This window comes from Heterodontus francisci, chromosome 13 (assembly GCF_036365525.1).
Source record: "Heterodontus francisci isolate sHetFra1 chromosome 13, sHetFra1.hap1, whole genome shotgun sequence".
Taxonomy (NCBI): domain Eukaryota; kingdom Metazoa; phylum Chordata; class Chondrichthyes; order Heterodontiformes; family Heterodontidae; genus Heterodontus; species Heterodontus francisci.
The window spans coordinates 19,607,548-19,751,726 of NC_090383.1; the positions used below are offsets into that span (position 1 = coordinate 19,607,548).

A 144,179-nucleotide genomic window follows, 5' to 3' on the forward strand; every position below is an offset into this window, starting at 1 on the left:
TAACAAGTAATTAGGAGAGCGAAGAGGGGGCATGTGTAGCACTTTAAAAAGTAATTAGGAGAACAAAGAGGGGGCATGAAAAAACACTGACAGATAAGATAAAGGAAAATCCCAAAGTGTTTTATAATTAAGGGCAAGAGGATAACCAGGGAAAGAGTAGGGCCCATTAGGGACCAAAGTGGCAATTTGTGTGGAGCTGGAGGATGTAGGTGAGGTTTTGAATGATTACTTTTCATCTGTGTTCACTATGGAGAAGGACGGTGTGGAGATCAGGGAGGGTGATTGCGATATACTTGAACAAATTAGCATTGGAAGGGAGAAGATATTAGCCGGTTTAAAAGTGGATAAATCCCCAGGCCCAGATGAGATGTATCCCAGGCTGTTATGTGAGGCAAGGGAGGAGATAGCAGGGGCACTGACACAAATTTTCAAATCCTCTCTGGCCACAGGAGAGGTGTTAAGAGAACTGGAGGACAACGAATGTAGTACCATTATTCAAGAAGGATAGTAGGGATAAACCAGGTAGTTACAGGCCAGTGAGTCTAACATCAGTGGTGGGGTAACTACTGGAAAAAATTCTGAGGGACAGCATTAATCTCCACTTGGAGAAGCAGGGATTAATCAGGGATAGTCAGCATGGCTTTGTCAGCATGAGATCGTGTCTAACAAATTTGACTGAATTTTTCGAGGCGGTGATTAAGTGTGTAGATGAGTTGATGTAGTCTACATGGACTTCAGTAAGGCTTTTGATCAGGTCCCACATAGGAGATTGGTTAAGAAGGTAAGAGCCCATGGGATCCAGGGCAAATTGGATCCAAAATTGGCTTAGTGGCAGGAGGGAGAGGCTGATGGTCGAGGATTGTTTTTGCGATTGGAAGCCTGTGACCAGTGGTGTACCACAGGGATTGGTGCTGGGACCCTTGCTGTTTGTAGTGTACGTTAATGATTTAGACGTGAATATAGGAGGTATGATCAGTAAGTTCGCAGATGACATGAAAATTGATGTCGTAAGTAGTGAGGAGGAAAGCCTTAGATTACAGGACGATATAGATGGGCAGAGCAATGGCAGATGGATTTTAACCCTGAGAAGTGTGAGGTGATGCATTTTGGGAGGACTAACAAGGCAAGGGAATATACAATGGATGGTAGGACCCTAGGAAGTACAGAGGAACCTTGGTGTACTTGTCCATAGATAATTGAAGGCAGCAGCACAGGTAGATAAGGTGGTTGGGAAGGCATATGGGATACTTGCCTTTATTAGCCAAGCCATAGAATATGAGTAGGGAGGTTATGATGGAGCTGTATAAAACGCTAGTTAGGCTGGAGTACTTTTTACAGTTTTGGTCACCACACTATAGGAAGGATGTGTTTGCACTGGAGAGGGTACAGAGGAGATTCACCAGGATGTTGCCTGGGCTGGAGCATTTCAGCTATGAAGAGAGACTGGATAGGCTGGGGTTGTTTTCCTTAGAGCAGAGAAGGCGGACCTGATTGAGGTATACAAAATTATGAGGGACAGAGATGGGAAGAAACTTTTTCCCTTAGCGGAGGTATCAATAACTAGCGGGCTAGATTTAAGGTAAGGGGCAGGAGGTTTAGAGGGGATTTGAGGAAAACTTTTCACCCAGTAGGTGGTTGGAATCAGGAAAACACTGCCTGAAGGGGTGGTAGAGGCAGGGACCCTCACAACATTTAAATATTTAGATGAGCATTTGAAACGCCACAGCATACAAGGCTACGGGCCAAGTACTGGAAAATCGGATTAGGATAGGTGCGTGATGGCTGGCACAAACATGATGGGCCTGTTTCTGTGCTGTATGACTATTACACTTAGATTTGTCTGTACTAATTTTCATCTATTCTGCCTACTTAAATAACTTGGCCAACTCATTCTATAATTTTTGCGCTACCCCTTCTGCTTCCAGTCTCCCTATTAATTTAATATCACTTGCAAATTTTAGTACTTTGTGCTGAGTTTCTGAATCCTGGTCATTTATGTAAGTTAGAAACTAGTGATCCTACTTCTGAGCCCTGTGCCCGCCACTGTAACAACTGCTTGTTTCCCATCCTTCAACCAGTTTAGCAATTCCTAGAATTTCTCCTAATTCTGGCAAAGACTTGAAGGAGCCCATGCCTTGGCAATGTGGCAGAAGAAAGGCAGGTGGATGCACTGGGGGAAAGGCCAGCCCATTCACCAGTCCACACCCTGGTGCAGCCATCCTCCTTGCGACAGATTTTCTATGCTTCCCTCACGCAGGCTATCCTGTTGTATCCATTAATAGCCATCTTTTGTTTATATAATTATGTAATCACTCCTGCCCTCTATTATAACATTTTTTCCCCCTGATCCCACCGCCACTTCCCTGGCTCGGCACTTGATTAAAAGCTGTTAATTTCAAACATCCTGTAGTTCTGTTGAAAGGTCATCCAGCTTAAACAGTGGGCTGGATTTTCCGATGAGCGTCAGGACCAAATAGGAGGCCTGAGCCTGCACTTGCCAGCAGTGAGACCCGCAGCACAATCTGCTGGGAGGTAGCCCCCTAATTGGCTGCCTTCACATTCGCTGTCCTATTAAGGATGGCAGAGAGGTGCCTGATACTGCAGGGCCACAGAGGAGAAGTGAGTGCTGCTGAGGCAGGTCAGAGACCTCAAGGGTGACTGAACATGGAGATGCCCTCACTGGCCAATACAGAAGGGCTGCACTGAAGATCCTGAAGCTGGTGGAGACATTGAGTTAGAGGGGAAGCACCTCCACGGGCTTGTTCACTGTGGCCTTTCATCTCTAAGATCCCAGTGGGCATGCTATGTGCACAGCGAAGCAACAAATCCTTAGAAGTTTGTTGAAACAGAAGGCGGCAAGTAAATGTCCCTTACCCGAACAATTATTCTCTAGGTTAGGCTGGATATATACCTATCTTGCATCTTTATTAAGTCATTACTTATGTCCTGCTTGACAAACCTTCTTGACTGCTTTAAAGCATTAGAAATAATGTGGAAACTGGAACTCTTTATATAAAGGTTTTTGACAGGAAAGCAAGACTTTTAGTAAAACTAAACACACAAGGCCACAAGAAGCAGGAGTAGAACCACCCAGCCCGTCGCGTCTGCCCCATCATTCAATATGATCATAGCTGATCTTGGGCTTTCCACTTTCCTACCCACTCCCCATATTCCTCGATTCCCTAAGAGACCAAAAAAATCTGTCGATCCCAGCCTTAAATATATTCAACAAGAATCTACTACCCTCTGTTGTAGAGAATTCCAGAGATCCGCAACCCTTTCAGTAACGTAATTTCTCTTCATCTCAGTCCTAAATAATCATCCCTTTACCCTGAACCACCGCCCCACCCACTTGTTTTAGATTCTTGAGCCAGTGGAATCAGTGTCTACCCGGTCAAGCCTCTTCAGAATCTTGTAAGTTTCAAAGAGATCACCTCTCATTCTTCTTCTTACTTGGCCTCTCATCATAGGACAACCGTCTCATCGCAGGGCCCAATCTACTGAACCTTCACTGTACTGCCTCCGATGCAAGTATGTTCTTCCCTCAATATGAAGACCAGAACTGCACACACAATTGGGGCGGCACAGTAGTTAGCACCGCAGCCTCACAGCTCCAGCGACCCAGGTTCAATTCTGGGTTTTGCTTGTGTTGAGTTTGCAAGATCTCCCTGTGTCTGCGTGGGTTTCCTCCGGGTGTTCCGGTTTCCTCCCACAGCCAAAAGACTTGCAGGTTGATAGGTAAATTGGCCATTATAAATTGCCCCTAGTATAGGTAGGTGGTAGGGGAATATAGGGACAGGTGAGGATGTGGTAGGGAATATGGGATTAATGTAGGATTAGTATAAATGGGTGGTTAATGGTCGGCACAGACTCGGTGGGCCGAAGGGCCTGTTTCAGTGCTGTATCTCTAAATCGAAATCAAAAAAAATTCCAGGTGTGGTCTCATCAAAGCCCTGTACAATTGTAGCAAGACTTTATTCATGCAATCTAAACCCCTTGGAATAAAGGCCAACTTATCATTTGCCTTCCTAATTGTTTGCTGTATCTGCAAACTAAAATTTCTGTGTTCCTTGTACGAGCACACCCAAGCCTCTCTGAACAACATTTTCAAGTTTCACACCTTTTCAAAATATTCTGCTCTTCTATTACAACCAAAGCGAACAACTTCACTTCCCCACATCTGCCACCTTGTTGCCCACTCACTTAACCTGTATCTCTTTGCAGCCTCAGTCCTCCTCACAACTTGCATTTCCACCTACCTTTGTATCAGCAAACTTAGATATTTTATTAATGATTTAGACGAGGAGACAGAGAGTATAGATTGTAAAGAGCTGAGGCCCCAGCACTGATCCTTGCGGCACTGCACTAGCCACAGCCTGCCAACTTGAAAATGCCCCATTTATGCCTACTCTTTGCTCCGTCAGTTAACCAATCATCTACCTATGCTAAAATATTACCCATTTCCATGAGCCCTTACCTTTTGTGTGGCATCTGATCAAATACCTTTTGGAAATCTAGGTATACTACATCTATTGGTTTCCCCTTTACCCTACTAATTACATCCTCAAAAAAAACTCTACTAAATTTGACAAACATGATTTCCCTTTCGTAAACCATGTTGACTTTTGCACTGAAAATCATAGTATGATCAGGCAGAGTCCATAGTACAAGGAGAAACTGGATTAGAAGTTTTTTTAAAACCAATGAGTACTCATGACAGATGGAATGTAAAATTCAATGCTCAATGACTGCACATATGGCACCGAAAGCAACTGGGCCATCTCCGACCTCTGCTCACAGAGCTCGATGACAACTGCAAACTCAAGAGCTTCTCTTAGACTAGCAGTAGCCGGTCACCTCAGAAACCATGTAGAAAAACCTAATAGATTTGGCAGATGAAATTTAGCAGAGAAATGTGAAGTGATACATTTTTGTAGGAAGTATGAGGGGAGGAAATATAAATTGAAAAGTACAATTTTATAAGGGGGTGTAGGATCATACACAGCTGGGAGTGTATGTACACAATCTAAAGGTGACAGGACAAGTTCAGAAGACTGTTAAAGCTAAAGATCCATACGCTCTTATTAATAGAGGCATAGAATACAAAAGCAAGGAAATTAGTCTGAAGTTTTATAAAACACTGGTTTCACCTCAGGGGAAGTACTGTGTTCAGTTCTGGGCACTATGCTTTAGGCAGGATGTCAAGTCTTTAGAGAGGGTGAAGCCGACGGTTACGAAAACGGTACCAGAGTTGAGGGACTTAGTGATATGGAGAGATTACAGAAGCCTTAGAGCAGAGGTGGTTATGGGAGATTTGATAGAACCAGAGACAACATGGGAAAAAAAATTTCTACACAGCAAGTTGTGGTTGCCTGAAAGGGTGGTGGAAACTCATTAAATAGTAACCTTCAAATTAGAATTGGATATATACATGCAGGCTAAGGAAATAGTGGAGTATGGTGTTATGGAGTCATGTATAAACTGAGCTCTGTACAGCTTGTGCTCATGTTTTGGGTTTGGCCCTGGTTTGAAGCTGGGGGTTTCCATATTGAACCCAGGTTATACAAAGTCTTGTGACTGGGAGAAGAACAAACTTTTTTTTTTAAACCAGATACACGTGGCTGGCAGTTTATAATTTCAGTTTAGGAAGTCTCTACAGGGGATCAAGCCAGCAAACAAGTTGTGTGGAGTTTGCCAAAGAAAAAATACCAGAGTGTTAAGCCAGGAAAACAGCAGTGAGATTTTTTTTTTTTTAAAAAGGCTTTCCAAGTTGAGAGTTTCTGCTTAGAATTGAAGCAGACTGCAAGGCAACAGTTTGGCTACAGGTAAAGGAGCCTGGACTGCAGGCTGCCTTACAACAGCTGTCTTTGGTGACTAAAATTTACACGTGATACAATGCCATCAGGACAGTAGTGGGCAAGGCCGAGGTTGTGCGAAGGGAGACAAGACTGAACTGTTAAAAAATTGCATCACTTGCCATCAACGGGACCTCTTACTTCCATATCTGCAACCTTGATGACTGGACTTTGAAACCTACTGATCTTGTACTGTGGAACTGTTCAATGACATTTTGGTGATAGGACTGTTCAGTGGACCTTAAGCACTAGCTTTGATGCATTGGCTAATTGTCATTTTTGAGATACATATATTGACTGTCATTTAACTGTTAGATCATAGATAAAGTGTTGGTTTTGGTTTGAGTGTTATAAATTTTACTTTGAGTTAAATCTTGTCTATTGTGTTTTTGGTTTCCTAAATTAGGGTCAGTTAATGGATTTGTTTCTCTTGCTTTGTTGGTGGTCCACAGGGATCATAACACAAGGACTGTGGACATCTAAAATATGCTTTATATAATTATTGAATTTTATAGCACAGAAACAGGCCATTTGGCCCAACTAGGCTATGCCAGTGTTTATTCTCCATATAAGCCCCCTTTCACTCCTCTATATCCAACCCCAAATATATCCTATTTTTTTCTCCAATTAGTTATCTTCCCCTTAAAAGGTACTGTAATCAGAGCTGTAATGTTAACTGTTGTAAACATCAGAGATCTGTAACATCAAAGAGAGCTGTCTTTAAGGGGAGCTGCAATCCTCTTGTTTGAACTTATAAAAGTGACAATGAAAATATTTGTTGCAGAAAAATTCCTGATGGTTCCTACTGTAGAAATCTTGGGATCGCACTTGGTAACCCAGGCCAATGTGCAGAGCCTCAACAAGGTAGAACTAACCACCAGTACTTAAAAATAGAAGTAAGGACCTAAAGTGAGTCTTGTGTGATGTTCTCTGTCTTGCACTATTTTGCAACCCTTTGAAAACTTACTGGTGGACAAACCCAGAAAAAGGGAGAACAATCTTAAAATTACAGCTTATCCATTTGAGAGGGGTCAGGAAACACTTTTTCCATACAAGGTAGTGGAAGACTGGAACTCTTTCCTCAAAAGACTGTAGATACTGCATCAATTAAAACTGAGACCAACATCAAATTGTTTAAGTTATGTTTTAAAGGTTATGGAGAAGCAGGTAAATGGAGTTGAGGTAGATCATTTGTAATGGAGTAGAACAGGCTCAAGTGGGTTGAATAACCTACGGTCTTGCTGTAGACTGCTGGTGCACAGTACATATCAGTTACTTACACCTGCAACTCTTAACTGTCGTTTAAAATGACTCATTCCAAAAAAAATAATTTCAGCACAGTGTACATACATCTAATTGCACCCACCCTAATACTCAAGTATTACTTGTTGATCTCTTGGCAAACTCAACTTTTCATTTTTGTATGCAGAACAGAATTCATGACTCTGGTTGGCTGAGTTTGAGGGGGCCACCTTCCAGAACATTAGCTGAGATAGCACAGGAGCAAGAGATGGTGAATTCAGAGACCTAGCCCCAGTTCAAGGTTACTGATTATCAAGCAGAGGCACAGAAGCACAATACCATGTGCCTCATTCTCTATACAAGAAAGGTTATCACAAGAACAGTATTTCATCTCATCTTCCCTCATGCCAGTTGAAGCCAAGTCAGGGCCACGTGACTCAGAGCAGCCTCAGGTCAGTCAAAGTATGATGGGAGAGCTAGGAGACTGAAAGCTTCGTGAAAAAAAAGTGTTGTACAGAGTTTTCTTTTCATTAAAAAAAGAGACATGTCGAGAGGCTTGGTCCAAGGTTTGAGTTGGGGGGTGGGGGGGGTGGTGGTAGTGGTGGTAAGGGGGAAGAGGTGGTGAAGTTAGGCAGCTGCAGAAGGCTGGCCACTAATAGTTTGTTTTTGGGGGGTGCGGTCAGGTGATGTGCAGGAAAAGCCAAACAGAAATCGGAGAAGATAATTTAATCACACTTAAAATGTTCCATTTGTCCAATGCTAGCCTTTTCAGTATGCAACATTAATTGGCAAAATAATTACTTTGAAAAGGTGTTGCGAGGGCAGTTGAGATGAAAAATGTTTTCATGCAGGGGCAATTGGATAGATTCTAGAAAAAAAGGGAAAAACTTGCAGGGTTACAGGGAAACAGGACAGTGGGACTAAATGAAGAGCCAGCAAAGGCATAACCGGCCAAATGGCCTACGTTACCAGATTCTAAAATTGATCAGAGCAGTAGACTAGATTTCTATCTCATCCCAATCATTAGTAGCCAATCTCATACAGCACAGACCCATCCCACGTACAATAGGGAAACCACAAAAAAAAAACAAGTTAATGCTATTACTTTATTAGTAGAAGTTGAGTTTTAATTATTCCAATACGGCTTTAGATACACAGGTAATAGAATTTATACAAATGTCAATTTCACATTCAGTTATAAAAGCATAGGAGTGTTACTGAGAGCAGCATTGAGCTCTGGTCATAGATCCTGCTCTAGTTAAAGTCATGCAGTAAATCAGTGTACGGTACTTACTGTTTGCTAACCTGACCACTTACTGTAAACATTAACACAAGACAGGAACTGTACACAGTGACACTGTTACAGGCTAGGATGTTTGTTAGTTAATGGAGAGGGGGAAGGAAGTGTGCTGGTTAGGTCTAAATAACCCGAACAATCAGCTCCAACATTGCTTTAATTCTATCATTTAGTAAGCAATGTCATGGGGAAGAGATGGCGAGAAGAGTCACAAATAGACCAAAATGGATCATAAACAGGAACATTACAATGACAGATTGAGTTAATTGTATGCAATACCAAGGCACATCTTGGAGGTTATGAAAGTCCAAACAAACCTTAATTAATAACCCAACTTAATGCATCTTCATCTCACACAAACAAGTTTCCCAGTGAGCCTGGCCTCCTCCAATGTAACACTCCCTCAGTCAATGATACTTCAGTTTTAGCAATCTGACTCCAGTCTCCAACAGTCAAAAGCAATGTGTCAATGATGGTTGCATTTCATCCCTAGGAGCACTGGCCACAGTCCTGGCAATAACCAGGACCTCGGCTTAGCCACACTTGCATGGTTCATCAACTCAGAACAATGCACTAAAATTATCCTTACTTCATAAGGAGGTATTTTAATCTCAAGTCATTCCTCAGAATGGAGATCAGCTTTTCTAGGGCCTTTGAGCACATTTCAATATTTTAAGTCACCTTGAGGTCCGTTCCATTCTGTATCCAAGGTAAAGACAGCTTCAGTCAGGCAAATTAAATTCTGAAATACCATCAGGTATAGTCTGTAGCAGCTGCCATGGTGAGAATTTACAAATTTGTATGGACTGCTTTCACTCTAGACTGTTCTAGGTTTAAGTTATCACCTCTGGAATACTTTTGCCAAACATCAAGAACCAGACCCTGGACAGCTAGAGTTGATTCAGTTTTTCCTCAATTCAATTCTCTATCCAGTGATAACCTTAAGGAAAAAAGGACACTATTGCATTTAGGATAATTCTTAGAATTAAATTTCTCTTTTTAAAAAAAAGCAATCTGATGATAGAACTAGAGAAGATTCTCAGTGTGTGAACAAATACCTTAACCCTTCCCAGAACATTCAGACACTGTCTCCCTACACACAGAACCTGAAGGCAGCAGGAAAGGGCATTGGTTCAACAACTGACATTACATTTATCATCAGGCTAAAAGCAAGAAACCATTAGATTAAATAACTATAACAGTGTAGGTAAAGCTCTCGAACTGATTCGGGATTGTCAATCAACAGGACTAACGACAGCGGCACTTGGTCTTGTCACAGTAGAGTTGTGGGATACTCCTATACCCTCTTCGACTTCACATTCTGTTTTTCCACAAATGTTTGTTTGGAACTCTGCAAGTGTACACACACAAAATTAGTATTGCAGAAGTAGTACAGCTGCTGTTACTCAGTTTATGACAACGAATTCCAATTCTTGGTCACACTATCTTTTGCTGAGGCTCCTTTTAAGACCATGTTACAAAACAAAAGGAACTTTGACATTTGGGAACAGTGAGACTTCAAGACAGAGGTAGGAAAGGAGTTGGGCACCCGAGGTCTCCGTCTGATCTCTCATCTGGAAGACCTCAGACAGTGCAATACTCCCTCTGTACTGCACTGGTATATCACCCTGGTTTGTTGAGGGAGGGAGAAATCCCTGTTACCGAGAATGCCAAAAGACATTTTGCCAGTTTGACTCAGCGAGCAGCACTCTTGCTTCCGACATACAGGTCACTGGTTCAACTTCAAGGTTTGATTGTGACTGACACAGATTGCTGAGTAACTGAACCCTAGTGGCCTGGAAGATGGCAGTGATTGCAGCCTGTCGGAATCAGCATTACAGAAGGTAGGGGCGCGATGTTTAACCTACGTCCCTGGATTGAGGAGGAAGTAGGGTTTTTTGGGGCGGGGGGGGGGGGGGGGGGTGGGCAGTGTCATTTATTGCCATATGGTTTACATTATTAAGCATTCCACCAGCCTGTTTCTTCATGCACTTCCCACTGGTAGTACAGGTTGAAAACAAATTATGGGACTCTTGTGCAGTAGAGGGAGATTCCCATTAACACTTCATTTTATAAATGCACCAATTGGAGCTATACTTAGCCATACATGTACTGCAACTGTTGAGACTAAGGCTAAATATTCACATGGTCAAGAGAGTTTTGATACCAGAGAAATGCTTAGAGTACTGTTGTTGAGGTTCAAAGAAAGCTTTGTTCTTTGAAAGTTATATGGTGACAGGAGATGTGAAGAGGTGCAGTCCAGTCAATGGAAAGGCCTCACAGTATTCATTGCTAAATTGGACCACAGGCAGAGGACAATTCCACAGAATCTAAAGTGCCACAGATCTCCGAGCAAAATGGCATTAAAATACCGAAGGACTGCTCAGAAATTCACTGAACAAATCGTGAATCACAAAATTCCACCAAGCTGCAGCATCAAAAAACATTTGCAGCATTTATCAGCAATCAAGATGTCAGCAGTTAAGAGAAAGACCATAAAGGTCCAATTGAAAGGAGATCTTATAAGCAGCATAAACTTGTCCCAAATGATGCACTTTTCCACAGCAACTGACAGCAAGTCCCATCTGAATTTGGAGTTTGAAAGAGAAGCATTAGAGCAGCAAGAATATTGTATAGCAGAGTATTCATTATTTTTAAATAAGTTTCCACATTCTTGTCTATGCATCACTGTCCAAACATCTACATGAAGTCAAACTCAATCACCCTCAGTAGGCACAAGTGTGGCAATATGCAGTTTAAGTAACTTTCACACCACTAAGTAGTCTCTTGTACTCAGAATTCACCATTAAGATAGGGAAGTTTTTAAACAGCAAGCGCCAACTCGTTTCAGTGGTAGCGATCTCCACACTGAGTCAGAGGTCATGGGTGCAAGTCGCACTCCAGAGACTCCAGCACCATAAGCCAGGCTGACACTCCAGTGCAGTTGTAGGGGGAGCGCTGCACTGTGGGAGGTGCCGTCTTTCAGCTGAAACGTTAGAAACCATGTTTGCCTCTTGGGTGGATGTAAATGATCCCTTGGCACTAACCAATGAGCAGGGGAGTTCTCCCTGGTATCCTGACCAATGCTTATCCTTCAACCAGCACTACCAAAACAGATTACATGATCAATCAACTGTTTATGGAATCTTGCTGTGCACAAATTTGCCATTATATTTGCCTAAACAAGAACTACACATCAAAAGTACTAATTGGCTATGAAGTGCCTTGGGATGTCCCAGGAATGAGAGGACAAGATCCTAAAACTGTTTAAATGTTTAAAAAAAAAATCACACTGTTCAAGCAATTTACTGGTTAGTCTTTCAATTTTTTAAATTCATATCTGAACTAAATATTGGACAGAAAACTTGAAACTGGAACTTAAATTGGCTTTATTCTAGTGATTTGAAATTACATTGTACCAGAACACTGCAAGGAAAGTGAAGGAAATTCATCTGGGCAAAAACAGACCTGACAAAGTACAAAAAGTAAATTTTCAAGGACTGTTATCCATAATACATTGCAAAGACTTTACTTGCCTCAGGATGGGGTCTTCTCAGCTGCCCCTTTTGCACATTCTAAAGTAGAGGATCGATCCATTTGGTGCCCAGTCTCCATTTCTTGACTTTCTCGCTTTTCAACTGCCTCAATCGTCTGGTTTTGATCAGTCTCTTTATCATCTTTGGGATTGATGGGTTCCATTGCATCACCTTCCACCTTCTTATACACAAGGCCTTGTGTTAGGTTCTCTTCAGCAGATGAGATCATTCTGGCTTGGACACCTTGTATTGAAGTTTGTTTTTCAGCCAGCGGCTGGGTTTCTGCAAGTTGGTCTTTTCTCTCAGTCAGCTCTAGAGATGGGTATGTTCCTTCGGGCTTCGCTAATGATTGGCAACATTCTGCTTCGGTCACTTTGGATCCATCTGGCAATATTGCAGACTCTTCAGAAATGTGGTCAGACAGCGATTCCCTTTCTCTCTCAGTTTCCACTGATGCAACAGCTTCATTCTCAACTTGTTTCTGATCACCCTCAGCAGTTGCCTCAAACAGTATCTCGGTTGGCTGTGCCACCAGCTCTCGCTCTATTGCTTCAGTGTCCTTGCTCCCTTGGGTTTGCACTCTTTGGCTAATGGCTTCATCACCTCTTCCTTCTGTTGCCAGGAGCTTTTGTGGCCCTGGTACCTTTTCTTCATCTTTATGTATTTGATAATCTTTTTCCTGTTGAGAAGGAATATCTACTTGTCCCTCGGTTAGCATCACAACATCCTGAATCAGACCTGGAGCAACCATTACGCTTTGCTGTTCAGAAGTCCTCGTCAGACCAACTTTTACTTGATTCTCCATTTCCAAAGACTCTAATTTCTGTTCAATACCTTCAATTTTGTGATCAATCAACCCACCTTCAAGCTGCTCAGTACTGGAGCTCTGCTGCTTTAGGACAATAGTTGAGCCTATTTCATGGACCAGACCAGGAACGTCTGACAAGCAGCCAGCAGCTGCTTCTATTGCGACCTCTACAATAGCAGCTGCAGTTTCTACCACTGGTCCCTGTACATCATCGGACTCAGCTGGTTGGAGAACCTGATCCACAGCACTCGACTCTGGAAGCTCCGTCACTGCAGATTCTGCAGTCTCTGCAATAACCTGCTCTTCTACAGCAGCTGCAGTCACAAGGAAAACCACTTCATGGGACTCTGAACACTCAGCTACAGAAAGATCCACAATCGGGGTCACAGTCTCACTTTGTACAACTTGAAATTCGTCAATAGAACCAGAGTGCAATTTTATTTCATGGTCACTTTCCAAAGTTAGACACTCTGATTCAGGAACTACTTCAAGTTTAGATTCTTCTTTGCATTCCTCAACTAAAGTTTTTGTGGAGGCCAACTCTCCAGGAGACTCCAAATTAATTAAGCATTTACCAGTTGCTCCATGAGCTAACTCCACATCATCCCCTTTTTGTGCATCAGCCCTTTCAATGGCTTTACACCGATTATTTACAGTCACATCATCTTGTCCATCTTTATCTGTTCCATCCAACTGGTCATCCTGGACTAGTTCACCAGCTTTGTGAGAAACCTTGATTAATTCAACTTCTTCATCTGGTGCTGGTCTGTCCTTTTCCACAGTAGCCTGCTCAGACCCCACCTTCTCGACAAGCTCAACCACTTCGGTTGCTGGTTCAAGACTTGTACCTTCATGTGTACCTTTGAGCGCTTCAGTTGCTGTGCTCTGTAGCTCATTAGCAACACATGTTATTTCTATTTCAAACTGTTTGGTTGCTGACTCAACCACCTCAGTTTCTGCAGTCTTTGTTTTTTCAACTTGTTCACCTGGTGAAATTTCACATTGATCTTTGGACAACATGGCCACTGTAGGGTCCACCTTCTCTTTAGTTGTATGTTGGTTCACTTCAGTTTCAGTCTTCTGTATCTCAACCACATCAGTTTCTTGCCCGAGTTCAACTCTGGTTTCCTCTTTGGCTCCCTCAAGCTGCGTGACTTCAAGTCTGTCATTAGAAATGGCAACTATTTCTGTTTCCCCGTGACTCTTAACCCCAATTATTACACACTCCATTATGGAGGTTTGAATTGTTTCTTTTGATAGTCCTTCAATACTTGGCTCTTGCTGTATGTTTTCAGTTGCTGAAATCAATGTTTCAACTACTTGTCCCTTTGTTCTCTGCTCATCAATTCTTTCAGGGGTTTCAGCAATCTGGTCACACATTGCCTCGCTCATTTCAGTTCCCATATTCTCAGTATCAGATTTCACATGCTCTTTGGCTTCACCAATCTGTTGCCTTATCTTGACTGCACTGAACTGCTCCTGAACTATTTTATCTTTGTCAGTTGCCATCTTTTGTGCATCCTCGTCAATTCTTTGCATATCTTCCACTCCCGCCTCCATAACCAGACTGGCATCGACGGTCTCCTCGCCACATACAGCCTCCGCAACCAGACTGGCATCGACAGTCTCCTTGCCATGTACAGCCTCCGCCACCTCCACAACCGGACTGGCATCGATGGGCATCTCACCACGTACAGCCTCCGCCACCTCCACAACCGGACTGGTGTCGATGGTCTCTTCAGTACACACAACTGCCGTCACTTCTACAACCGGAGTGATTTTAATAGTCTTTTCACTTGGTAAAGCCTCTGTCACTTCCAATACTGGTGTGATTTGCACAGTCTCTTCACTTTGTACAACCTCAGTCACTTCCACATCTGGACTGATGTTGATGGTCTCTTCACTACACACCTCAGTCACAGCCACTTCTGGAGTGATTCGCACCATCTCTTGATTACATACTGCCTCACTCACATTCACTGGAATGATTTCAGTGCTCTGTTCACGTACCACCTCAACCTTCTTGACACTTGCTAGAGTCTCTCTGCATACAGCCACAGACTTTTCTGTTCCCACCTTCTCACCAATCTCTTGAACATTTTCAATTTTCTCTTCAAAAACAGCCTCAGCATTTCCCACTCCCACCTGATGAGCAACTTCTGGAATTGCTTCACCCGTCCGTTCAAATATTGTTTCAATCTTCTCAACAACTTTTGATGGAGTCTCTTCAGTGGTCTCTCGGCATTCAGCAACGTGCTCCAGTCCCATCTTCTCAGCAACTTCCATAGTCTCCCTGGATTCTCTCTCAACCTCTTTCATGCAGCTTGCTCGAGTAGCTTCAATGGGCTCTTCATAAGTAGCCTCTTGCTTTTCCACATCCTTTGCTTCACTGACTTCCAAGGTTTCTTCACGTACAGTCCCCACCTTTGCCACCATGGCTTCTGACATCCCAATTTCAACCTTGCGTCCAATCTCAGCTTTCACAATCTCTTCCGCTACAATTCCCACATCGGTCTTGCGCATCATTCCCACAGGCCCTTCAATCTCGTCTTCTCGTGGAGTGCCATGTTCGCCCGCATGCGTTGCATCAGCTCCCACCTCCTGCACAGCTTCAGCTGTAGTCGCTAGGCAAGCAGAAGCAGCGCTCTCTGTCTGAGGAATGGTTTCGGTCTTGACCCTTTGAGGGACTGAAACCTCTTGCATTTCAGTTGTTGTTTGCTCAAGCATTTCACCAAGTTCATGCTGCACATCTTCATTTTCTACTGGTGGCTTCTGGATAGTACCTTCAGCTACATCAGAGGCCTTAGGCGCAGTGTCCAATTTTGAAGCTTTTCCTTTCTGAGCAGACTCAGGCATCTCTACTTTACAGGAGACCTTGAGCACTTCATGTTGGATCTTTTTTGTGGAAATTTCTGGCTCCCGCTCGCTGTCTTGTATTTCTGGTGCAGCCGCCATTTCGCAAAAGGACACAATTGGACCCGCTGACAGCTTCACTTTTTCAGCAGCCTCCTGCAGCACCTGCTGGGTTTGCCTAGTTACCAGGGCCTCATCCTCCCGGATAGGGGTGCCCTCTGCGGTGGTGACCGGGGTCTCTGTCAACTGCGAGACAGCCGAAACCATTTCTGTCGTCTCCTCTGTTAAGGACTCCTCTGCTGGGTACTCTGGTGCCGTTACGACCTCAGAGATAATCTCTTGCGCCTCTTCAGCGATCTCACTGGGGTAGGCTTCACTAGTCACTTCTGCCTTTGGGGTTGCGTCACCAAGCACCATCTGTTTCTTTACAAGTTCATCTGTTGCCAGAGCCTCTTCAGCTGTTTCTATTTTCTCATCTTCAACCCCCATCTCAATTACATTGGAGACTGCTGCCGATATCCATGATGGAGATCGTTCATCAACGACGCTTTTGATGGCTTCTAGAACTCCCCGTTTCATTGTACAAGTTTGCTCAGCACTCAGTTCTCCAACTTCAGGTGGAGCTTCAGGCTTGGCGAGAACTCCATCCATGTGGATTGCGTCAGTTCCTACTGTTACCTGCTGCTCCTTACTCACTCTCTCTTCTTCGACAGCATCATATTCAGAGAGTGGAACCACTGCTGGTGTATCAGACTCCTCTTCACTCTTGTTCGCTCCAAACTCTAGCCATTTGGTCTCTTTTCCAACACACTCTGCCTGAAGTTGCTCTGGTTTAGCATCGGACCTCTTCTTTCTTCGGCCTATCAGTTTTTTGAAAGAAACCCACGACTCCTCTTTAGCAGGTTCGGTCTCGGGAAGAACAGCTTCAGTGGAGGTTACAGATTCATCTGCACATTCTTCGAGCTTGCTCTTGGACTTGCGCCTCGAAGTCACCAATCTCTTAAAAGATTCCCACGTGGAGACAGCGCCATCAGACGCTTCCCCTTCCACAGGGCTTGCAACACATTCTGGAGATGCTCCGCCTTGTTCCTGATCAGGATCTTGCGGGCTGTCGGCCTTTAATTCCTCAGCATGTTCTTGTGCTTGACCACTTTCTTCTGGGGCCTCAGAATCAGATAGTTTTCGTGCCCTCTTCTTTGAAGATCCTACACAGATTAATGCTTCCCAGGATACTGGGGCATCAACTTTCTTTTTAGGATCTTCAATGCTTCGTTCCAAATTTTGCTCCTCAGCATTTGATTTAGGTTCTTCTTGCTTCTCGACCGAGGCCGCACTCTCATTGGAAGAGATTGTTGCACTTTTGGCTTTGTCAGTCTGCTCATCTTCTTTGTCACTCTCAGAGAGTCTTTTTGGACGTTTTTTCGGTGTCACTAACTTTTTAAATGAAGCCCATGCAGTAATGTTTTCCTTTCTTCTCTCTCTCTCAGCAACACCATTAACTTCCTCCACCTCTAGAGGAGCCCTATCAAGGGTTTCTACCATCTCAGTTGGCATTGTCTCGCCCATTTCCTCTGGAGAAGTTAAAGGAGTCTCTGGCTTCTGGCTTTCAGGACTCTCTTCAGATTCAGTTGAAGATTGCATTCTCACATCATCATCAGCAGCATCTCCCAATTTGGTTTCCCCTTTCTTGGCTTTTGTTTTTTTACCAGACAGCTTTTTGATACTACTGCTTGTGAACAGTTTCTTCAGTGGGCTGCCTTGCAACTTGGCCTTTTCTTGTGAAGACAAGAGCTCAGCCTCACCTAGAACAAGTTCTGAGGCCTTAACTGAAGATTGCCCCTGGGCTATTACAGTCTGTTCAGCTTGAGTCCCTGCTGGGGCTTCAATGGGGGCAGATTCTGGCCTCACTTGTCCTTCATCTGCAGTGCTTTGCTCAACTCTCATGCTCAGTTGGTTCACCTGATCCATCTGCAATTCAGCAGGAGCCAACTTCAATGCAGGTTCACACAATTTGTCCTCTTCTGCAGGGACACCTATTTCTGTCTTCTTGCCTTCATCCATGGTCAGTACCTCTTTCGCCTCCGTAACGCTGGCCAGCTCTGCAGTAAGATCTTCAAAGTCATCATCTCCTTCCTTCTTTTCTTCCACTGTCTGAACATCGAGGATTTCACTAGCTTCTTGTGAAGTGGAAGCCTCCTTTATAGTTGAAGGTTGTGCTTTAGCTCCATGGTCAAGTTGCTCACCTTCAGCATCTTCACTGGCACGGACCTGCTTCCCATTTTCCTTCTCTCCATTTACTTCAGTCTTTTCATCAATGACAAGTGGCTCATCTTTAGCCTTCTTAAAACTTGGCTTCCTTCGCAATCCTGAGAAAAAGCCTTGTCTAAAAAATCTCTTCAGAGCAGAATCCACAGCAGGGCTTTCTACTGGACTGACCGCAGATTCCGCCTGCACCAGTGGATCCTCAGCAGCAGCTGGTTTCATTTCTGCCTGGTCAGTGCATTCTTCCACTTTACCAGGGGAAAGAATTTCAGGTGGACTTCCCAAGGCCTCGTCAATGACTGGACTCAATTCACCGTTTTTTCTTCCTTCTGTTTCCTGCCTGGATTCACCATCCACCGCAGTAGCCTCGCCACCTTCTTCTTTTGTCACAGTCAGCAACTGCACAGGCTCCGATTTCACCGACTTCTCTTTCTTCACTGTGAATTTAAAGCCAACAAATTTGAAGACCTTCTTAAAGCCGATCTCACCAGCCTGCATCTCCTCTACCTGCTCTCCAATTTCTGCAGGCGGACCTAGGTCTGCCAGGACATCCTTCTGCTCATCTTTGGTCTCAATGAGAGTCTCTCTCTGTTCAAGCTCCATTTCCTCCAGTTCTTCCTTTTGGGATATGCTTGATGGTTCACCTTGCCCAACTGCAACAGAAACAATCAAAAGTAAGCCCCTTGACATAGAACGAGACAGTTTAACAAAACAAATAAATCAAACTAGTCAAGATTTTTCAAGCATGCTGTTCAATTATAGATCTAAAATGTAATCACCACTGTAGCCAGACTTCCTCCGAATCCTTGCTTATGTGACACAAATTTTCACTTGGATTACAAATAAATATTCTGCCCTATGCAGAAAATCAACTAATTTTGAAGATTCATTTTGATGTCAATTTTCGACTGGAGCACTCAACAGGAAGGCAGTTTACCTGGATTTCTTCCCTCCAGATATCTAAGGTTCTATAAATACTAGAGGTTCAAAAGTATTCTTGCTGACTTGTTAGAAATGGGGCTATCCCACACCCAATTGCTGGTCTCGCCAGCTCGTTCATATTCCTACTCATCCAGAATCCCACTACCCAACCCTATCGCGCACACAGTCCTGCTCCTCCGTTACTCCAACCCAGTTTGTGCCCCGGAGCCCAGTGCAGCCATTTCACAATCCGGTCTTCATCTTCAAGTCCTTCCTTCGACTTTTCTCCCACTAGCCCCTCTATACCTCACCAATCTCCGCTCATTTAACTCTGGTCCCACCTCTCTCCAACCAGGGAACTGACCCTGCAGTCATTAAGAGCATTCAGTCAAACCTTAAAACCCATCGTGCCAGTGATGGTTCTTTGGTAGAGCTATCCAATTAGTCCCACTCCACTGCTCTTTCCTACAGCTCTAAATTTTTGCCCCCTCATGTATTCATCCAACTCTTTTTAAAGTTAATGAATTTGCTTCCATCACCCGAACAGACAGTGCACTCCAGATCACAACTCACTATTGAAAAAACAGTTTCCTCGTGCTGCAATCTGTTTCCTCTGGTTACTGACCATTCTGTCACTGTAAATAGTTTCTCCTTAATTTGTTCGATCAATACAGTTCATGTGCTTGAACACCTCAAACCTCCTCTTAGTCCTTCTCTATGGTGAAGGAGAACGACCCAGCTTCTCCACATAACTGGTACTGTCTCTCACTGCTTGTACCATTCTAGCGAATCTCCTCTGCACCCCCTCCAAAGTCTTAAATTCCTTCCCAAAAGTATGGTGCCCAGACTCGAACACAGTACTCCCGATGAAGCTGAACAAACATTTTATAAAGTTTACCATAACTTCCTTGCTTTTGTACACTATTCCTCCATTAATAAAGCCAAGGTCCCATATGCTCAACAGGCTTCTCAACTTGCCCTCTCAGCTTCAAAGATTTGCAAACGTACACCTACATATCTCCCAGTTCCTGCAATCCCTTTAAATTGTACCATTTAGTTCATACTATCTCCAATCTGCCTAACAAAAGGAATCACTTCACACCTCTCTGCATTAAATTTCATCTGCCATGTGTCTTCCCATTTTACCTGTATGTACACCTGAAATCTGTTACCATCTTCCTCATTGAACTTCAATTCTCAGTTTCGTGTCATGTGCGAATCTTGAAATTATGCTCTGTATACCCAAGTTCAGGTCATTAACATACATCAACAAGAGCAGTGGTCCTAATAGCAGCCGCTGGGAAATGCTACACTATACCTCCCTCCAGTCCGAAAAACCATTCACCATGGCCTTCTGTCCCTTTGCCAATTTTGAATCCATGCTGCCACTGTCAGTTTAATCCTATGGGCTTTAACTTTGCTAACAAGTCTATTAAGTGGTATTCTGTCAAATGCCTTTTGAAAGCCCATGTGAATATCAACCACACTATACTCATCAAAGCTCTCCATGACTTCTGTGATGGAGTCAGAGTGTGCAGACTGTTATCTGAACAGCTGACCTGTTGAACACACTGCTATATGCGCTGACTTTGGGATTCAAAGCTTGTATTTTTTCTGAGAGTCATTTACTGGAAAAAGAAACTGAAAGCTTCAGAGTTCTAGGGAAGACGGGACTGGTTAGAAACTTAAAACCGTCAGGTGTGACTAGAGACATGTGACTGGAGCTCACGTTTTCAGTTTACAAGATCACTCTGCAGTGTGCAGAAGGAAATAAAAGAGTAAACTGCTGTAATTGGAATTTGTTTTCTGGGAGCTGGCCAATTACAAGTTACTACAATGGTTTTCGGGGACAAAATTACTAAGGCAACACTGACGGAGCTCTGCCATCAGGACTGTTGAGAAACCATGGAAGTTCCAGAAGGGTGCACAGTTTTGGTGGAGACCGTATCAGCGGAGTTCGGATTGCAGGGGAACTGCAATTTAACGGAAATCGGCATTTGCATCTTCGAAGACAGGATCTGGAGATCTACTTGAAAAGTTCAAAGACCCGAAGAACTTTGTGGCTGTAATTGGTGCTCTGTGCTGAGAGGACTACCCAAAAGACTAGTGAGACTAGTAATTAACATGCAATCTTTAAGCCATAAATCAATCAACTTAACTGTTGGTTTGTTTTTAAATTTTGATGGTTTTGGTTTTGAGTGTTCAAGTAAAATTTATAAATGTGAAATCTTGCCCATTTGTTTTTTTCTAAATTGGGGTCGGTTGGCGGATTGGATTCTTTGTTTGTTTGTGATAACCACAGGGATCAAAACACTTCAAAAGAACTATATAAATACAAGTTATAGTCACTGCTAGCAAACCACAATAGCCCCGAGAGTACCAGTAATACCAGACATTAATGGACTTGTATGATAGAGGTTAATCGATTGTCCACAGTAGCACAACAGTCCCAACAACTTGCATTTACATAACACTTTTATCAAAGAATCATCCAAAGTCAATTCACAACAAGGTGTAATCAGATAATAATCAATGCTAAGTCAAAAGAGATATTAAACAGGGTGAATTGGTGGAGGGCGGCACAGTGGTTAGCACCGCAGCCGGACAGCTCCAGCAACCCGGGTTCAGTTCTGGGTACTGCCTGTGCGGAGTTTGCAAGTTCTCTGTGACCGCATGGGTTTCCGCCGGGTGCTCCGGTTTCCTGCCACAGCCAAAGACTTGCAGGTTGATCGGTAAATTGGCCATTGTAAATTGCCCCTAGTGTAGGTAGGTGGTAGGAGAATGGTGGGGATGTGGTAGGGAATATGGGGTTAATGTAGGATTAGTATAAATGGGTGGTTGTTGGTCGGTGGGCCGGAGGGCCTGTTTCAGTGCTGTATCTCTAAATGAAGCTAAGGACCTAGACAGTTGAAGGCATGGCTACCAATGGTGGTGCAAAGGGAATGGGGTTTTGTTGGGTTGTAGAACTGGAGAAAGTTAGAGATACGGAGGAGAGAGGCCATGAATGGATTTCAACACGTGCAAGCTATGGATGTACCTTAGCCTGCATGTAAATTCTGCTGTTAGCTGTGCCAATTGCTAAGATCACTCAGTAACATTTACCAGACTCATTAATAATGAGGGATGGAGTACAGTACGTTGTCATCGCTTCCATTTTCAATAGAAGGAACAGGCTAGAAAGGAGACACTGCCTCCTATTGTCTGATGCTTACTTCAATGTGATGAGGGAGAGACTGTCTACAGTAAACTGGGCAAATTTGCAAAAAATCGGTCAAACTACAGATGATCAGTGGAAGGCACCCAAAAAGAATTTGTAATACAGAACCAGTTTATACCCCTAAGGGACAAGAGATATACTTGCCAAAGAAAAACTATTTTAATAGAATGCAAAAAAAGAGATTCTGGAAAAATTGGAAGATGCAACAAACAGCAAAGGGTACCAAAACAGAGAGTAAAAGCTACAAAGAAGGAATATGAAAAGAAACTCGTAAGGCATCTCAAAATCAACGCAAAAAATATACAATTAGGAAAAAAAACAAGGGTGGTCAGGAGCAATGTGGGCCCTTTGAAAACAGACAAAGGTGATAGTCAATAAAAATGAGGAAATTGCAGACATGTTGAATAATTACTTTGCATCAGTATTTAGAGTAGAGGAATATGTCAGCTAGCTAGACATCAAGAAGACTAATATTGAATCAGGAACTCAAAATTAAACTAAACAGCAGTAATGAAGAACATAGCACTAAAGTGATAAATCTCCAGGACCAGGTGGTTTCCATCCCAGGATTTTAAAAGTAGGTGAAAACATTGCTGATGCTCCAATGTTAATCTTTCCAAGTTCTCGATTTGGGAACCATTCCATTAAATTGGAAAATTGTGCCAGTCACTCTGCTATTTAAGCAAGATAGAGGAAAACCAGGTAATTATAGACTAGTTAGCCCAACATCTGTTGTCGTGAGATAAATAAAGTCTATAAAGAATATACTGAAGGGTGACTGATCAGCTGAAAATTTTCAAGGTATCCAGAGAGAGCCAGCATAGTTTTGTAAAGGGTAGATCATGCCTGACAAATCTGACTGAATTTTTTTGAAGAGGTGACTAAAGTAGTTGACACTGCAATGTCTATAGATGTTATTTATATGGACTTCCAGAAAGCATTTGATAAAGTCCTGAATAAGAAACCTAAAAGTTGAACCTTCTGGAATTGAAGGCAGGTTTGGAAATTGGTAGATTTTTGGGATTTGGGATTTTCTTCTCCCTACTGCTTTCACATACGTTCAAGTCCTCAGAAGAAGGAATTTTCCTCCACACAAGATCAGGGAGCAGGTTGTTCAACCTTGCCCGTCTAAGAGCTAAGTCCAAAGTACGGAAAGTCCTCATCAGAGAACTCCTCTTTGCTGACGATGCTGTTTTAACATCTCACACGGAAGAGTGGCTGCAGAGTCTCATCGACAGGTTTGCGGCTGCCTGCAATGAATTTGGCCTAACCATCAGCCTCAAGAAAACGAACATCATGGGGCAGGTCGTCAGAAATGCTCCATCCATCAATATTGGCGACCACGCTCTGGAAGTGGTTCAAGAGTTCACCTACCTAGGCTCAACTATCACCAGTAACCGGTCTCTAGATGCAAAAATCTAGAAGCACATGGGAAAAGGCTTCCACTGCTATGTCCAGACTGGCCAAGAGAGTGTGGGAAAATGGCGCACTCACAGAACACAAAAGTCCGAGTGTATCAAGCCTGTGTCCTCAGTACCTTGCTCTATGGCAGCGAGGCCTGGACAACGTATGTCAGCCAAGAGCGACGTCTCAATTCATTCCATCTTCGCTGCCTCCGGAGAATACTTGGCATCAGGTGGCAGGACCGTATCTCCAACACAGAAGCCCTCGAGGCGGCCAACATCCCCAGCTTATACACACTACTGAGAGTCAGCGGCGCTCGAGATGGCTTGGCCATGTGAGCCGCATGGAAGACAGCAGGATCCCCAAAAACACCTTGTACAGCAAGCTCGCCACTGGTATCAGACCCATCGGCCATCCATGTCTCCGCTTTAAAGACGTCTGCAAACGCGACATGAAATCCTATGACATTGATCACAAGTCGTGGGAGTCAGTTGCCAGCGTTCGCCAGAGCTGGCAGGCAGCCATAAAGGCGGGGCTAAAGTGTGGCGAGTCGAAGAGACTTAGCAGTTGGCAGGAAAAAAGACAGCGGCGCAAGTTAAGAGCCAACTGTGTAACAGCCCCGACAATCAAATTTTTCTGCAGCACCTGTGGAAGAGCCTGTCACTCTAGAATTGGCCTTTATAGCCACTCCAGGCGCTGCTCCACACACCACTGACCACTTCCAGGCGCTTACCCATTGTCTCGAGATAAGGAGGCCAAAGATATGGATTTCCAGAAAGCATTTGATAAAGTCCTGAATAAGAAACCTAAAAGTTGAACCTCCTGGAATTGAAGGCAAATTATTGACCTAGTTTGGAAATTGGTGGAGTGACGAGACAGAAAGTAGGGATAATGGGCAGGTACTCTAATTGGCAGGATGTGACTAGGTGGTTTCCCTAGGATCTGTGTTGGGTCCTCAACTATTCATTGCATTTATTAATGAATTAGGTAATGGGATAAAAGGCACATATCCAAATTTGTTGGAGGCCTGTTGACACAAAAAGATAGGTTGCGTTATAAGCAGTGTAGCTAGAAGCATAAAACTGCAAAGAAATATTGATAAAGTGAATTGGCAAAACTGAGACAAACAGATTTCAAAGATAAATGTGAGGCTTTAGACCAAAAAAAAGGATAGACCAGGGTACTTTTTAAAATGGTGAAAAGTGAGAAAGAGAGATGGTCCAAAGAAATAGATTAAAATTGTTTACAGAAAATAATCAAAAAGGCTAATGGAATGTTGGCCTTTATATCTACAGGATGATAGAAGTCATGCTTCAGTTATACAGAACCCTGGTTAGACCACATCTGGAATAATGTGAGCAGTTCTGAGCACCACACCTTAGGAAAAAATAAATTGGCCTTAGGGGGAGTGCAGTGTAACTTTAGCTGGATGATGCCTGGATTAAATTATGGGGAGAAATTAAACAAACAAGGGTTGTATTCCCTGGAATTTAGAAAGTTATGGGGCGACTCGATCAAAGTTTAAGACGTTAAGAGGACAAATTGGGGGGGGGCAGAAAAAGACACACACACACGACAGATAGACAGGGGGGAGAAAGAAAGAGACATGCTCCAAGGCACTAAGGGGTCCTACAGTGCTCCCAGGGGAGAAGAAAAAGTGATATAGAGGATGCAATCAGGTTTTGAAAGTAGTGGGTGAGGTAGAGTGTACCTCAATGTCTGATCCAAGGACAGGGTGAGACAAAGAGAAAAAACTGCCTGCAGTTTGGGAGCAATAGGAGGGGCAAAGCAGATGGTGCAAAACAGAGAAATACAGATATATTGTAGAATAAGGCATACACAGACGATCCAGAAATCAAGGGGGAAGTGAGCACTGGAGTGCGCAAACTTTGAGATAACACGGGTGCTGGGGGCACACACAATGAACGATGTGAGCTTTCCACATTTAATAGATCTACACCTAGTCGGTGTAGGACGACGCTAGATTTTTTGGGGGGTTTCCACCCCTGCAAGCATAACAGACACTCCATTCTGATTGAATACAATCAGAACCTGAATCATACAGTAAAACATCGCCCATTTCTGCAAAGGGCACAATGCATTTTGGACCCAAAAGTCACATGCTAAACTGTCTAGTGTTAGCCAACAACTTCAGAAAAGAACACGTCCCATTTCCTTCATACCTTTATGCCACAGTCTCTTCACACTCTTCAGTAGAGAGATGCAAATTTTAAATCCTGGACCACAATATTCTTACAAACCCCATTTAAATTTTAAAACTGTTACAGTTTAGCAACGGCAAAAGGCTCCAAACTGAGCTGCAAGCTGAAATCCTACTCACCTTCAGGCATCACCCTGGCTACGATTGCGAGCCCGTCTGACTAGCACTGCAACAATGAGTAACACGCTGCAGCAATTCAAGTCATCACAAGGTTCTCTTCAGGGGCACACAAACTCTGCGCACCAGCTCTCAGCTCCCAGTTCAGCTTGCAGGCTCTGCATTGCAGTCTTTCCCAAGCCACTAACTGCCAAGCTCTGCTAAAAACAGTCCTTTTGATGTCGTCACAAATCAAGGTCATGGGTTAGGTTACAGACAGGACCAAAAGGTGGACCATGAATTCATCTATGACTCTAAAAAGAATGCATTCTGAAAGATGACCTTTGTTACAGCCTTTGTTTTGGTGGGGGGTGGGTGAAAGAGGAACAATTTTACAGCATTGAGTACCTTTGCATCCAGTTCAGGTAATTTAAGGAGACATGCAGGCTTAACTTCAATACACTGGAAGGAAAGCCTCTGAAAATAGTGTTACTGTCAGCTTTTCTTATCCAATTTCTCAAAGCTTTTGGCGATTTTCATCCAAGAAACACACGTCACAAGTCTGATACTGGGAAACCCAGTCACAGGTGCAGAGGTTTCAATCTACTCTGAGCAGAGAGAAATCCCTTCAATCTCAGAGCTGGGACAATTCACTCAGGTTTGTTCAGTTGCAGCGAGGGCATGAACTCAACTACTCAGTGTAGTCAGCAAAGGGGGTGGGGGAGAGAAAAGAGAGAGAGAGAGAGAGAGAGAGAGAGAGAGAGAGCGCGAAATGCCTTTTAAATGTCTTCCTCAGACTTAATCTCTCTGAATTGTGTTGAAAAAGATCAATGCAGAAAAGTGGATTCTGTACTGGCAGCAACTCCAACTGATCTAAAAGGCAAGCATTTTTTTTTTAACCTCACTTCTTGAATGGACAATTTAACCCCTTCCCCATTCAAAACAGACAGATAGACTTGTATTTGCATAGCATCTTTCACAACCTCCAGATGTCTCAAAGCGCTTTGAAGCTTTACTTTTGAAGTGCGTCACAGGTTTTGATGTAGGGAAACCTAGCAGCCAATTTGTGCACAGCAAGCTCCCATCATGATAATGAGCAGAAAAATGCTTTTGATTTAAAGTGATGCTGGTTGAGGGATAAATGTTGGCCTTTGATTGTCTTCGAAATTGTGCCATGGGATTTTTTACGCCCAAGGAGGGCAGCTGGGGTCTTGGTTTAACGTCTCATCTGGAAGATGGCACTTCTGAAGGTGCAGCACACCCTCAGTACTGCCCAAAAGTGTCAGCCTGGATTAAGTGCTCAAGTCTCTGTGTAGAGGAGCTTGAGCACATGACCTACTCACTAAGTGAGTACAGTGCTACCACTGAGCCACAGCAGACAGAATAACACATCCTGCTTGCAGGGGAAATTCAATAGAAAAATGATACAATACTTGCACTTCAAAAATGAGACAGACCAAAAATCAAATATTAACAGAAGTCAGCCAACTGTCTGCTTTTTTGTCCAAAATGCTTAGCTACATGACTGTGCAGAGAAATTCAAATGAAACACTTCAAAAACAAAGTGCAGCACCCAACTGCCAAATTAACTAAAACTCTTCCAAATGAGGGCAGATTGTTTGCTCACAGACCATACATGGAGCTTACCTTCTGACACAAGGTCCTATACTAATTAATGTTTGCCTCAACAAATGCAGCACCCTTCACTGGCTGTTCCTCTCAAGTGTATGTTAACAGTAGCTCTCTCCAGCACAGATCTTAGCCAGCAACACTTGAAGAGGAAATTCAGAACTAAGTGCGAGGAGCTCATGGACTTTAACAAGGTTAAGACTGGATCAGCTGCCTCGGTCAGTTCCCTCCCTTTCCCTAGTCCACTGGGCCAAGCTTCCTCCAAAAATTGACCAATGCCCCAATCCCAAACTCTCATCTTTCTCTAGCTTCTCTCCCATCTCCCCAATGCCCTCTCCAAGCTCATAGTGTCCACAAGACCCACCTCTTGCGCCCTCGACCCTATTCCCACTAAACTTCGGACCACCCAACTTCATTCCCTGGCTATGTTAGCTGATATTGTTAACAGTTTTCACTCTCCTCAGGTGCTGTCCCTCTTTAAATCCATCAATCTCCTCCTCAAACAACCCTAGACCCCCTCCGGCCTTGCAAACTAGCATCCCATCTCTAACCTCCCTTTCCTTTCAAGCTTAAATGTGTTGTCACCTCCTAAATCTGTGACCATCTTTCTCAGAACATCATGCTTCAATCCCTCCAATCAGGTTTTTGCCCCTGCCATATTACTGAAACGGCTCTTACCAAACTCACAAATGGCATCCCATGTGACTGCGATAGAGGCAATCGATCCCTCCACGGCCTTCTCAATTGTCTGCAGCCTTTGACTTGGTTGACCACACTATCCTCTTCGAACTGCTTGTCACCACCATCCAGCTGGTGGGACTGCACTTGCCTGGTCCCATTCTCATCTATCCTGTTGTAGTTAGAGAATTTCCTGCAATGACTTCTTTTCCTACTCCTACATGGTTACCTGGTGACCCTCAAGTATCTAATCCATGATCCTCTCCTATTTCTCATCTATAACACAAAACATCAGTCTATATCTGAAAACTGATGACACCCAGTTCTACCTCACAACCTCCTTCAACACCTCCACCATCTATAAATTGTCACACCACTTGTCTGACATTCACTCTGGGTGAGCAGAACTTTTCTCCAACTAAATATTAGCAAGACCAACACAATAGTCTTCAGTTCCTACTATAAACTCTGCCCCTAGCCACCAATTCCATCCCACGTTCTGACAACTGAGGCAGGGTCAGACTGTTCACAACATTGGTGTCATCAACGCAAGCTCGAGGAACAGCATCTCATCTATCGATTAGGCACACTACAGCCTGCCGGACTGAACATAGAGTTCAATAATTTCAGAGCATGACAGCCCCCCATTTTACTTTCATTTTTAGTGGTTTTTTTCTTTACATTTTTTACAACCTTTTTTTGCATTTATTTCATTTCATCTTAGTTTGTTCAATTTGCTTACACCTTTTCTGTGCTAATGCTTTGTCTTTCAACACACCACTAACATATTGTTTGCCTTTGCTCCATGACCTTTTGGTCAGCTATGTGGCCTTGTCCAATCTACACCACCTCCTTTGTTATCTCTTGCCCCACCCCCACCTCACTTGCTTATAACCTGTGACATTTTCATTTGTCAGTTCCGAAGGAGGGTCACTGACCCGAAACGTTAACTCTGCTTCTCTTTCCACAGATGCTGCTAGACCTGCTGAGCGGTTTCCAGCATTTCTTGTTTTTATTTCAGATTTCCAGCATCCGCAGTATTTTGCTTTTATTATATTGGTGTCTTGTCTGACTGAGATGAGTTTCCAACTACATAGCCGTGTAATCACTAAGACCACCTATTCCCACCTCTGCAACGTCGCTGACTCCACCATGCTTACATTCATCTGCTCAAATCCTCATCCGTGCCTTTGTTACCTCATTCTAAAGCATTCCTGGTCGGAATCCCATCTTCCATAAATCTGAGGTCATCCAAAACTTTGCTGCTCATGTCTTAACTTGCAAGGAAGTCCCATTTTCTCAGTCACTTCTGTGCTTGCTGACCAACACTAGCTCCTGGTTAATTAAGCACATTGGTTTTCAAATTCCTCCATGGCCTCACCCTCCCCATCTCTAACCTCCTCCAACCCTCAGATATCTGTGCTCCTCCAATTCCAGTCTCTTACACATCCCAGATTTTAAATTGTTCCACCATTGCTGGCCAAGCCCAGCTGCCTAGACCCTAAGCTCTGGAATCCCTCCCTAAACCTCTCCAACTCTCTTTCCTCCTTTAAGATATTCCTTAAAATCTACCTCTTTGACCAAGTGTTAATTGTACCAATTGAATGTTAATTGCATTCAGGTGGTAGATATTAATTGGGATTCATCTGTGCTCATTATATACACAGGAGCGGACAGAGAGAGGGTGTTTGCTGCAGGTGTACGATATGGTGTGTGTCTTTTAAGAGGAGACAAGTGTAAAAAGACTGGGCTCCAGTCTTCAATCTTTCACTGCCTGGCCATCTGATTTTTAACACCAAGCTTTTGGTCATCTGGCCCAATGTCTCCATATGTGGCTGTGTCAAATTTGGTTCGATAATGCTACTGTGAAGCACCTTGGGCATGTTATTACATTAAAAGTGCCATATAAATACAAGTTGCCGTGGTCAAAGCTCATGCCAGGAGTTCAGCGATACATAATGGTGGGCTTCCCAAATTGGCATGCAACGAGGGCCCACTCCTCACTCTGCTTATTTATAAAGTGGGCATCAGCCCCTACACCCATCAATTGGGTAGCCACCCTCTAAAACCAGGAGGTTTGAACAAAGTCTGATGTGACTCAGGAGGACACCCAGATTTCAAGGTGGGGTGGGGTGGGGTGCTGGGGGAGGCAGTTGCATCTCCATTGAAAACCTATTATTCCCAGTAGCTGAGCTAGGTTCGGCCAACTGGTGGTGGTTGAATGAGATTTGGTAGGAAAGGGACCATGCTGGGAATTAGCAAATCCTCACTTATCCCAATCCAATGGGAGTGGCATTGAGACAGGCAGTCTCCAAATTGAGGTTAGCTGACTTTAAAATGAGTAGGAGGCAAGTCACTTGATAGGAACATAGGAGCAGGAGTAAGCCGTTCAGCCCATCGAGCCTGCCCCATCATTCAATATCATGGCTGATTTTCCACTTCAATGCCTTCCGCCCCCCCCCCCACCCTATCCTCATATCCCCTTATGTCATTTGTATTTAGAAATCTGTCAATCTCTACTTTAAACATACTCAATGACTGAGCTTCCACAGCCCTCTGGTGTAGAGAATTCCAAAGATTCACAACCCTCTGAGTAAAGAAATTTCTCCTCATCTCTGTCCTAAGTGGTTTCCCCCTTATTTTGAAATTGTGTCCTCTGGTTCTAGACTCCCCAACCAGGGGAAACATCTTACCTGCATCTACCCTGTCTATTCCTTTCAGTCTTTTGTAGATTTCAATGAGATCCCCTCATATTCTTCGAAACTCTAGAGAACAGGCCCAGTTTCCCCAATTTCTCTTCCTAGGACAGTCCCACCATCCCAGAAAGAAGTCTGGCGAACCTTCGTTGCACTCTCTCGATGGCAATAATATCCTTCCTAAGGTAAGGGGACCAAAACTGCACACAGTACTTCAGGTGCAGTCGAACCAAGGTTCTATACAATTGAAGCAAGACTTCATTACTCCTGTACTCAAATCCTCTTGCAATAAAGGCGAACATACCATTAGCCTTCCTAATTGCTTGCTGCACCTGCATGTTAGCTTTCAGTGACTTACTGGCGAGGACACCCAGGTCTCTTTGTACATCTACACTTTCTAATCTCTTACCATTTAAGAAATATTCTGCACATCTATTCCTCCTACCAAAGTGGATAACCTCACATTTTTCCACATTATATTCCATCTGCCACGTTCTTGCCCACACACTAAGTCTATCCAAATCCCATCGAAGCCACTTTGCATCTTCCTCACAACACACATTCCCACCTAGTTTTGTCTCATCCGCAAACAGGAGGGCAAGCATCTCAGAACAACCCACTTATACCTAGAAATAAGTTGCAACACAAAAAGAAGCCATGTGACCTTACTAGTCAGTGTTAACGGAATAATCACATTTAACCTCCCTATTCCCACAGCTCTTCATCCACCTATTAATCCTGAACGTTGAAGTAATTTCTTCTTCAAACTCTAAACCTAGAAGCAAATTCCCCAGCCTCAACGCCAGGATATTTCTTCTGCCCTCAGTTCTAAATCTCTGAACTTTTAATCTTATATTTATGATCCCTCGTTTATAAACTTAATTGAAGCCAGTTTGCTCCCATCTATCCCACCCTTTCATTTAGCTCATTTGTAAAGGGTTAATTGTGTTAGCTACTTAAATCGGTTCACATCTTTCTTGGCAGGCAGGGAGGGAAGAAACTTGAAATTTAGCCAGTGAAGGCACTAAGCCTTTACTGTAAATCACTTTTTGTTCTGTGATTGTGTACTTGGGTTAGTGCAAATAATGTAGTAAAATGTCACAAGGCATTGAGCTAGATTAGCACAGGTGACCAAGAGAAGAACGGTAGAGAGAGTCAGAGAAGTCCAGAGTTCAGGACCTTGGCTTCTGAAGGCTTTGCCGCCAATGGTGGATGGGATAAAACTGGGGACAGAAAATGCCATAATTGGATGGAGGGCAGCATTCAGAGTGTGGTGGGCCTGAAGGAGGCTAGTGGTGGGGGGGGGGGATGAGGATGAGGGAAGGGGAAGAGGAGGGACGGGGGGGGGGGGGGGGAGAAAGAGAAAGAGAGAGAGAGAGAGAGGGAGGGAGGGAGAGACAGACAGAGGCAGGGGGTGAAGAGAGAAGGTGAACAGAGAAGCACAAGGTAAAACTACATTTTTTTTTTTTAAAAAGCTATGTTTCGATTTACAAGACATCAGCCAATTCCTTAACTGCCCCACTCTGCAACTTTTGCTAAAAAGAGTTAACAAACACAGGCCATACGTACTCCACTATAGAGTTCAGTGTTCTTCCATCATTCCCTTTTTCCTGAGATGCCGTTAGTTTTAATTTGGGTAGATCACTATCCGTCAAGAAGCAGACACAGTGAGGCAGTAGATGGCGACATTGAACAATTAGAGAATTTGGGCTGTTGGTTAATCAAGGTCAGCTTAGGCAAAGCACATGGGACTGACAATATTACAGAGCGAGGAAAATGTTCCCCGATCAATAAAACCAGCAGGAGGCCCCCCCCATTATTAACTAGCATTTCAGATCTTTGGTATCATACCCTGAAAACAGCATGACTAATGGACAATTTTGTTCATGCACAATTTTGGGTGATGGTGTGGGTGGAAGCAAGGTCAGAAAAGATTTACCAGGCCAATTAAAGGCAAGTTTGGAGAGGAGGCTCATTGAGTTGCACCTTATTGTTGTAAAATATGCATCTTAGGGAAAGGGAAAGTGAAAAGACAATACAGGTTATTAAACAGCTGGATAATGTAAATCAAAACACCAAGTTCAACTGACCACAGAACAGAAAGTGGGTTATAGTAAAAAGCCAGTGCCTTTAACAAGGTTTTAGAGGCCTCTTTGTACCTACAGTTAAAGATGATTTTACCATTCTTGCCTCCAGAGATATGAAAACAGACTCTCGGAAGCATCCAACACTTTGCCAATTAACCCTTTACAGATAAGGATCAAATAAGTGCAGGTAAATGAGAGAAGATCCCCTCTGGGACACTAATGTATCTGCTCAACACCAAAGAAAGATCTGTGAAATAACTGAGGAATCAGATCACTGTGATGAGTACATCAGCTTTGGGTATCGGAGGGTGGGACTTTGCTTCTGTGGCTTCAAGCACTGAACAACAGTCCTCAGCTGATAATCAGTCAAGGGCAGCAGAGGGGTGCAACAACTAGTGACTGGAAGAGCAGAGAGTAAACTGCATAAAAGACATCTTGGTGCCAGAGTAAACTCAATGATGAGCACGTTCAATCAATGCAGAACAGCAATGGACAAAAGTCATAGGATGTTGAACTACAAGGATCAAAAGTAGTACAAGTCAGAAGAGGTAGTGAGCAAACTTTATATTGCTCTGATCAAACTACATCTGAGCACTGCATCCAGTTCTAGTAGTCAAGTAACAAGAGACATTCAACCATTAGAGGCAGTGCAAAGAGCCACAAGGCTGATCCCCTAATGGTCAGGGGTCTGAATTGTAAGATTGGAGAGACATGGGCTTTCCAGCTTGGAAAGGAAGCACCAATGGTGATCTTACAGAGGAATACAAAATACTTTTTTGTTTCAAAAACTGCAGGAAAAGAATATGGGGACGACACAGGATCAAATAAATTTTAAAAAGGTTGTTTTCGGACTGATCAAAATTCTTCACTGTAGGTGATCAGCATACAATGATAGAGCATGGAGGTTTCCATTTGGCCCATCATTTTTGTGCTGCGTCTCTGAAAGTTATCCAATTGATCTCACTCCCCTGCTCTTTCCCCATAGCCTCCAAATTTTTATTTTCAAGTACCAATTCCTTTCTGAAAGCTACTATTGAATCTTTCACCTTTCAGGCAGCACATTCTAGATCATAACACTACTTAATACAACTCGAATTTTCACCCTGTAATTTTTTTTGCTAATTATCTTAAATCAGTGTTCGCTGATTCCTGACCCTCCTGCCAGTGGAGGGTTTCTCCCCATCTACTTGATCAAAACCCCTCATGATTTTGAACACTTCTATAAATTCTTTGCCATCTTTGCTCAAAAAGAACCCCAACTTCTCTAGTCTCGCCACATAACTGAAGTCTAAGTTCCACGTCCCTGGTGCCACTCTGATAAACGTGCAAATAAATGAGCGAAATAAAGTCCCCTGTGCAACACAGGAGGCAGAACTCTAGAATCACTGCTGCAACAGACCAGCGTCAAGTACATGGAATGCCTAGGGTGGAGAGGGTGTGCCAAACGTGGTCAGACATCCACTGACTGCATCCAGATGGTCACCAGCTGTCCGGACGGAGATGAAAGCACCGAGATGGCTCACAGGATGATCAAAGGAGGCAATTCTGACAGTAACGGCATCATAACAGCTATAAGCTGCAAACTTGTACATAGTTGGACTGGAGTTTGTCATTCAGTAGGAGACAGCGGCCTGCATGTGCGAAGAATCATACTGTTCCTTCACCCCAAATGCTAACAACTTCAACTAACTAGACCAGCATACCACAGCTGGTAGCTTAGCAACAAGAGTAAATATTCAAGTCCTTCATTAGTGAGCACCAAAACACATCAGCATAGTCAAGAAAAAAAATCTGGAAGTTAAAAACTTGCATCAGTAAGTCACCATGAAACAAACAGTCATGGTGTCATAAAAACTTCAAGTGGCTCATGAACATCCTTTTGGCAAGGAAACCAGTCATCCTTACCCAGTTTGGCCTATGTGACTCCAGTCTTACCAACGCAGGTGACTCTTCTTGCTGAAGTGGCCTATCAAGCCATTCTATTGCATCAAAACATTACATAGAAAAGCCCACCACTATCATCTTAGTGCAAATCGACATGGGCAATAAAAGCCAGTCTTGCCATCAACATTCACAAGCAGAGAATTTTTTTTTGAAAATCCTCCCTTCGCTGAGCAAATAATTCAAGAATGGGACCAGCACAATGTGCAATGAATGAAACCAGACTGCCAGAGGTTGGAACATCCTCCCTAGTTAGGTTTGCCATGTCCACTGAAGAGTCACACATCACTGGCATGGATTTTTACAACCCACAAACTTGTAGCAATGCCCATTGAAGGGTATAAATGGTTACTGATAGAAATGCAAGTCCCACCATTTTGCACTCAGTGCCCAAGAACTAATGACCAGCATTATAACGAAGAGATCTACAGCAATCAAACTAAAAAAGGTCATGAACAGTTTCAAGTAGCGAGGGAATAAATTGTCACAACAGCATTCACAAGAGGAATAGCAACGGAATTTTCTCAACAAATGCTTGGCAAATGTACCAGTCAGTACAAAGCAATTTTTTTGCCAATTGGACAAGTACAAGATACTGTGGTTGTTCACTCAAAGTGGCGGCATCTTAACTGGGTCATAGTTCAGCAATGATTATATAATATCAGGAGGTTAAAGCATGACTCAAACATTTGAGCCAACATCATGGATTTATGGACAAAATTTGGAGATTTTAATCCCGAAAACCCCACGCAACAGAAACGGAATTTAACTTGATCATAAATCACTGGCCTTAAACATAAAGTGGATCCCAAATTGTTGCTCAGTCAGCCTCACTGATTTACAGCAGCACTGAAACCAACTCAGCAATCTGACGTCAAGCAGATGAAATGGAGGGGAAATCTGGAAAACAGAACCATAGATCAGCAGTGGGAAGCATTTAAACTGGAGACAAAGGTTCATGTTGAGCATATTTCAAGGAGAAAAGGGTCTTGAAAAGGTTTTCTGAGAGCAAGAAGCTGGTCAGGGCAGAGAGTAGGGCCACAGGAATGATGCAGTCAAATCTATGAGTGTGAGAGAGAGATTGGCTGAGATATTAGACATTACCTCAGCTTCCATAGAGCAGACAATGGGCAATCCAGATTATTAGAGTGCAACAGGAGAGAAAGACAGAAAAAAGGGAAGTGACAGATGGGAATGGATTAATTGCCAATGACCTTGACTACCAAAGTAAACAAGGACAGGCAATGCAAGGAGATCATGGATGTGAGCACATTTCTCCAAGCATCTCTACTTAGACATTGTTTCTGCGGGAAAACACCTTCGACCACCGATCCATCAGGCAGTGGTCTGCACGGAACGTCCTCAAGGCCCTACGGGAAAAGGAGATGGGTGATCCTGTCGGATGGTTCCCCGAGCAGACCGCCAAAGTCATTTGGCGGAATGCCTCATCACCAGAACTTTCAAACAAGCACCAAGATGTAGCTTGGCTGGTGGTGAAAAGGGCCCTCCCAGTCAGATCCTTCATGCACGCCCGAAGTCTCGCCCCCTCCGCGCAATGCCCCCGCGGTGGCTGTGGTGGGGAAGAGACGGTCGCCCACCTCCTCCTGGAATGTGTCTTTGCACAGCAGGTGTGGAAAGAGATGCAGTGATTTTTGTCGAGGTTCATCCCAAGCAGCTCTAACACAGGAGTCTGTGCTCTACGGGCTATTCCCAGGGACGCTCACAGAGACAAACATCAACTGCTGCTGGAGGACTATCAATTCGGTGAAAGACGCCCTTTGGTCTGCCCAAAACTTGCTGGTCTTCCAGCGCAAAGAGTTGTCCACCGCCGAATGTTGCAGACTGGCACATTCCAAGGTCCAGGACTACGTGCTGAGGGACGCACTAAAGCTTGGGGCAGCCGCAGCAAAGGCTCAATGGGGGAAAGACCACAGTGTAAGGTCCCCCCACCAAGCTGAACTGAGGGGCTGGATCCATGGGAAACCTCTCGAACTGTATCGGGAAAATTTTGTGTGCTGTAAATGTAAAAATGTATCTGGCACAACAATGAAATGGAAGGGTTGTGAGGCAACTCATGATTGTATTGAAGGAAACTGCTCACCCTTGCACGGTTTGTATTTTTTGACGATGCTGTTTTAAACTGTTTGGGAATGTAATTTTTACAGATTTTTATGAATAAAGTATATTTTGGAAATTTAAAAAAAAAATCTCTACTTCGACATTAGTTTTGTCCTGTCTGGTTGAAGTTCACTTGTGCTAGGAACTGTATCTTACATTGGAGAAAATTAAGGACGGGTTTCAAAGCACATTTCTTTTCAGCATGTTGGCTGAAGTAGTAAATACTTTTACTAATATTGCAAGCCTCAGGACATGCTTCAGTGCTTTACAGCCAATTAAGTACTTTTGAAGCGTAGTCACTGTTGAGATTTACAGCAACCAATTTGTACACAAAGCTCCCACAAACAACGTGATCAATGACATATAAATCTGTTCTTCCCACTTTCCTAAAACAGAAGAGACGTCCTGATCAGTGTCATCATTCTCACATGCGTCAAAAAGTTTGTGGGTTCAAGCCCCTCTCCAAAGACTTAAGCACATGGTTCAGGTTGTTACATCAGTGTTGTACTGTGGGAGCACTGCACTGGTTGGAGGTGCCGTCTTTCAGATGAGACATTAAATCGATTCCCCATCTCCCCTCAGATGGATACAAAAGACCCCATAGCACTATTCAAAAAGAGTGGTAAAGGATCTTTCTCCAGGCTTCTGGCCAATATTTATCCCTCAACTAACATCACACACAAGTCATCTGATCACTGATTTGCTCAGTAACGCGTCGCGTGCAAATTCAGCTCAAATTTGCCTGCAAAACACTCCAATCCATCCTCCATTAATACACTTTCTCCGAGATGAACATGCCTGAAAGCTGCAAATGTTTGCCATTAGTGGAGTGTGTGGAATTTGCACCTGATCTTCAACGTGTCCAAGATGAACAGTGAATTCTACAGCACCAGGTGCCAAAACAGACAACCACTTAGAGTAGAATGATATGGAAAAATCACAGAAGGTTATTTAGCTCAGCTAGTCAGTGTGGGTGCTTATTCTCCACAAGGGCAGTACCCCAACTCCATGTACCTACTCTGTTCCTTTAATCCCCTTTTCTTTCATTCAATCACTGGTCTAACTTGTCCTTCAATGTTCACATGACCTCTGCTTCCCAAGTCCTTCAAGTGTCCTCCTGTATTATACACAACCTTGCTGGAACAGGCTCAAAGGGTTGAATAGTTCCCAGATACCATGTCACTACTCCTAAAAGTCAACGGTTGGATATATTGTATCAAAGAGTTGGATGAAACTGCAATCTTCCGCTCAAGGTGTGAGCAGAGTTGCAATTCAATTCCAAGACACAGAATAATAAAACAAAATTCAGCATCTAGCACTGCAGGATTTAGTTTAAAAACACAAAGCAGCCCAAATTTCATTATGTAGCCCAGGATATTTTGCAGCTGAGGTACCGATTATATATTAAACAAAGTCAAGGCAGCTGCAGTTAATCGCTGCTCAGAGATTTTCCTGCAGTCTCAGTCCCAGTGTGACAGCTGCAGATTCCACACTCCAGCCAAGGCTGCATTCTGATGCAATGACAGACACTTGCAGGTTTGGGGCATTCCCTCCGCCCCAAGCACTTTATACCAACTCTCCTGTAGGGCTCGGAGACAGGGTTAGAGCAGCTCCCCGAACCCCATTGCTTGACCGGTTTAAGAGGCCGCAATGGTCAGACCCAAGGTGTTTTCCAACTTGAAAAGCAGTCACAGAGTCAGTATCTCCTCACCGCTGGATGCTGAGCTCTGCACTGGGAATGGTTTTAACGAGCATTGTTAGAGGTTTGTGATGAGATACATCGCGGCATCTCGCCACAAAGTAAAATGGTACAATGTTTAATTTTAAATTCTTGGAGAAAAAAAAAGGAGGGGGAGGGGGGGGAAGAGGGACACCTCCCTTCGCTGCGTGGCCAACACGCCCATGATTGCAGCTCCCCGCCTCTGCTCGATTTAACGATTGCAGTTAAACAACCTCTCCCCCACCTCCAATATTTTTACAACTCAGAACAAAAGTGATCAAAGAAAATTTAAAAAAAAATACTTTTTAAAATGCCCATGATTTTCCTCTTGGCTATTGCACGCAGCAAGCATACAGGAGATGAAGTCATTCTTGCGAGATTCTAGGATATTCTGGGAGGGGATGATGATTTGACAGGTGTAAGAAAAAGTCAACAAATTTAAACATAATCCTTAATGACAAACACTAAGCATCTCCCAGACTGACCAGTGCTTTCCCCCCAGCTTGTGTTCCCAATATCCCAGCATTTGCAGTTTAATCTCTAAATTCAATCGTCCTGTGTAATAGAATGCAGCATTATTTCACCTCCAGTTTCTATTTTATTCACACTCTGTAATGAACAAATTACTGATCACAAAGGAGCAGCACGTCTTAAAAAAAAACCCAAGCAAACTGACCTAGCCACACCCTTCCCATTGAACCTTCCCAGAACAATGCCAGAGAGAAGACAGCCTAATAAAGAGACAAATGTTAAAAAGTTAATTCGTTTTTCTAAAAAAAAACACACAAACGACCATACCTGTGGCTGCTATTGTACCTGGCATTTCTCCAGTGCTTTATTGTTCCAAGTGTGAAAGAGAGCAGGCTGTATATTACGGAAAGAGCACAGCTGACTGCTAAGCACTCAGGTTAACGTTATTTAGCCCAGTTAATTTTTACCAATCGATTCGTGCTCCCTCACTATCCCCAGTCTGGGTGCCGAAGTGAGGCAAACTGAATGCACATTTGGACAGTCTCCTGCAGGGCGATGGATGTGCTTCCCCTCCCCTCCCAGCTGTCGACTGGCTGACTGCTCTAATGAGAGCGAGAGAGAGAAATCTCAGGGGGGATTCGAACCACATTCCTGCATCTTTGGCAAATGCAAAAAGTGTGGGGGGGGAGAGAAAGAGAAGAGAGAAAGACAGCTAATCATGTGATCTCTTTAGTGAGCTTTTTCCAGAATGATCAGCCCAATCACAAGACACCAGCTGTTCAAAGTCTACATGCATGGAGCAAAAACTCAGCCTCTCCCTCAAGACACTTGCCAGAAAAGAAAATTCCTAGCATTTTGCTCTCGAGACAATTACACAAAACTGAAGTGTGCAAGTCAGTCAGAAATGGACTCAATATTTCTCACATTTTATTGGTGAATTTTCCTTCCTCCTGGAAGCAAGAGATCCACAAAACTAACCCCACATCCCTGTTCCTTACCAGAGTGTCCATTTTGCACATGAACCCCACCCACTCTGAAGAACAGAGACCATGGTTTAGTCTTTCCTATTCCCCATCCGAGAGCACAGAGGCCACATGAAGCATCCATCTTCCTGCACAGCCCCAACCCTTCGCCTCACTGGCAGACATTGCCTCGGCGACTCACTGGATAAATGTGCCAAGCCCTCAGGGTAGGCGGAGCTGTAGAACTAGTTGGAGGTTCTCTGAGGCCAGTGAGTGCATTCGGATTCTCAGCATCACACCTCAGGAAGGTTATTTTGGCCTCGGAGATCATGCTGTTCAGATTCACCAGAATGAAACCAGGGCTAACAGAGTTAAATTATGAGGGCAGGTTCCATATACTAGGTATTTTTATTTCCTTGACTTTAGAAGGTTAATGGATGATAGTGGCTTAAAATAAGTAAATGGAGTTAATGGGTGGAGAGAGAGAAATTATTTCCTCTGGAAGATTCCAGGACCTTCAAAGTTAGAGCCAAGCCATTCAGGGACCTCGTCAGACCTTGTCCACACAAAGATATTGGAAATCTGGAGCTCTCTTCCCCCAAAAAGCCATTTGAGCTAGGCAGTCGAGTGAAAATTTCAAAATTGAGAATGAAATCTTTTTGTTAGGTTACGGGTATTGAGGGTTACAGGACCCAGGTTGCAAATGGGTTTAAAAAGTACAGATCAGTCATGATCTAACTGAATGGCAGAGCAGGCTCAAAGGCCTGACTGGCCTAATCCTGATGTTTAAGTCAGCCTACTGCTGTCACCTCGACTTGCTAAAGTAGGTCAACCTCCAAGCAGCTGAAAGCACCACAAATCCCACCCCCCACCCTGTCCTGGGACTTGACAATCAGCCTTCAGATCATCTGTGACTCACCAAAGAAGCAGAGCAACCCAAGGGGGGCAACATCAAGCACAGAAGACACACAAACAGCTTATCTTCCAAGAACCATGGCTCATGGAATGTATTAACTGAAGCAAAGAAAAAGGACACCAGCACAGTTATTTGTCCCTGCTCACCTGTCGGTTGATTCACAGTATGGCGACCCCATCCTCCCACATTGTGGTCTTGTGGAGAAGTCCCAGCTTTGGTTTACCCCCGCCCCCCCCGTTACATTGAATGTACAGCCCAGAAACAGGCCATTCGGCCCAATGGGTACATGCTACAGTTCATGATCCACACATTTCCCCTCCCACCCTACGCCACCTAGACAAAGCAACATTTGAAAAGCATAGCTGAGCAGAGGCACCTTGCTGCCCATATACACAAATACCTAAAAAGGTAGCAGGGCAAGTCGATAAGGTGGTTTTAAAAATAAATATAGTTACTTGGGTTTAATAAAGAGGAATAGAATATAAAAGCAAAAGAGATGTGCGAGAACTTCATAAATCATTGGTTAGACACAAGAACTAGGAGCAGGAGTAGGCAATTCAGCCCCTCGGGTCTGCTCCACCATTCAGTACGATCATGGCTGATCTCATCTCGGCCTCAACCCCACTTTCCTGCCCATTCTCCATAACCCTTCAACCCATTACTAATTAAAAATCTGTCTATCTCCTCCTTAAATTTACTCAATGTCCCAGCATCCACCACGCTCTCAGGGAGTGAATTCCACAGGCTCACGACCCTTGAGAAGTAATTTCTCCTCACCTCAGATTTAAATCTGCTACCCTTTATCCAGCATTGTGGACAACTGACCACCACACTCAAGATGTAAAGGCCTTCAAAAAAGGTACAGAGGAGGTTTACCAAGATGTTAGCAGGGATAGTGGACTTCAGTTATGAGAAGTTGGAAAAGTTAGGAATGTTCTCGGAACAGAAGATTAAGAGATGACCTAATATGATGAGAGGTTTTGATATAGAGTAGATAAACATTATTCCCCCTAGCGAGTGGGTCAGTAACCAAAGGTCATAGATTTTAAAATCATTGGCTAGAGATCTAGAGGGGAGATGGGAAACTTTTTTCATTGAGTTCTTGGAAGCTGGAACTCTTCCTGAATGTATCCTATTCTATTATCCCTCATGTGTTATCTAGCCTTCCCTTAAATGTATCTAAGCTATTCACCTCCACTACTCCTGTGGTAGAGTGTTCCATATTTTTAACTACTTCCTGAATAAAGATGTTTCTCTTGAATTCCCAATTGGATTTATGACTGCTAGTTTTACTCTTCCCCACAAGTAGAAACATCTCTACATTTACCTCATCAAACCCTTTACTAAAAACTTAAAGCCCGCCATTAGGTCACCTCTCAAGCTCTTTTCTAGAGAAAAAAGCTCCAGCTTATTCAATCTTTCCTGTTACTTGTAGCCCCTCAGTTCTGGATCATCCTTGTAAATTATTTTTGTGCTTTCAATGCCTCCACATTATGAGCCCAGAACTATGCAGAGTACTCCCATGTGTGGTCGAACCAAAGTTCCATACAGGGTTTAACAACTGATGTCGATTCAATTCCTTTATAAGTGAACCCCAGTGCTTTTTTTTTTTAATGGCCTCATTAACCTGTGTCACTAATTTGTGTATCTGTATCTTTGAATCACTTTGCTCCTCAACCCCATTTAGAGGCTTATTTTTCAAAATGCACTACCTCACACTTATCTACATTAGAATTAATTTGCCAATTACACACTTTCTGCAAGTTTATTAATGTCATCTCGTTCTTGTCACCATCTTCCTCAGTATTAACTATACGATGTAACTATACAATTAACACACCTTATGTTGTCGACACATTTTGAAATTTGTACTTCTGATTTCAGAGCCCAGATGGTTTCTGTAAATGAAGTGATCCCAACACCGATCATTGTGGCTCACTTCCAACCTTTTGCCAAAGTATACATCCTGAACCCCTACTCTTGTTTTATAGCCAGCTTGCTATCCATTCTGCCACTTGTCCCGACTCCACATATGGAGTAAATATGCCAGTATCTTTCTTTTTTAAAACACTGATTTTCATCTGTCTATAGTTCCCTGACCTTGTTCTATCTCCCTTTTTAAACACAGGAATCACATTAGCTGTGTTAGTCCTCCAGCGTTATTCCCTTTCCTAGTTAATTTTTAAATATATTAATAGTGTTTCTGCCACCTCTTCCCCAACTTTTATTGTGCACTGTTGCAATCCATCCAGACCAGGGGCTTTAGCCTCTAAGTTTGATTAGTTTATTATCTCTTCCCCCTCCATCTTAAATGTAGTTGTATCTTCTAATGTCATGTCCACCCCGTTAGTCTCCCTGATAAAAACTGAAGCTAAGTAATTACAATATTACTGCATTTCGCAGTCAGTACCTAGTACCCGAGAGTTTATCTTGTGCATCTTTTAATGGCCCTATTCCTATCCTGGTTTTGCTTTTGTTATTTATTGCCTGTAGAATACTTTTGAAAAAGTAAATATTCCTCTGATTTAATTTCATAGGGTCCTCTTTGCTTTCTTAATTGTTTTTTGAACTTTCCTATCCTCTTTATTCTGAATATATGCCTTTTTCTTCCGTTTCAATTTTATCCATGACGTCTTTCTTTCATCCATGGGGTTTCACTATTGGTTAGTTGCTTTTTGTTATTTAACAGAATATTCCTCTATTAGTTACCACCCCCCCCACCCACCGACTGTTCTACATCTTTGTCAAAATCCAATTAACCTTCCCAGTTCCATTCTCATCCCCACAAGACTAGCTTTTTCCAATTTATTACCTTGATCTTTGTCTTACTTATATCGTTCTCTATTTTAAACCTTATGTTATGATCGTTATTGCCTAGATGTTCCCCTTTGTTTACTTCTCCGAGCTGCTCTGGTTCATTTCCCATTACTAGATCCAGTGATTGCTTTCTTGTTGGGTTTCTCGTATATTGGGCATGAAAGTCATCCTGAAGGAATTGTAAAAATGCTATCTCCTGTCCCTACTTCTTGTCGCCAGCTTATTTTAGGGTAGTTAAAATCTGCCATTCTATGTTTTTTACTAATTTATTTCTTCCATTATTGGGTGTTCTTCAGACCACTGCTCCTACAGGAGTGGAGGAAAGCAGTCCCGAGCGGCTATCCATTTACTGATGTGGGTGTACACGATACCTCTGCCACAGGCCCCAACTCAGTTACTTAAATAAACAAACATGAAATACTAATCCAGCATGACACAAGTTTCTGTACACCTTTAGTCAATCAAAAACAATGCAGGGGGGAAAAAGACCTTGCATTTATAGAATGCCTTTCACAACCTCAGGACGTCCCAAAGCACTTCACAGTCAATGAAGTACTTTTGAAGCGTAGTCATTGTTGCAACATAGGAAATGCAACCGCCAATTGCACAGCAAGGTGCCGCAAACAACAATGGGATAATGAGGAGGTCATCTGTTAGTGTGATGTTGGTTGGAGGATTAATATTGCAAAACCAGCCCCACCGCTTCAGGGATTAATATTGGCCAGGACACCGGAAGAAATCCCCTACTCTTCAAATAGTGCCACGGGTATCTTTTACAACCACCTGAGGGGGCAGACGGCACCTTGGTTTAATGTCTCATCAGAAAGACAGGAACGCTCCCCTATTGCACTGAAGGATCAACCGAGATTTTGTGCTCATGTCTCTGGAGTGAGCCTTCTCATCGGAGTCATAGGTCATGGATTCAAGTCCATCAACTGAACCAAGGTGGACACTAGAAGGACTAATGAGCACATAACCTAATATTTAGCATAATTATTTGCCACGTGTCCACTCCTGAAATAGATTTCTTCAATTCTATTCAAGGTACAGTCACATTTCCAAACACATCACCCAAAACCCACCCCATCACACTTACTGGGCCCACTGGTTCACAACGACTGAAGCTGTGGTGCAAGTTTCACTGGCTGCAACCATTAAGTAAAGCTACCGGCACTCGGCAACACAACAGCTGACCCAACCTCCAGCAAACCTAGATGTGTTTCCTTAGTGACTACAGTCTCCTGCACGACTCGACATAACTGGAGACCATTGTCACCATCACATGTTTCAGTGCAATAGAAAACCAGTTTTCAAGATTATAGAGAGTTCATTACATGGAATCTGAATCCGTTCTGAAAGTCACATTCCATGATTCAGTCTGCTAAGCGTGAACACAAACCGGTAGACTCAATGACCACCAGACTGAAATGTAAGGCTGCCAGCCAAAATACACACACACACACACATACATACAAAGAAAATAGTCTACTCTTCTGAAAAGCAGGCAAATTAACGCTAGGGTATAGTCAGCAAACACAAATACAAAAATAGTCCAAACATTTGGCAATTTTTTGTTCAAAATGAAGAATGACCAAGAATTGTTTCCTAAATACTGAGATCTAGGTTTCCCCCCCCAAAGGTGAAGTTTGTTTTTCTGTAAACCGAAACATCCTAGTTTTTTTTAAAAAATGAATTATTTGGGCTCAAGGATGAGATGCAAGTTTCAGCAAGTGTCTTCCCACTTCAAGTACCCAGTGTCAGCATCAAATGCTCCAGGGAAGATTCAGCATGCGTTAGATACAGAGTAGAGTTTCCTCTATACTGTATCAATATGCCACTGACCTAAAACGATAGTTGCCTCCTCCACCAGTATTGCATTTCCACCCCTTTCCACACACTACTCCCCACCCCTTACCACCCACCAACATTAAACCCAGTCATAGATATCGCCAGTCAGTGCCAGTTTTATGTTGTGGAGCCCATGCTCACACAGAACTGGATCTATACCACCCCACTCGTTTTACACACAACCCTCACAGCCATGAGACATGGGAGACTTTCATCCAGTTTGAGATGAATTTGACTCCAGTACCCAGAGGTGAAAGGTCTCACCGAGCTACCTTTAAATTTTCCATTATGGGATCTTTCACCACCTCCCCCAAAACACAACCCAACTTGCTCACCTTCTCCAGGAATGACCTCCTCCTGGAGCCCATTTAGCTGCTCCGATTTTCCATCGAGTGCCTCTTGGTCCTCAGATTTTGCATGGATTCCTGAAATCTGGCCATTCTTCTGAACAGACTGTTGAAACAGGGGCAGTTCATTTTAGTTTAGCACATTAAATGCACACAAACTTTCTCTCTCCACCCCATCCCCACCTTTAATTCCTTCAATCCTTCCTACTTGGGCCTGTTTCTGGCTGGGGTGGAGATCACCTCATACAAAATGGTACAAGTATGAGGGGGAGAATGGTCGCCCAGACTAGTTTCAAGCACCCAAAAACAGGTCGGAGTGTAAGTTCCCACATTCCTCCCCACAAATTGACTGGTTTTTGAATCTGGTGTTTTGCCTCTCCCAGATCACATGGTTTCAAGTCGGGGTGGGGAGGGGGATCCATATATGTACAAGGTATCACAATTGTGATGGGCGGACCGCAGCCTCACAGCTCCAGCGACCCAGGTTCGGTTCTGGGTACTGCCTGTGCAGCGTTTGCAAGTTTCAAGGTCAATTTGTGACCGCGTGGGTTTCCGCTGGGCGCTCTGGTTTCCTCCCACATGCCAAAGACTTGCAGGTTGATAGGTAAATTGGCCATTGTAAAAAAAATTGCCCCTAGTGTAGGTAGGTGGTAGGAGAATTGAGGGAAGGTGGGGATGAGAGAGGGAAAATGGGATTAATGTAGGATTAGAATAAATGGGTGGTTGATGGTCGGCACGGACTCGGTGGGCCGAAGGGCCTGTTTCGTGCTGTATCTCTCTATGACGAATTGTGGGGCACAGGCTAGATGAAATAGATGGTCTCTTCCTGCTGTCACTGTGTTCATATTCATAAAGAAATGCACAGAACAAATCAAAGGTCATTAACACAGTTAAGTTCAGATTCTACATTTCCAAGACTCTCTGGCCCTTTTATACCCACGTGCATTTAAGTCTGAATCTAGGGAGCACAGTATCTCAACAGTGGGGGTTTTGATAAAGTAAAAATGAGAAATGGTTTTTCACTGGCAGGAGGGTCAGTAACCAGAGGACACAGATTTCAAGATAATTAAAGAACCAGAGGGGAGATAGAGATTTTTTTTTTTTGCAGCACGTGATGATCTGGATTGCACTGCCTGAAAGGATGATGGAAGCAGATTTAATGGTAACTTTCAAAAAAAGGAATGGGATAGATGCTTAAAAATAAAAATGTTTCAGGGAAGAAAGTGATCATGGGGCAGTGTTAAATTAGGAGGACAGATGGAATAAACTTGGCTTTTATTGCCTTGCGTATAGAAGATTACAGGAGGTTGATCTGATCCAAGTGTTTAAGATGTTAAAAAGGATTTATTTGATAGGAGATAGAAAATCTATTTCCTCTGATGTGAAAATCAGGAATGAGGGAACATCTCAAAATTAGAAGGGAAAATCAGGAAATACCTTTTCACACAAAAGGTGTGTGGAAACCTGAACCTCTCTTCACCAAAAGGTTGTGGAATTTTAGTTGGGTTAGGGTATCTAGAAATCCAGAGTTGAAAGGTAGCTAAAAGGAGTTGAGGTGCAGATTGGCCATGATCTAAAATGAATGGTGGAACAGGTTTGAGGGGCTGAACAGCATGTTGCTGTTGTGTTTCCAGACAGTGGGGAGTGGAATTAATTGGATAGTTCTTTTAAAGAGACAGCTCCAGCACAATGGGCTGAAATTGTCTCCCCAGTGTTGAAAGATTCTAGATTTTTGTTCAGCAGGGAGGGACAAAGCGCAGAAGAGCAATAGTTATAGGTGACTCTATAGTCAGGGGCACAGATAGGCGCTTCTGTGGACGTGAAAGAGACTCCAAGATGGTATGTTGCCTCCCTGGTGCCAGGGTCAAGGATGTCTCTGAACAGACAGGGGGCATTCTGAAGGGGGAGGGTAAACAGCCAGAGGTTGTGGTACACATCAGTACCAACGACATAGGCAGGAAGAGTTCAGGGAGTTAGATAGAAAGTTAAAAGACAGGACCTCTAGGGTTGTAATCTCGGGATTACTCCCTGTGCCACGTGCCAGTGAGGCTAGAAATAGGAAGACAGTGCAGCTAAACACATGGCTGAACAGCTGGTGTAGAAGGGAGAGTTTCAGATATCTGGATCATTGGCATCCCTTCAGGGACAGGTGGGACCTGTACAAGAAGGATGGGTTGCATTGAAACTGGAGGGGCACAAATATCCTGGCTGCGAGGTGTGCTAGCGTCACTCGGGAGGGTTTAAACTAGTGTGGCAGGGGGGGGTGGGAACCAGAGCAGTAGGACAGCAGGTGAAATAAATGAGGGGGAAACTAGTAAATAAGGCCAGTAAGACTAAGAGGAAGAGCAGGCAGGGAGAGGTTGCGGAGCACAGCAGGACATGTGGTCTGAAGTGCATTTGTTTCAATGCGAGAAGTATAACAGGTAAGGCAGATGAACTTAGAGCTTGGATTAGTACTTGGAACTATGATGCTGTTGCTATTACAGAGACTTGGTTGAGGGAAGGACAGGATTGGCAGCTAAATGTTCCAGGATTTAGAAGCTTCAGGCAGGATTGAGGGGGATGTAAAAGGGGTGGGGGAGTTGCACTATTGGTTAAGGAGAATATCACAGCTGTACTGCGGGAGGACACCTCGGAGGGGTCATGCAGCGAGGCAATATGGGTGGCGCTCAGGAATAGGAAGGGTGCAGCCACGATGTTGGGGGCTTACTACAGGCCTCCCAACAGCCAGCGGGAGGTAGAGGAGCAGATATGTAGACAGATTTTGGAAAGATGTAAAGGTAACAGGGTTGTAGTGGTGGGTGATTTTAACTTCCCCTATATTGACTGGGACTCACTTAGTGCTAGGGGCTTGGATGGGGCAGAATTTGTAAGGAGCATCCAGGAGGGCTTCTTGAAACAATACGTAGATAGTCCAACTAGGGATGGGGTCGTACTGGACCTGGTATTGGGGAATGAGCCCGGTCAGGTGGTAGAAGTTTCAGTGGGGGAGCATTTCAGGAACAGTGACCATAATTCCATAAGTTTTAAAAGGTACTTGTGGATAAGGATAAGAGTAGTCCTCGGGTGAAGGTGCTAAATTGGGGGAAGGCTAATTATAACAATATTAGGCAGGAACTGAAGAATTTAGATTGGGGATGGCGGTTTGAGGGTAAATCAACATCTGACATGCGGGAGTCTTTCAAACATCAGTTAATTAGAATCCAGTAACAGCATGTTCCTGTGAGGAAGGAGGATAGGTTTGGCAAGTTTCGGGAACCTTGGATAATGCGGGATATTGTGAGCCTAGTCAAAAGAAAAAGGAAGCATTCATAAGGGCTGGAAGGCTAGGAACAGCCGAATCCCTTGAAGAATATAAAGACAGTAGAAAGGAACTTAAACAAGGAGTCAGGTGGGCTAAAAGGGGTCATGAAAAGTCATTGGCAAACAGGATCAAGGAAAATCTCAAGGCTTTTTATACGTTATATAAAGAGCAAGAGGGTAACTAGGGAAAGGGTTGGCCCACTCAAGGACAGAGGAGGGAATCCGTGTGGAGCCAGAGGAAATGGGCGAGGTACTATATGAGTACTTTGCATCAGTATTCACCGAAGAGAAGGACTTGGTGGATGATAAGCCTAGGGAAGGGAGTGTAGATAGTCTCGGTCATGTCGTTATCAAAAAGGTGTTGGGCGTCTTGCAAAGCATTAAGGTAGATAAGTCCCCAGGGCCTGATGGGATCTACCCCAGAATACTGAGGGAGGCAAGGGAAGAAATTGCTGGGGCCTTGACAGAAATCTTTGTATCCTCATTGGCTACAGTTGAGGTCCCAGAGGACTGGAGAATAGCCAATGTTGTTCCTTTGTTTAAGAAGGGTAGCAAGGATAATCCAGTAAATTATAGGCCGGTGAGCCTTACGTCAGTGGTAGGGAAATTATTCGAGAGGATTCTTCGGGACAGGATTTACTCCCATTTGGAAACAAACGAAATTAGCGAGAGACAGCATGGTTTTGTGAAGGGGAGGTCATGTCTCACTAACTTGATTGAGTTTTTTGAGGAAGTGACGATGATGATTGATGAAGGAAGGGCAGTGGATGTTATCTATATGGACTTCAGTTAAGCCTTTGACAAGGTCCCTCATGGCAGACTGGTACAAAAGATGAAGTCACACAGGATCAGAGGTGAGCTGGCAAAATGGATACAGAACTGGCTCAGTCATAGAAGACAGAGGGTAGAAGTGGAAGGGTGCTTTTCTGAATGGAGGGCTGTGACTAGTGGGATCAGTGCTGGGACCTTTGTTGTTTGTAGTATATATAAATGATTTGGAGGAAAATGTAGCTGGTCTGATTAGTAAGTTTGCGGACGACACAAAGGTTGGTGGAGCTGCGGATAGTGATGAGGATTGTCAGAGGATACAGCAGGATATAGATCGGTTGGAGACTTGGGCGGAGAAATGACAGATGGAGTTTAATCCGAACAAATGTGAGGTAATGCAGGTGGGAAGTATACAGTAAATGGCAGAACCCTTAGGAGTATTGACAGACAGAGAGATCTGGGCGTACAGGTCACAAAGTGGCAACGCACGTGGATAAGGTAGTCAAGAAGGCATACGGCATGCTTGCCTTCATCGGTCGGGGCATAGAGTATAAAAATTGGCAAGTCATGCTGCAGCTGTGCAGAACTTTAGTTAGGCCACACTTAGAATATTGCATGCAATTCTGGTCGCCACACTACCAGAAGGACGTGGAGGCTTTGGAGAGGGTACAGAAGAGGTTTACCAGGATGTTGCCTGGTCTGGAGGGCATTAGCTATGAGGAGAGGTTGGATAAACTCGGATTGTTTTCACTGGAACGACGGAGGTGGAGGGGCGACATGATAGAGGATTACCAAGTTATGAGCGGCATGGACAGAGTGGATAGTCAGAAGCTTTTTCCCCAGAGTAGAACAGTCAGTTACTAGGGGACATAGGTTTAAGGTGCGAGGGGTAAAGTTTAGATGGGACGTGCGAGGCAAGTTCTTTACACAGAGGGTGGAGAGTGCCTGGAACTTGCTGCCAGGGGAGGTGGTGGAAGCAGGTATGATAGTGACGTTTAAGAGGCATCTTGAAAAATATAAATAGGATGGGAATAGAGGGATACGGTCCCCGGAAGTACAGAAGGTTTTAGTTTAGGCAGGCATCAAGATCGGTGCTGGCTTGGAGGGCCGAATGGCCTGTTCCTGTGCTGTACTGTTCTTTATTGTATCTCTGTAGAACTGTGGCAAGCTTGGAAAATCCAGGAGAGATTGGGGCTACAAGTCCCCCAACAGAAATTCAACCAGGACATCATAATCAGCAGGAAACTAGCTCACTAATACAGAATCCAATATAAAACAGAACATGCATGTAGCTTGGGTTACACAAACTCTTACTGCTTAATGTACTCCCACTAAATTTATATCTTCGACTGAAGGCATCAACTATATACCAACTTCTAAACCAAATAGGTGGAGTTACACAAGTTGGGGCTTTATTTAATCACAGGCACAGCAATGCCGGTTTGAACACTGTTTTCTTTGCAAGAACCAAGTCCAGTGTTTGCTTCAGTAGCCTTGCATTTTGATTGCTCAAAACAGTGCAATTATAACCCAACAGTAAGGTTTTAATTCAGCGTGCTGCTTCTTGCAGCTCAGGTCTATCTCTCTCTCCAGAAGAGGGTGACAGAAACACTTCAAAGAGTGAATCTATTAACAGAAGCCCCTTTATACAGAAAGCCCAGGACACAAGACAGGAGGGCAGGGCAGCAGCTGGCCGAGACGATGCTTGACCGTCCAGCCAGACTGAATGCAATGACACAATCAGCAGTCTGCAGAGTGTGGTAATGCCCATTGTTTAGGTGGGTTTTAAGATAGAGAGCTAGCAAAACCCTCAGGGGCCACTGGACTTTGAGTGCCTGATTCCAAAGAAAAGAATTTCCTTTTAAATGCAGGGATATCCAGACATCCAGACTCCTGATTATTGATAAGGTTGGCATATTCACTATTTGCAATCTGCCTCAAAGGCACACAGGACATCTAGTCGCCTGCACTGATATGCGACAAATAACTGATCAGTTATTTGATGAATCAGGAAAGAGAGATGGCAAATCTCTTACTTGAGTGGCAGAGTCAGAAGCCATTTCATCTTTTGAGGGGAAGATTGAATAAATATTTGAAGCGGAGGATGATCTCGTCCTGAATGTATTCTTGGAATGTGGACACTGCTAGCAAGGCCAGAATTTATTGCCCATCCCTAGTTGTCCTGGATACAGATTAGCTGGCTGGGTGACTTCAGAGGGCAGTTAAGAGCTGGTGGGGGTCTGGAGTCACATATAGGCCAGACCAAGTAAAGACAGGTTTCCTTCCCAAAGGAAGGACATTGGTGAACCAGTTGCGTTTTTACTGCAAACGGACAGTTTCATGGCCACTTTTACTGAATAGCAGATTAACGTCTGGCGCGGGTATACAATTAAAACCCGACCCGACAACAGCCAACCCGAACCTGACCCAAGCCAGAGTTCTTTAATTTTTTTTAAATGCCCGACGTACGTAGTCGGGTAGCCAGGCTTCACTGCAGAATGCGGTGTCCAGACTGCCCGTTTCCCACCATGATGTCCTGAATGCTCATTTGAAGATTACTTCCCAGAGCAAGGCAGCACTGACCACTTCCAGCCCGTCCCGACCCCGAATGCTGGCCCTAGAAGAGACCCCCAAACCGGACGTCATCGGGTCTGGTCAGGTAGCCACACTTTAGGGCAGATCTTTTATTTTCAAACACTCATTCTCTGCATCATCAGTCCAGGCCTATGGATTACTGGTCCAGTAACATTCCAATAATATCATCTTCTTAGGCAGTCCCTCAGGAACGAAGATAACTTTCTTCCACTCCAGAATTGTGGGTCGTTGGATGACTGAATAGTCCAATTCTGGATCTGCACATTCTGCCACAGGTGGGGTTTGGTGAGACGAGTGAATGGGATGCTTGAATTTCCGAGTGCTCCTTCCGCTATTTGATCTTGGTCGCTGCCTGGGCATGTCGACGTTGCGTGAACTGGCTGCCACCTTCACGGATGCTTCTCCACTTTGGGCAGTCTCGGGCAAGAGATTCCCACGAATCGGTGGAGATGTCCCATTTTTTCAGGGAGGCTTTAAGGATATCCTTGTTGCGTTTCCTCTGCCCTCCTGGTAGCCTCTTGCCATGACGGAGCTCGGAGTAGAAAGCTTATTTTGGGAGTCTTGCGTCAGGCATGCGGATGATGTGGCCCGCCCAGCATAACTGACTAGCCTTGACCAGTGTCTCAATACTGGGGATGTTGGCCTGAGAGAGGACACTGATATTGGAGCGCCTGTCCTGCCACTGAATTTGCAGGATCTTGCAAAGGCTACGCTGGTGATATCTCTCCAGGGCTTGGAGATGTCTGTGTACAGTGATGCAGGGTATACATGAACGTAACCAGTTTGTGGGATTGGTTTGCTCAAAGGTTGGTTTCCGCCGGGTGCTCCGGTTTCCACCCACAGCCAAAGACTTGCAGGTGATAGGTAAATTGGTCATTATAAATTGCCCCTAGTGTAGGTAGGTGGTAGGGAATATGGGATTACTGTAGGGTTAGTATAAATGAGTGGTTGTTGGTCGGCACAGACTCGGTGGGCCGAAGGGCCTGTTTCAGTGCTGTATCTCTAAATAAATAAAAAGTATTGCCGCAGGTTTCATGAGCTGAACGGCCTCTTCCCGTGCTCTGGAGGTCTGTGGTTCTATGAAAAATCTGTACAATGGGCAGCTATATAAACGTGGCATGCACTAGCAATCTGCTCAGGGGCTTCTCAACCAGCAGACACGTGGAATCGGCTGCCTTTGGCCACCATGGCTCTCTGACCACAAGCAGGTGGATGAGCTTCAGCCCATCCACACCTGACAAAGACCACCAGGCTCAAATTCAGTGAACTCAACTAGAAGGATAAAAAAAAAGTCTATAGTGAGAGCTGGGAGGCCAAGGATCAGGAGGGCTAAAGGGCCACGAAGCTCAATGCTGGTTAGAGTACAAAAGGTTAAGAGTGATCTTGAAAAGGATGAAAATTTAGATCTGTATAATTAACTACATGAGATGGGAGATTCAGAGATACAGTTGCAGGAGCCAGCCATTCAGCCCATTGATTCCAGCTCTACTATAACTCAGCTGTGCCTCAGTGTGTGGAACTCTCGCCAAGTCAGAAGGCTGTGGGTTCACATCTTACTCAAGACTTGAGCACATAACCTAGGCTAACACTCCAGTGCAATACTGAGGAAGTGCTGCATTTCCAATTAGACATTAAAACAAGGCCCTATTTGCCCTCCCAAGAGGAAGTGCAGGCAGCTGCTCTCCGGTGTCCCGGCCAATATTTATCCCTCAACCAACATTACTAGACAAAATTATCTGAAAATGTCATTGCTGATTGTGGGACTTTGTAGTATGCAAATTGGCTGCTGTGTTTCCTACATTATCAAACTTAGTGAGGCTGAAGTGCTTTAGGATGTCCCGAGGTTGTGCAAGACACTATACAAATGCAAGTCTTACCTTTAATCCCATTTCCCTGCATCTTTTTTTAATAATCCTTCAACTTCTTAAACGATTTGTCTTGTGTCAATAGCCCCTCAATGTAAAAGACTGCTTGTTCAGAAATTTCAACTACCCCCTTTGTTTCTCTTACAAAAATCCCCAAATAATATACCCTAAACACTTGCTACCACTATCAGTCCTTTCAAAACTTTTCCAAACCTCTGAGAATACCACCTCCCAATTAAACCTTCTGTGTCCCAATAGAGAAAGCTGCAGTATTTCAGCATTTTGTTCTAACTTGACCCTCTCATTGCAGCATCTTTCCAAGAAATCTTCATCGTCTCATTTCCATGGCTCCAATATCATTCCTATGAAGCTGTGCATTCAATTTATTTGGCTTAATATTGTAGGTAGCATATGTGACCAAATACACTACTGGACACAATAGACAAACAGCGAAAGGATGATACAGGAGGACAAATTATTTTCCAATCAGCTTACAATCTACTCATTAGTTCAGAGTCTTGCCCCGCCTCATCTCTAACCTCCTACAACTCTAGATTTCCTTTAAGGCACACACACTTTAAAACTTACCACTGACCAAACTTTTGGTCACCTATCTCAATTTCTCCTTGTGACTTGGCATCAAATTTTGTCTTAAATGCTGTGAAGAACCTTGGGATGTTTTACTACAGTTAAAGACACTATATAAATGCAAATTAGTAGTTGGCAGGAAAAAAGACAGAGGCGCAAGGGGAGAGCCAACTGTGCAACAGCCCCGACAAACAAATTTCTCTGCAGCACCTGTGGAAGAGCCTGTCACTCTAGAATTGGCCTTTATAGCCACTCCAGGTGCTGCTTCACAAACCAATGACCACCTCCAGGTGTGCAAGGTTAGACTCAGACCAAAGAAGTTGCATCATTCAAAGCAGAAGGGCCACCCGCGCATCAACACGAGCAGAATTTCTCACCCACAGCTGTTACAAAAATTTCTAAATTCACTTGTAACAGCCCTTCAAAACACTCCCACAGGGGCTGCTGAGACCAAGTGGGCCCACATCAGAGACGCCATCTATGAGTCAGCTTTGACCACCTACGGCAAAAGTGCAAAGAGAAATGCAAACTGGTTTCAATCTCAAAGAGCAGGAACCTGTCATAGCCGCTAAGCGCATTGCACTGTTGAACTACAAGAAAGCCCCCAGCGATTTAACATCCGCAGCACTTAAAGCAGCCAGAAGCACTGCACAAAGAACAGCCAGGCGCTGCGCAAACGACTACTGGCAACACCTACGCAGTCATATTCAGCTGGCCTCAGACACCGGAAACATCAGAGGAATGTATGATGGCATTAAGAGAGCTCTTGGGCCAACCATCAAGAAGATCGTCCCCCTCAAATCTAAATCAGGGGACATAAATCACTGACCAACACAAACAAATGGACCGCTGGGTTGAGCACTACCTAGAACTGTACTCCAGGGAGAATACTGTCACTGAGACTGCCCTCAATGCAGCCCAGCCTCTACCAGTCAAAGATGAGCTGGACATACAGCCACCCAAATCAGAACTCAGTGATGCCATTGATTCTCTAGCCAGTGGAAAAGCCCCTGGGAAGGACAGCATTACCCCTGAAATAATCAAGAGTGCCAAGCCTGCTATACTCTCAGCACTACATGAACTGCTATGCCTGTGCTGGGACGAGGGAGCAGTACCACAGGACATACGCAATGCCAATATCATCACCCTCTATAAAAACAAAGGTGACCGCGGTGATGGCAACAACTACCGTGGAATCTCCCTGCTCAGCATTGTGGGGAAAGTCTTTGCTCGAGTCGCTCTGAACAGGCTCCAGAAGCTGGCCGAGCGCGTCTACCCTGAGGCACAGTGTGGCTTTCGTGCAGAGAGATCGACCGTTGACCTGCTGTTCTCCCTTCGTCAGATACAGGAGAAATGCTGTGAACAACAGATGCCCCTCTACATTGCTTTCATTGATCTCACCAAAACCTTTGACCTCGTCAGCAGATGTGGTCTCTTCAGACTACTAGAAAAGATTGGATGCCCAAAGCTACTAAGTATCATCACCTCATTCCATGACAATATGAAAGGCACAATTCAACATGGTGGCTCCTCCTCAGAGCCCTTTCCTATCCTGAGTGGCGTGAAACAGGGCTGTGTTCGCGCACCCACACTTTTTGGGATTTTCTTCTCCCTGCTGCTTTCACATGCATTCAAGTCCTCTGAAGAAGGAATTTTCCTCCACACAAGATCAGGGGGCAGGTTGTTCAGCCTTGCCCGTCAAAGAGCGAAGTCCAAAGTACGGAAAGTCCTCATCAGGGAACTCCTCCAATGCTGCTTTAACATCTCACACGGAAGAGTGCCTGCAGAGTCTCATCGACCGGTTTGCGGCTGCCTGCAATGAATTTGGCCTAACCATCAGTCTCAAGAAAACGAACATCATGGGGCAGGATGTCAGAAATGCTCCATCCATCAATATTGGCGACCACGCTCTGGAAGTGGTTCAAGAGTTCACCTACCTAGGCTCAACTATCACCAGTAACCTGTCTCTCGATGCAGAAATCAACAAGCGCATGGGAAAAGGCTTCCACTGCTATGTCCAGACTGGCCAAGAGAGTGTGGGAAAATGGCGCACTGACACGGAACACAAAAGTCTGAGTGTATCAGGCCTGTGTCCTCATTACCTTGCTCTATGGCAGCGAGGCCTGGACAACGTATGTCAGCCAAGAGTGATGTCTCAATTCATTCCATCTTCGCTGCCTCCGGAGAATACTTGGCATCAGGTGGCAGGACCGTATCTCCAACACAGAAGTCCTCGAGGCGGCCAACATCCCCAGCTTGTACACACTACTGAGTCAGCGGCGCTTGAAATGGCTTGGCCATGTGAGCCGCATGGAAGATGGCAGGATCCCCAAAAGACACATTGTACAACGATCTCGCCACTGGTATCAGACCCACTGGCCATCCATGTCTCCGCTTTAAAGACGTCTGCAAACGCGACATGAAATCCTGTGACATTGATCACAAGTCGTGGGAGTCAGTTGCCAGCGTTCGCCAGAGCTGGCGGGCAGCCATAAAGACGGGGTTAAAATGTGGCGAGTCGAAGAGACTTAGTAGTTGGCAGGAAAAAAGACAGAGGCGCAAGGGGAGAGCCAACTGTGCAACAGCCCCGACAAACAAATTTCTCTGCAGCACCTGTGGAAGAGCCGGTCACTCTAGAATTGGCCTTTATAGCCACTCCAGGCGCTGCTTCACAAACCACTGACCACCTCCAGGCGCGTATCCATTGTCTCTCGAGATAAGGAGGCCCAAAAGAATAAATGCAAATTATTGTTGAAAAAAAAACTGTTCAGCAAGTTCAAAAGGTATCCCATTTCTGAATAAACTAATAAAAAGGTTTGCATTAAAACAGATCTAGTTCAATGTGCAGCCTATATTGGCACAGGGAAAACTCAAGACAACTGCCCCCAGTGGCATTCAACTGGTGATGTACATTATACTACACAACACGTCTGAAACATGTCAGATAAGACAATGGAGAACCAGGCTGAATATAGTAGGTTCAGAGCGGAAGTGAAAAACCAAATAAGCGAAGCAAAGAGAGAGAGTATGAAGAGACTGGCAGCTAGCATAAAAGGGAATCACAAAGTCTTCCATAGGCATATAAATTGTAAAAGGGTGGTAAAAATGTGGAGTAGAGCTGATTAGGAACCAAAGGGGGATTTACACATGGAGGTAGGGGGCAAGGTTGAGGTATTAAAATGAATATTTCGCATCTGTCTTTACCAAGGAAGATGCTGCACAGTTCACGGTGAAAAAGATAATTAATACACTAGAAGGATTTAAAATTGTTAAGGAGGTGGTATGAGATAGGCTCTCTGTACTTAAAGTTGATAAAGCATCAGGGTGAGATGAGATGCAGCCAAGGATATGGAGGGAAGTGACAGTGGAAATTGTGGAGGTATTGGCCATAATTTTCCAGGTTTTCTTCAGACTCGGGGGCAGTACCAACGGACTGGAGAATTGCAAATATTACACCCTTGTTCAAAAAAGGGTGTAAAGATAAGCCCAGCAACTACAGGTCAGTCAGTTTAACTTCAGTGATGGTGAAACTTCTAGAAACAGTAATTCAGGACAAAATTAATAGTCACATGGACAAATGTGGGTTAATTAAGGCAAGCCAGAACATATTTTAGGGAAAAATCATGTTTAACCAACTTAAAGTTTTTTTTTTTGAAGAGGTACAGAGGGTTGATGAGGGGAATACTGTTGATGTGGTGTACATGGACTTCTAAAAGGCATTTGATACAGTGCAGCACAGACTTGAGCAAAATTATAGCTCATGAAATAAAAAAGGGACAGTAGCAACATGGATACGAAATTGGTTGGAGTGACAGGAAGCAGAGGATAGTGGTTAATGGATGTTCTTCAGGCTGCAGGAAGGTTTGTAGTGGTGCTCCCCAGGGGTTAGTGTTGGGACCCTTGCTCATGTATGACCTAGACCTTGGTGTACAGGGCACAATTTCAAAATTTGCGGATGATACGAAACTTGGAACAATCGTGAACTGTGAGGATAGTTTAGCACTTCAAAAAGGACAGCCAAGTTGGAGGAATGGACAAACAAGGGACAGATGAAGCTCAATGCAGAGAAATGTGAAGTCATTCAATTTGGTAGGAAGAACATGGAGACAATATAACAAAGGGTACAAGAGCAGAGGGAGCTGGGGGCATATATGCATAAGTTATTGAAGGTGGCAGGACAGGTTGAGAGAGCAGTGAATAAAGCAAACAGTATCCTGGGCTTTATTAATAGGGACATAGAGCACAAGAGCAAGGATGTTGAGCTTGTACAAGACACTAGGTCAGCCTTAGCGGGAGTATTGCGCCCAGTTCTGGGCACCACACTTTAGGAAGGATATGAAGGTGTTGGAGAAAGTACAGAAAAGATTTAGGAGAGTGGTTCCAGGAATGAGGAATTTCAGGTATGAAGACAGATTGGAGAAGTTCAGACAGTTTTCCTTGGAGAAGAGAAAGCTGAGAGGCGATTTGATAGAGGTATTCAAAATTATCAATGGTCTGGACAGAGTTAATGAGCTTAAGCTGTCCCCACTCGTGAAAGGATAGTGAACAAAAAGGGCACAGATTTAAAGGTGACTGGCAAGAAAAGCAAAAGTAACATGAGGAAAACTTCACACAGCAAGTGGTTAGAATCTGGAATGCACTGCCTGAGAGTGTGGTGGAGGCAGGTTCAATCGAGGCATTCGAAAGGGAATAAAAAAAAAGGAAGAATGTGCAAGGTTACGGGGAGAAGGCGGGGAAATGGCACTAGTGAATTGTTCATTGGGAAAGCCACAATGGGCCAAATGGCCTCCTTCTGCACCAATTTAGAGATTCTGTGCTATTTAAAAAAAGATGTCAAGGATTTTGGGGGGGGGGGGGGGGGTTAATTAGAACAAGACATGCAGTCCTCATTCAATCCTTTTGTCAAGTTAGTTTTATTCACTTTAATATATTGAACTGGTAAATTACTGTAACAGATTGCCTATGTAAACTTGGGAGGGTCTAATTACACTCTTCCACTAGTGATGGTAGTGTACATTAAATCTGATATACAAAACAGTACAGGTTATGTGTAGACAGTTTCTTAAAAAGTTTCTAATAATTTAAAAAGTTTCACATTCTAGATTCTTTAAATTCTGACATTTGTATAATAAACAAGTGAGGTCCCCAGACTGCAGGGACAATGTGATTTTAAAAAAAAATATATAACTTTACAGCACAGGAGGCCATTCTGTGCTGGTAGAGACTTGCGTAAACAATCAAAACAAATCTTAATAAACAGGATAAACCTGAAAAAAAAGGTGACCACAGAGGATTTGAAGGGAATTGAGAGATCATACTCAGGGATCCTCATTCCCCATCTTCTCTAGAGAAGAGCACAGAACAGAGGGTAGATGCAGGACATTCATTCATCAGCCAAACTCTCTGCCCTGCACAAATCCTCAAAACTTACCAAATTTTCTCTCTCTCTCTCTCGAGAACCAAAAAGTCAGCTCTTGCTTTCCTGCTCCTGCCTTTGCAGAGGAAAGCATCTGATTTAACAAAGCCTAAGGGAGCTTTGGAGGTAAATGCAAATATCCAAAATAGTAGTTTGCAGTAATTAAATTAGTTGACACTTTACCTGGGTGAGCAAACTCTGAAATAGTAAGCTGAATACAATGGTTAACTTCAATCACTCTTTGACAATTTAGTGCCCGATTAAACATCACTCCACAGTTGAAAGTCACCAACTTGACATTTCTCCCATTACATTCTTTAGAAAGTTCAAAGTATTTTCTCTGTAAACACTCATTTCCCTTCCAATCTGTTTAGCCAGTATTTGCAGTGTGAGCCCAAAACCAGTCATACCACGATCCTTTACAGATCCATTGTAGACTCACCCCCACGTGTAAACCCAACTGTCACAATTGCACCCTGTCCTTAGACTGCATCATGAGCAACTGCACAAAGCACAATTCAAACAATCAAGTACAGTTGGAGACGAAAGGATATTGGAGCTTGAATACAATGCTTAGACAGGCTTATCTTCAACTGCTCCAGTAGTCAGTGGGCAAGACAACATCTAATCTCAATTTACAGCATTCATGAGACACACCTCTGTAGGGACTAAATAGTATGGGGGGGGGAGGGGGGGGGGGGGAAACAAGGGGTGAAACAGAGTGCATCAGCACAACATTTGGCAGCCACCTTCAGTGTAACCAGTTTCCTCACCACCACATTCACCAACAACTTGCATTTATATAGCACCTTTAGTATAGGAAAACATCCCAAGGCACTTCACAGGAGCATAAATTAGCCAAAATTTGACACGTGCCAAAAGGGCAAGGAAGGTTTTTTTTAAAAAAAAAGTGTTTTAAAGGAGTAGAGAGGTTTAGCAAGGGAATTCCACATCGTGGGGTTTAAACAGCTAATGGCAACAGTGACTACACTTCAGAAATATTTCACTGGGGCACCCAGAGGTCTTGAAAGGCACTGTATAGATGCAAGTCTCTACTCTCTCACATCTTTCTTCCAAGAGCCACTTTTTGTAACTATAACCTGAAACATGACTCAGCACAGCACCAACTAATAGCTAAAACCACAAAGGGCAGAAGCAAATACAAATAAATATTTAGCCTTGGCCCAGTTCTGGAAATCTTCATTGTTGTTTCATATGCTCAAAAGCTTTGTTGTAAACTCTCCAACAGTAGCAACAGGTCTAATGAATTCCACATTCTGCTAATTTATCATTCAGCTGTTCTTGTTTGTTTTTTGCCATTTGTATCTGTTGCTGTTTTATTTCTGTAAACTAATTCAGTCATTTTAAAAAGACATCTGATGTAAAATGACAAGAATGGCGACAGAGGCAGACCACAACCCACCATGATATCTGCACTCATCTAACTCTGGCCTCTCGAGAATCCCCAATTGCTCCACCATTGGTGGTCATACATTTCAGCTGCCTCGGGCCTAAAGCTCTCTGCTTCGCTTTCTTCCTTTAAGATGCTCCTTAAAACCTACCTTTTTTTCATGGGAAGTGGGCATCACTGGCAATGCCAGCATTTGTTGCCCATCCCTAACTGCCCTTAACAACTGACTGGCTTGCAAGGCCATTTCAGAAGGCAGCTAAGAGTCAATCACATTGCTGTAGGTCTGGAGGCACATGTTGGCCAGACCAGATAAGGACAGAGGATTTCCTTTCCGAAAGTGAACGAGATGATTTTTTTTTTTTTACAACAATTGATGATAATAATGGTATGAAACAGACTAGCTTTCAATTCCAGATTTTTAAAAATTAATTGAATTATTTAATTTAAATTCCACCACCTGCCATGGTGGGATTTGAACCAGTGTCCCCAGGGCATTAGCCTGGGCCCCTGGTTTACTAGTTCAGTGACATTACCACTACCCCATTGTCTGACCAAGCTTTTGACCATCTGCCCCAATATATTTTGGTGGCTTAGTCAGATTTTCCAGTATAATGCTCCCATGAAGTGCCTTGGGGCTACATGAATGCAACTTGGGTATAATCAGGTCGCTGAACAAAATTGCTGTATAATATTTTTGTACACTTTCCAACATAAAACAGGTTTTAAATCCAACTGTAGCAAGCTGCAATATTTTGGGAAAAAAAAGTTATTTTGGGAGAAAGAATTTACAAGACTGTCCATAGAGACGGATATTTTTCAGGGAAGCTGGTTTCCCACAGTAATATAAAATCAAAATACTGCAGATGCTGTAAATCTGAAACTGTGCTATTTATTGCACATACATGACAAACAAAACACACCAGCAATTCCCCTCATGTTTTTAAAGTGTTAAAGCTTGCAGATAACATTTTCGCATGCAGATCTATCAAGAGAATGCCTTTGATCTTGCACAGTGGGGGGGGGGGGGGGGGGGGGGGTTGCAGTGAATTACCCACCTGTCTGCCACTTCTACAACATGGTATCAAATTCAGCCAAGACTAAAAGGGATGAAAGTTTTCTTTATCTGCTAGTTGCAAGAGTCCAACATGAATGGAACATTAATTTGGCAGTCTCAGTCTCAAAATAGGTCACAAGGTACTGCACAGAGGATTGAAAATGGACACTGACATTTAAGTGGGATAGTTAAATGGTAGCAAAGGAGGATAGCAGGAAGTAACATGGAACTCATAATTGCAACAGAAAAAGGGGGGTGGGGGGGGGGGGGAAAAGTGTCTAATGGAGATCACAAAAGGTTACGAGAAGGTTAGTGAATGATTGTTCCCACTAGTTAGCAAAAATTGCCAACAAAAAGGAATCTCAGACTAAGGATCATCACTGTAGGAATGAAATGAAGTTAAGAAGCTTTTTTATTTAACAATGGGTTATTATAACAGGGAATGCATTACCACAAGTGGCTATTGAGGCAGAGGTGGTAACATTATTTAAAAAGAATTTGATAATTAGAAGGTTTGCATTTATACAGCACCTTTCACAACCTCAGGATCTCTCAATGCTTTAAGGCCAATGATGTACTTTAAGTGAAGTCACTTTTATTGCAGGAAATGCAGCAGCCAATTTGCACACAGTAAGGTCTCAACAAGCAGCAAATGAGATATTTACCAAATCATGTGTTTTAGTGATATTGGTTGAGGGATAAATATTGGCCAGGGCACCAGGGAGAACTCCCCAGCTCTTCAAAATAATCTTTTCAAAATAGCTCTTTTACGTCCATCTGAGGGGGCATACACTGTGTCCATTTAGCATTTCATCCGAATGACAGCGCCCGACAGTGCAGCACTCTCTCAGTACTGTAGGTCGATCTTCTAACTGAGGAGAGTGCCATGGCTTACACCCAAGTGTTGGAAAGGAGGGATATAAAAAGTATGGAGATGGTCGGGCAAGTATTCAACCCCAACTGAAGAGCTAGCACAAAGCACAGGTCTGACACACTCTGTTCTCTACAGCTTATTCTTTGAGTCAGTTACTCTGAGTGAAATAATTTATCCTAGTGCCAACTCCTAGTCCATTTGAACCTTTCACCATGAAAAATTCAGCCACATAAAACATTAATCTCATCCACTTAGGCTGGATTCAAGCCAACATTAGAGGTAAAAAGAAAGCGCATCCTTACCTAGGGGCAATCTAAACAAAAATTCACATAGCATGCGTTCCCAAAATACTGGAAAGCCTGCTCTCAAAGCCCAGTAAATCTGATTTATCGTAGAATGATACAGCACAGGAGGTGGCTATTCCATGCATAGTGTCTGTGCTGGCTTTTTGAAAGACCTATCCAATTAATCCCGCTCCCTGTTCTTTCCCCATAGTCCTGCAAATTTCTCTTTTTCCAAGTATTTATCCTATTCCCTTTTCAAAGTTTTGTTTAATTTGCTTCCACCACTCTTTCAGACAGTGCTGTCCACATGACTCACTGTGTTCTTGCGCCAATCACCTTCAATCTGTCCCCTCTGGTTACCAACCCTTCTTGCAACAGTTCTTTATATACTCTGTCAAAATCCTTCCTGATTTTGAATCCCTCGATCAAATCTCTTCTGAACCTTCTCTGGTCTCTCCACAATGAAGTTATATCTATAGTTTGTCCTCTCTGGAATTTGTGGGTCTGCAAGGTTTGGAAAGGCTGCATCAAAACACCAAAATCTTATTTTAAAAATTCTCGTGGGTATTGCTGGCATTTATTGCACATCCTTTAGTTACCCCGAGGTGGTGCTGCTGAGCTTTCTCCGAGTGGTTCGATACAGCGGAGTGGCTTACTCGGCCACCTCAGAGGGCAGTTAAGAGTCAGCCACGTTGACGTGGTACTGGAGTCACATAGGCCAGACTGAGTAAGGACGGCAGATCTCCTTCCCTAAAAAAGGACATTAATTGGGTTTGCACAATAATTCCAACTCTCAGTGACAACAGTTGCTATGCTTCATGGTATATACACCATAAACAGACCATTTGGCCCAACTGGTCTATGCTGGTATTAATACTCCACATGAACCTCTTTCCACCGTCAGTTCACCCCAAACAACACATCCTTCTAACATAAAATACAAATTTCAGAGTCTCCAACAAATCCACAAAAGTAGATTAAAGGCTATCCAGATGATTTTGTTGGACTCAGATTCCATTGGGATTTGGCCATTTTAATTTATTTACTGTGGAAACAAATCATTTGGGTATCATTCCTCAGATTGTAAAAAAGAATCAAACCAAGGATTTATCTTCTGATTGACGGAAATTGCACAGCAACCAGTGATGATGCTAATAACTCACTTAGCTCAAGAGCTGCAGCAGATGCTCCCTCCAACCTGAAGTACTGTTTTGTAACATGACCCTCTGACTTGCACCATTAGGTGCTGTACCCCAAAGCAGGGTGGGTGGTGGGGGGGCAGAGGAGAGGGGGAAAAGGTCGCCATAAATTCCAACGAACAAACAAATGATTAAAATGTGCTTAGCGTCCCAAAACATACAGCGTAATGAATAAAAGCACCAGCTGATACACCGAATAGATCAAGAGTCTGTTAGTATTTTGCAGGCCCGTGAGGGGGTGGGGAAGAGAGGGAGGCAAGAGCTGGAGCTTTCTCTCCTATGGATACCTGGTGACTCCAGCATGGCCTTGCACACTGAGCTGTATGGAACAAGAAGCCAAGGAAGCACCGGGATAAACAAACAATGTCAAGAGAGGGATACAGATGATTGAAGCAGCCATGCTGGCTTAACACGGAGAATGGAAACAACTTGCAAGTAATATCAAAGCCAACAGCAAAAATGTTTAATATATTAATAATTCAGACTCACTAAAAGATAGATGCAGGTGAACATAGGCCCGAGTCTGCTCCGCCATTCAACTAGATCATGGCTAATCTTCTACCTCAAATCCTTTTTTTTTTAAATTCTTTCATGGGATGAGGGCGTCACTGGCAAGGCCAGCATTTGTTGCCCATCCCCAATTGCCCTTGACAACTGAGTGGCTTACTGGGCCATTTCAGAGAACAGTTAAGAGTCAACAACATTGCTGTGGGTCTGGAGTCACATGTCGGCCAGACCAAGCGAGGACAGCAGATTTCCTTCCCGAACCAGATGGGTTTTTAAACATTCGATAACGGTTTCATGGTTCCATTCAATTTGCTTTTTTTTTTTAAATTCCAGATTTATTAATAGAATTTAAATTTCACCATCTGCCCAGATTAGCCTAGGCATCTGGATTAATAGCCCAGTGATATTAGCACTATGCCACCATCCCCATATCCCTTGGTATCTTTAATATCTAGAAATCTATTGATCTCTGTCTTAAATATACTCAATGAGTGAGCCTCCATAGCCCTCTGGGGTAGAGAATTCCAAAGCTTCACCACCGAGTGAAGAAATTCCTCATCTCAGTCCTAAATAGCCGACCTCTTACTCAGAGATTGTGCCCCCTGGTTCTAGACCTCCCCAGCCAGGGTGAACATCCTTCCTGCATCGACCCCATCAAGCCTCGTAAGAATTTTGTATGCTTCAATGAGATCACCTCTCATCCTTCTAAACTCGAGGGAATTCAGGCCCAGTCTCCTCAATCTCTCCTCATAGATCCCTGAGATGGTGGGATTATTCTTTCTGGTGAACCTGCATCACACTTCCTCTCTGGCAAGTATATCCTGCTTTAGGTGATGTTACGACCAGGTGGGAAGGGGTCTAGGGGTTCCCTCTCAGCCTTTGCCTGGTTTAACCTTAACAGGGTTTAATTTTAAAACACCATGTTTTTAGCTCCCCCTTTAGTGAATCCTTGTTCACTGCTCCAATTGTAAGGCAAAGAAATCAGACAGGTTTCCTTAGATTTAAAGAAGAAAGGTGGAAGTTTATTAATCTTAAACTCTAATCCAGTTAACGGCTACGAATATGGGACGCAACCACGCTAACATGCATACGCGATAAGCACAGACAGGAAAAAGGAGGAATTAAGGGAAAAAGTCTGAGGCAATATCTGGTAGTTACAGTCCTTTATGTTCAACGTGGAGTCGTTGGTTGCAAGTCTTGCAATTCGTTGGAGCCCAGTTCATGCTTCAACTTGTTCTGACGTAGCAGCCTTTTCTCTCGTGGAGGAGAAGCGGGGGGAAAAAAGTTCCTTGTTCCAGCTTCAGTTGCACACACAACTTCTGAATTTAAAATGTCCTGTGGCTAGTTCAAAAAACCTGGACCAGCCAGTTAGTCATGTGACCAGCTGGTTTAACCAGTCCTGGCTCTGTGGAATGCATCGTCTTAGCAGGGCCTGGAGTGCGCTTCCTTACACCCTCAAATGTCTGGTGATCAAAATCCATTTGGGTTAATTGGAGCAGTGGAGCCCATTGTCTCCACAGGCAGCATCTTAGTATGCAAATGTCCTTCCAGTACAATGTCTGGTGATCTTCAAACAAGTCATTTCTTCACTCCAGCAACAGTTTAAAATCAATGTTCATATGACAAAATTGAATATGCCTCATTCTTAGCAGGTGGGGGTCTGCATAACAATGAGACGACCAAAACTGTACACAATACTCCAGGTGCGGTCTCACCAAGCCTCTATACAATTGCAGCAAGACATCTTTACTCATATCCTTAAATCCTCTTGCAATAAAGGCCAACATACCATTTGCCTTCCCAATTGCTTACTGCACTTGCATGTTAGCTTTCAGTGACCTATGAACAAGGACACCCAGGTCCCTTTGGACATCAACATTTCCCAATCTCACCATTTAAGAAATACTCTGCATTTCTGTTTTTCCTATTGAAGTGGATCACTTCGCATTTTTCCACATTATATTCTATTTGCCTTTTCTTGCCCACTCAGCCTGTCGAAATCCCATTGGAAGCCTCGTTGCATCCTCCTCACAACCCCATCTAATTTTGTGTCATCAGCAAAGTTGGAAATACTACTACATTAGGTCCCCACATCCAAATCATAGATATAGATTGCAAATAGCTGGGGCTCCAAGCACTGACCCTTGAGGCATCCCACTCGTCATAGCCCACCAACCTGAGAATGACCCGTTTATTCCTACTCTCTCTTTTCTGTCCGTTAACCAATTCTCAATCCATGCCAGTATATTACCCCAAATCCCATGTGTCTTCATTTAATTTACTAACTTGTGTAGGATCTGATCAAAAGCCTTCTGAAAATCCAAATACACCACATCCACTGGTTTCCCTTCATCTATTCTGCTAGTTACAGCCTCAAAAAACTCCAATGGGTTTGTCAAACATGACTTTCTTTTCATAAATCCATGTTGACTCTGCCCAATCCTACCATTATTTTCTAAGTGTGCAGTTATCATATCCTTTATAATAGATTCTAGCATTTTCCCTACCACTTATGTCAGGCTAACAGGTCTGTAGTTCCCAGTTTTCTCTCTCCTTTCTTAAATAGCGGGGTTACATTAGTGACCTTTCAATATGCAGGAACCATTTCAGAGTCTATAGAATTTTGGATGATCAACACATCCACTATCTCTACAGCCACATCTTTCAACACTTTAGGACCATCAGGTCCAAGGAATTTATCAACTTTCAGTCCCATTAATTTCTCTAGTACTTTTTTTTTTAAAACTAATACTAAGTTCTTTCAGTTCCTCATTCGCACTAGTCCCTTGGTTCTCTAGTATTCCTGGGAAGTATTTTATATCTTCCATGAAGACAGAAAGTATGTTTAGTTCGCCTCCGCCTCCGGGCTCACTTCTTTGACCAGGAGTCCTCCCCCCGACCAGCAGACCCATTCACCCGCCTCCAGTATTCTCCCTCTACCTGGACCCCTCACCCTGGCCTCTTACCCGCTCTTGATCTCTTCATTGAAAACTGTCGGCGAGACATTGGTCGTCTCAATTTCTCTGCCCCCCTCACTCACTCTAACCTGTCCCCCTCTGAACTTGAGGCACTCCGTTCTCTCAGGTCTAACCCCGACATGGTCATCAAACCTGCAGACAAGGGTGGTGCTGTTGTTGTATGGCGTACCGACCTCTACCTTGCAGAAGCTCAACGCCAACTCACAGACACCTCTTCCTACCTCCCTCTGGACCATGACCCCACCACCGAACATCAAGCCACCGTCCAAAGGACTGTCACTGACCTCATCTCCTCTGGTGATCTTCCCTCTACAGCTTCCTGTACATAGTCCCGCAACCCCGGACAGCCCGCTTCTATCTCCTTCCCAAAATCCACAAACGGGACTGTCCCGGCAGACCCATTGTGTCAGCCTGCTCCTGCCCAACTGAACTTATTTCTTCCTATCTAGACTCTATCTTTTCTCCGCTGGTGCAGTCTCTTCCCACCTACATCCGTGACTCTTCTGACGCCCTACGTCATTTTGACAATTTCCAGTTTCCTGGTCCCAACCGCCTCCTCTTCACTATGGACATCCAATCGCTCTACACCTCCATCCCCCACCAGGATGGTTTGAGGGCTCTCCGCTTCTTCCTGGAACAGAGGCCCAACCAGTCCCCATCCACCACCACCCTCCTCCGCCTGGCTGAACTTGTTCTCACATTGAACAACTTCTCCTTCAACTCCACGCACTTCCTTCAAGTAAAAGGTGTCGCTATGGGTACCCGCATGGGTCCTAGTTATGCCTGTCTTTTTGTGGGATATGTCGAGCATTCTTTGTTCCAGTCCTACTCAGGCCCCCTCCCCCAACTCTTTTTCCGGTACATTGATGACTGTATCAGTGCCGTTTCCTGCTCCCGCCCCGAACTCGAAAACTTTATCAACTTTGCTTCCAATTTCCACCCTTCTCACCTTTACATGGTCCATCTCTGACACTTCCCTTCCCTTCCTCGACTTCTCTGTCTCCATCTCTGGGGATAGGTTGTCTACCAATATCCATTATAAGCCCACTGACTCCCACAGCTACCTCGACTACACTTCTTCACACCCTACCTCCTGTAAGGACTCCATTCCATTCTCCCAGTTTCTCCGTCTGCGACGCATCTGCTCTGATGATGCTACCTTCCATGACGGTGCTTCTGATATGACCTCCTTTTTCCTCAACCGAGGATTTCCCCCCACTGTGGTTGACAGGGCCCTCAACCGTGTCCGACCCATTCCCCGCACTTCTACCCTCACCCCTTCCCCTCCCTCCCAGAACCGTGACAGGGTTCCCCTTGTCCTCACTTTTCATCCCACCAGCCTCCATATCCAAAGGATCATCCTCCGCCATTTTCGCCACCTCCAGCGTGATGCCACTACCAGTCGCATCTTCCCCTCCCTTCCCCTGTCAGCATTCCGAAGGGATCGTTCCCTCCGCGACACCCTGGTCCACTCCTCCATTACCCCCACCACCTCGTCCCCGTCCCAGGGCACCTTCCCTTGCAATCGCAGGAGGTGTAATACCTGCCCATTTACCTCCTCTCTCCTCACTATCCCAAGCCCCAAACACTCCTTTCAGGTGAAGCAGCGATTTACTTGTACTTCTTTCAATGTAGTATACTGTATTCGCTGCTCACAGTGTGGTCTCCTCTACATTGGGGAGACCAAGCGCAGACTGGGTGACCGCTTTGCGGAACATCTCCGCTCAGTCCGCAAGCAGAACCCTGAGCTTCCGGTTGCTTGCCATTTCAACACTCCCCCCTGCTCTCATGCTCACATCTCTGTCCTGGGATTGCTGCAGTGTTCCAGTGAACATCAACGCAAGCTCGAGGAACAGCATCTCATCTACCGATTAGGCACACTACAGCCTGCCGGACTGAACATTGAGTTCAATAATTTCAGAGCATGACAGCCCCCCACTTTACTTTCATTTTTAGTCATTTTTAGTTATTTTTCTTCCTTTTTTTTCTTCCTTTTTTTTTTGCATTCCTTTTTACATTTTTTGCATTTATTTCATTTCATCTTAGTTTGTTCAGTTTGCTTACCCACTGTTTTTTTCAGGTTGTTTTTCTTCAGGTTTGCACTTGCTGATGTTCTATATTCAGTATATTCACACCTAATCTGTACTAATGCTTTGTCTTTCAAAACACCATTAACATATTGTTTGCCTTTGCTCTGTGACCTTTTGGTCAGCTATGTGGCCTGGTCCAATCTGCACCTTCTCCTTTGTTATCTCTTGCCCAACCCCCACCTCACTTGTTTATAATCTGTGACTTTTCTAATATTTGTCAGTTCCGAAGAAGGGTCACTGACCCGAAACGTTAACTCTGCTTCTCTTTCCACAGATGCTGCCAGACCTGCTGAGTGAATCCAGCATTTCTTGTTTTTGTTTCAGATTTCCAGCATCCGCAGTATTTTGCTTTTATTTATATAAGTATGTTTAGTTTCTCTGCCATTATTAAATTCTCATATCTCTGCTTGTAGTGGGCCCACATTTGTCTTTACTAAAAACTTATCTTTTTTTACATACCTATAGAAAGTTTTACAGTCCATTTTAATGTTTCTTGCTAGTTTACCTTCATATTCTATTTTCTCTATCAGTTTCTTGGTCCTCGTCTGCTGAATTCTAAAATGCTTCCAATCCTCAGGCTTACTACTTTTTTGGCAAATTTATAAGCCTCTTCCTTTGATCTAATACAATCTTTAACTTCTCTTGCTTGCCATGGTAGGATCATCTTTCCTGCTGGGCTTTTCTGCCTCAAAAATAAAATGTAAATTTGTTGTAAACCATGTATTAATTCTTTAAATGCTAGCCATTGCCTGTCTACTGGCATACCTTTTAATGTAGCGAGAGTACAATGGATAAAAACCAACATCAGTACAATGAATTTATTCAAACCCATCATTGCTGATCTGACAGATAGGAATGTATTAGTGACCAAACTGATGTACTCCTGTTCTAGAATATTGCACCCTCTAAAAGCAACAATTACTTACAAGAGCCAATTCCACATTAAAGGCGTCTAGTGAGAGAGTGCAGGTTGTGAAAAGTAGCTGCACTAGTTTGCTACATTTAGTGAAACAGGCTCGTCATTCTGATGCTTAGTTACCTCAAATGTCGTCCTGTAACTTCACGGCCCGGCATATCCCTCACTACCATTACAATCAAGCCAGGGAATCAACCCTAATTCAATGAGGAGTGCAGGAGAGTATGCCAGGAGCAGCACCAGGCATACCTAAAAATGAGGCGTTAGCTTAGTGAAGCTACAATACAGGGCTACATGCATGCTCAACAGCAGAAGCAACTAGACAGAATTAAGCAATGCCACAACCAATGGATCAGATCCAAGCTCTGCAGTCCTGCCACATCCAGTCGTGAATGGTGGTGGACAATTAAACAACTAACTGGAAGAGGAGGCGCCACGAACATTCCCATCTTTAATTAAAAGCAAAATACTGCGGATGCTGGAAATCTGAAATAAAAACAAGAAATGCTGCAAACACTCAGCATGTCTGGCAGCATCTGTGGAGAGAGAGAAGCAGAGTAAACGTTTCAGGTTAGTGACCCTTCTTCAGAACCGAGTTAATACCCTTACCTAAAAAATAAATCTACTGAAGACCCTTTATCCCTATTCTCAGTCATCCCTATTCTTTAATTCCCAACCTGTAACACAAGGTTACTTCCAGTTCAATGTGCTCTTATTTTTGCTAATAATCCCGTGTGTGCAAACTCACCAAATGTCTTTCGGAAGTCCATACAGACAACATCCATACACACACCCCCGTGACTGTTGGTGGAACCATCTTAAAAGCCTGAGGGAGAAGGTCACCAGAGGAAGTGATGTCACGTCACCCATGACCAGAGAATTGTGGGCACATGGATGCATATATATAAAAAAAATTCCAGTTATGATAAAAACACATTCTTTAGATATTACTTGTAGTCCCATGAATCTTACAATAGTTCACACCAAAGGAACAAGTAATATTACAGTGACCTCAAAAAATTCAACTATTTAGGCCCAGACATGACCGACTTCACAAATCCATGGTGGACTCTGTTCAGGTCATTATTGTCCAAATCCTCAGCAATTTGCTATGATAGATTAACATGAATTGTGAGGAAATTACTGGAATCTCAGGTCTGTCATTACCTGGTTTCTCTCTCCCTCCCTAATTAGTTAGATTTGCAATTCTCCAATCCAAGGACACAATTCCTGAATGTAGAAAATGTTGGAAAATTATAGCCAACTCAATTGGAATTTCCCCACCTGTTTATTTTAGTAGCCTAGGGTGGAAGCCATCAGCTGCTGGAGATTACCAGTTTTTAAAAATATTAAATCCACTAAGTTCATGATTTCTTGGGTTTTCTTGTACCAGTGATATTTAGACCTCTTCCTCCATTAAGAATGGATACAAAGTACTAAGTTAACAAGGCTGCCATTTCCTTATTATCCATTGTAGTCTCACCTACATCTGTCTAATGAGCCCACATTGCCCTTTACCACTCACTCTCCAAAAATGTTTTCATGTTTTTGCCCATCTACTTCTTTTGGACCCCTTTGTAGCTGTTTCTAATTCAGTCTGCTGAATTTCCACTTTTCTTCCATTTGTGAAAGTCTTTTCAGTTAGCTAGACACAATCTCTTACCTCATTTGTTGATTATGGTTGTTTAAATTGCCATGCAGGCCCTCACCTGCCAAGAATGAGGCACATTAATTTCACCACATTAAATTTCAAATTGTCACTGTGAAGATAAGGCCTGTGACAAGGGGTTGCCAGGACCCTGATTGGAAAGACACATTTACATATTAACAATGCTTGTAGACAAAAGGAGCCACTCCCTGCTCCAATTCAATCCACAAACAGACATGGTCAGACCAGTTAGTCACATGACTAACTGGCTGTTGCAGAGTTTGAACGGAGTTTTAAATTGGAGAGAGTGTTTGAAGTGGCAGAAAGCAGGATGCTCCTGAACTGAAGACCTCCTGTCTGTCTGCTCCCATCTCTTTCTCACCAGCTTCTGAATCCATTGAAGACACATGAACCCAAAGAGAGAAAAGTCTCCTACAGTGAACAAGGTTTAAGAATACTGGGCCCCAATGAAAAGCAAGATCTATCTACAAGCAAAGACTCTAGTGAGCTCAAAGACCCATAACAAAAACTCTTCAGATATTGCAAACTTTTCCACTTTATTTCTTCTGCTCTTTTCTGTCCCTATCTGCATGCGTGTATCGCATATGCATGCTAGTGTGGGCACGTCGTGTATCCATGGGCGTTAACCAAATTACAGTTTAAGTTTAAGAAAATTTTGCTTTTCTTCTTTAAACCCAACAAAGCCTGTTTGTGCTGGTTTCTTTGCCTTATAACTGGAGAACGGTTAACAAGGATTCACCAAGGGGGAGCTAAAAACATGGTGTGTTTAAAAATAAACCGTTACAGTAAGACCAGGTGAAGGCTGAAAGGGACCCCTAGACCAAAATGCACACGTGAAGCTTTTGCCTTTTAGGAGGTATGTACTGGTTTTGTCTAACTTACAATGAAAGCCTTCTCCCCTTCAGGCATAATTATCAAATTCAATCATATGATAACTTTTAAAAATGCCGCCTTGCTGTTCGATTGTTAGTTAATTTTGGTACATTTCTCATCACTAATTCACTATATCCTGTTCCCCAATTTGTCTGAAAACATTGTTCTAGATAACAAGTCAGTCTGGAAATTCATTGCCTTTACTGCTTAAGCTATTCTGCTTATCACAGAACTTTAAGATTATAACGTTCCATTATAGCCACATCGTTTCTGCTACAAACTTCCCCAATCTCCCCATTTGTACATCCCACTCCACTATCAGGAGTTTTGTATCCTTTGCCGTCTCTTGGCTCTATCCGACTGTTTTTACTGCCTGCTCAGCCTTACTGAAATCCCTACTTTTTACAGTGACGATTGTCTCAATATTGCTACACCCCCTCCTTTCGCAATCCTTCCTAAAGATCCGACAGCCTGGAATACTTAGCTCCCAATCACAACCAGATTGTAGCCAAATCACTACAACAGTTACTTCATCTTACCTTTGAGCCTAATTTGCACCAACTCACTTGTTTTATTTCTTGTACTACATGCATTTGTACACAGAACTCTGATCTAGGTAACTGTTCCCACTGAATTTAAAGGTCTCTTTCCTCACACTTTGACTGACAAGCAAAGATTTATACTGCTTCTAATAAATGCAATACAAACAAGGCACCTCATTCGATAGAAATCTTTAGAACACCCTCTCCCCCACCCAACCTACCAAAACAAATCTCAACCAAATTTCAAAAACAGTATCAACAGACCAAAATAAAGCCTTCACAAGGAGATTGATCAGAGAACAGCAGCTATTTGAAATGGCTGCAACCGGTCATTTTCTACCTTCAACCTCACCTGTTGCCAACCACCATGGCATGGCAACCAAAGGCAGGACCAAGGATGCACAAGAGGCAAGGGTTGGGGTAATGGAGAATTTTAGGCAGCGCCTGGAGGAGGTCACGAGATAGGGAGCAGCAAAGATATGTAAGGATTCAAACACAAGCCTGTGAATTATAAATGAGGCATTGGTGGACCGGAATCAGGAAACAATGCAATGCCCATTTATGTAGTTGTGTGTACCCACTTCAACAGCTTGCATATATAGCACCTTTAATGCAGTAAGTGGTCTTAAGACATTTCACAAGAGCATAATCAGGCAGGGAATGTTAAAGAGGCAGAATTGGAGCAGCACAGGCGTCTCAGGGTTGTAGGGCTACAGGAGGTTAGAGGTAGGGAGGGGCAAGGCCATGGAGGGATTTAAACACAAGGATAAGAATTCCACACTCTATAGATATGGTGCTCTGTTTGTGTAACAAGATCAGCAAGGACAACAGCAAACATCAACTGGGAGACATTTTAATTAGAGAAGTATTTCACAGACGGTTTGCAGATTGATGTGATGGGATGACCCAAACATTCCTCATAGCTCAGTCAGCCTTTATGTGTTTTAAATAAAGTGCAGTGAATGCACACACAGCCCCATATATAATGAAAGCTTCCTGCCAGACTGCTTTCAAAAGCACAGACTTCACAAACATCCTTTAAAAGACCTCCACGCTTTCAGTCCCTCCGCTATTGTGTGGCATTTCACTTAAAATCTTGTTAACTGAAGAGTATTTAAGTGGCTCATTCAAGGCAAGGCTTGTTGGGAGCGTGTGGGGAGGGGGGCAGGTGGTCTCAGTAAAAGTCCTATGTTGCGTGGCACCGATACACACAAAATATTCAACATTCAGTCCTTGGGTAGAGATTTGGTAAGTAGAGTGATTCCAATCATTGCTGGAACAGTACTGCTCCATAGAGATTTCAAAACACTCAGATTGCCCAGACTGAACAAGAGATTTCAACAAACAATCCCAAAATAGCAGCTCTCAAAAACAGAGACCCATAACATTTATGTACTTTGCTTCCATCCACAGCCTCCACTGCACTTTAATTGGCACCAACACCAATGTTCCCTCTAATTTTGTTGCGTAACGTGCAGCTGATTCATTTAAGCGCACGGTATCTTTAAATATTTTTCGTGACCACAGTCGCACACGTGCCGTGTCTCATAGCAGACCACTTGTGTGTGGCCACTTTCAAGTTGCTGTGCGGCCACGCAGCTTAGCAGGAACATCGGCCAACACCCTTTGTAAGCAAATCTTGGGTCAGCTGTGGCTCAGGTGAGTATCACTCTCACCTCGGAGTCAGGAGGTTATGGTTACAGTTCCACTAGCATTACATCTAGGCTGACACGCCCAGTACACCAGAGGGAGTGCTGCAGTGTCAGAGGTACTGTTTTTCAGATGCGATGTTAAATCAAAGCCCTGTCTGCCCTCTCAGGTGGATGTAAAACATTGAAGAGCAAGGGAGTTATTGCTCAACCAACATTACTAAAAAAAAAAAAGTACTTAATCGCACTAAACTACTTCATTGTTTCTGAAGCACACTGGGACATCTTCAGGTTGTGAAGGTACTATAGAAATGCAAGTCTTCCTTTCTGTAGAGAAAGGGACAATTTTTTCCCCCCAATCTTAGCACCTTCTATTTGGAAGTCAGGGCCGGGAGACAAAAAAACATTTGAGAATTAACTGCCCACAGAGATAACTAAGCACCAAGAGTGGATCCCACAGCACTGGCAATGCCTGAACTTTAAAAAGGTTACGAAGCTACAACCTCAGCTTCTGGGTCAAGAATCCTTGTCCAATGTCTAGGTAGGTTCACAGGTCAAAAGGGCACTCAACATTGACATCACAGCTGAAACATAAATGCAGCAGAAGGACCTTATTGATAATGAAGCCCACAGCCAGAAACCAGGTGGGGTCAGACACAAACTCCCATTGCCCTCATTTTTTAAAAAAAACTGGAGAGTTTCACTAGCTTTCTCAGTCAAACACCTCAAAGTTTAAAAACCTTTGAAAGTACTTATATTCCAGATCAATGTAATTAAGCAAACAAGCTCGTCTTCGCATTAAGCACGACTGCAAGGCAGCAATTTGAGCAGAAGCACAAACAGGAGAGGCTGCAAAGAATTTTGGAACATGGCAGTCAGATCAAAGAGGGGTCAATATACCAGCTGCACTTGGAAAACTTCAAAATAAAGACTTGCATTGATATAGCACCTTTCATGGTTTCAGGATGTCCCAAAGGGTCACAGCCAATTAAATACTTTTTGAAGCGTAGGCACTGCTGTATTAAAGATAGCTAAAGAGCAGAGGGAGTGTGTGCAGGTGGAAGGTCATGTACAAGTCCAGCAAATGTTAGAGAAACTAGAAGCAAAGCTCGATGGGTAGAATGTAGGACAGACAAAGCTGAGGGTTGGGTTTGGAGTCAAGCACGTCAGGTACAAGATTTTTGCAAAGAATGGAGAAAGTAGGAGTGGCAATGGAAGCTGTGAAATGACAGCAAAAAAAAAAAGTATCTAAAAATGAGTCACAAAAACAGGAAAGGACGGAGAACACTAGCAGGTGAAGACGTAGGAACGAAAGCATAAATAGAGAACAATGAGTAGTCTCGAGCTGAATATAGGCTGAGAACTAAAACTATAAAGTAGGAAAAGGAATAATTTAAAGTGGGCTAATCGAAGGCTGGAACTAGTTACAATAGGGAGGGGGAAATTGGAAGGAATCTATTCGAGAAGGGCAGATGGCATAGTTCTGGAGTGATGTAACCATGGTTTGAGTGTATTTAGAGTCTATATTAAAAAGATGCAGGTTTATGCAAAGGTGAATAACGCCATGAATGAAATCTGGGTGGGGGGTTGTGGGTGGTAAAAATGTAGAAAGCAATAGAAGCAGAGGGGATCTGGATTGCACTGCCTCAAAGTATAGCGGGAGCAGATTCAGTGGCAACTTTCAAAAAGGCAACTGCACAAATTCTTCAAAAAAAAAGGAAACATTTGCTGGGCTATGGGGAGAAGGGGTGGGGGTGGTGCAGGGCTACTTGGATAGAGCTCTTTCAAAAAAGAGGTAACATGGGCCAAATGGCCTTCTACCAAGCTATAATCGTTGTGATGGAAACCACACCTGCCAAAATGAGACATTAATTGTGTCATATGGAACATTATTTTTATTACTGGACTTGAAATAACTTGTTTAAAAAGACCGCAACACTGGCTGAAAACGTGGCTGTACATTTACATTCTAAGACAGTTGCATGAAGACAATGGGAGTGCCTCCCTGATTCAATTAGCCAGATGGGCTGTCAATAGTGATGATCAAGAGACATTGAATGTCTCAGAGCCAACATTCCACCCCCGCCCCCCTGCACTGAGTCAGTCTGGTAAGCTTGAAGGAATCCACAAATCGCACAGGTGAGTCTGCTCTAAACAAGGAGCTAGTCACATGACTAACCTGCTGGCCAACATGGGGTTTTCTGGATCATGCCCGACACAACAGTTTTCGAAGAGACAGCAAGTGAACTTCAGGAAGACAGCATCTCCCTCTCAAAATTCTAGGGACCCACAGAAGTAACTCAAACCTCAAGAAAGAGTCCTGCAGTCTTCTGGTGCCAGCTAAACAAGTGAAAGTGTGCACTAGGCCTCAATGAGAACTGCAAGACTTAACATCCAACTCAAAACCAATAACTGAATTTCCAACTACTATTTCAAACCTCCCGCCCACCCTTTTAATTCTTTCTCCTCCTCTGTCTCTATTTGCATGTGTTTATTGCATATACATGCTAGCGTGGTCACGTATCTTTAGCAGTTTTAACTGAATTAGAGTTTTAAGGTTAATAAACTTATACCTTTCTTGTTTAAATCTGAGAAAATCTGTCTGGTTGATTTCTTTGCCATTACAGTTAGAGAGCAGTGAGCAAGAATTCACTGAGGTGTTTTAAGAGTTAAACCCCATTACGGCCAAACCAGAAAAAAGGCTGAGGGGAGAGCCCGAGACCCCTTACTCACCTGGTCGTAACAGAGATTTGGGGGCTAGCGTCCCAGATTGGACCCACAAATGAGAAATTGGAAGTGGGAAATCAAATTGATCCCAATCCAAAAAAAAAAGTTAAAATATTTCAATACAGGTTTTCTTGTGGCGGTGTGTGCTAGAATACAGACATATCTGCACCTGAAGCCAGTGACTCCCCAAGCCAGGATAAAGTAACTTGGGATAAGTTAAAAGGCACTGTCTATGGAACAGTTGAGCATTATGGCTGAGCAGTGTGGGAATCACTCTCCGTGCCAAGGTTAGGAAATCTGAACTCCTAAGACTAGTGGCCAAACATTTTTCCCCACGAACCTGAAGAATCAGAAACAGGGTTAGAAATAGACTACAAAAGGGTATTCATAGCACAGATACAATTGGAACAGAGGAAATTTGAATTAGAAGACAGAGAGAAAGAACAAACCTTCCAGAAGAAAGGTGAGGAAAGAGCATGGACGTAGCTTGAATTAGCTGGGGGAGAAGGGGGGGGGGGGGGGAAAATGACAGTAACCCCAATGAAAGCATAGAAAATGCAAATGGTGCGGGGCTATGTACGGAATTGTTAAAAGATTTCCCAATTGATTCCAAAATTCAATGAAGGAGACATGGAAGTATTTTTTGTATCTTTTGAGAAACTTGCAAGGCAGTTAAAGTGGGTGGCTGAGACTTAGCTTACTTTTGCAACAGAAGAGTCCAACGGGAAAAGCCTTATTCCCTATTGCCAGATGAGAGTTCAAATTATGAACCAACAAAAAATGCTATGCTCGGGGCATATGAGCTCGTACCGGAAGCCTACCACCAGAAGTTTTGAACCCTCAAGAAGCAAGCTGATCAAACCTACTTGGAGTTTGAGAGAAGTAAGCAGCTAGCTTTTGACCAGTGATTCAAGGCTCTTAAAGTGCAGCCCAGCTATGAAAACCTCAGGAGGTAATTTTGCTAGAGGAATTTAAAAACTCTCTACCACTCTCCATAAAGACTCATGTAGAGGAACAATAAGTTCATAGAGCAAGGCAAGCCGCTGTTTTAGCTGATGAGTTTGCTATAATATACAAGTCAGTTCCCAAGGGAAAACTTTTCCTAGTCACCCCCACAAATCCGAAAAGGACAAAGGGTGGGAAAGTGATAGGAGCCCAAGCAGCCCTGGAAGAGAAAGAAAAGCAGGAGAAACAGGGGGCCCTCCTCCAACCAAAAAGGAAGGTACTGTGAGTAAGAGTGAGACCCAGAGACCTGTATGCTTCCATTGTAATAAAGCAGGTCATCTAAGAGCTGACTGCTAGAAACTACTGGGAAAGCCTGTAGGGTTAATCAGGGCACACCTGCTCAATGCTAGAGAAGGGACCCTGATGGAAAGCACAGCAGAACAAGCTATGCCTTTAACTGCAGCAGTAGTAAGGCCCAGAAAACATACTGCTGCAGGTGCAGGAAAATTTAATAGGATTCCTGAAGGTTACCAGGATTTTGTGTCTGAACAGAGATTAACACCATACCCCTCAAGTGGGGCAAGCAAGCCCATAGTAATCCTCAGGGACACAGAGCCACGAGATCCCTTTTACTGGGAAAAGGCCTGACCTTTCCCCCAGGGAGCACAGTGAACAGCAGAATGGTGGTGAATGGTATTGGAGGGCAGTATATGCCTGTACCTTTACACAGGATGCACTTGGAGTGCGACCTAGTTTCAGGACCAGTGACCGGGGTTGACCTGCTCCTAGGTAATGATCTGGCAGGGGAAAAGGTGGTAGCTTCCCCAGTCACGAAAGAGACCGCAGGAGGTCAGAGAAAGGACAGTGGCAGGAGACGGTCCCCTGCATGTGTAGTGAATCAGGCCATGATCAAACCAGCTCCCCCAGAAGAGTGTGAATTGGCACTACAGGCAGATGACCATGTGGTCTTTCCATCCAAGACTCTCTTTGGAAAGTTAGAGGACCCAGGGAATGAATTAAATGAATCTTCCCTAGCTGAGGCTCAGCGAGCCGACCTAGTACCGAGAGTTAGCACAGGCTGCCCAGTCTGAAAGTGAAGCAGAGGGAGTCCCTGATTACTACTATTTAAAGAATGTGGAGTGCTCCTCACAGACCTGAGGGCAAAGAGTGGACAGTGGTTCACTAGTTATTGGTGCCGCAGAGGTACTGAAGAGAAATATTAAGAATGCCCCATGAGATTACAATGGCTGTACACGTCAGCATACAGAAAAAAAAAAGCAAAGCTCGCATAGGACAGCAATTTGACTGGCCAAAACTCCACAAAGTGGAGGAATATTGTCAGAGTTGCCACACGTGCTAGGCTGAGGGGAAACCCCAACCTATGGTGAAATCTGCACCCCTAAGTCCTGTATTGGTGTTTGGAGGACTCTCTAGCAGAGGGCTGGTGAATTGCAAGGGACCCCTGTCAACAACAAAAGGGGACAGACAGGCACAGGGCTGGCAAGAAGTTAGAGAGGAAAGAGGAAAAAAAAAAAAGAGGACAGGGTAAAGGAGGTCGAAAGGATTCCCAAATGGAAACCCCTACTGTTCGGTCAGCCAATCCCGAAGTGTTGGAAAAGGTAGACCCCACATCCTCCTATGTAAATGCAGACACAGAAGCATCCCACCAGAGTTGCTAACAGCATTTACAGAAACCTGCAGGGACAAAGAAGTCCTCAAGAGGGCAGAGAAACTTGAGGGTGATGCCTCACCTAGTCGAAGTGCCACAGGAGAGTGCAGTAGAATCTGGACAAATACTGCAAACAGGAGTGTCCCAGAGAACAAAGGGAAGATTAGCAAACAATCCTCCCCCCATAGACAGGAGAAAAAAAGAGAACCAACCATACCCTAAAGTGAAATGTCCTCGCATAACTCAAGGCACTGAAAGAAAGATCAGAGTGGATCCACCCATTGCGACTCTCATGAACAGAACTCCAAACCAAGGCTATTAAATCTAACCCGCCCCCTGCAGACCTCATTAGGAACAAAGGCACCCTCGGCAGTCATGGAAATGTACAAACTGAAAACCTCCCCCCCCCAAAAAAAAATTGCATGTTTATTGGGATTCCCAACATATTGCAGGCTGATAGTGAACAAACTTTAAACCCCTTGGGCAACACATAACTATCTCAGACCCACTTTAAAGCAGCACTGCTACAAAGGAAAGACAGGCTGTAAGAATTTAAGATTTCTGAATCAATAAGTGAAATGCATGTGTGTTTTCCTCTACACACTATTTTTATAATGAAATGCTCTAATATCGCATTTCATTCCACTGGATGTGGAGGTATGACAGAAACCACACCTGCCAAAATGAGACATTAATTTAGTCATATGGAATATTATTTTTGAATTACTGGACTTGAAACAACTTGTTTAAAAAGACCACAACACTGGCTGAAAACATGGCTGTACATTTGTATTCTAAAAGACAGCTGTATGAAGACAATGGGAGTGCCTCTCTGATTCAATTAGCCAGGTGGGTTGTCAATCGTGATGATCAAGAGACAGAGTCTTTGAGCCAGCATTCCACTGGCACCCCACCCCCCCCCCCAACCCAGAGTGTGTCTGATAAGCTTGAACGAATCCACAAATCTCACAGGCGAGGCTGTTCTAAACAAGGAGCTAGTTACATGACTAACCTGCTGGCTAACCTAGGGTTTTCTGAATCATGCCTGACAAAAGAGTTTTGGAAGACACAGCAAGTGAACTTCAGGAAGAGAGCACCTCTCTGTCACACACAAATTTCCAGAGACCCATGGAAGTAACTCAAGCCTCAAGAGAGAAGACACCTGCAGCCTTCTGGTATCAGCTAAACAAGTGAAAGTGTGCACCGGGCCCCAACGAGAACTACAAGACTTTACATCCCCCTCCACCTTTTCATTCTTTCTCCTCCTGTGTCCCTATTTATGTGTGTTTATCACGCATGCATGCTAGCATAGTCACATATCTTTAGTAGTTTTAACGGAGTTAGAGTTTTAAGGTTAATAAACTTCCACCTTTCTTGTTTAAAATCAGAGAAAACCGGTCTGGTTGATTTCTTTGCCATTACAGTAAGAGAGCAATGAGCAAGGATTCAATGAGGGGAAGCTAAAAACACTTAAAAGTTAAACCCCGTTACAGCCAAACCAGGAAAAAGACTGAGCGGAGAGCCAGAGATCCCTTCCTCACATTGTTATAACATTCCATGATGCAGCCCTGCTCAGAGGAAGCAATGGTGGTGTGTGGGGCAGGGTGTGGGGGCAGGGGAACATGGAATACCTTGGAGATGGTAGGAAGGGTATGGCAAATGAGGCTTCACAACCACAGGAAAAATGAGTAAAAAGAGGAAATGGTCCAATTTAAAGCAGGTTTAGATTTGACAATAGTAGAGGTCATAGAACGCTAAACGCCAAATAATTACTTAAACATAGTAGCAACTTCAGAAATGTATCAGCCAATTTGCACACAGCAAGTTCCTTCAGAAAGTCACAAATGATCAGATAATTTATGAGTGATGTTCGGAACAAATGTTGGCAAGGAGACCAGGGGGAACTCTCCTGCTCTTCAAAATAGTGCCATGGGATCTTTAACTTCCATCTGAAGGGGCCTCAGTTTAACATCTCATCTGAAAAAGCCAACAGCTCAGACAGTGCAGCACTCTCAGTCCTGTACTAGATTGTTAGCCTCTTGAGTGCTCAAGTCTCTGGAGTGGGGCTTTAATCCACAACCTTCTGATTCAAACACAAAAGTGCTACCAACTATGTCAGGACGATGGATGAGGAGGAGGATAAAGGACAGGATATACATGAATGTTGTGATTGATTTGTCAAGGCTCGACACAAAGGGATTGCTGGCCAAGAGAGTGTGGGAAAATGGCGCACTGACACGGAACACAAAAGTCCGAGTGTATCAGGCCTGTATCCTCAGTACCTTGCTCTACGGCAGCGAGGCCTGGACAACGTATGCCAGCCAAGAGCGACGTCTCAATTCATTCCATCTTCGCTGCCTTCGGAGAATACTTGGCATCAGGTGGCAGGACTATATCTCCAACACAGAAGTCCTTGAAGCGGCCAACACCCCCAGCTTATACACACTACTGAGTCAGCGGCGCTTGAGATGGCTTGGCCATGTGAGCCGCATGGAAGATGGCAGGATCCCCAAAGACACATTGTACAGAGAGCTCGCCACTGGTATCAGACCCACCGGCCGTCCATGTCTCCGCTATAAAGACGTCTGCAAACGCGACATGAAATTGTGTGACATTGATCACAAGTCGTGGGAGTCAGTTGCTAGCATTCGCCAGAGCTGGCGGGCAGCCATAAAGACAGGGCTAAATTGTGGCGAGTCGAAGAGACTTAGTAGTTGGCAGGAAAAATGACAGAGGCGCAAGGGGAGAGCCAACTGTGCAACAGCCCCGACAAACAAATTTCTCTGCAGCACCTGTGTAAGAGCCCGTCACTCCAGAATTGGCCTTTATAGCCACTCCAGGCGCTGCTTCACAAACCACTGACCACCTCCAGGCGCGTATCCATTGTCTCTCGAGATATGGAGGCCCAAAAGAACACAAAAGGGATTGCTAGCTAATATTTGAGGTAGATTACATTATAAGTAACCTTGCGAAATTGTTAGGAAATTGGAACACAGTTGGGTTGGAAGGGATATTTTTGGATTAGCAAGGAGCAATAAATGGAGTAGAGACTGCAGAGCGCCCAGCTTCTCACTATTTACAAAGATATTTAAATCTACCAGAAAATACGCCAAAGAATAGTCATCCGTAAAAAGAAACTCAAACAAGGCACAAATAATTTTTAGCAAGTGGGCAGAGCAGTGGCCAATGCAGTTTAACATGAAAGTGAGAGCTAGTGCACTTGGTATACAAGAATGAGGTTTAAGTGGGGAAACAGAGAGTGGGTAGTTAAACAAGAGGATTTAGGAATTTAAATACATATATTTGGAGCTAGTTTGTGTGTGCAACACCAAATCAGAAAGGCTAATGGGATGGTAGGATTCATCACAAATGTTAAAGATTATGATAGGAAATGTAATAGGGCAAACTCCACTTTGTGAACGCTGGACATTAACAGACCAGAGTCTGTCTCAATATGCAGATTGATGATTGCAGATGGCCAAAACCTCAGTCAGACTACAAAACTGGCTCTCTGTGTTAAGAGATCAATCGGCTTCAAGAAACTAGTGGGCCTATTTTGCATGAAATTAAACAGCTATTCCTTATGAGGAAGTAATAGACAAATCTTAGTTTGAAGGCTTACCAAATTGGCAAAATTGCACGTTTGACTAAATCGACAACACTTATTTAGCACCTTAATGTAGCAAAACAGCCCAAGGCATTGAACAGCAGCATTATCAAACAAAATTTAACACAGACCACTTAAGGAGCTATTAGGACAGATAATCAAAAGCTTGATCCAAGAGGTAGGTTTTAAAGGAGTGTCTTTAAAAAGACAAGACAGAGGGTTTTAGGCTGGGAATTTCAGAGTTCAGAGCCTAGGCAACTCATCACTTCACCTTTGCTGGCTGTGCTATTCAAATTAAGGGATGTACAAGTGACCATAATTTGAGAAATGCAGAAATCTCAGGTTCTAGGGCAGAAGGAGAAAGCTAATATGAAGACTATACCTCTGCTGCATATCACCCTCGACTCATCTGTCCTTGCAAACTACTGCCCTACCTTTCAAAATCTTTTAACACAGTCACCTCCCTAACCTGTGCCCAATTTTTGAAATCAGGAGTTAGGAAAAACTGAAACTTGCATTTATGTAGAACTTGGCAGGTTAGGATGTTCTAAAGTGTAGTTACATATACAAATAAGCGCAAAAAAAAAGTCATCTTTTGCAGAGCAAGGTGCCAAAAACAGCAAGCGGGAAAAACAGATATTGGTCGAGGCATAAAATATTAGCCAAGATACAGAATACCTCACTATTCCTCCAATAGTGCCAAGGGATCTTGATAGAACTTGGCTCAATGTCACATTAAGCAGTGCAGTATGCCTTCAGTACTGGAGTGTCAGTCTAGATTATGGACTCTAGTTCTGGAACAGGATTTTCACCCTTGACCTTGACAGAGTGCTACTGCAGTGCCAAGGCTGACATTTGTGCCAAATTACCCTCAAATTACTTTGATATTCAGGTACAAAAAGAAAGAGAACATATACTATAGTTCATTCAGACTAACCTCTTCCATCTAGCCACAAAGGAAGGAAAGAAAGATCAAGGACAGACTCGGACGTCCAAGACCCAATGGAGAGAAGCAACAACGTATGTTTATAAAGCACCTTTAAATGTAGTAGAAAGGCCTAGGGTGCTTCACAAGAGCAGAACAAAATTCATCAAGCTACAGAACGAGGTATTAGGGTAGATGACCAAAATCTTAACGGGGCAGTGATTCCAGAGTTTAGGCCCTAAACAACTGAAGGCATGGCCGTTAATGGTGGTGCAATGAAAATCAGGGATGTGCACGAGACCAGAATTGGAGCAGTGCAGAAGATCTTGGAGGGTTGCAGGAGGTTAGAGATGAGAAGGGGCTTGGCCACGATAAGATTAGAAAACTATTATGAGCATTCATTAAAAAAAAAAGGGGGCTTGTTAGGCTGGGAGCCAATTGTATGTGGGAGCCCAAAGCAATGGGCGAAAGGGACTTGGTACGAGTTAGGACGTGGACGAACCATTTTAGGAAGGGAAGGCAGGCAAGAAATAAGCTAAAATCAAAAACAAAAAAGTTTAATTCCAAGATCTAACAAAATTGTGACATTAATTCAGTACAAGTGAAGAAACCAAAACTCAATAGACAAATGCAGAGAACTCAGAAGACACAACCATCTCCAAGAGCCAGTCTGCCAGAGAAGTGGACTGAACTTTGTTCAAGATAGTTGGACCATCAGAGGTTGTAAGCCTTTTCATCACAGCCAATAAGACCTAAATTGAAATCACGCAATTGTCATTGTGTCACGCGGAGTGAAATTCATGTGACTCCAGAACAGAGCTACACTAATACTGACTGAATTAGGTCGTCATTAAGTCGAATCCAACTGAATGCTAGGCTCTCCCCATTCCAAAAGCTAGTTGTCTCATAGCGCACCAACAAATCTGAGAAGCAGCGTTCCACTTGCAGCTCTGTGCAACTGCTCGTTTCTCGACCTCTGACACCAAGGAAAATATGTTTTCACCAACACTGCACTTCATTCAGCCTGCTGGACTGTTTGGCTTGTGTTCAGTTGGTTGTCACACAACTTGGCAAAAAGATCAATTTTAATAAACCTTGAATAAAAAAAAAATTAAAAAAGTCAGATTCTGAAACTTCCTGCATTAACTGTAGTGGTGGGATTTTCTATTTATTCATCTATTAGCCAGAGTCCAATTCCAAAAATTGGATCTCCAAACTTGAAGCAATAGTTCAGAGATGCACACTAACCTTACCTTTCAATACAAATGCAAGGAATTGCCACTGCATTTAGAGTGCTAGCCAAACTTCAGTTGACTAGTGTGTTCCGTCTAGGCACCTCACTTCAGGAAGGAGATACTTGCCACAGAAGAAGTCTAGGACGTAGGAATACGAATTATGACGAGACTGAGTGTATGTAGGTTTAATGCTCCATTACAGAAATAACAGGAGAGAGAAATACTTGGGTCACTGCAGCAATAAATTCCAGTTGGAGACTGGTGGGTTTCATGAGGTTAGTATTGAGCAATACTCTGTAAATGAGCCCCTTTCCAGAGGGTATGCTTGTCACATTTTCCACAGCTTGGTGTACACACCAGTCAATTTACTTGAGGTATAACAGAATTCACCCATGTGCCATCCATAAGCTTGACCAGTGGAGATTTAGAGGATCCACCAACTCCAGCACAGGTTTAAAGCGAGAAGGACTATTAGGGATGTAAAGTGAGCAGTAAAAAACAGGGTACTGACAGCATAACACTCCAATGACCCTGAACACCATCTCTAAAGCTACTCACGGTGAATGTTTTATGTGCGTATTTTTAGCTGCCCCTTGCACCCTGTATTAAATTTTAAAACTGGTTGTGGAAAACTTCTTCTGCCTTACTGGCCAAATGATCAGCAGACAAAAAAAAACAAACACTGCAGTGAAGTACAGCTCACTACAATAAGTAAGGAAGCAAAAGCAAATGACAGCAAATGAACATACCGGCATTGATAGATCACCTTTCAGGAGCTCAGGATGCCTCAAACCACTTCACAATCAATGAATTACTTTTGAGCTGCAGTCACTGTTAGCTAAGATTAGATAGGCAGAGGTTGCTTGCTTTAGAATGGAGGAGTGAGGAGAGATTTAATTGACGTGTATAAAATTACAAGGGGCCTAGACAGAGTGGATAGGAAGGACCCAGTTTCATTAGGAGAGGTCAATAACAAGGGGCCATAGATTTAAAGCAATTAAAAGCATTAGAGGGGAGTTGAGGAGTTATTTTATTTTCACCCAGAAGGGTAGTAGAGTTCTGGAATTCATTGTCTTAAAAAGGGTAGTAGAGGCAGAAACCCTCATGGCATTTAAAAAAAATTTGGATACCCACTTGAAATGCAACTGACAGGGTCACAGATCAAGATTTGGAAGGTGGGATTAGGCTCGATAAAAGTTTGACAGACAATGGGCTGAATGGCCTCCTTTTGTGCTGTAAATGTTTCCATATAAGCTTGTCCTAGTGTAGCTTACACCTCCATTGGCAGGAATCTCTAACTGCAATGTGACTAGTTTGCATGGACAATTTTAATTATAAATGTTGACATAGGAATTTATAATGGAGATATGAAATAAGGATAAAAATTAGACTTTAAAATAATTACATCTGTTCACAATTGTCTAATTATCACTACCCTTTAACACCAATTCACCTGAAGCACACACTTGGCCTGGACTCCCCATGTGTAATGGACTAGATCTAAATATTTCATGTTGCTTTACAACCCTCCTTTTCTATCACCATTTCATTCTTTCCCTCTGCCTCATTCATTTACAGAATTGCAGGGCACAGTTGCTTTGCTGCAATGTTCTCAATTTCACTTTTGACGAAGAAGCTAGACATTCCATTAACGATACCTTCAAGTGAGGCCAACTCCCAAGCAGGAGTCTTTAAACGGATTCCCATGGGAATCCTACAGGCCATTGACACTGGGGATATAACCACCCTCAATCTATTCAAATGTAAGCCCTCATTTCAAGTATTCAGAGGCTTTTCTGCTCTTCACGAAATTTCATGTATAATAAAGCCCAGGCGGACATGAATTTACTAACCTCAATTTCCCCAACTTTTAAATCGATCAGACTTTACTAAAATGAGATTTAATGTCTTTTTCCCCACGTTCCCCAGTTATTAAACTAAGATATTGTCAGGGGTGCCGACTTTTGGATCAGATTTTAAACTGAGGTCCTATCTGCCCTCAGGTGAATGGAAAAGATCCCACAGTATTTGGAAGCAGTACAGGAGAGTTCTGTCTGGTGTCCTGGACAATGTTTATCCCTCAAACCATCACTAAAAGCAGATTAACTGGTCATTATCCCACTGCTGTTTGTGGGAGCTTGCTGCGTGCAAATTGGTTGCCACGTTTCCTACATTACAACAGTGACTATCCTTCACATTAGTTGAAAGGTGCTTTGGAAAGCCCCAAGGTCAGGGAAGGCATTATCTAAATCCAAACCTTGCTTTTTTTGCCTGCCTCTAAAAAGGAAAATCTCTCTCAAAACCAAGACCCTCAGGTTTGGTGCCAGTGTGCACGAGTTGTGCACTGGTGGCAGAGCTAATCAGCGAGATAAGGAAGAGAGTCTGATTACAAGAATGCAAGAAATAGGAGCAAGAATACCTCCCCTCACGCCTGCTTTTGAGATCACGGCTGAACTTTTACTTCAACTCTACTTTCCTCCCTATTCCCCAGAACCTTCAATACCCCTAGTACCTGACAATCTAGTCAGTCAATCTGAGTCTTGAATATACTCAATGACTAAGCATCCACAGCCCTTTGGGATACAGAATGCCAAAGATGGCCCCCACAGAAATCTGTTTCGAGGCTCCTGCTTAGAATTGGCTTCACTGGAGGCTACCCTGAAAAAGGTTCATAGGATCATTGGCAGCTTGCAAAAGAACTCAAAACCATGTGCACCATGTTTAGAGGTCCATTAACCACCAACGTCCAGAAGCACCTTCCAATCCCACAACACTAGATGCTGGCAAATGCCACTGCTTGCCAAGAGGCAATGATTGAAGAGGCTGACCCAAAGCAGCGCTGCTGTCTGACCACACTCTCTACCCAGACTTTCAGAAGGCCATGTTTTGCTATGGTTAGAGCCCTAGCTTCCATTCCAGGTATCCAGGGCAACCTCCAAAAGCACCCATTCCCCCAATATGACTGATCCCAACAGCACTGAGCGTGTGTTTCCAAATCAGAATGCGTGCCAGCACTGTGGTGTTGTTGGATTTCCATTCTGTAACCAACCACTCTCAGCTCAGGGATAATTTGATAAGTTTCACGTCATAACATGCCAAACATTTGGCCAATTCACATCTTAAGTTATACTTTGAATATAACAAAAAGCTGTTGCAAGCCTCAGCAATTGAAATCTTGGCGTCTGGTTTGTAAATAGTTACAAAAAGTCAGACAAGCAAATGGGGTTATCTAGGGCCGTAAGCAAGTTAATCCAAATATCCTGCCAACTTGTAAATATTACATGCCAGTGCAGAGGTCCGATAAAGTGCGCAAAAACGATTCCAAATGGAAAAGCAGGGAGTCATTTCGAAGCTACAAACCAGTGACCAAGTGTTAGGAAGAAGTACAGATTTCAAGAAGGTTTTCACTCATGTTTAAAACACCAGTGCTTTTGACTAGCTACGCGAGTACGTTTGACTAGTGTGGCACTAAAGCATACACACACCACCCAATCCCACCCCCAAAATGTGTCAGCATCTTTGGGGAGGGGGAAGGAGTAACTTGGAGAGCTATTTTAAAGGTTTAGAATAAAAGCAACAGCATCCAAATCTAAACTAGTACCAAGTCCCATCCACCCATCACCCCTGTGCTTTCTGGCCTACATTATTTTATTGCCCAACACCTTGAATTTAAAATTCCCCTCCAAGGCCTCCCTCACCCCCATTTCTGTAATCTCCTCTACCCCTACATCCTTCAAGAACTCCGCTTCACCGATTCGGACCTCTTGTACATTCCCAATTTTGTTCGCCACAACACTGGTGGTTGTGCTACCTAGACCCCAAGCTCTTCCTTCCTAAACTTTTCTGCCTCTCTCCTCTTAAAAGGTTCCATAAAAACTACCTCAGACCAACCTGTCAGTCACCTGTCCTAATATCTCATGTGGCTCAGCATTAAATGTTGTCTGATAGCACTGCTGTAAAATGTCCCAAGACACTTCATTACAGTCAAAAGGTGCTATATAAATAAGTTGTTTAGAATAATAGTGCACCGAGCTGGAGGAGATATTGGAGGCAGAGATCAAAAGCTTGGTCAAAGAAAAAAAAAAGGACAGAGGTCGAGAGGTTTACTGACAGAATTCCAGATCAGTGGCCGAGGCAGCTGAAAGCACAGTTGCCAATGGTCGGCTAATGGGATGCACAAGAGTTGGAGGAATGCAGAGTGCAGGTAGGAGAAGGGAAGAGACAAGGAAGGACGGAAAAGGATTGAAACTGGTGCAGCTACAGATGGAAAAACTGCATAACTTTCCAGAAGGTTCTGACTGGGACGAAAACATTAAGACTACTAATTCTGAATGCTTCGTACCCCTGGTTATTTATGGAAATAAGGTTTAGAGTAGAAATTTTCATGGTTTAAAAACTGGCCGGGAGCATTCCGTCCAAAAAGGAATCAAATTCCCTAGAGAACAAAAGGCCACATTTAACACCAGAATTTTGGTTGAATGGCAGAGACTTAAAATTTGTTGCAGTTTTTAAAGACATTCTCAAGACGGACATGCATTTGGATTCAGTTCAAATGTAATTTGATGGAGGCAAAATAAAACATTTACTGAGAACTTAACGAATGTTAAAAAGAACACTGGATATAGCCTGGAGCATAGAGGTTCTAAACAAGATGTTTTTACTGTAGGAAAAACAAGGCAGATGCTTATTTTTAATAAAGAGGTAGAGAGGTCAACGCAATGAGATTGGATACAAGTAGAAAAAAGTTCCAGCATCAAAGTCAAAGGAAAGGAACATAGGAACAGGCGGCCATTCAGCCCCTCAAGCCTGCTCCACCATTCAACTGGATCATTGATCCGTACCTCAACTCCATTTATGTGCCATACCCAATAAAAATGTATCTCATCCTTGAACACTCTGGTTGTCCCAGTATCCAAGCTTCTGCTGGGCGTGGGCATAAGCAGGTTTTACTCAAATCAGCACAAACCCCAAAATTTTAATTCAACCACAAATAAGGCATTATTGTTTAGAAATGCAATTTGACTTTTTAACCGGGGGAACTTTGTACAAGAAACTGAGATGTATAAGTTTGGGAATACAAGCAAGTATCAAGTCAGACACAGTATAGATTGCCCCTTCATTGGGAAAATTGACAGTATATGAGACACATATGAAGATCAGATGATCACCTTACAGTAACTTGCAATTCAAAGCCCTGCTTTATTTAGGCATATCCTGTATGGTTACATTGGCAGGCAACTAAAAGTTCTGGAAAAAGGATCTTAGGATCAAAGATCTACTATACAAATAGAATACATGATTCACGTAACACTAGACCTGGCTATATCAACTGGAGAGCCTTGACAAAATAGGTAGTGAGCTTTAAAATATTGTGTTGAGCTGAACAGGCCAAAAGGGTCCATCTTTCAACATCCCCATGTTAAAGTCATATGGACGTGTACCAGCTGGCCACACTTCTAAAGCTATTCGCTCAGTTAGAATTACAGAATCTGCAGCACAGAAACAGATCATTTGCCCTACTAACACTCCACACAAGCCTCCTCCTACTCTAATTACCTCATCGCCCATAGCCCTCTATCCCCCTCTCATGCATACATCAAGCCTTCCTTTAAATGCATGCACCAATGCTATCTGCTTCAACAACTCAGTTAACTGTACTTTGAAAGGGTTAGCCTCACCTCTATGATTATGACCAGGTGAGAAGGGGTCCAGGGGTTACCTCTGCCTGGTTTAACCGTAACAAGGTTTAATTTTAGAAACACCGTGTTTTAGCTCCCCCTCAGTGAATCCTTGTTCACTGCTCCGATTGTAAGGTAAAGAAATAAAACAGGTTTCCTTAGATTTAAAGAAGAAAGGTAGAAGTTTATTAATCTTAGACTCTAATCCGGTTAATGACTACAAATATACGACGTGACCACGCTAGCATGCATATGTGATAAACACACAGTTCAATGCAGAGTCTTTGGCTGGTGGTAAGTCTTGCAAATGGTCGGGGCCCAGTGCAGATTTCAACATGTTCCAATGGAGGAGTCTTTTCACTCGGTTTACATGTCTTCCGTGGAGAGTGAGAGCGAGACTTTAGTGTCCCAGCTTCAGATGCACATAAAACTTCCGAATTCAAACTGTCCCGTGGCTAGTTCAAAAAAAACCTGGACCAGCCAGTTTAACCAGTCCTGGCTCTGTGGATTGTATCATCTTAGCAGGAATGCACTTCCTTACACCTTCAATGACTGATGATCAAAACCCATTTGGGTTAGTTGAAGCTGGGAACAGTCTTTTGTCTCCACAAGCAGCGTCTCGAAGTATACAAAGGTCCTTCAGCCCAGTGTCTGGTGATCTTCAAACAAGTCATTTCTTCACTCCAGCAACAGTTTAAAATCAATGATACGACAAAATTAATATGCAGATGGGGGTCTGCATGACAATATTCAACACGGTTTGCTTACAGAATCCATGTAAAGAATTGTCTACAGATTCCAAGATACACCAGCTGTTGTAAACAGAGATAGTTACTGTGATTCCCACTAAAAAGATTAACACAATCAGAAAGAGAAGTGGGTGTTTTAATTTCTTCCTTCCTCTCCCGACTCTCAGGGGAGAGAGGGTGAAAAGGGAGAAGGGAAGGGTCATGAGAATGTGTGCTCCCACAGTAAATAATGTGCTGTAAATGGTTAGTTTTATCCTCAGAATCAGGCCCTCCTCCGATACCTACAGCATTCTTGAGGCATACAATAAAGTCCCCTTCTGAGCTTCAACAGTTTGACTCAACTCCACGGTCCTTTACTGCAGTCATGGGGAATAGATAAAGTAGACATTTTATTGGTCCACCTACATCTAATATATAGAATTCTACCAGCTCGAAAACAGGCCTTTCAGCTCAATAGCTCTGTGCCCGTGATAATGCTCGACACGAGCCCCTCCCACCCTAGTTCATCTAACCCATCAACATATCCCTCTATTCTTTTTTCCCCCTCATGTATTTGGCTAGCTTCCCCTTAAATGTTCCAAAGAAGGGTCACTGACCCGAAACGTTACCTCTGCTTCTCTTTTCACAGATGCTGCCAGTCCTGCTGAGTGATTCCAGCATTTCTTGTTTTTATTTCAGATTTCCAACATCCGCAGTATTTTGCTTTTATCCCCTTAAATGTATCTATGCTATTCACCTCAACCACCCCACGTGAAAGCAGGTTCCACATTCTAACTACTGAAGGAAAAAATCTCCCGAATTCCTTATTGGTTTTAACTATCTTATATTTATGGGCCCTCATTTTGGATTCCCCAGAATTGGAAATATCTTCTCTACATCTACCCTATCGAACCCTTTCATAACTTTAAAGACCTCCATCAGGTCACCTCTCAGTCTCCTCTTTTCTATCGAAAAGAACCCCAGTCTTAAAATCAACAATACACTATTAATCATACTGAAAGCAGGCCTCCCCTTCCTTGAAAGACCACAATTAACACCCTAGCCATGGAGACAATCAAATGGATGCTCTCTCACACACCAAGACATTAAAATTCAGACATGGTACAGGTATCAAAAGGAGGGAATGAAGGTCAGTAATGAAAGACTGATCCCTGGGATGGAAGATTGTCTTAAGAGGAGAGATTGAGGAGACTTGGCATATATTCTCTAGAGTTTAGAAGGATGAGAGGTGATCTCATTGAAGCATACAAAATTCTTATAGGGTAGGTGCAGAAAGTATGTTTCCCTTGACTGGGGGTCTAGAACCAGGGGACACAGTCTCAGGATAAGAGATAGGGCATGTAGAACTGAGATGAAGAAGAATTTCTTAACACAGAGGGTGGCGAATCTTTAGAATCCTCTACCCAGAGGGCTGTAAAGGCTCAGTCATTAAGTACATTCGAGAGAGCTAGAGCTCTAGATATTAAAGATAGCAAGGGATATGGGGATAGTGCAGGAAAATGGTGTTTAGTTTTATAGATACAGCACTGAAACAGGCCCTTCGACCCACCGAGTCTGTGCCGACCATCAACCACCCATTTGTACTAATGCTACACTAATCCCATATTCCTACCACATCCCCACCTGTCCCTATATTTCCCTACCACCTACCTACACTAGGGGCAACTGATAATGGCCAATTTACCTATCAACCTGCAAGTCTTCGGCATGTGGGAGGAAACCGGAGCACCCGGAGGAAACCCACGCAGACACAGGGAGAACTTGCAAACTCCACACAGGCAGTACCCAGAATTGAACCCGGGTCGCTGGAGTTGTGAGGCTGCGGTGCTAACCACTGTGTTGAGATAGATGATCAGCCATGATCTAGTTGAATGGCAGAGCAGGCTTGAGGGGCCGAATGACTTACTCCTGCTCCCAATTCCTATGTTTCTATGAAAAACCATGAAGGGAAGCTGCAGACATTGTCCAGTCACACTGCTCTATAAGGATGGCTCCATGACTCTGAAAATATGGGAATATAGGGCAAGAAATTCTGGGCTGCTGCACATCTGCTTTTTTCCATCCTGCCGTTGTCAGCAATGTCTAGCTGCTCAAGTCCTTAGCTCTGGAATTCCCTCCATAAATCTCTCCACCTCTTTCCCACCCTTTAAAGATGTGCTTTAAAACCTACCTCTTGGTCCAAGCCTTTGGTCATCGGTCCTAATATTGCCTTATGTGGCTTGGTGTCAAATTTTGTCCAATGATGCTCCAGTGAAGTACCTTGGAATGTTTTACTATCTCTAAGGCACTATATAAATGAAAGTTGCTGTTGAAAGGAGAAACTGCCTTCACCCTCTTCATTAGATAGTGCTACCTGGGGCCCTACGCTTCTCCACATGAAAGCATCATTCCTAGTGATGTATCACTGGACACAGTTAAATTAAACTAAACACCCAACCCACCCATAGGAACAAAGGCCAGAGTTTTTTAAAATTTCACCAAGATACACTAGCAGAGGAGAGGGGAGTAGTGGGGGAAAATGGTCACCACACCCTTCTGTGAAGTTTTCATTTATTTACTTTTGCATTGAACTAAAAGAGGAAGGGGGAATTCAGTTGGATCCAGTTTGTACAGCTACCTTTATATGGTGCAGTCAATATCAGAGAATTCTCACCTTAGAGTCAGAAGTTGGTGGGTTCAACCCCCACATAATCTAGGCTGATAGTAGAGATTGTTCTGTTCTATGCATGTGACATTAAACCAAGTGCCACTACTCAAAGAGGATCCAGTGAATTCTCCCAGTGTCCTGGGTAATATTCCTCCTTTTAGTCACCAAAAACCACCTTCAAATGGCTCTGAACGCATACTGTCCACCCGACTGCTCACCGCCTCTGGTCCAGTACACCTACTCAGCATCTATGCTCCAACACTCTGCTCCCCACCTGAAGTTAAAGACCAGTTCTGCAAGGAACTCCATAATATTAGTATTCCTAATACCGAACATTTGTTCCTACTGGGGGACTTTAAAGCCAGGGTTGGGGCCGACCATGACACATGGCCCTCCTGCCTTGGGCACTATGGCATTGGAAGGATGAATGAGAATGGACAGAGACTGCTGGAGTTGTGTACCTATCATAACCTCTGCATCACCAACTCGTTCTTTCATACTAAACCCGGTCATCAGGTTTCTTCGAGGCACCCAAGATCACGTCATTGGCACCAGCTGGACCTCATCGTCACAAGACGAGCCTCTATAAACAGTGTCCAAATCACACGCAGCTTCCAGTGTGGACTGCGACACCGACCACTCCCTGGTGTGCAGCAAGGTTAGACTCAAACCAAAGCTACATCACTCCAAGCAGAAGGGCCGCCCACGCATCAACACTAACAGAATTTCTTATCCACAGCTGTTACATAAGTTTCTAAATTCACTTGAAAAAGCCCTTCAAAACAATCCTACAGGGGATGCAGAGACTAAGTGGGCCCACATCAGAGACGCCGATAACTCAGCAATGACCACCTATGGCAAACGTGAGAAGCAGAATGCAGACTGGTTTCAATCTCACTTTGAAAAGCTGGAACCGGTCATAGCCGCTAAGCGCACTGCACTGTTGAACTACAAGAAAGCCCCCAGCGAGTTAACATCTGTAGCACTTAAAGCAGCCAGAAGCGGTGCACAAAGAACAGCCAGGCACTGTGCAAATGACTACTGGCAACACCTATGCAGTCGTATTCAGCTAGCCTCCGACACCAGAAATATCAGAGGAATGTATGATGGCATTAAGAGAGCTTTTGGGCCAAGAAGATCGCCCCCCTCAAGTCTAAAATCAGGGGAAACGATCACTGACCAACGCAAGCAAATGGACCGCTGGGTGGAACACTACCTAGAACTGTACTCCAGGGAAAATGTTGTCACGGAGACCGCCCTCAATGCAGCCCAGTCTCTGCCAGTCATGGATGAGCTGGACGAACAGCCAACAAAATCAGAACTCAGTGACGCAATTGATTCTCTAGCCAGTAGAAAAGCCCCTGGAAAGGACGGTATCACCCTTCAAATAATCAAAAGTGCCAAGCCTGCTATACTCTCAGCATTCCATGAACTGCTTTGCCTGTGCTGGGATGAGGGAGCAGTACCACAGGACATGCGTGATGCCAATATCATCACCCTCTATAAAGAACAAGGGTGACCACAGTGACTGCAACAACTATCGTGGAATCTCCCTGCTCAGCACAGTGGGGAAAGTCTTCGCTCGAGTCGTTTTAAACAAACTCCAGAAGCTGGCCGAGTGTGTCTACCCTGAGGCACAGTGTGGCTTTCGAGCAGAGAGATCCACCATTGACATGCTGTTCTCCCTTCGCCAGCTACAGGAGAAATGCCGCGAACAGATGCCCCTCTACATTGTTTTCATTGATCTCACCAAAGCCTTTGACCTCATCAGCAGACGTGGTCTCTTCAGACTACTAGAAAAGATCGGATGTCCAAAGCTACTAAGTATCATCACCTCATTCCATGACAATATGAAAGGCGCAATTCAGCATAACAGTGCCTCATCAGATTCCTTTCCTATCCCAAGTGGCGTGAAACAGGGCTGTGTTCTCGCACCTACACTGTTTGGGATCTTGTCACTGCTGCTCTCGTGTGGAGCAAAATTCCTTCTTTTGAAGACTTGAACGCATAAGATCAGATGGCAGGTTGTTCAACCTTGCCCATCTTACAGCAAAAACCAAAATACGGAAAGTCATCAGGGAACTCCTCTTTGCTGACGATGCTGCTTTAACATCTCACACTGAAGAGTGTCTGCAGAGTCTCATCGACAGGTTTGCGGCTGCCTGCAACAAATTTGGCCTAACCATCAGCCTCAAGAAAACAATCATGGGACAGGACGTCAGAAATGCTCCATCCATCAATATTGGCGACCATGCTCTGGAAGTGGTTCAAGAGTTCACCTATCTAGGCTCAACTATCACCAGTAACCTGTCCCTCGATGAAGAAATCAACAAGCGCATGGGAAAGGCTTCCACTGCTATGTCCAGACTGGCCAAGAGAGTGTGGGAAAATGGCGCACTGACACGGAACACAAAAGTCCGAGTGCATCAAGCCTGTGTCCTCAGTACCTTGCTCTACGGCAGCGAGGCCTGGACAATGTATGTCAGCCAAGAGCGACGTCTCAACTCATTCCATCTTCCTGCCACCTGATACCAAGGATTCTCCAGAGGCAGCGACCGTATCTCCAACATAGAAGTCCTCGTGGCGGCCATCATCCCCAGCAATTTTATCTGCAGCACCTGTGGAAGAGTCTGTCACTTTAGAATTGGCCTTTATAGCCACTCCAGGCGCTGCTCCACAAACCACTGACCACCTCTAGGCGCTTACCCATTGTCTCTCGAGACAAGGAGGCCAAAGAATCACCAAATACCAATTAACTGGTCATTTGTCTAACATTTGAGAGACATTGCCATGCAGAAAATGGCAAGCCACATTTGTCTACACAAAATCTGCTTCAAAATAATTAATTGCCCATGAAGCTGAGATACACAATAGGGTCCAAATAAATGCGACTCATTGAATTTGCTACTGTAGAATCTTGCTGTGCACAATTTGTGTACTACATTTACCTACAAAATAATAGACTAAGCATCACAGGTCAGCCAGGTGTTTGGGACATTCCATCGACAGAATAAAGGACCTCTATAAATGGAGGTCTCCACTACGCAAATGTATAAAATCCAAAATCCATTTTGCCTGGAGGCATTTTGCACCTCAACTGCCAACTTTAGATCGCTATGAAGGTGCCCTGCATTCTCTGATCCTTCACTCGGTTAAGATTCTTACTATTCCTTCCCTCCCTGCCAAACGTACACCACTTCTCAACTTTCACATATCCATGTTCTCCTACAATCATCCTCAATTTGACATGCCCCCTAATCTGGTACCACAAACTGTGGAGGGACAAAAGGGATGTGGGTGCACGCATACAGAAGTCACTAAAAGCTAGTGCACAGACACAAAAAGCAATCAAACCACCTAATGGAATTTGGCTATCGCGAGGAGATTGGAATTTAATGGTGGTGAGCTGTCCTTCAATTCTATAGAACTTGGTCAGATTCCATCTGGTGTACTGCATTCAGCTTTGGGTACCACACCTCAGGAAGGACATACTGGTCTTGGAAGGGGCGCAGCACAGAATAATACCAGGTGTCCCCTTGAGTTTAGAAGATTGAGGGCGGATCTAACAGATGACAGGATTCTCTAGCATCTTCCCATTCTGATGAAAGGTCACCTAGTCATTAACTGTCAGTCACTCCACACAGCTTCACTAATTGCATTCTAGATTACTGACTCTAGTCATTTACTCTTGACCCAGGTAAAACTAATTTCATCTAGAATTGCCTGACTCATTTTCTTGAAAGGTAGTTCTTCCCTCAAGACCTTTGGCACAGTTCCTGTTTAAGATTTTTTTGGTAAAATAATTACAGCCTTCACTTTTTCATCCCCAATCTTTTGCTTCTGAAATGCATATCACCTGAGCCTGGTAATTTTCTATCCTTATTTACCTTAACTTGCTTAAAATATAGAAATCTTTTGCAGATCCTCCTCAGGTACTCCAACAGTTCTACTTCCCCACCCTTGCTCAGAAAATCCTACAGCCCCACTTTTACATTCCTCTATAGAAACTGAAGCAAACTACTTCAGTATCTCTGTCTCAGTCACTAGGTGAATTTCTTCTACATTACCTATCCCCCATAATGAACATGTGCCCTTTCGTAAACAAAAACATATTTTTGCTCTATTCTTGGAACCCTTGCTTTACACCTTTATTCCCAGTCAATTTATATTTATAGAGTGCCTTTAACATAAACATCCCAAGGTCCTACACAGGAGCAGTATAAAACAAAGTACGACACCGAGCCACAAAGGGAGATATTTGCTCAGATGACCAAAAGCTTGGTCAAAGTAGTAGGTTTTAAGGAGTGTCTTAAAAAGAGGTGGAGAGGTCATCCAAAACTTTGCTGCCCACGTCTTAAGTCACACCAAATCCCATTCCCCTATCGCCCCTGTGCTCGCTGACCTACATTGGTTCCTGGTCAAGCAACACCTTGATTTTAAAATTCTCAGCTTTGTTTACAAACCCCTCCTTGGCCCCACCCCTCCATGTCTACAATCTCTTTCAGCCCCACAACCCTGCAGGATATCTGCGCTCCTCTAATTCTGGCCCCTTGTGCATCCCCAATTTTAATCACTCCACCATGGGTGGCCACGCCTTCAGTTGCCTAGGCCCCAAGCTCTGGAATTCCCTCCCTACACCTCTTGAAACCTCACTTTTCTCCTTTAAGACACTCCTTAAAATCTCTTCTCTTTGACCAAGCTTTTGGTCATCTGACCTAATATCTCCTTTTGTGGCTCTGTGTCATACTTTGTTTTATGATGGTCCTGTATGAAGCACCTTGGGATGTTTCATGAACAAATTGTATTTATATAGCACCTTTATAGTAAAGACAGTATATTTAACCTGTAAAATATCCAACTTGCATGTAAGTATTTCCCTGCTACCAGTTCACTATATAATCTACCATTTTACTCCAGCCAATTAATCTGAGATAGGTGTCCTTCCACCCACTAAAATTGCTGTTTATGATATGACATTGTTTAGGAGGTAACAAAGAGTAGGAATAATGGATACATACTTCAATGAGCAGGATGCAATTTGTGGTTTCCCCCAGGAATCTGTACTGGGGACTCAGCTTTGAGATATTTATAAATAACTTGGATGAATGAATAGAGAGAGTCATATATCCAAGTTTGGTAGAAACACCTATTCCTACCTAGTTATAGCTTTGTTATGACCAACCCAACCCTTATTCACATGTCTCCTTGTTCTACAATGCACTCCCAATATGGTAACAGATCCTTTGTAACTCTATCCAAACAGCCTGTCTGAACACCAATTAAACTCTCCCTTTCTGTGGCTGTGGTAGCCTCTTTAATAAAAGGTATCCCCTCACTGGCTAGACCAGGGACTTCGGTCAATTTTCTCCTCCCCACTCCAGTGAAGACGACTATTGTCCTGGTGAATGGACCAATGCCAAAATGTGAGCTAGTTCTAACAAAAAAAGCATGTCCTGAAGGGACGAACTTTTAAATACAATGAAATGCAAAAGCTACAAACACACGGTGTGTGGTAAAAAGTGTTTATCCTATTAAGACTGAACTAAAGTCCAGACATGCTGTTATTATGATTACAGTAAGTTCACATTCAGCTCAGTCCAGTCTTCTGTAACCAGTCTCACTGTCGAGAATATTGGACCAAATCTCTTGAAACTCCAATGTTATTCAAAATAATATTTTATATTCAAACATTCCTGCCAACGTTAGAGGGAGGGTGCAAATTTACTTGCAGATGCAACAATTAATTTTCCCAATTCTAAAAACAATTCAGGAAGTTTAGTAATAAAGTTGACACCTTGTACAGTTTAAGACACTGCGTAACGGGGAAGAGAAAAGAGGAGGAGGAGATTTGGGGGGGGGAAGAAAAGGAGATTTGGGGGGGGGGAGAAAAGAAGAGGAGGAGATTTGGGGGGGGGGGGGGGGAGAAGGAGAAAAGAAGAGGAGGAGATTTGGGGGGGGGGGGGAGAAGGAGAAAAGAAGAGGAGGAGATTTGGGGGGGGGGGGGAGAAGGAGAAAAGAAGAGGAGGAGATTTGGGGGGGGGGGGAGAAGGAGAAAAGAGGAGGAGATTTGGGGGGGGGAGAGAAGGAGAAAAGAAGAGGAGGAGATTTGGGGGGGGGGGGAGAGAAGGAGAAAAGAAGAGGAGGAGATTTGGGGGGGGGGAGAGAAGGAGAAAAGAGGAGGAGGAGATTTGGGGGGGGGGGGAGAAGGAGAAAAGAGGAGGAGGAGATTTGGGGGGGGGGGGGGGAGAAGGAGAAAAGAAGAGGAGGAGATTTGGGGGGGGGGGAGAAGGAGAAAAGAAGAGGAGGAGATTTGGGGGGGGGGGAGGAGAAAAGAAGAGGAGGAGATTTGGGGGGGGGGGGGAAGGAGAAAAGAAGAGGAGGAGATTTGGGGGGGGGGAAGGAGAAAAGAAGAGGAGGAGATTTGGGGTGGGGGGGAAGGAGAAAAGAAGAGGAGGAGATTTGGGGGGGGGGGAAGGAGAAAAGAGGAGGAGATTTGGGGGGGGGGGGGGAAGGAGAAAAGAAGAGGAGGAGATTTGGGGGGGGGGGGGAAGGAGAAAAGAAGAGGAGGAGATTTGGGGGGGGGGGGGGGGGGAAGGAGAAAAGAGGAGGAGATTTGGGGGGGGGGGAAGGAGAAAAGAAGAGGAGGAGATTTGGGGGGGGGGGGAAGGAGAAAAGAAGAGGAGGAGATTTGGGGGGGGGGGGGAAGGAGAAAAGAAGAGGAGGAGATTTGGGGGGGGGGGGGAAGGAGAAAAGAAGAGGAGGAGATTTGGGGGGGGGGGGGAAGGAGAAAAGAAGAGGAGGAGATTTGGGGGGGGGGGGAAGGAGAAAAGAAGAGGAGGAGATTTGGGGGGGGGGGGGGGGGGGGGGGGAGAAGAGAAAAGAAGAGGAGGAGATTTGGGGGGGGGGGGGGGGGAGAAGAGAAAAGAAGAGGAGGAGATTTGGGGGGGGGGGAGAAGAGAAAAGAAGAAGAGGAGATTTGGGGGGGGGGGGGGGGGGGGGGGGAGAAGAGAAAAGAAGAAGAGGAGATTTGGGGGGGGAAAAAGAGAGTGAGGAAGGGAGAGATGAGGTGGTGGTGGAGTTGCTTGAGCATTGAGAGTTGACCCCTTGGTGGGTGACCGTTGGGTGTGGGATTGGCAGTTTGACCAGAGCCTGTGGCCGGTGAATGCAAACCCAGTCCATGCAGAGCCAGGACACCCCTCCCCACCCCAGACCACATCCCAGTCCCCCCAGTGAGACACCCTGGACAACTGCCCCACCCCCCCAGACACTCACCCGGTCATCCGCCCCATCTGTGTGCTGCCTCTCCTGGTCGCTCACCTCCTGTCGGCTTTTGTCGTCCTCACTCGGGTTGTCGGCTGGGCTGAGGCGGGCGGGGTCCTGCGCCGAGGTGCCGGCTCCCATCTCCGGGCTGAGGGCTCAGGTAACTGGCAAGTAACGGGGCCCGGCTCCAAACACCAGCAGATTCTGGCTTCACCTCCCGGAGAAGCCGCTCCCGGCACCGGCAATGTAGCTGGGCTGTGTTCGCACCGAGTTCCTCCTCTACCGGGGAATCAGCTCCGCTCCACCATCCACCCCGCTACCCCTCCGGCACTTCACTGAGCCGCGGCCCGTCTCTTCAAAGCGGCGCTCCCCTCCCCTGGGGGGTCAGACTAGACTGGACTGGACCCTCTCTCCCCTGGGGGTCAGACTGGACCCTGTCCCCTCTCTTGCCTGGGGCTCAGACTGGACTGGACCCTCTCTCCCCTTGGGGGGGGTTCAGACGACTGGACCTTCTCTCCCCTGGGGGTCAGACTAGACTGGACCTTCTCTCCCCTGGGGGTCAGACTAGACTGGACTGGACCCTCTCTCCCCGGGGGTCAGACTGGACCCTGTCCCCTCTCTCCCCTGGAGGTCAGGTTGACTCTCTTTACCCCTGGCTCCCCTCTCTCTATACCCAGAGTCAGGTTGTCCTCTCTGCAGCCTCTCCCTCTCCCTCTCCCTCTCCGATGTACACTCTGAGCTCCCGGACTACTCTCTGCAGCTGTTCTCAGCTTCCAGCCCTCTTCTCCCTGGCCCAAACCCTGTGCCGAGCCAATGAGAGCGGCGCAGGGAGGGACCAGCTCGGCGAATGGAAGCGGCAGCCAACCCGAGGCCCCCTGGAATATCGCCTATTCACTGTGAGAAGGAAGATCCACTCAGGTCAGCAGTGATTTATTATAACATATTACAGTTGCTGTCTGCCATTCGGATTCACATTAACTTTGTTTGCAAAAGGGCAGTGTTAACCCTCGCCTCCCCCTCTAACTTCGCCCAGACAGGCTGCCTTTAATCAGATTTAGTGACTTGTGTCTAACACAGAGCTGTGGGGAAAAAAAGCACATCCAATGATGAAGATTTTCTGTGGAATACACAGATGAAATGTGTAAAAAAAAAACTTGCATTTATATAGTGCCTTTCACAACTTCAGGATGTCACAAAATGTTTTACCGCCAATGAAGTACTTTTTGAAGACTAATAACTCTTGCAATGTAGGAAAAGCAGCTGCCAATTTGCACGCTACAAGATCCCACAAACAGCAATGTGACTATGACCAATTTGTTTTAGTGATGTTGGTTGAGGGATAATTGTTGAAAACCGGGGAGAACTGACCTGTTCTTCTTTGAAATAGCGCCAGGGGATTCTATTATCTCCACTCGAGCTGGCGGACAGGGCCTCTTCTGAAAGACAGCAACTTTAACAGTGCAGCTCTGCCTCAGTAATTCCAAGATTAAATATGAAACAAGGGAAAGCCTGATTCCTTCCCAAAGTCCGTGACAATTTAAATAGGTCTAACCCCACAATTTATTTAAAATGAAGGACAGAAATACAGATTAAACTTTGAACAACCATAAACAGAAGGACTCAGTTTTCTTCATCATTGCCTCTCTTTTAGCAACTCCTTGCCACCTGCACTGCTCCAGTGAATTTCCATGGGGTTGCTAATTGAAACGATTTTCATGCACTTTAGAAGACAGTTGATTCCATCCTGTCATCCAGAGCAGATGGAAGACCCCAATGGGAGGCTCTCTATCTGGGAGTTCCCTCTTTCTCCATCAGGGATTTGGCGTGGAAGGTGTTGCATGTGGCAGTCCCATGCAATAGATTCTTAAGTTGATCAAGGTCTCACTGGCTGCCTATAATTTCTGCAGCCTGGAGCAGTCCGTGTTTCATGTCTATGCAGGATGTGTGAGGTTGCAGCCCCTCTTTCATTATTTGAAAGGCTTCTCCTCAATTTCTGGCTGCACTTCAGTCCCACACTTCTGATACTTGCCTACCTGGTGCGGAGGGGACTGAGCCAATTGGAGGACCGCCTCATGGGACTGCTCCTGGGCCTGGCCAAGACGGCCATCAAGAGGTCCAGGCAGTGGGCAGTTTAGGGGGTCTTTTGGCCCAAATGGTTGCCTCTCTTCTGCAGCTGTGTCTGTGCCTGGGTATCCCTAGGGAGGGAGCAGGCAGTGTTCACCAGTACACTTGAGCACCTGAGGGACTGGAGTGCATCATCTCTCCCGGAAATGTCACCTTAATTTGATTGGCTAAGTTTCCCTTAAAGTTTTTAGTTTTTGTTACAGTGCATTCGTGGTGCCCCTTTCAAAAGAGCCACTTAGTTCCTCTTAATTGGCAACCTTGTGTTCAACGTAACTTAGGGAGTCAAAAGTTCCATCGAATGTGGCACCATCAACAATTACCTTTGATGCAACTGACTGGGACAGGGGTCTGCAACCTGTGGCTCCAGAACCACATGCAGCTCTTTAACATCTCATGTGCGGCTCCCAACCTATTCCAGTTGGATTGCATTAACATAAAAAAAGCCCGAAAAAAAATTAAGTGAAGAAAAGTAAGAGCTGTGTTTTTATTGTGGGGCGTAAAGGCGAATCATTATGCTGCACTTTATGGTTTCAAACGATTATTTTAACAAAAGACACAATTGTTCTCAAAATAAACCTGTTCAAGTGGTGTAGCTACACCATGGTTATAGATAATGCCTTTGGTTCAAGGAACAGGTTTTATGGTTGTGATTATTATTGTCTCTAATATAGCTGAAACAGTAAATTAATCTGAATGTGCTATTCATGAGGATCAAAAGCTGAAAAAATTGTCTTGATTCTGTGCCTCTTAAGTTTGTTTTCAAGATGATTTTACTGACAAATTTTAGTAGAAAAAAAGTCAAAGAATACAATAATTCAGAGTTAGGTCAATTTTAATTTTGATTTTTTTTTTCTATTGATACGTAGATCCAACACATGTATTTTATTTATTGTATATGCAAATTATGCATGCTACAAGAGACATTTGGCAATTTGCCAAGCATTTGGTTTAGAAATGTCAAAATTTCGTGTTGCGACTCCCAATAGTTTTTTATTTTAAGCAATTTTTTTTGAAAAGACTCTTCAGGTAAAAACATTGCCGAACCCTGGACTAGGTCATTGCAGAGGAAAAGGAGCACAAACTCTTCCCTCAGGTACTCCTGCTTAGGTATTGCAGTGAGAAGATATTAAATGATAGCTGTGTTACGTCTGTTAAGGAGCGCATTTGGTTCATTAGATACATCGCAAGAGACCAGCTTTGTAATAAGACGAGAGTGACATAAGTGTTCTTTCAGGTTAATTGAAAGTCTGTTTTCAAATTTTTTTATAGGTTGCTTGATTTGTCCTTTCAAAGTACATCATCTTATAGAAATAGACAATATTTTCAAAGCTGGTTGTGTAGTTTGGTTTGCAAACCTAGAACATGGTGGGAGCTTGGATAAAGGTCCTAAAATTAGCTGCCTTCCCCTCAATTATCTCTATTAATGTTCAGATTGATCCACATTCAGTATGTATCTCCCCTAATTTGGTATTACTATCTCATTTTTATCTTATTCTCCATATGTTCAAATCAGTTATACATAGCAGAGGTCCCAACTTAATCTTCAAGGCATGCATTTAGTTAAATCTTGCCAGTCCAAGAGACATCCATTTACTCCTACCCTCTGCTTTCCATCTTCCAGCCATCCCTCTAATCGTAAAAAGTTTCTCATGTGGCACTTTATCAAAAGCTTTTTGATAGTTCAAATATACCACATGCACTCCATTCCCTTTATCTATACACTCACAAAATCCAATTCAATTAGATGAGTGTTAGCTGCCCTTTCCGAACCTGTGTTGGCTGTCCCTGCTTAGCCCATGCATTTCTAAGTGTTCAGTAATGTTCTATGATTCCTATTGGTGACATGAAGCTAACTGATCTGCAATTGTCTGGCTTATTCTGATTTTGGATCAGGCATTTGTTGCTGAGCTACTGAGTTTCCCTTCTTTATCCCAAAAACACTTTATTCTGTAAAGCCCCAAGTCTGTCCATAATTTAAATCCTGTTCAATCTTTAGGAGCTCTTCCAACACCTCTCCCTTGTGCTCCTGGACATGAAACAATTAAAAGCTGGTTGTATGATATACGATCCTACTTCCACATCTAGCTTCCTGAATCTCACAATGGAAACCTGTGCTTTCTCCCCCTCTCTATGTAGCCAATAATACGATAGTCAATCCTCTGAATACTACCTACAGTTAATCCATTGAATATGACTACAGTCAATCCCTTGAGTACTACTATCGTTAATCCTCTAAATGCTACTATAGTTAATAATCCTTTGAATTTTCCTTTCTTGTTCCGAAGCTGAATATGTGTACAGTGTCCCTGCTACTGCAGCGTTATTTGGATTGAAGTTAACCCTGACCGCATCATCTGCTTTGGTAATACAGGCCCCAATATTAATCTGACCGTGGCTTCCATGCAGTGGGGGAGAGGGTGGAATTGTGGGTGTGAAACCCGGAAGCCAACTGAGCATGTCGGAATCTGCGATTTCATCCCAATTGCACTAATTAGTTTTGACTTCCAGGTTTCACGTCTCCAAGCTGCGCAACGGGTGCGATATGGACTCGCATGGCGTGCTTTCAGCTGTAGTTAAAGGGACAGTGCACAAATAGAGCTTGGAGATGTTGAGGAGGGATGGTAGACTAGAGCAAGGACAGAATTCAGATTCAATGATGCGTCCCTGGAATTACTGCTGGGTGCAGTCAGGAAGAGGAGCCACATACTTCCCCCAGCAATGGGAGGACGAAACCTGTTTTCTTTATTCATTAATGGGATATGGGCGTCGCTGGCCAGGCCAGCATTTATTGCCCATCCCTAATTGCCCTTGAGAAGGTGGTGGTGAGCTGTCTTCTTGAACCGCTGCAGTCCATGGGAGGTAGGTACACCTGTTAGGAACTGTTAGGAAGGGAGTTCCAGGATTTTGACCCAGCGACAGTGAAGGAACGGCGATATAATTCCAAGTCAGGTGTGTGACTTGGAGGGGAACTTGCAGGTGGTGGTGTTCCCATGTATTTGCTGCTCTTGTCCTTCTTGTTGGTAGAGGTCGCGAGTTTGGAAGGTGCTGGCTAAGGAGCCTTGGTGCATCGCTGCAGTGCATCTTGTAGATGGTACACACTGCTGCCATTGTGCGTCGGTGGTGGAGGGAGTGAATGTTTGTAGATGGGGTGCCAATCAAGCAGGCTGCTTTGTCCTTGATGGTGTCGAGCTTCTTGAGTGTTGTTGGAGCTGCACCCATCCAGGCAAGTGGAGAGTATTCCATCACACTCCTGACTTGTGCCTTGTAGATGGTGGACAGGCTTTGGGGAGTCAGGATTCCTAGCCTCTGACCTGCTCTTGTAGCTATGGTATTTATATGGCTACTCCAGTTCAATTTCTGGTCAATGGTAGCCCTTAGGATGTTGATAGTGGGGGATTCAGCGATGGTAATGCCGTTGAATGTCAAGGGGAGATGGTTAGATTCTCTCTTGTTGGAGATGCCTGGCATTTGTGTGGCGCGAATGTTACTTGCCACTTATCAGCCCAAGCCTGGATATTGTCCAGGTTTTGCTGCATTTCTACATGGACTGCTTCAGTATCTGAGGAGTCACGAATGGAGCTGAACATTGTGCAGTCATCAGCGAACATCCCCACTTCTGACCTTATGATTGAAGGAAGGTCATTGATGAAGCAGCTGAAGATGGTTGGGCCTAGGACACTACCCTGAGGAACTCCTGCAGTGATGTCCTGGAGCTCAGATGATTGACCTCCAACAACCACAACTATCTTCCTTTGCGCTAGGTATGACTCCAGCCAGCGGAGGGTTTTCCCCCTGATTCCCATTGACCTCAGTTTTGCTAGGGCTCCTTGATGCCATACTCGGTCAAATGCTGCCTTGATGTCAAGGGCAGTCACTCTCACCTCACCTCTTGGGTTCAACTGTTTTGTCCATGTTTGAACCAAGGCTGTAATGAGGTCAGGAGCTGAGTGGTCCTGGCGGAACCCAAACTGAGCGTCACTAAGCAGGTTATTGCTAAGCAAAACCCGCTTGATGGCACTGTTGATGACACTTTCCATCATTTTACTGATGATTGAGAGTAAGCTGATGGGGCGGTAATTGGCTGGGTTGGACCTGTCCTGCTTATTGTGTACAGGACATACCTGGACATTTTTCCACATTGCAGGGGAGATGCCAGTGTTGTAGCTGTACTGGAACAGCTTGGCTAGGGGCGCAGCAAGTTCTGGAGCATAGGTCTTCAGTATTATTGCCGGAATATTGTCAGGGCCCATAGCTTTTGCTCTCACCAAGGAGGTAACTGAGGAGCTGAGCAGCAGGATGTTGTGCCCAGGTCATGGATGCAAAGTTGAAAACTACTTAATGACCTAACCAGGTCAGGAAAAGTGAGTATATTTACTGGTTTAACTACATCCTGTGTTTTAAGGCCCACCACCCCCATCCCATCCCTTTAACTCAGTCTTGCTAAGTGTTCTCCATCACATGACTCCTCATACCAACCCAACATTCAGCAGCACCCAGCCTTCACTTTCTATGCACTTTATGACTGCTCCATTTATCTATCCACCGTCGACACCCACTCCATTCCTTATGCAATGTGATGCATGTGTCTCATAGTCACACTCATCAATGTACTGCATCCAGCGGGTGAATATCTGACTTTCACTCACCCACTGGTCTATTTCTTCCCTCCTTGTAGGAGAAGAGAGCAGAAAACGCAAGGGTAAAGGGGAGGATTGGAGGTGCCATGACACAAGTAGTCCAGCTTGTCGATGTAGAGGAGGAGAATCTGGAGATAACTGGCATATCTGCGGCCCACTCAGTCAGAGATGGCGAGACGGGTGCTCACAGATATCTGGTAACAGAATTACCAATAACTCTTCTACAAATATGCTGACTTCATTCCAGCAATGATTGAGCTATGAGAGGTCTGAGTATCGCAATTATCAAGTTTGTGACTTTGCCACCACTAAATCATTTTGCTTTCTTTTGTTTACCAGGCAGCAAGTTTCACAGGACATCCATGAGGGTGAATTCTCTGAGGAGATCATTCCTTCTGAGGGTGTACTGTCACAGGATGTACAGGCGTGCGCTAACACAGATAATTGTACTATGGTGGGTTCAGTTAGACAGCTAGTCGAGTTTTCATCTGGGGATTCACATCTCACAAGTGCAAACGAGCAGACACTGGTGGCAGGAGTGGAGAGAGGAGGGTTGTGGTCACATTCTGTCCGAGCTCAGTTCAGCTGAACACATTTGCTGAAGCCTGGGTCCATCATTCAGATGGAGAATGGTGGAGACACATGAGTCACTTGGCCAGGTACTGACAGACTTGCCACACACATTCAGCACAATAGCGAAGAGGATGGAGAAGACAACTCAATTGCTAATGGTTTGGTAGCACAGGCAACTGTGAGAATGTCTGCCATGGTGAGACTGGCTGTCTCCTCGGAGCTTCAAGCAAGGCCCTCAAATGAGTCCATGCAGGCTATGACCACGGCCCTGCAGAGTTTGAATGCCACCATAAACAGGATGATAGATACCTTGTCCATGGACTTAGAACATCAGTGATCTTTACCAATCTGATTTGTAGTGGTCGGACTGTTGTGGCACTGGCCCAGGGAAAAGGGACATGGGAGTGGGATGTCCACTCCAAGTGCTCCCACTTTTCACCCATTGCACCCCCATAGCCAGTACCCAACATGATGCCTTGACTCCTGATGACCAAAAGCATCTCAGCAGTTAGGGCAGGGATCTGAGCAGCCTGCCCCGCCCTCTGCTGATGCCACAAAAGATGCACCACATAGAAGCAGTTGGAACCATAAGTTGAAGAAATTATAACTCACCAAGTATATAGATGTGGGTATTTGACAAAATGTTGTGTTGTTAAGTTTTCCTTTTTTTTTAGAATGCCACATAAAATTTAATGATTCGCGCCATTTCCATTTCTTGCCCATTATTGCATCACGAGGGCCAACTTGCCCTTTCACTTGTTTCATGGTGAATGTTAATATATTCTGGGATCTGTAATGAGTTCTTTTTATGTTGTCTGATGCAACATAAATGAGATGCTTGGAGTCCAGTTGGTTGAAGATCTCAAAACAGGTTTATTACAGATAAACAATTATATACAATACAGAGCTAACTATTTACAGAACCTGCCTCTAGGTGTACAGTAGCAGAGTGAATCTGGCTGGTAGCCACATGACTGGGTCCTAGCACTTATCTTATTAGCATACGAAGATCTTAAAGGGTCATAATTATGAAAGGCAATCGTACAACATCCCCCTTCTTTCCAAAGATAATTCTTGTATGCTAAAAGTACAAACCTATAACATTGGATAACATGAAAATTATTTACACAAGTATAGAGATTATGAACTTTACGAATAAAGAGGCTTAAGAGTCCATATATTGTTTTGGTAGTTTGACAGTTCTTGCTCGGAGAATTTGCACCTCAGCTGTTGCTGTTTTTTCTGAAGTTTCTCCCTCTCTGCATAGGGCTTCTGTTGCTCTACCTTCAGCCTGCTAATATACTCTGTTGCTTTTCTCAAGATGATCACCTTTGAGCCCTTGTCATTCTTGGAAAGTTCTGGCACCTCATCTTGAAGAACCAATAGACAATGCTTTAACTCAATCCTCCTCTGCCTCTTCAGGAGATTGCGTGTCCTTCGCCTCTCCTCATCCTCCACGTATGAAGGCTTGGGGCTCAAGGTCGAGGACTTGTTGGGGAGGAGCATTTGGCCTCATGAAGTACCTATCTGATCTGGCTTGTTTTGGTGCTGGTGGTTCTACAGAGAGCAGAGGTGGGAGTGCGTCATAGTTGTGCTGTTGCTGGATTTCCAAACTGCACCATTTGTTGCTGCCCAGAGTCTGCGAGCGGCTTCCGGTCCTTGGAGATTTCCCCTTGGCAATGCTCTTATGATGTTGAGGTCCTTACATGCTGGTAGTCCTGCCAGTGCTGGTCCGCTCGTGTCTACTAGGTAGAATGTTTGTGGTTTCCACGCTGACTTGCCATAGCTGCATTGCATTGTTAGTGTGCCACTGCAAGGAATGGGTGGCCTGTTGTATGCAGATAACTTGGCAATTGTCAGTTGTAGCATTGATTTCCAATCACTCCAGTACATATCATTGAGGATTTGGACTGGTAGGATATTTGCACTAGCAAATATAGGTGTTGATCTTAAGCCCTCAGTATATGTTTGCCAGCATTTTTTGGGCACATGATGTTAATATTGACGAAAGCTTCCAGTTGTTTGACTTCATCAACATGATGTGTCAGGTTCACAATGTGGAATGCCTGTTCGTCTTTTGGCTGAGAATTGCATCTCTCTCAGTCTTACCTACCGGGAGCGAGGCGGACCTGTGGGGAGAATGCCAAGAGCGGAGTCTATAAATCGAGCTCAAGGATCGAGGCCCAGTCTCTTACCTTCTGGGAGTGGAGCGGCGTGGACCGGTGGGGAGAACGCCAAGAGCAGAGCCTGTAAATCGAACCTGAGGATTGAGGCCCAGTCTCTTACCTTCCGGGAGCGGAGCAGACCTGTGGGGAGAACGCAGAGAGCAGAGCCTATAAAGCGAACCCGAGGATCGAGACCAAGTCTCTTAACCTATGGGAGCGGAGAGCAGTTGGACCTCTTCCAGCGCGCCAGAGTTTTGAAAAAAAAGCCAACAGTGATATCACAGGAGAGCTGCAAGGTGATTGGTTGGTGAGTCACTGCTGTTAGGGAATAGCTCTAAATAGCTGGGTAAGTATCTCAGGTAAGAAAAGTTTAAAGTTTCTTTCAAATATAGTAAGTAGTTTTTCTTTTTAGGGAGTTCTGTAGTAACAAGGACCAGAAAAGAAGGGCCCTAGAGTAACTGATATTATTGCTCATTAAGATTTTCCAGAAGGTTTAATTTAATTTAAAGGGTTAGGTCATGGCAGGAGAGCTCAAAGCCGTGTTGTGCTCCTCGTGCTCCATGTCGGAAGCTGGGAACATTTCCAGTGCCCGGGACCAGCATGTGTGCAGGAAGTGTGTCCAGCTGCTGCTCCTGGAAGCCCAGGTTTCGGAGCTGGAGCGGCAGCTGGGGACATTGTGGAGCATCCACAAGGTGGAGAGTATCGTGGATAGCACGTATAGAGAGGTGGTCACACCGCAGGCTCAGACTCCACAGGCAGGAAGGGAGTGGGTGACCACCAGGCAGAGCAACAGGACTAGACAGGCAGTTCAGGAATCTCCTGTGGCTATTCCCCTGCAAAACAGGTATACTGCTTTGGATACTGTTAGGGGGAATGGCCTCTCAGGGGAAAGCAGCAACAGCCCAATTCATTGCACCACGGTTGGCTCTGCTGCACAGGGAAGGAGTAAAAAGTATGGGAATGCAATAGTTATAGGGGATTCAATTATAGGGGAATAGATGGGCATTTCTGTGGCCACAAAAGAGACTCCAGGATGGTATGTTGCCTCCTTGGTCCTGGGTCAAGGGTGTCTCAGAACGGTTACAGGACATTCTGAAGGGGGAGGGTGAACAGCCAGTGGTCATGGTACACATTGGTACAAACGACATAGGTAAAAAAAGGATGAGGTCCTAAAAGCAGAATATAGGGAGCTAGGAAGTAAATTGAAAAGTAAGACTCAAAGGTAGTGATCTCAGGATTACTACCAGTGCCACGTGCTAGTCAGAGTAGAAATAGCTGGATATATCGGATGAATACATGGCTGAAGAGATGATGTGAGGGGGAGGGTTTCAGATTCCTGGGGCATTGGGACTGGTTCTGGGGGAGGTGGGACCAGTACAGAGGTGTAACCAGGACGGGTTACATCTGAGCAGGACAGGGACTGATGTCCTAGGGGGAGTATTTGCTAGAGTAGTTAGGGAGGGTTTAAACTAAAATGGCAGGGGGATGGGAACCTTTGCAAGGAGTCAGAGGAGGGGGGATCAAGGACAAGAACAAAAGACAGTAAGGGGAATAAGAAAAGTGATAGGCAGAGAAATCAAGGGCCAGAATCAAACAGGGCCACAGTGAAAAATAGTGGGAAGAGGACGTAATGTTAAAAAGACAAGCCTTAAGGCTTTGTGCCTTAATACGCGGAGCATTCGCAATAAAGTGGGTGAATTAATCGTGCAAATAGATGTAAAAGGGTATGATATAGTCGGGATTACGGAGACATGGCTGCAAGGTGACCAGGGATGGGAAATGAACATCCAAGGGTATTCAGTATTTAGGAAGGACAGACAAAAAGCAAAAGGCGGTGGAGTTCATTGCTGGTTAAAGAAAAAATTAGCACAATAATGAGGAAAGATATTAGCTCTGACGATGTGGAATCTGTATGGGTAGAGCTGAGAAACACTCAAGGGCAAAAAACGTTAGTGGGGGTTGTATATAGACCCCCAAACTGTAGTGGTGATGTTGGGAATGGCATTAAACAGGAAATTAGAGATGCATGCGATTAAGAAACATCTGTAATTATGGGTGAGTTTAATCTGCATATAGATTGGGCAAATCAAATTAGTCACAATACTGTAGAGGAGGAATTCTTGGAGTGTATATGGGATGATTTTCTGGACCAATACGTTGAGGAACCAACTAGAGAACAGGCCATCCTAGACTGGGTATTGTGTAATGAGAGGGGAATAATTGACAATCTAGTTGTGTGAGACCCCTTGGGGACGAGCGACCATAATGTGATAGAATTCTTCATCAAGTTGTAGAGTGACGTAGTTTATTCTGAGACAAGGGTCCTGAATCTTAGTAAAGGAAACTACGAAGGTATGAGGCGCGAGTTGACTATGATGGATTGGGAAACGTTACTTAAAGGGATGACGGTGGATAGGCAATGGCAAACATTTATAGAGCGCATGGATGAACTGCAACAATTGTTTATTCCTGTCTGGCGCAAAAGTAAAACGGGAAAGGTAGCCAAACCATGGCTTACAAGGGAAATTAGAGACAGCATTAGATCCAAGGAAGAGGCATACAAATTTTCCAGAAAAAATAACAGACCTGAAGATTGGGAGCAGTTTAGAATTCAGCAAAGGAGGACCAAGGGATTGATTAAGAAGGGGAAAATAGAGTACGAGAGTAAGCTTGCAGGGAATATAAAAACTGACTGTAAAAGTTTCTATAGGTATGTGAAGAGAAAAAGATTGGTGAAGACAAATGTAGGTCCCTTACGGTCAGAAACAGGGGATTTTATTATGGGGAATAAAGAAATGGCTGACCAACTAAATGCATACTTTGGTTCTGTCTTCACAAAGGAGGACACAAATATCATACCAGAAATGTTGGGGAACGCAGAGCTTAGTGAGAGACAGGAACTGAAAGAAATCAGTATTAGTAGAGAAATGGTGTTGGGGAAATTGATGGGATTGAAGGCCGATAAATCCCCAGGGTCTGATGGTCTGCATCCCAGAGTACTTAAGGAAGTGGCCCTAGAAATAGTGGATGCATTGGTGGTCATCTTCCAAGATTCCATAGACTCTGGAACAGTTCCTACAGATTGGAGGGTAGCTGATGTAACCCCACTATTTAAAAAGGGAGGTAGAGAGAAAGCAGGGAATTATAGACCAGTCAGCCTGATGTCAGTAGTAGGGAAAATTCTAGAGTCCATTATCAAAGATTTTATAGCAGAGCATTTAGAGAACAGTGGTAGAATCAGATAGAGTCAGCATGGATTTACGAAAGGGAAATCATGCTTGACAAATCTATTGGAATTCTCGAGGATGTAACTAGTAGAGGTGATGAGGGAGAGCCAGTGGATGTGGTTTATTTGGACTTTCAGAAGGCTTTCGACAAAGTCCCACATAAGAGATTAGCATTTAAAATTAAAGCGCATGGGATTGGGGGTAGTGTATTGCGATGCATAGAAAATCGGTTGGCGGACAGGAAACAAAGAGTAGGGATAAATGGGTCTTTTTCCGAATGGCAGATAGTGACTAGTGGGGTACCGCAGGGATCAGTGCTAGGACCCCAGCTATTCACAATATACATTAATGATTTAGATGAGGGAACTAAATGTAATATCTTCAAATTTGCAGATGACATAAAACTGGGTGGGAGGGTGAGTTGTGAGGAGGATGCAGAGAGGCTTCAGAGTGATTTGGACAAGTGAGTGGGCTAATGCATGGCAGATGCAGTATAATGTGGATAATTGGGAGGTTATCCACTTTGGTAGCAAAAACAGGAAGGCAGATTATTATCTGAATGGCTATAAACTGAGAGGGGAATATGCAGCAAAACCTGGGTGTTTTCGTACACCAGTCGCTGAAGGTAAGCATGCAGGTGCAACAGGCTGTAAAAAAGGCAAACGGTATGTTGGCCTTCATAGCGAGAGGATTTGAGTACAGGAGCAGGGATGTCTTGCTGCAATTATACAGGGCCTTGGTGAGGCCACACCTGGAATATTGTGAGCAGTTTTGATCTCCTTATCTGAGGAAGGATGTTCTTGCTATAGAGGGAGTGCAGCAAAGGTTTACCAGACTGATTCTTGGGATGGCGGAATTGACGTATGAGGAGAGATTGAGTCGGTTAGGATTATGTTCGCTGGAGTTCAGAAGAATGGACGGGGGGGGGTGGGCGCTCATAGAAACCTATAAAATTTTAACAGGACTTGACAGGGTAGATGCAGGAAGGATGTTCCCGATGGTGGGGGAGTCCAGAACCAGGGGTCATAGTCTAAGGATACGGGGTAAACCTTTCAGGACTGAGATGAGGAGAAATTTCTTCACCCAGAGAGTGGTGAGCCTGTGGAATTTGCTACCACAGGAAGCAGTTGAGGCCAAAACATTGAATGTTTTCAAAAAGGAGTTAGTTTTAAAGTCTCCAAGTTTGAAAAAAGCTGTATTCATGCAAGGGGCTGAATTTTGAACTGTCAATGGGTGTGGGAACAAGTGTGAGCGTGATTTGAAAATCACATTGTTGGAGGTCGGCACGGGATCCCACTGCCTCTGGAATGTGAAGCTGTTTTGAAAGGGACACCGGAGCGGAGGGATCAGGAAGCCTGCACACCTCCAATTAAATAGCTGTTGAGGTCATTAAGGAGCTCATTGAAAAGCTTGTCAGGAGCAGTTTGTAAGTTTCAATGGGACTGCACGGGGAAAATGTGATGTCTGGAACACGGCAGGGTGTAGAAGTCGTGGACACTGTGGGCGGCCATGAGGGCAATGGGAAGGGCTGTTTAATATATTGTAGAAGCCCAGAATAAAGCTCAGCTACTCAAACAGTGCCACAGAGTAGCCAATGCGGAAAGACTTGCATTTGTCAGTGGTGAGTGGTAGAAAGCCAGCAAGGGACGTGAGGTCACTGGCTTTACTTGGGCAGCTGGGTTTGGCAGGAGAAGGCCTGGTGAAGGAATGAGCCCCAGCTGAGGGCGTTGAGATGGGAACAGGCTCCTCTGACATTGGACAGAGCAGCCAGGATGAGCTTCAGTGGATGCATCCTCCTGGATAGGAGAAGGCCAGAGGAGCACAGCAGGGGGCTGCAAGGGGAAGAAGGCACTACCCAAGACATCGGGTCTACTGCCCAAGAGTCAGCTACCTGCAAATGACAGAGGGCACTGCCGTTGGAGTCTTGGACATTTGTGCTCTGATCCACAGTGACCAGTGGCCTCTCAGCCCCCATGACAATCCCAAACCTGCAACAGTTAAGGTCACCATTGCCCTGAATTATTATGCAGCTGGGTCGTAGCAGGGATCAGCTGCAGACCTAGGTGGCATCTCACAGTCGGTAGCTCATCATGCCATCAGGCAAGTCATGGATGTCTTATTCCGGAGGGCAGGCACTACATCTATTTCGGCAGAGATGGGCCTGCACAGAAACAGAGGACATTGGGTTTTGCCTCCATCATTGGATGCAGGGCTTCATCGCATGCGGCCATGTGGCCATCAAGGCACTAGTGACCAACCAGTGAGATTATTCAACAGGAAGAGCTCCCACTCCCTCAACGTCTGACTGGTCCATGACCACAACAAGAGCTTCCTCCATGTGTGCACACGCCTTCCTGGCAGCTCCTCCACTAGTCCAGGCTGCCTCAGATCTTCACTCCATCCCCCAATTGCGTGGATGGATCCAAAGGGACAAGGGAAATCCATTGAAGCTACTGACCCCTCTATGGGAACCCCAGACAGGGGCACAGAGGCAATACAACAAATGCCACCTCCTCAGCAGGCCAACCATTGAGCAGACCATTGGGTTTCCGAAGATGGTTGGTTCCCTCCAATACCCTTCTGCCATGGTCTTGATCATTGTAGTAGTCTGTTGAGCTCTCCATAACATGGCCCTCCAGAGAGGTGTGGACCTTGAGGACAGTGAGGCTCTGGAAGGAGACAGCTCATTGGGGGAAGAGCAGGAGGAAAGCGAGGAGGAGGAAAAGGAGGCTGAGGGGGATAACACTGAACAGAGACGTGCCCCTGCTGCACGACAAGGTGGCCTCCTCCTGCCACCCTCTGGGAAGAGGACCTCCCTCCTCTCCCTCGCAGCCTCCAGGATTAGATCCAGATGGGTACTGATGAAGAGAGGGTCTGCCCTGCCCCTAGTGCCAGGCCTCTAGCTCTCCTGTGGCATCTCACTTCCCTCTGGTGCAGTGGAAGGCAGATCTCTCCCTCAGGGCAACAAACAGCCTCAGTGATGGCTGCCATTAGAGTCTACATGAGCCCCACACTTGATCTGACTCACCTTCAATTAAGGGCTTACCCATCTGAAAATCTCAGTTTGAATCAGTTTCCCAATGGAGGCGGGTTTCTGACCCAGAATCAGAGCAAGTTCCTGTTTCCCACATCTGTAAGGAAATTCCAGCCCCTGGTCTCTCAGGGAATCGAGGGATTTGGGGAGCAGGCGAGAATGCAGAGTTGAGGCAGAAGATCAGCCATGATAGTATTGAATGATGGAACAGGTTCGAGGGGCCAAATGGTCTACTCCTGCTCCTATTTCTTATGATCTTATGTCGCACTCTTGCCTTTGAGTCAGAAAATCATAGGTTCAAGACCCACTCCAGGCACCTGCGTCAATAATCTACGCTGACACTCAGTGCAGTACTGAGGGAGTACTGCACTGTTGTAGGTGCCGTCTTTCATATCAGACAATAAACCAAGAGCTAAGCCCTCTCAGATGGATGTAAAAGATCCTACAGCATGTGTGGATTAATTAAGGAAAGCCAGCATGGATTTGTTGAAGGCAAATCATATTTAAACTAACTTGCTTGAGTTTTTTGATGAGGTGACAAAGAGGGTTGATGAGGGTAATGTCATTGATGTGTACATAGACTTCTAAAAGGCGTTTGATAAAGTGCCACATAACAGAGTTGTCAGCAAAGTTGAAGCCCATGGAATAAAAGGGACAGCGGCAGCGTGGATATGAAACTGCCTGAATGATAGGAAACAGAGAGTAGTGGTAAATGTTTGTTTTTCAGAGTTGAGGAAGGTATACAGAGGGGTTCCCTCGGGGTCGGTACTGGGACTACTGCTTGTCTTGATATATATTGTTGACCTGGACTTGGGTGTAAAAGGCACAATTTCAAAACTTACAGATAACAGAAGTATTGTGAACTATAAGGAGGATAGTGATCAACTTAAAGAAGAGATAGACAGGCTGGTGGAATGGGGGACATGTGACAGATGCAATTTGATGCAGAGAAATGTGAAGTGATACATTTTGGTAGGAAGAATGAGAAGAGGCAATATAAAATAAAGGATACTATTCTAAAGTGAGTGCAAGAACAGAGAGACCTGGGGTATAAGTGCACAAATCATTGAGATGGCAGGACAGGTTGAGAAAGTGGTTAATAAAGCATAGGGATCCTGGGCTTTATAAATAATGGCATAAAGTACAAAAGCAAGGAAGTTACGACAAACCTGTACGAAACACTGGTTCAACATCAATTGGAGTATTGTGTCTGGTTCTGGACACCACACCTTAGGAAGGAAGTGAAGACTTTAGAGAGGGTGCAAAGAAGATTTATGAGAATAGTTCCAGGAATGAGGGACTTCAGTTACATAGATAGATTGGAGAAGCTGGGATTGTTTTCCTTAGAGAAGAGAAGGTTGAGAGGAGATTCGATAGCAGTGTTCAAAATCATGAGGTGTCTAGACAGTGTAGACAGAGAGAAACTGTTCCCATTGATGGAAGGGTCGAGAACCAGAGAACACCGATTTCAGGTGATTGGCAACGGCAACATGAGGAAACCTTTTTTCCACAGTGGGTGGTTAGGATCTGGAATGCACTGCCATAGAGTGTGGTGGAGGCAGATTCAATCCTGGCTCTCAAAAGGGAATTGCATAATTATCTGAAGAGAAACGACTTGCAGGGTTACAGGGAAAGGGCAGGGGAGTGGGTCTGAGTATCCCTTGGAGAGAGCTGGCACAGACATGTCAGTTCTAATTGTCTCCTTCTGTGCTCTAACCATTCTATGATTCTATGTTATTCTTCCCTCAACCAACATCAGCAAAACAGTTTATCTTGTCATTATTTCATTGCTGTTTGTGGGAGCTTGCTGTGCGCAAATTGGCTGTCACATTTCTTAAATTACAACAGTGGCTATGCTTCTAAAGGTATTTAATTAGCTGTAAAGTGCTATGGGATGTCCTGAAGTTGTAAAAGGCTCTATATAAATGCAATTCCTCACTTGAATACCCTATCCTCATTCACTGTGCAGGAGCACTGTTTGATTTTCCTTACTACTACCTCCTTGTTTAAAATTCCCAGGTAAGTTTTAAACTGGCAAACAACCATGCAAAAGTGTTTTGCTTTGTGTACTTGTCTTTTTACACTGGGTGTTTGGACGTGGCATTGCAATTATTAACTAAAAGTTAGCTAAAAATATAACTAAGAGTTTCAATGAAGCTCAAGATAACACATCTTGGAGTACAGTGCACAGTTCTGGTCTCCTTATTACCAAAAGGAGATAGTAACACGGAGAAGGTGCAAAAGTGATTTACAAGGTTGACACCAGAACTGAGAGGTTCTAATTGAACAGGCTGGGGTTCCTTTCGGTAAAAAAGAGAAGACTGATAGAGCTCTTTAATATTATGAAGGGGTTGAATAGAGAAGATACTTGAACTTGTGGTCAGACCAAAAGAAGTCCACTAAGTCATCCAATAGGGAATTCAGGAGAAAGTTCTTCACCCAGAGAGTGGTTAGAATGTGGAACTTGCTACCATATAGAGTATTTGAGGTGAATAGGGGAAGCTAGATAAGTACATGAGAGAAAGGAATAGAAAGATATATCAATCGGATTAGATGAAATAAGGTGGGGAGGAGACTCATGTGGAGCATAGAGACCAGCATAGATATCTGGGATGAATGGCCTGTCTCTGTGCTGTATATTTTATGTAATCTTTACAGGAGTCCATCCCCTGGATACTGTAGCTCATCAACTGATGGCAGCTTCTGGCTGAAACCTTAATAATTAAAATGCAGAATGCAGTATTTGGTAATATTGTTGCCTTTAGGAGGAAGGAGACAAACAGAAGGTGTTCGGCAGTAGTTTAAATGCATGTTTTTAGTCCATCCGGGTGTGAGGTAAGCCTGGTTTGGACAGTGAATTTGTTCTTTTTTATTTTTGCAGTTGAAGATTCCAGGCTGAATTTCTGAGGCCTCCGGCGTCGGGGTCTTCGCGGCGGGGGGGGGTCTGGAAAATTCATCCGGGAGAGGCCCACCATGACCCCCGACGCTGAAAAGGCCCCGCCGCATTTTACCGTCGGCGGCGAGGCCTCCTCTGCCACTCGATGGCAGGGCCTTCATTTCATTATGGTAATGAAGGTTAATGCACGCAAATTAACTTACCTTGTCCTGGTGGCCGTCCCATGCCGATATTCCGGCCGCCGGCCACAACACCCGCGCCTTCGGAACTCCATTTGGAGTTCCGAGGCATGACGCTGGTGGGGAGGGGGAAGGAGTGAAATTATCAGGGCGTGGCGGGGGAGCGGGAAAACACTTTTTATTGGCTGTGGGGATGGTGGGAAGGGGTTGAAGGGTAAATGTAACGAGGTTGGGGGGCAAAGTTCGGGTTGGGAAAAAAGTTCATTTTTGCGATATAGGCCCAAAAACAAACATGGGGGCGCGGGTGGGAAAGGGCCTCCAGCTTTTATTTAATTTTTTGAGGACAATGTGATATAACATTAAAAATTAAAATTGCTTCAAAGGCCTTGAAACCCTTTAAAAATGGCGCTGGCACCTGAACGGTGGCACCAGCTGCTGTTGCGGGGGGACCGAGTGGCTGCCCCCTCTACGTCATCGGGGGTGGATACTCCACCCCCTCTATTTAAATGAGCATCTGCTCGAAATATTTTGGGGCTTAGTGACGGCGCATCTGTGCCTGAAGACCGCCGAGGTCACCGAAGGATTGGGATGATGTTTAAATCATTCAGCTTTTTGCTTTTCTCCTCACTTTACCTGCTGTTTGCTGCATAGGTTTCAATGTCTCTTTATATTTCATTTTGTTTCTTTCCCTTTGCTCCCTAAATATTTCAAGGAAGAGATCAGGGTTGTAGACCATAACAAAGCTCGCTAATTGATCAATTTTATGTCGACTGAAGTGAACCGGATCAATGTTCTCGCTGCAGAGCACTAACCATAATATCAAACAGTCTTTCATGTTATTGATTTCAGGCCCACCCCCAGCTTTTTGCACACGACGATATGTTAGAAGATAGAAAGAAAGGGTGATAATGAAAGTAAAGGAAAACAAGAGGAGGAATAAGAAATAAAAACTCAATGAGGGAAAGAACAATGTAGAAAGCGACAGAATTTCATTGTGAACAGCGCATAGGTTAGTTTTAGTTTTCATAATTTGTAGGAAATTAAAAAATATGCAGGGCTTGTTCCACATTTAACGGTGTCTCCTCCCTCCACCTTCAACCCCCACCCCCCCACCCCCCCCCAACCCACACCCTGCGCCTCCAGACATAAGCAGTCTCCCCGCTCTAGTTATTATCAATCTCTCCCTGGACATTAACAATCTCCTCCCTCTGGATATTAAGGGCTGAATTTTGAAATCCGGATGGTTGCAGGAGCGAGTGCGTGCACGATTTGAAAGTTGCATTCTTGAAGGTCGCCACTGGGTTTTGCCAAGTGGACCAAAGATCAGTGGGAGAGCATTTACGGGATAGTGATCGTTGTATCATAAGGTTTAGGCTGACTATGGAAAAGGAACAATCCAGGGTAAGAATAATTAACTGGGGGAAAGCCAACTTCAATGGGATAAGAATGGAGCTGGGCGAATAAATTGGAGTCAAATGTTGGCAGGAAAAACAATAGCTGAACAATGGGCTACCTTCAAAGAAGAGATAGTTTCTGGCACAGTCATTGTATGTTTCCTCGAAGAGGAAAGGTAGGGCAAACAAATCCAGAGCTCCCTGGATGACAAAAGAGGTAGAAGTTAAAATAAAGAAGAAAAAGTGTGCTTATGACAGTTGCCAGATCGAAAATACTATTGAGAACCAGGCTGGATATAGAGGGTCCAGAGGGGAAGTGAAAAAGCAAATATGAGAAACAGAGAGCATGAAAAGAGACTGGCAGCTAGCATTAAAAGGAATCCCAAAGTTTTCTATTGACATATAAATAGTAAAAAGGTGGTAAAAGGAGTGGGGCCAATTTGGGACCATAAAGGTCCCTTATGGAGGCAGAGGACATAGCTGAGGTATTAAATGAACACTTTACATCTGTCTTTTACCAAGGAAGAAGGTACAATCCAGGCAATGGTGAAAGAGGAGGCAATTCAGACACTAGAAGGGTTTAAAATTGATAAAGAGGAAGTATTAGATAGGCTGTCTGTACTCAAAGTGGATAAAGTACCAGGACCAGATAAGATGCATCCGAGGATACAGAGGAAAGTGAGAGTGGAAATCGCGGAGGCACTGGCCATAATTTCCCAGTCTTCCTTGGACTCGGGGGTGGTGCCCGAGGACTGAAGAATTGCAAATGTTACACCCTTGTTCGAAAAAGGGTGTAGAGATAAGCCCACCAGCTACAGGCAAGTTAGTGGGGTCGATGTTGGGGAAACTTCTAGAAAAAATAATTTGGGAGAAAATGGACAAATGCAGGTTAATTAAGGAAAGCCAACATGGATTTCTTAAGGAAAATCATGTTTAACTAACTTGCTTGAGTTTTTTTGAGGAGGTAACAGAGAGGGTTGATGAGGACAATGCTGTTGATGTGGTGTACATGGACTTTCAAAAGGCATTTGATACAGTGCCACATAATAGACTTGTAAGCAAGGTTATAGCTCATGGAATAAAAGGGACGGTAGCAACATGGATACGGAATTGCCTGAGTGACAGGAAACAAAGAGTAGTGGTTAATGGATGCTTTTCGGGCTGGAGGAAGGTTTGTAGTGGAGTTCTCCAGGGATCAGTGTTGGGACTCTTGCTTTTCCTGATCTATATTAATGATCTAGACCTTGGTTACAGGGCACAATTTCAAAGTTTGCAGATAATATGCAACTTGGAAGCATTGTGAACTGTGAGGAGGATAGTGTAGAACTTCAAAAGGATATAGACAAGATGGTGGAATGGGCAGACAGGTGGCAGATGAAGTTGAATGCAGAGAAATGTGAAGTGATTCATTTTGGTAGAAGAACATGGAGAGACAATAGAAAATAAAGGGTGCAATTCTAAAGCGGGTGCAGGAGCAGAGGGACCTGGGTGTATAAGACACTAGTTCGGCCTCAGCTGGAGTATTGCGTCCAGTTCTGGGCACCGCACTTTAGGAAAGACGTGAGGGCATTGGAGAGAGAACAGAAAAGATTCACAAGGATGGTTCCAGGGATGAGGAATTTCAGTTATGAAGATAAATTGGAGAAGTTAGGACTGTTTTCCTTGGAGAAGAAAAGGCTGAGAGGTGATTTTATGGAGGTATTCAAATCATGAGGGGTCTGGACAGAGTAAATAGAGAGGAACTGTTCCCACTCGTGAAAGGATTGCGAACGAGAGGGCACAGATTTAAAGTATTTTGGAGGAGAAACAAAAGTGACACGAGGAAATATTTTTTCACGCAGCGAGTGGTTAAGGTCTGAGAATGTGTTGGAGGTAGGTTCAATTGAAGCATTCAAAGGGAATTAGACTGTTATATGAAAAGGAAGAATGTGCAGGGTTATGGGGAGAAGGCAGGGGAATGGAACTGAGTGAATTGCTGTTTCAGAGAGCTGGTGTGGACACGATGGGCCGAATGGCCTCCTTCTGCACTGTAAGGATTCTGTGATACTATCACTGCAGCCACTTCTTCTAAGATATAGGATGCAAGCCTTCATGTCCTGGGGACTGTCAGCTTTTAGTTCTAATAGTTTTCTCAGTCCCCTTTCCCTCGTGATTGTAAGTGTTTTAAATTCCTCCCTCCCTTTCACCTCTTGATTTACAAGTATTCCTGGGATGTTATTGGTGTCTTCTACAGTGAAGACAGACACAAAATATCGGTTCAACGCTTCCACCATTTTCTTATTTCCCATTATTAATTCCTCTCTAGAGGACCAACGCTCACTTTAGTTATTCTTTTCCTTTTTAAATACTTGTAGAAACTCTTACTATCTGTTTTTATAGATAAGGAAATGTTTGCATTCAGGAGGACTGGGTGTCCTTGTACATGAAACATAGAACGTTAACATGCAGGTACAGCAAGCAATTAAGCAGGCAAATGGTATGTTAGCTTTTGTTACAAAGGGATTGGAAAATAAGAATAAAGCAGTCTTACTATAATTATATAGGGCATTCAGGAGGCCACACCGGGATTGTGTACAGTTTTGGTCTCCTTACTTAAGGAAGGACATCTTGCCTTAGAGAGGGTGCAACAAAGTTTCACTGGACTGGTTCCTGGGATGAGGGGATTGTCCTATGAGGAGAGATTGAGTAGACTAGGCCTATATGCCCTGAAGATGATCTAATTAAAACATATAAACTTCTTAGGGATCTTGACAGGGTAGATGATGAGAAAATGAGCTAGATTTTACAGACCCCCTGACGTCGGGTTTAGTGGCGGGGGTGGGGGGGGGCGGAAAATGCCTCCAGGAGAGGGCTGCCACGAGCCCCAACAATGGGAGGGCCCAGCCCAATATTGCCGGTGGTGGCAAGGCCTCCGCTTGGTGACAGGGCCCCCATTTGCAAATTCAAATAAATGTAAATGAATGCATTAATTATATTTACGTCCTCGCCTGAGTTCCCGCTCCGATCTTCGGCCCAGTGGCCGGGACTCCCATGCCTTCGGATCCGGGGAAACGGGGTAGAACACTTGTGGGGAGTGGGGAGGTGGTAGGTTTCTCAGTGCAGGAGGTAGGGGGATGGGGTCAAAGTAACATCATTGGTGTCGGGGATGGTGGGAAAGGTTTGAGGTTAACGTTTATGCACTTTGGTGGGGGGGGAAGGTCAGGTGGATAAGGTAAGGTTTTTATGGGGAGAGGGCAAGTAATTAATTTAATTGTCATTGGGGGGTGGGAGAAGGGCAGGAGAAATGTCTTTATTTATTGTTTATGTCCTTGTGCTTTAAACCTTTAAATTTAACTATAGGGCTCAAAGCCCTTTAAAAATGGCATCAGCGCCTATGCACAGGCTATTTAAATGACCCGCCACACTTAGGATTGCGGTGGCTCCGTGACATGTGGCCCATGCGGGCAGGCCGCCATTGTTTTTGCCTGCCGCCAATTTTGGCGGCGGGCTTATAAAATTCAGCCCAATGTTTGCCCTGGCTGGGGAACATGGGATCTCAGTCTCAGAATAAGGGATTGACCATTTAGGACGAGATGAGGAGAAATTTCTTCACTCAATGGGTTGTGAATCTTTTGGAATTCTGTACCCCAGAGAGCTGTGGATGCTCAGTCATTGAATATATTCAAGAAAGAGGTCGATAGATTTTTGGGAATTAAGGGATATGGGGATAGTGTGGGAAGGTGGAGATGAGTAGAAGATCAGCCATGATCTTGTTAAATGGTGGAGCTGGTTTAAAGGGCAAAAGCCTAATGCAGCTTTTATTTCATATGTTCTCAGAATTTTTCCAATAATTTGCCCACCACTGAGATTAGGCTGATTGACCTGTAATTACTTGGTCTATCCTTTTCTCCCTTTTTTTAAACAACAATACGTTAGCAATCCCCTAGTCCTTCGGCACCACACCTGTAGCCAGAGAGGATTAGAAAATGATGACCAGAACTTCCGTTATCTCCTTCCTTGCTTCTCTTAGCACCTGGGATGCATTTCATCTCAACCTTAGCGATTTATCTATTTTCAAAGATGCTGAACCCCTTAATATTTCCTCTCTCATGATGTTTATCCCATCTAATATTCCACATGCCTCCTCCTGAACATACAGTGTTTGCATCACTCCCCTCTTTTGTGAAGACCGATGCAAAGGTTTCTTTGAGATCCATGCCCACTTGTTCCAGCTCCACACACAGGTTACCTTTTTGGTGTCTAATAGGCCCTACTCTTTCCTTAGGAGTGAACGTTAGTTCAAGTGACAGCCACCAAAATGCTGGGCAGCCTGCTTAATGAGCCCTATCAGGCATTTTAAGTAGTAATCAACCTTCGGACAACCATGCAGAGGGCGCACTTCAACTTTATTACCAGGATGATGTTTTGCGCTGAACACAGGTTTAACCGGAGTTGCAGCCCAAGACCCCATCTAGCCCACCTCAAATGGTCATTTAGTGCCTGAACGCACTACCCCTAATGGTCTCCCTCTGCACATTAACAGCTTTCTCCCTCTGGACATTAACAGTCTCCCCTCTCAACCACGCCCCTCCCCACCCCCCAGACATTAATAGTCATACTCTGGACAGTATGTGCTCAATTTTAATCCATTCAAACCCTACCCACTTGCGCGAGTTAAAATTGGGCCCAATGGCCTTCTCTGTCTGCCTGGATATTAGCACACGAGGAAAATTCCATACAAATAGCTACTTTTTGCATCTTTTTGATTCATTTTACATACAACGAACAGTCAGTTCTATAAGTGAAAAATTACTGAACACAGAATAGTTTCTTTGTTGGTGAAACATATCAAAACACATTGCATTATGCTGAGGAGAGGCAACTTTTCCTGTCTCTCTGAACTCAGATTCTGACATTCAAAAAGAAGAAACAACACACATTTATACTGCGTCTTTAATGCGGAAAATTATTCCAAGGAGCTGCACAGTAGCATAAGGAAAAGATGAATCACAAAACAAGGAAGGACATATTAGGAGAGGTGGCCTAAAACCTGGGACAAAGAAGTTGGTTTTAATGAGTGCCTTGAGAAGAGAGAGGTGGAGAAAAGTAGAAAATGTCTTAACGAGCAGACAAAGTGGAACACAACCATAACAGTGCAGATTCAGGGCTTTGTATAAACTGGTGACATTTAACGCAGATCGATAAAACAGATCACACATATCACATTGAAACAAGACCACAGATTTGATCTCTGAATTACCAAACTTCAGCTGGAGTGTGATGGTTCAACTGGTCTATAGAAGGGTGTGGATTAAGGATTCACAGAGGGATCTTGGTATCTATAAGAAGACCCTGCTGGAAGAACGTGTGTGAAGATTGGGTGAGGACCAGTGGGACTTGCCCTCCAGTGACACTAAGACGGCCAAGGCTTAGAGATCATGGGATCAAAATTGGAAAGACTCTAAAAATGGGCACAGGGATCACGATGTGTGATTAACCCATGCCTGTCGCTATCAATGTTGGACACACATAAGGCAAAAAGGGCCTCGGTTTAACATCTCATCTGAAAGATGGCACTGCCGACAGTGCAGCATTCCTTCAGTTATCTCCTGTCTGCCCTCTCAGATGGATGTGAAAGATCCCATGGCACTATTTTGAAGAAGAACAGTGGAGTTCTTCCCAGCCAATATTTACTCCTCAACCAGTACCTAAGACAGATGATCTGGTAGAATGTAAGAAACGCTGCAGCGAATTTGTGCACAGCAAGGTCCCGCAAACAACAATGCGATAGTGACTAGATAATCTATTTGAGTGATATTAGTTGAGCGATAAATATTGCTTGAGAGATAACTGGAAATTTGAGCCTGGGTTACATGCTCATGTCTCTCGAATGGGATTTGAAACAATGACCTTTTGACTCAGATTTAAGAGTGCTACAATGAGCCACAGCGAGATTATAGACTACAGTTAAACAGTATATAGAACTGAGGGGCAACAATGTGTGTCTAATTGACTGAAAAGCTTTTGGGGGGACAATTCCCAAATATGCAGCAAAGTCTGGAAATCTAATCTGTGTTTTTAAAAAGAAATGAAAGCCAGACATGAAGTAAAAGTACCACCATAGGGCACAAATAATCATTGGAAACAGAGCATGAACGAACAAATCCACTCCACTCTGGCCTCTTCCAAAAACAATGCTGAGTTATAATTAAACTTACTTCCTCTTACGTGGTACGTCTCTGAGAGATGCCCATTACACTGAGGTTCCTTCTGCCCAACAGGCTGAAAACGGCATCGTTTGATCAGACAAGGAGACAGTGAGTGACTGAAGAAGAGCGCTGAGGATTACTTATTCAACTGCCTTTAATTAGCAGTAAGTTTGTGAACACTTGGGTAGCTTCTGACAATGGTCCCGGAATGTAGCAGCTCAAAGAGTGACTATGTGCCAGTGGGTTCCTGCTGCTTTTCTGGGCGCCTCGGGAATGGCATGTTCAGGTCACCGAGGAACATAGCAACCTAATGTCAAATAGACCAGGCTAGAGGTTGAGACGAGAGTTCCTGAATCATTCGGTTGCAGCAAATCTGGCGGTTTGATGTGAGTTTACCACTTCAGCATATTCAACCCAACCCGGCCAGAACACATAACGCAAACCAAATTTGCAAACACATTACTTTTATTCCAAACAGTCTACAGCTCTCCTTTTTGACCCCAGCATTAGCTCAGTGGTCGCATTCTCGCCTTTGAGTCAGAAGGTTGTGGGTTCAGGTCCCACTCCAGAGACTTTAGCACAGAATCTAGGCTGGCACTCCAGTGCTGTACTGAGGGAGAGCTACACTGTCAGAGGTGCCTTCCGCCTTTTGAATGAGACATTAAACCGAGGTCCCATCTGCCCTCTCAGGTGGATGTAAAAGATCCCATGGCACTATTTCAAAGAAGAATAGGTGAGTTCTTCCCAGTGTCCTGGGCCAATATTTAACCCTCAGCTAACACCTTAAACAGATTATATAAATTGAAAATGCTAGAAATACTCAGCAGGTCAGTCAACATCTATGGAGTGAGAAACAGTGTTAACAGGGGGAATTTTATGCTGGTGGCAGGGGTCTCGGCATTGGGGGAAACTGACGCTGAGATCCCCATGTCGCGTCTTCTATGGAAGGCCCGCTGAATTTAGTGCCAATCAGGCACTTAACTGGACAGCGGTGAGCCTTCCATAGGATTTAGAGCAGGGTTGTCCAACCTTTTGTTGTGAGGTGTGGGGGGGTGCCACAATACAATTTTTGTCTTACATGGGGGGGCCGGTGAGACAATTTCGGAAAGATAAAGGCATTAAAAAGTTATTTTACTATTAATCGAAACAACAACAAATGTGCATTTTTGTGAAGAAGCTTTAAATGAGAAGATTAATTTATTGACTTACTTTCTCATCACTATGTTGGACACTGATTTAATGCTATACCTGGCATTTATTTGCTTGCACAAGTAGTCAATGTCTGCCTGCACACTTGTTGTAGTGATGCAGAGTATTCCGGATAGATATCCATCTGTCAGGAGTGATCTTGATCTCTCTCTCTCTCTGTCTCTGTCTCTGTCTCTCTCTCCTTGTGTTCCCCCCGCTTTGTGTCGTCCTCACTCTCTGTGTCCCCCCCCCCGTCCCCCTCTTTCTCTCTTTGTGCCCCCTCTCTCTATCTGTCTCTCACTCTCTCTGTCCCCCCTCTCTCTCTTCCCCCCTCTCTCTTTGTTCCTCCCTCTCTTTGTTCCCCTCTCTCTTTGTTTCCCCTCTCTCTCTCTGTTCCCCTCTCTCTTTTTGTTCCCCCCTTTCACTCGCTGTTCCCCTCTCTCTCTATTTGTTCCCCTCTCTCTTTGTTTCCCCCTCTCTCTCTCTTTGTTCCCCCCTTTCTCTCTGGCCGGAATTTTATGCTGGGCAGACGGGAGCCGGACTCCGACGTAAATGTTGGTGCCTATCCCGCTCCCGCCCAGCCTGGGATCCTTCCCGTATTTTACGGATCCCCAGGCTTTAATTGGCCCGAGGCGGGACTTCCACCCACTTGAGGAAGGAGGTCCCGCTCAGTGAGCTGCCAGCCAATCAGCAGGCCGGCAGCTCTTAGACTCAGCAGCGCCACCGGGAGCGGTGGCCACTGCTGAGACTGCAGCCCAGCCGACGGAGGCGGACACAATGGAACCGGGACAGAAGGAAAGTTCGGGCAGCCTCATCAGGGGAATCGGTCGTGCCCTGGTGAGGCTAGGGTGGTCATTTGGGGGGAGGGAGGGCGTCTTGCATCCCGGGGTTGGGTTGGGAGGTGGGGGCGGCCCTCAATCGGGCACCCTGTGCCCGATTGCCAGGCCCCCCCCCCCACCCGGGGTGCGGAAAGGCCGACAGCTATAGCTGGGTGGCCTTTCCGCACCCCTGGTACACCCGCTTGCCATAGGTAAAATACCCGTGGAGGCGGGCAAGGGCCCTTAAGTGGCCGTTAAGTGGCCACTTAAGGGTCTTGATTGGCCTTGGGCAGGCGGGCTGCTTCTCACCACCCCCCCCCCCCGAACCTCCGTAAACTTGGTCGGAGGTGGAATCGGGGCGGTTAGGCCTCCTGGAGCCTGCCACTCAATTTTACGCCGCCCCCACGCCACCATCCGACCTGCTGGGGCAGCGTAAAATTCCGGCCTAGGTTTCCCCCTTTCTCTCTGTTCCCCTCTCTCTCTCTTTGTTCTCCCCTCTCTCTGTTCCCTTCCATCTTTTTTCACCCCTCTATCTCTGTTCCCCTCTCTCTATTTGATCCCCCCCTCTCTGTGTTTTCCCTCTGTCTCTCTGCTTCCTTCTTGCTCTCTCTGTTTTCCCCCTCCTCTCTCCCTCTCTCTGAGTTGCAGGGATCGGGTGCGCTCAGCACAGCAGCTTTGTGGTTGGTTAGTTTGTTTAAAAACATTGTGCTGTCAGTTTCACAGCTGACAACTGCTGAAGCAGGAATACACTTCCCTACTTTGTACAGATTCGGGGATTTCCAGCAAGCTTTTAAAAAAAGTCAGAAAACCCCGAGTCAGCTGTGAATCTGACAGCGCAATGTTTTTAAAAGCCGGTCTGCAGGGAGAAGACAATGGGAAATTTCCCATCTCCGGTCATGGAGCCCTGGTGAGGATGAGGAACGGTCCGGGTAGAGTTTACACCGGTGGGCCGGATGGAAACCTTTGGCGGGCCCGATCCTGGCCTGCGAGCCATATGCTGGACAACCCTGATTTAGAGTCAGAGTCAGTTACAGGACCCTGTCGCTGGACGTCCTGGCCTTACAAAGCTGCTGGCCAATCAGAGGCCAGTAACTGCAGCCAGTGACCAGACACCAAGGAGCAGCGCTGGAACCAGGCTTAAGGGACATCAGGGAGGGGTCTCGTGGGGTGGGGGTCACGGGGGAGGGGTGGGAGGAGGGTCGACAGCAAGGGCAGTGGGGTGGTCCTCAGTGGGCCTCCTCCTTCCCGATGCCGGGTCCCTTGATCAGGCGCTAAGTACCTTTGAATGAGGAACCCCACCCCCCCCACCCACCAACCCCCCCAACCCCCGGAGCTGGAAAGCAGCCCACACAATTTTTCATGCTGTGCTTCCTTTGCGGTGACAAGACTGCCCACTGCAGCTGCTGCGGGACGAGGCCCTTAATTGGAGGTTAATTACCCCCCCACCACCACCACAATCCTACCCGATTTTATGCTCTCCCCACCTCCAAACTGCCTTTTGTCAGAATGAGAAAATGTTACAGATTTAATAGGTTTTAAGCAAGTACAGAGGCAGGGATAAAAGCAAAATACTGCGGATGCTGGAAATCTGAAATAAAAACAGGAAGTGCTGGAAATACTCAGCAGGTCTGGCAGCATCTTTGGAGAGAGAAGCAGAGTTAACGTTTCAGGTCGATGACCTCTCAATGGAAGGGAAATGGGAAGGGCAAAGGAAATGTCTGAGATAGAGCAGAAGGCAGGTATGATTAAAGTGACAAAAAGGATGATAGTGTAAAGCAAAAAAGGATAGTTAATGGGATAAGTAAAGAAATAAAAGATGGGTCTAGAGGAGCTATTAATGGCAACAATAACAGAAAACGAATTATCTTGTCATTTATCTCATTGCTGTCTAGGACCTTGCTGCACCCAAATTGCAACGTTGACCTCAGTTCCAAGAAGCACCTCATTGGCTGTGAAGCCCCGAGGTTGTGAAAGTTCTTTCTTTGCTTTCTTGAATGTTCTCTAGTACAGAACGCAATCACATAATTTACTAAAATTAGTGTGAAAATTTCCAAAGGGGATTTTTCTGGGTCTGCACATTGGGCCCAATGACTATGAGGTGGGTTCCTTCACTGCATTCACCTTCCAAATACATTTTGCTCCTTGAGTTTTCCTCCTAATGTCAGTTAAATTTCTGTCCACTGGTCTTGCTTTCCTCATTCCTTCTGAAGTAACAGTCAGGAGTTTCGCATTTTATATTTAACTACTTCTCAGTGACATTCTCCTTTAACGCTGAGACCATAGAGTTTATTTTTCGATAAACTTTCTTCATTGCTTGTCCCCTTAAACTCAGGATCCCCTCTTATCCCATGACACTATTTCGAAGAAGAATGGTGGTGGGAGGGGAGGGGGGGAGTTGGTTTCTCTTCAATGTCTTGTCAATATTTATCTCTCAACCAGCATTACTAAAATAGATTATCTAGTCATTATCACGTTACTGTTTGTGGGACCTTGCTGTGTGCAAATTGTCTGTAGCATTTCCTACATTGCAGCAGTGACTACACTTCACTAAAAGTACTTCTATGGCCGTAATGCATGTTGGGAAAGGCATGTTCACCTCTCCGGTTTTATTTTAAGGAATTCATTGTCTGCATTTGGATGGCACTGGTAAGGCTGACATTTACTGGCTCTGGCAAGGTGATGGTGGGCCTTCATCTTGAATCAGCGCAGTCCCAGAATGGTGTTCGTTAGGAAATTCCAAGATATTGAAACAGTGATGATGTGAAATGACTGCATAAACTGTTGTTGGTTGGTATTCCTCTGGATTACTGTGTGCAGTTCTGGCCACAGGATGGGTGTTATTGCCCTTGAGGAGGTATAGAGTCAAACCACAGAGTTATCAAGAATTATGGGTAGGAGGAAAGGTTAAAGAAGTTTCTTTATATTGTCTCAGAATGTGGGCATCGCTGACAAGGGCAGCATTTATCCCCCATCCCTAATTGCCCTGGAGAAGGTGGCACTGAGCCGCTGTCTTGAACCGCTGCAGTCCATGTGGCGAAGGTGCTGCCACAATGCTGAGAGACAGGAAGTTCCAGCATTTTGATCCAACAACAATGAAGGAATTATATGTCCAAGTCGGGGTGGGGTGTGACTTGAAGGGGAATTTGGAGGTGACGGCGTTCCCATGCACCTTGAATTATAGAGCACAGAAAGAGGCCATTTGCTGCATGTGCCAGCTCTTTTAAAAGAAAACCCACTCCCCTGCTCTTCCTCTGTAGCTATGTAAATTTTTCTGTTTCAGGTATTTACCCAATTCCCTTTTGAAAATCACTATTAAGTCTGCTTCCATCACTCTTTCAGGCAGTGTGGATCAGCTAACAATAGCACACATCCCCTCATCTCCCCTCTAGCTCTTTTGTCAATTATCCTAAATCTGTGTCCTCTGCTTCCTGATCCTCCTGCCAGTGAAAATAGTTTCTCCCTTTCGGTATTGGCTTGTGGTAACCTGTCATGGGGTTTCTCCCCCTCAATTTATAAATTGCCACATCAATATCCAAAATACTGAGTGAACCGAACTGACTGAGTCTTGCATTCAATAAAAAACTTTTGCTATAATGCCTAGACAGTTTCTGTGATATTTCAGTGTATCCATAACTATGGCAAGGCAAAACTGATCATTGACTGTACTAAATAAAGTGCCAGGAATATAGAATGATCCAATGCGCAAATATGGTAGTATTGGAAAACAGCGCGGATTGGCACCAGAGTATTGATCTTTCTGATCCTTCACTATTTTTTGACTGAGGGCAAAATTTTAACTCAATCAAACCCCACCCACTTGTACAAAGTTAAAATCGGGCCATGACGTTCTCTATCTTAGTGCATAGATGCATTTGAGTGGAACCTAGATAAGCACACGAGGGAGAAAGAAATAGAAGGATATGCTGATAGATGAAGTAGGGTGGGAGGAGGCTCATGTGGAGCATAAACGCTGGCATAGGCCAGTTAAACAGCGTAGCATGTTTCTGTGCTGTAAATTCTATGTAATTCTATGTATTGCTGTACTTCTTTGTAGTGCAGGTTGTGGGGTGGGGGTGGGGGGGGGGGTGTATGTCTACTTACCTAAGGAAGGATACTCAAGTCTTACAGGGAGTGCAATAAAGGTTCACCAGACTGATTCCTGGGAAGAAAGGATTGTCCTATGAGGAGAGACTGAATGCACTAGGCCTATATTCCCTAGAGTTTAGAAGAATGAAAGGTGATCTCTTTGAAACATATAACATTCTTAAGGGACTTGTCAGGGTAGATGATAGGAGGATGATTCCCCAGGCTGGGGAGACCTGAACTAGGGGGTTACAGTCTCAGAATAAGGGGTTGACCATTTAGGATTAAGTGAAAAGGGTTGTGAATCTTTAGCATTCTCTACCCCAGAGAGCTGTGGATGTTCAGTCGTTGAGTATATTCAAGGCTAAGTCTGATAGATTTTTGGGTACTAAGGCAATTAAAGGACATGGGGATAGTGTGGGTAGGTGGAGTTGAAGTAGAAGATCAGCCTCGTGTTGAAAGGCGGGGCAGGTTCGAAGGGCTCTCTCCAGCTATGTTCATTTCTGATTGAAAAAGTCAGCATGAGTATCAAACAGAGCAACCTTGATATCCTGAACACCAACGGGAAAGGCTGAGGAATTGGTGGCTCCTGCACTCTCCTATTTGGGGGATTCACATGTAGAAAGAAGACTAAAGCTTTGGAAAAAAATTGGCCTGAAACTTGCTGAGAAAGTACAGTCACATGGGGACCAGCTTGTGACAACTAAGAACTCGCATGACTGTAAAATATCATTATTTCATTAGAAGCCGTGGTCAACAGAGCATTGCATGTGAACCTCGCTGTAGCTCCAATTAGAGATTTGAATCCTTGGCCTTGTTTTTAATTTGTTGTGACAGAGTTAGTCTGTACTAAAAGCACTTAACTGTGTTTGTTTCTGAGAGAGAGGAAATAAACAAGGGCTGGAAAAAAGTGTGTGCTGACCTAGGCTTCCTGTGGGGCACAGGGTATGGTCTGCATTCTCCAGGGAGCATGACACAAGCTCAAAGACTTGGCTACCACAGGACATACATGTGCACTCTTCATTAGAGTGCCGGAACATGAAGAAAATATCTCCTTGCAACTGGAACACTGGCAAACCGTGAGTGCATACGCTCAACTGAGTCAACAAGGAAGGACGATGGAGGTTTGCAGCAAGACAGTGAGGTGACGCAAACACTTACTAGCCTTCTACGCCACTGCTGAACACAAACATCACCCATTGCCCCCGTTTCCCCCTCCTCCCCACCCTGACTAATAGGACTTGGACATGTGTGCCCAAACATTGCCATGAATTTGGGTTTGGTTTGGTACTTGGCATAGGTTACAAACAATGAGAACTCACGATATTTAGACGGCCTGTGTCTCGCTCTGTGGGTAGGTGATAATGTTTACCGTTTCCTGCAAGCACGCCAGTTTAGTCTGTGTTTGGAGCCAGTGTTTTATCACCAGTGTACTGTGACTGCAGTGTGTACTGCCTACATGGGCGGCACAGTGGCGCAGTGGTTAGCACCGCAGCCTCACAGCTCCAGCGACCCGGGTTCAATTCTGGGTACTGCCTGTGTGGAGTTTGCAAGTTCTCCTTGTGTCTGCGTGGGTTTCCTCCGGGTGCTCCGGTTTCCTCCCACATGCCAAAGACTTGCAGGTTGATAGGTTAATTGGCCATTATAAATTGCCCCTAGTATAAGTAGGTGGTAGGGAAATATAGGGACAGGTGGGGATGTGGTAGGAATATGGGATTAGTGTAGAATTAGTATAAATGGGTGGTTGATGGTCGGCACAGACTCGGTGGGCCAAAGGGCCTGTTTCAGTGCTGTATCTCTAAACTAAACTAAACTAAACTAAACTAAACCTACAAGATGCATTGCATCAACTCTCCAAGCCTTGTTTGTCAGCACCTTCAAAACACACATCCTCCACCACCTAGAAAGACAAGGGCAGCGGGTACATGCTAACACCATCGACTTGGAAATATATTGCCATTCCTTCATCAAGCAGAATCCTGGAACTCCCTCCCTAACAGCACTGAGATAGCACCTTCACAACATTGACTGCCGCAGTTTAATGAGAAGTCCCACCACCTCCTTCTCAAGGACAATGAGGGCTGGGTAATAAATGGCATCATGCCAGTGATGCCACATTCCAAAAAATAGTTAATCCAATTTTCAAAATTCTGGTCCAAGGCTAAGGTACAGCTGGAGTGGAATTATCAAGGGCCTATAAAATGGAACAGAACCAGGTTCCACCCCGTTAGTGCGTGGAATGTAATTGGGGGTTGGGGGGTGCCAGGAGCCTGGGAATCGGGGAAGGTCTTGGCAATCTGCGGGGGGGGGGGGGGGGGGGAGTGTGGTCAGTCAAGTCAGCTCAGAAATCAAGGGGGAGGGACTGTTCTGAAATCAGGGTCTGAAATCTAGGGGCCTCTGAATTCAGGGGGCACTGAAATCAGTGTGGATCTGAAAATTGGGGGATTCGAAATCATGGGATCAGAACGCGGGAAATCTAAAATCGGGGGGGGGGGGCGGTTCTGAAATTGGGGGATCCTAAATTGGGGGTTGGGGAATTTGAAATTGTGGGCTGAAAACTAGGAACTGAAAATGAGGGTCACTGAAATTGGGGGCACCTGAAATCGGGAGGTGGAGGAGGGTGCTTTAAAAGGGGTGTGACAAACGGGGGAATCCAAAAGCAGGTGAGTTGAAATCAAGAGATCTGAAATTAGGAGTGTATGAAATAAGTGGATTATGAAATTGGAGGACCTAAATTCAGGGGATCTGAAAGTGAAAGGAGTTGAAATTGGGGGAATCTGAAATCAGCAGATCTGAAATCAGGGAAGTTTTAATTGGCAGATCTGAAATTGGGAGGATCTGAAATCAGTGGTGATGAAATTGGTGTCCTGAAATCTGGGGACTGAAAATGGGAGTCACTGAAATCAGGAAATGTGAAATTTCAGAAAGGGGTATGTATTCAGGGGAATCTGAAATGCGGAAGACCTGAAATCTGGGGGGAAGTGCTGAAATTGTGAGGCAGAAAATGTGGGATCTGAAATCCGGTGGTGCTGAAATCGGTGGGTCTGAAATCAGAGGGATCAGAAATTGAGATTTCTAAAATCAGGAGGATTTGAAATTGGGGGAATCTGATATCTAAGGTTTCTGAAATTAGGGAATTTGAAATTGGGTGATTTGAAATCAAGGATGTTTGACAATCTGATCCTGAAATTGGGTGGGATCTAAAATTGGGGGAGAGGGTGGTGGTTGAAATTGGAGTCCTGAAATCTGGAGATTGAAAATGGGAGTCACTGGAATTGGAGGATATGAAATTCAGCAAGGGGGAGGGGGGCTGAAATCAGAGGGATCTGAAATCAGAGGGACCCGAAATCAGTGGCCAAGCACGAAAATTGGGGGTAGAAAATATGGGATCTAAAATAGGGGGTGGGGTGGAGTGCTGAAATTGGGGGATCTGAATTCAGGGGATTTGAAACCAGGGGATATGGAATCAAAGAGATCTGAAATTGGGGGATCTAAATTCAACGACATTGAAGTTGGGGGACCTGAAATCAGCAGGATCTGAAATCAGGGGATGCAATACTTGGGAGAGCTGAACTGGGGTTGGATGAAGTTGGAGGGATCAGAAATCTGGGGGTCTGGGTGGCGGGTGAAGCTGAAATCAGGGGGTTCTGAAATGAGATGGGGCAGAAATTGAGGGATGTGAAATGGAGGAATCTAAAATTGGGGCATTTAAAATTAGATGGATCTAAAATAAGGGAACTCGAGTGGATGGGAGATAGATGGAGACTGGAGTTTCGGGGCTCGGGGGAGCTGGACCTTAGGGAATGGGGACTCAAGGGATTGGGAAAATGGGGAATGGGCCTCTGGAGACAGGGGAAGGGGGACTCAGTGTGGGAAGGGAGACTGGAGAATGTGGGCTCAGAATGATAGATGGAGATTAGACCATGGGGATTTGTGGAAGAGAGGGAGAGGAGAATGGAGATTCTGTGAGATGGAGACCGGAGAATGGGGGCTTGGGGGAAAGATGGAGACTGGGGAATTGTGCGGGATCTACAATTTCTCACAGGTCCTGGTGCAGCACTGAGAAAGGAGTTGCCATTAAAGGGGTAACCTTACTGTGGATAAATTCAGGGGGCTGAAAGTGGGGGGATACTGAAATCAGGCACCAGGAATCAGGGGGCTGAATTCAGGACAGTCTGACATCAGGGTCTGCTGTTAATTGGGGATCTGAAATTTGGAGATCTGTAATTGGCAGATCTGAAATTGGGCAGATGTGAAATTGAGGGGCTGAAATCAGTGTCCTGAAAACGGGTTATATGAAATCGGGGTGGGGGAGCAAAAAGCAGGGGCACTGAATTCGGGGGGATCTGAAATCTGGGGGTGCTGAAATCAAGGATTCTAAAATCAGAGGGATCTGAATTTGGAGGGAGATCTGAAATCAAGTGAGGGGTTGTTAAATGCGGGAATCCTAAAATCAGGAGCTGGGGAGGGGTTCTGAAATCAGGGGATGTGAAATTAGGGGATCTGAAATCCGGGGACTAAAATCAGGGGTATCTGAAATCAGGTGGATCTGAAATCAGAGGACTCTGAAATCGTGGGAGCTGAAACCAGGAGGAATCTATAGGGAATGGGATAAATATCTGAACAGGAGAAACATGAAAATATCAGGAAGGGCTGTGGTTACAGCGAAGAGCGCCAACGCCGGGGGTCGAATGACCTCCTCCTGTGCTATAATTTCTAACATTCTATGAAAAATCTCCTTTCTTGAGACTGAGCCTGGGGAATGGGTTAGAAATGCGATGCTAGGCTGAGTTTAAAACCACATGCCCTGTGAGAAGTGCCCCAAACACTGAGCCCGCTGCTCTTTATATGATCTTGGTTTGGTCAGATCAGTCTGTTTTGTGCCCTGTTTTGCATGTGAAGTCCAAGTACAGAGGTTTCCAGTTCAGAGTTGTCACCCTCATACAGAACAGGAGTCCAAAACAAATTCCACAGAGATAGGAAGAGTAATTGGACCTGTTATTACACCTATTACTACCAGTTCCGTATGGACGATTAGTGAGTAATTGTGTTACTGTTGGTTATGAGGGGAGTCTGAGTGTTGTAATGCATTCTTTATGTTGTCTGATGCAACATAAATGAAATGCGTGGAGTCCAGATATGCGGAAGATCTCCAACAGGTTTATTAACAGCTAACAAGTATATACAGTACAGAGCTAACTATTTACAGAATCTTCCTCTAGGTGTAATAAAAACAGAAAGTGCTGGAAATACTCAGCACATCTGGCAGCATCTGTGGAGAGAGGAGAATTAACGTTTCAAGTCGGTGACCTTTCATCAGAACTGGCAAGGGTTAGAAATGTAACAGGTTTTAAGCAAGTAAAGCAGGGTGGTTGGGGGTGGGGGGCGGGTGTGGAGGCAGGGAAATAGAACAAAAGAGATGTGTGATAGGACAGAGGGCGGAGACATTAACTGACAAGGAGGTCATGGGGCAAAGGCAAAGAGAGTGTGCTAATGGTGTGGTGAAAGACAAAGCATTAGTGCAGAGCGAGTGTTAATGACAGAATAATGAGCAGCCCTAGCCAAAAGCATGAAAAACCAGTAGACATACACATGGTTAAAAAAAAAAATGAAATAAAATTAAATTAAAATTAAAAAGGGCCAGTCATGCTCTGAAATTATTGAACTCAAGGTTTAGTTCAGTAGGCTGTAGCTTGCCTAATCGGAAAATGAGGTGCTGTTCCTCGAGCTTGCTTTAATGTTCAGTGGAACACTGCAGCAGGCCAAGGACAGAGATGTGGGCATGAGAGTGGGTGGTGGGGGGGCTGCTGAAATGGCAAACAACCAGAACCTTGGGGGTTTTCTTTTCGGACTGAGCGGAAGTATTCCGCAAAGCAGTCACCCAATCTGCATTTGGATTCCCCAGTGTAGAGGAGACCATATTGCGAGCAGCGAATACAATATACTAAATTGAGAGAAGTACAAGTAAATCGCTGCTTCACCTGAGTGGAGTGTTAGGGGCCTTGGATAGCGAGGAGAGAGGAGGTAAAAGGGCAGGTATTACACCTCCTGTGATTGCATGGGAAGGTGCCGTGGGAAGGAGACAAGGTGTCGGGGGAAATGGAGGAGTGGACCAGAGTGTTGCAGAAGTAACGATCCCTTTGGAATGCTGACAGTGGTGGCTTCACTCTGGAGGTGGCAGAAATGGCGGAGGATGCTCCTTTGGAATGTGGAGGCTGGTGGGGTGGAAAGTGAGGTTCTGGGAGGGAGGGGAAGGGGTGACGGCAGAAGTGCAGGAAATAGGTCGGACACGTTTGAGGGCCCTGTCAGCCACAGTGTGGGGGGGGGGGGGGGGATCCTCGGTTGAGGAAAAAGGAAGACATATCAGAAGCGTTGTCGTAGAAGGTAGTGCAGTTGTGTCGGAGACAGAGAAATTGGGAGAAAGGAATGGAGTCCTTACAGGAGGCAGAGTGTGAAGAAGTGTAGTCGAGGTAGCTGTGGGAATCAGTGGGCTTATAATGAATATTAGTGGACAGTCTATCCCCAGAGATGGAGACAGAGAAGTCGAGAAAGGGAAGGGAAGTCAGAGATGGACCATTTAAAGGTGAGAGAGGAGTGCAAATTGGAGGCAAAGTTGATAAAGTTTTCCAGTTCAGGGCAGGAGCAGCAAACGGCACCGATACAGCCATCAATGTACCAGAAATAGAGTTGGGGGAGGGGGCCTGAGTAGGACTGGAACAAGGAATGTTCGATATACTCCACAAAAAGACAGGCATAACTAGGACCCATGCAGGTACCCATAGCAACACCTTTTATTTGAAGGAAGTGAGTGGAGTTGAAGGAGAAGTTGTTCAATGTGAGAACAGGTTCAGCCAGGCGGAGGAGGGTGGTGGTGGATGGAGACTGGTTGGGCCTCTGTTCAAGGAAGAAGCGGAGAGCCATCAGACCATCCTAGTTGGAGATGGAGGTGTAGAGAGATTGGACATCTATAGTGAAGAGGAGGCGGTTAGGGCCAGGAAACTGGAAATTGTCAAAATGACGTAGGTGTCAGAAGAGTCACGGATGTAGGTGGGAAGAGACTGGAGCAGGGGAGAAAAGATAGAGTCAAGATAGGAAGGAATAAGTTCAGTGGGGCAGGAACAGGCTGACAATGGGTCTGCCAGGACAGTCCTGTTTGTGAATTTTGGGAAGGAGGGCTGTTCGGGGTTTCATGACTATGAGGTTGGAAGCTGTAGAGGGAAGATCTTCGGAGGAGATGGGGTCAGTGACAGTCCTGGAGACCGTAGCTTGATGTTCGGTGGTGGGGTCATAGTCCAGGGGGAGGTAGGAAGAAGTGACTGAGAGTTGGCGCTGAGCCTGTGCAAGGTAGAGGCCGGTACGCCAGACAACAACAGCACCACCCTTGTCAGCAGGTTTGATCACAATGTCAGGGTTCAACCTGTCCTCTAGGTGTTACATTTGCCAACTGACTCTGGCTTAGAGTCACATGACTGCATCCTGATACTTAACTCATTAACGTACTACCATCTTAAAGGGACATAACTCTTCAAGATAATCATACAAGAAGTGTTACCAGTGTTATCAGGAGTTATTAGTGCAATTTCAGTGGATTTAATTAGTCACTCAAAATTCCTCCCACCTCTGGTTTCCCCTCTGTGAGTCGCTACCTCACCTTCAGATTTCCCTCTTCCCCGCCCTCAGTTTCCCCTCTTCCCCTGCTCACGGATGG

The 144,179-nt window shown here is 44.5% G+C and overlaps 1 protein-coding gene across 5 annotated transcripts; it reads right to left on the reverse strand.

The window, feature by feature from the left end:
• Positions 1-8,202: 8,202 nt before the first annotated feature.
• On the reverse strand, positions 8,203-104,727 carry akap12b (A kinase (PRKA) anchor protein 12b). Of its 5 annotated transcripts, none has more exons than XM_068044462.1 (4): positions 104,023-104,727; positions 45,931-46,048; positions 11,931-18,506; positions 8,203-9,745 (listed from the first exon to the last, which is right to left on the reverse strand). In XM_068044462.1, exons 1-3 carry the CDS (start codon positions 104,104-104,106, stop codon positions 11,932-11,934), a joined length of 6,777 nt encoding a protein of 2,258 aa, XP_067900563.1. In that variant the 5' UTR covers positions 104,107-104,727; the 3' UTR covers positions 8,203-9,745; position 11,931. The 5 variants fall into 5 exon arrangements, with proteins under 5 accessions (XP_067900563.1, XP_067900562.1, XP_067900567.1 ...); XM_068044461.1 differs by having other exon boundaries at positions 103,978-104,727; XM_068044466.1 differs by lacking the exon at positions 104,023-104,727 and adding an exon at positions 60,493-60,570.
• Positions 104,728-144,179: the final 39,452 nt, after the last annotated feature.

Excerpts from the sequence above, each read along its gene's own strand:
- akap12b (XM_068044461.1), bottom strand. The coding sequence starts at position 104,106 with ATGGGAGCCGGCACCTCGGCGCAGGACCCCGCCCGCCTCAGCCCAGCC. Across the intron at positions 46,049-103,977 it reads CAGATGGGGCGGATGACCGG|TCTGTTCAGAAGAATGGCCA; the intron begins GTGAGTGTCTGG and ends CTGTTTCAACAG. Across the intron at positions 18,507-45,930 it reads GGAGGTCATTCCTGGAGAAG|TTGGGCAAGGTGAACCATCA; the intron begins GTGAGCAAGTTG and ends TTTCTGTTGCAG.